This window comes from Erpetoichthys calabaricus, chromosome 7 (assembly GCF_900747795.2).
Source record: "Erpetoichthys calabaricus chromosome 7, fErpCal1.3, whole genome shotgun sequence".
Lineage (NCBI taxonomy): Eukaryota > Metazoa > Chordata > Cladistia > Polypteriformes > Polypteridae > Erpetoichthys > Erpetoichthys calabaricus.
In genome coordinates this window covers 188,497,930-188,642,108 of record NC_041400.2, presented here as the reverse complement: position 1 = coordinate 188,642,108, position 144,179 = coordinate 188,497,930, and the positions used below count along the sequence as shown (strand labels likewise).

Sequence of the window (144,179 nt, the reverse complement as noted above, 5' to 3'; positions counted from 1 at the left end):
AAGCTTCCCGAACTATTCTAGAAGATTTCAGTAATTATTTACTGCTCTGATTCTCATCTTTCTGATCATAAAATTGGTCATTACGATAGCAATTGACGAGAAGAATTCATCATTAATTGCAGAATTTCGGTATTTGGAGTGCCTCTTTCTCTTGCATGATGTGGCTCAAAAACTAATCAGCACAAAGTCATCTCATAACAGGCTTAAATTTTGAGTTTGGTATTTTCTGTCCAACCGTTTTAGCTCTAGACCGTTCTCAGGAAACCGTGACACACACACACACACAGACAGTATTACAGGATCCTAAAATGTTAAGATCCATCGAAAACCAGAGATCGCAATTTTTGACGAATCCAAACCTTTTGCTCCTCCTCCAATAGATGCTAGGTTATGGTGGGGGAGGACACAAAGCTGAAAAGGAAAAACAGGCTGAGATTGCAGCTGAACTTGCTGTGCTTTCTGTAAAGCCTCCACACGGTCACTGGCTCAGTCAGGCAGCACATTATTGGCATTTAGAAAAGGGACAAGCACGCAATAATAAGGAAATGTGAAGCTGTGCTGGAAAGTCGTTATTTACTCGTCAAATCTGACATACCCTGCAAAACCTTTATTTATGCAAAATGACATACTGAGTAGACGAGATCAGCAACTGCCGTCATCAAATTTGACATTCCCTTTCGACTAGAAGCCAAATAATGTGGCATGAGCTTAATCCATATTATTTTCAAGATACACAATGTAAAGTAGTTTCCTCCCACAGTCCAAAGACATCTAGGTTAGGTGCATTAACAATCCTAAATTGTCCCTAGTGTGTGCTTGGTGTGTGTGTGTGTGTGTGTGTGTGTGTGTGTATGCCCTGCAGTGGGCTGGCGACCTGCCCGGGGATTTGTTCCTGCCTTGCGCCCTGTGCTGGCTGGGATTGGATCCAGCAGAACCCTGTGACTCTGTGTTAGGATATAGCGGGTTGGACAATGACTGACTGGCTGACAGTGTCAAGTAACTAATGTGTATTTCATTTTTATTTGTTTTCATTTGCAGTCGCAGTGTATCTAACCAGCGCCCTCTCCTTGACTCAGGAACTATGGGAACTAAAGGGCACACAGAGGTCATTGTGCCAAATTTAACAGAATCTTACAATAGCCATGTAAGTAAATAATAGCGTGGATGAGGTCTGAGTAAGATTTTTATATTTTGATTAGTTGTACATTATGCTCAATTTCTCTTAATACACTGAAGTAGCTCACAGCTGAATGTGACGGACACTCAGTCACACCTAGAAATCTGAAGTCATGGATCTCTCTTGGAAAAAGAGTGGCTTGTTCCCTGTAGGCCAAACAAGGAGCAGCTGCAATAAAATGGAGGAGTTCAAGTATCTTTGAATTTTATTCACAAGAGAGGTTAGATGGGATGGTGAGATTAACACCATTCCTGCAGTTTGTTGGTCAGTTTTACAAATATTTTGCCTGGGATTGGTGGTGAAATTCGAGCTATTTCAATGGACAGATCATTTGGGTTTACCAGTCAGTCTGCCTCCTCACCTAAGGCCATGTGCTGTGAGTAGTAACTTAAAAAAATGAGTTTGTAGGCCTGGGGTGTTTTAAGTGTCACAGTGTGCGCTCCATGAATGGGTGGGTGCACAGTGACATAACATCAGCAATGAACCCAGCCTCAACTAATACACTGCACCCTCAGAGAGTGGCATATCCACAAGGAATATATGTTCCTCATTTTGCTCTTTTCTCTTCTTTATATTAGCCTCAGTTGAGGTTTGTGTTTCTTCATCCTTTTTGAGCCTTCTAATAGTTTGCCAGAATCTCTTGAGGCCTCTTGAAAGGCCTTCTGTATGTTGTGACCAAACTCTTCCAAACTCACACATCAAATCTGTTGCCCTTCTTTCCCTTTTGGTTCCATTTAGTCAAATCCAGATGGTAGGCTTTGTGCTTTAAATGAACCAATTCCCTTGTCAGTGCTGTCCACCAAATGGTCCTGGAGTTGTCACCATTATAAGTGTTATATTTTATCTTGGTAGCATCCCCTTATAGCTGCCTGTACTACTGAGGTCTTGAGCACATTTTTTATCTAAGATTTCATGTTCCTAACCTCTCCTGGCGTGCAAGAAAAGCTGTTTCAAGGGGTGCTCCCCATTAAACTTCAATACCTATATTATGATATTCTTCCCCTATGACAGATTCTAAACTCTTTTAAGGACATCTCGTATCATCTATATGCAGATGATATACAGGTTTATTTTTCATTTAAGCCTAACCAAATTAATACTTTGGTCACTTTGGTTGATTGTCTGTCTCAGGTTAACGACTGGCTCAGTAGTAATTACCTGCAGTTGAATTCAGGAAAAACGGAGGTACTAATTGTTGCTCCTCTTGTTCTTCATTCTGAGATCAGTTTAAAATTATCTTCTGTCTCTCCTGTTATTAAGTCGAGTCTACGTAACCTTGGGGTTGTTTTTGACCAGTCCCTGACACTTGATGATATGTAAGGTCAGTCAGCCGCTCGTGTTTCTTTCATTTAAGAAATTTCTCAAAACTAAGAAATGTTGTTTCAAAATCAGAATTGGAGATGCTTGTTCATTCTGTTATTTCCTCATGGCTTGATTACTGTAATGCTCTCATTACAGGTTTGAGCAAGACCTCTCTCTCACGCCTTCAGTTAGTTCAAAATGCAGCTGACAGGCTCCTAACTCGCGCTAGCCGGAGTGATCATACAGTTGTGCTTGAAAGTTTGTGAACCCTTTAGAATTTTCTATATTTCTGCATAAATATGACCTAAAACATCATCAGATTTTCACTCGAGTCCTAAAAGTAGATAAAGAGAAACCAGTTAAACAAATGAGACAAAAATATTATACTTGGTCATTTATTTATTGAGGAAAATGATCGAATATTACATATTTGTGAGTGGCAAAAGTATGTGAACCTTTGCTTTCAGTATCTGGTGTGACCCCCCATTGCAGCAGTAACTGCAACTAAACGTTTCCGGTAACTGTTGATCAGTCCTGCACACTAGCTTGGAGGAATTTGAGCCCATTCCTCCATACAGAACAGCTTCAACTCTGGGATGTTGGTGGGTTTCCTCACATTAACTGCTCGCTTCAGGTCCTTCCACAACATTTCAATTGGATTAAGGTCAGGACTTTGATTTGGCCATTCCAAAACATTAACTTTATTCTTCTTTAACCATTCTTTGGTAGAACAACTTGTGTGCTTAGGGTCGTTGTCTTGCTGCATGACCCACCTTCTCTTGAGATTCAGTTCATGGACAGATGTCCTGACATTTTCTTTTGGAATTCTTTGATATAGTTCAGAATTCATTGTTACATCAATGAAGGCAAGCCGTCCTGGCCCAGATGCAGCAAAACAGGCCCAAACCATGATACTACCACCACCATGTTTCACAGATGGGATAAGGTTCTTATGCTGGAATGCAGTGTTTTCCTTTCTCCAAACGTAACGTTTTTCATTTAAACCAAAAAGTATAATTTTGGTCTCATCCGTCCACAAAACATTCTTCCAAAAGCCTTCTGGTTTGTCCACGTGATCTTTAGCAAACTGCAGATGAGCAGCAATGTTTTTTTTTTGGAAAGCAGTGGCTTTCTCCTTGCAACCCTGCCATGCACACCACTGTTGTTCAGTGTTCTCCTGATGATGGACTCATGAACATGAACATTAGCCAATGTGAGAGAGGCCTTCAGTTGCTTAGAAGTTACCCTGGGCTCCTTTGTGACCTCGCCGACTATTATACACCTTGCTCTTGGAGTGATCTTTGTTGGTTGACCACTCCTGGGGAGGGTAACAATGGTCTTGAATTTCCTCCATTTGTATACAATCTGTCTGACTGTGGATTGGTGGAGTCCAAACTCTTTAGAGATGGTTTTGTAACCTTTTCCAGCCTGATTAGCATCAACAACTCTTTTTCTGAGGTCCACAGAAATCTCCTTTGTTCGTGCCATGATACACTTCCACAAACACGTGTTGTGAAGAGCAGACTTTGATAGATCAAAACTCAGGGTGCCCACTCACACTTGATTGTCATCCCATTGATTGAAAACACCGGACTCGAATTTCACCTTCAAACTAACTGCTAATCCTAGAGGTTCACAAAGTTTTGCCACTCACAAATATGTAATATTCCATCATTTTCCTCAATAAATGAATGACCAAGTTTAATTTTGTCTCATTTGTTTAACTGGTTTCTCTTTATCTACTTTTAGGACTTGAGTGAAAATCTGATGATGTTTTAGGTCATATTTATGCAGAAATATAGAAAATTCTAAAGGGTTCACAAACTTTCAAGCACAACTGTATCTGATCATATATGATCATATCATATATGGCTCCCAGTGTTTTATAGAATTCATTTTAAAGTTTTGGTACTTACTTTCAGAGCTAACCAGCCTAACCATACAGCTTGCCGGACTCTAAGATCTGGGTAACAGGGCCTTCTCGTTGTCCCACGCACTCGGCTAAAAACCCATGGGGATCGTGCCTTTCAGTCTGTGGCACCAACACTATGGAATAGCCTGCTTTGTGGTCTGTGTTCAGTCGAGTCTGTTGATTCTTTTAAAAAACAACTAAAAGCATTTCTTTTTAAACAAGCTTTTAATCAGTGCTGAATAGTTCCAGTTTGTTTATTTATTGTTTTTATTGGTTTTGTTTATGTGATGTTTTAACTGTTGTATTTGTACTGTATTTGCTCTGTGACCTTTTGTCTGTGAAGGGCACTATATAAATAAACTACTACTACTACTTCCTGTTGGCATCTTCCTGGATCATCCAGAAGATTTTTTTTGTCCGTTTGAGCTGACATTGATATACTTAAAGCTCATGTGTTCCTCAGTGATCATTAGAGTGTTCCTGGTAGGGTCACCTTTGACAAATAACTGTAATCCAATGTGTAGTCAAAAATATGAAGCTTCCTTGGTTGCTCTTAAAAATGTGTTTAAACTGGCCTGTAACATTGATACTGGGACCCAAAGTCAAGAGGTGTTTTTTGCAGGCAAGTAACTGGATGCCAGCTGATGAATGTAGATCCAGTTGAGCTCAGTCCAAAGACCCCGCATGGCTCCCATTTGGGTGTACAATACAGAAGGCAATGGACAGAAGTTGACTTTGATGATAGTTTGGATTGATCTGGACATATTAGAGCTTGCTTTGGATTATTTATAATTTCTGATGTTTAGGTAGCCTTCAAATTTAGTAATACCAAATTTCTTCTGATACAATTTAAAATTCTACATTGTGGCCACCTTGGTGGGCGCTTCAGCTCCCCAAACACCTGCCACAGGCACAAGTCCAGCAACACACAAAGCTTTTTATTCTTTCACTGCAGAAACTTTTTCCCTTCATTCCCCACACAGCACCAAAGGAGAGTACAGTAAGCACAGTCAAATAATGCAGTATTTTGTCTTAATAATAATAATAATGCATTTTACTTATAGGGGCACTTTACATTAGCAGTAAATCTCAAAGTGCAACATAAAAAGATTAAACAAAGGCAAGGCAAGATAAAAACAGAGATGTAAAACTACAATAATTATAGCATTCTTGTTAATAAGCTTTCCTAAATAGAAAAGTCTTTAGCTGTTTTTTAAAACAGCCCACAATCTGCTGTGTTCTTAGGCTCTCTGGTAGGGCATTCCAGAGCCATGGAGCAGTGGCTGCAAAGGCTCGGTCTCCCATTGTATGAAGTTTGGTCACAGGGGGGCGAAGGCGGTAGGTATTTGTAAAACGGAGGTTTCTTGTAGTGGATTGTAATATAAGGAGCTCTTTAAGATATTGTGGAGCATTTCCATGGATACACTGGTGAGTGAACAGAGTTTGTATTTGATACAGAGATGGATAGGGAGCCAATGAAGTGACCGAAGGATTGGTGAGATGTGTTCATATTTCCGCACCCTCATCAGGATTCGTGCAGCACTATTTTGAATTTGTTGGAGCTTTTGAAGGCTCTTGTTGGGTATCCCGATGAGGAGCGCATTACAATAGTCCAGTCTGGATGAGACAAAGACATGAACCAGCTTTTCAGCATCACAAAGGGAGAGGTAGGGCCGGAGTTTGGCTATGTTTCAGAGATGAAGGAATGCAATTTTACAAAGGTGAAGGATGTGTATATCAAATGACAGATGGGAGTCTAACTTGACACCCAGATTTTGTAACAGAAGGGGACAGGGTAATGATACGGTCAGAAAAGGAAAAACAATTTACAGAGGAACGAAGTTGATGGGGGGTACCAATTAAAAGAGCTTCAGTTTTGGTGCTGTTCAGCTTGAGGATGTTCTTGGACATCCAGGCCTCAATCTCATCCAAGCAAGAGCAAAAAGTTGATGGAGGTGTAAGAGAAGTCGAATCCAGTCTCACATAGAGCTGCATATCATGGGCATAGCAATGGAATGAAACTCCATGCTTGCGGATGATGTGACCCAGGGGTAGCATATAGATATTAAAGAGGGTCGGCCCAAGGACTGATCCTTGTGGGACTCCACAGGTGACAGTGTGGGTATGAGATTTAGCATCCCCCAAGGCCAAATACTCAGTCCTGTCTGTAAGATAGGACTCGAACCACTCTTCTTTCACTCTTCTTTCAGTCTTCTTTCTCTCTCTCTCTCTCCCATCTCCACTCCTTCTCCAACAAGCTTTGTTCTCCTCCTCCTCTCGACTCTGGTTCCTTTTATGCTGCACCTGGGAGTACTCCGGGTAGCTCGTTAGTGAAGTCTGGTAGCACTCCGAAGTGTGGTGAAAACCACACAAAGTAGAGGTCTGCAGCTCTCCATGCGCCCCCTAGGCATACAGACCCCAATAGAGCTGAACTTCCAATGTCTCAAGCCCGTGGCATTGTAGCAAGTCAGTGGGGCTGCCCTCTGCTGTTCTGGGCAAGTAATACCCCGTGCAAACTCTCTTCCCCTGTTCCTTCCATCACAAAGGCGTCCCAACTTGGTAAAAGCCCCAGCTGTCCATCACAACATGTAGTACATATTTGTAAATTTAAGTTTTACTCAAAAAACATTTTTATTTGATATTTTTCAGAGAGACCCTCCAGAAGAAGAAATACCATTTTGTACTCTGAAATCTTTTCCAGCAGTTATTGAGCACACCATACAGTGGGCAAGAGATAAGGTAATGTAGAAAATAAAAACAGAATATGTAATTCAGGATGAACAGTATATAATCCATGAGACTGACTCAGCGATGTTTTCTTTTAGTTTGAAAGTTTATTCACTCACAAACCTTCTATCTACAACAAGTTTTGGCAGACGCACTCCTCTGCAGAACAGGTTCTACAGGTAAAGTATTTGTGCGTGTGTGTGTGTGTGTGTGTATACTGTGACATTTCAAGCTCTGTGTGTCACAAATAAACTGGAATCCAGACCTTTACCAAAAGCACACTTTATTCCATGATCATGAAAACATACGACATTTGACAAACGAGTGGAGACAGAAGAAGCACAATGTCTTCTGTGTCCTTTTTGAGGTGTAGGGAAGATGATATTTGTAATTTCATTTTTGAATACTTAAAATACCTTTTTAAATAGTCAAAATGTCAATTTCATATCATTTAGTAACCTGCTTATTCCAGACCGGGGTTGGCGGTAGTGTCACATCCTATGCCACATAGCAACCTCCGTTCTCTGTCCTCTCTTTTCTTTTACTTCTTCTCCCTCTTAACTGGCTCGCGCTTTTCTATATATGCAGGGAGGACATGGCAGCTGCAGCCCATCAGCCACAGGAACAATCATGGATGTGGGCAGTTTCCCACCTGTGCACTTAGGTGAGAAACGCAGACACCGCAGATTGCCCTGCGGCTCGCAACTGCTACCACGCCCCCTCGCTAAGCCGCGAGCTATACCCACAGCCTGGCTCGTGGCTAGTTACGCAAGCCAATGCTCGTATTTAGATCTGAATTTTTCGCTCATACTTTCCTCTTATTTTGAATTTCTCATATACAGAGGTGATCGTATCTCGAGGTTCCACTGTATATATGTATATATATATATATATATATATATATATATATATACTAGGGGGTTACCCCCTGCTCGCTTCGCTCACCAACCCCCGCGCTATGTGCCAGCCTCTTTGCGTCTGTGCTACTCATGTTGTGAAGAGAGGGACTGAACGCACCCCAAGGAGACACAGTCGCTCCTCCGAAACCCCCTCTTAAATGGTGATACAATGGGAAACAAATAGTTTTTTTTTACCTGCTGGCTTGCTGCTGCCATGCCATGCTGTGCCGTGTGTGCGTCATCTGCATCTCACACGGCGCTCAAACATTTAAAAGCCTGTACAGCAGCTGTCCTACTCTTTGTCTTTTATTTCTGGCCCCAGGCGTGGTTAAATCTCTTGACACAAATTCTCATCTTGCAGGATGTGAGTTCTTGATATTTTTTAGTTTATGATTTAAAAACGGAATAAGAATATGAAAATCTAACAACATCACATTAAAGTTTGATAAATTCTGAAAAGAATGATACCAAACATATATATGTAGGTTTTAAAATAAGCCCGATTTAAAACGTCACATAAAATTGTTGCACAAAATTGTTACAGTTTTAGGCTTAAGGTTTTATATACAGTAATCCCTCCTCTATCGCGGGGGTTGCGTTCCAGACCCCCCTGCGAAAGGTGAAAATCCGTGAAGTAGAAACCATATGTTTATATGGTTATTTTTATATTGTCATGCTTGGGTCACAGATTTGCACAGAAACACAGGAGGTTGTAGAGAGACAGGAACTTTATTCAAACACTGCAAACAAACATTTGTCTCTTTTTCAAAAGTTTAAACTGTGCTCCATAACAAGACAGAGATGACAGTTCCGTCTCACAATTAAAAGAATGCAAACATATCTTCCTCTTCAAAGGAGTGCGCATCAGGAGCAGAGAATGTTAGAGATGGAGAGAGATAAAAGCAAACAATCAGAAATCAATAGGGCTGTTTGGCTTTTAAGTATGCGAAGCACCGATGGACAACGCAGCTGCTAGGAAGGGAGCAATGTAAAGGTAGCCTTTCAGCATTTTTTTAGAGGAGCGTCCGTATCGTCTAGTGGTGCGAACAGCCCCCCCTGCTCACACCCCCTCCATCAGGAGCACAGAATGTCGGAGAGAGTGAGAGAGAGAGACAGAGAAAAACAAACAATTAAAAATCAATACGTGCCGTTCGAGCTTTTAAGTACGCGAAGCACCTTGCGGGAAGCATATCGCTTGACAAAACAGCCACATTTAAGCCCAGCAAGGAAGAGAGCAATGTGAAGGTAATCTTTCAGTGTTTTTTGAGGAGTGGCCATATCTTCTAGGGGTGCGAACAGCCCCTGTGCTCACAATATATTTGAGGAGTTTTATTTAATACGTAATACATGCTCTGATTGGGTAGCTTCTCAGACATCTGCCAATAGCGTCCCTTGTATGAAATCAACTGGGCAAACCAACTGAGGAAGCATGTACCAGAAATTAAAAGACCCATTGTCCGCAGAAATCCACGAACCAGCAAAAAATCTGCGATATATATTTAAATTTGCTTGCATATAAAATCCGCGATAGAGTGAAGCCGCGAAAGTCGAAGCGCGATATAGCGAGGGATTACTGTATATAGAATAGATATTTTAATTACAGCGCATGCATTTGCGCCCTCACCTATGTTTTGTGTATGTGATTCACATGTAAATGGAAACCATGTGTTCAGTGCAGGCCGTGGAACGTTAAAACCAACCTCTTGTTATTATATTTTAATTACAGCGCATGCGTCTACACTCTGCGTCCCCACCTACGTTTTGCACATGCGACTCACATGTAAAGGGAGCATGTGTTCAGTGCCGGCCGTGGTACGTTAAAACAAACCTCATTATTATTAAGTGGTATACTGCTCTAAAATGACTCATAAAAGACAAAAACTTGATGTTCACTCTTGTCAAGACTCTTGGACAAATGAATATGGATTTGTACAACAAAAGGATTGTGCTGTGTGTGCGTTATGCTGTGAAAGTGTCATCTGTCGTATGTCAAGTGTACAAAGACATCAAACTAAACATTAGTCCATGTTTAAAAACTCTGAGGAGAAAAGTGAAGCTATAAAAAGGTCTGTTTCTGGCTTTAAGAAACAAACTACTTATTTTAGTTAAATAATTAGAGCCAAAAATAAAGCCACTGAATGTAGTTATAAAAAAATTTGAGAAAATATTCTTTTCACATATGATCCTATGTATTTTAAAATATTAAATGAGCAGTAATTTAAGATCTGGGATATAATGGGCTTCAAAATTATATACTTTTGAAGCCCATTATAAATGGACCCATTATGATACTATATATAACAAAATTGGTAGAATTATGTTGGCATGCAGAATAACATTGTAACATGGGTTCGGCACGAAACTGCTGAAAGGTTGCCGACCTCTGTTTTAAACTAAAATACTACCCAAATGCCAGTCATTAAGAAAAAAGAGAACCTTGGTGACAAATTTAAACATCGTTTAACTCAATCCATCCATCATCCAACCCGCTTTATCCTAACTACAGTGACACGGGGGGTCTGCTGGAGCCAATCCCAGTCAACACAGGGCATAAGGCATGAAACAAACCCTGGGCAGGGGGCCAGCCCACCGCAGGATACACACCAAGCACACACTAGGGACAATTTAGAATCGCCAATGCACCTAACCTGCATGTCTTTGGACTATGGGAGGAAACCCACGCAGACACGGGGAGAACATGTAAACTCCACGCAGGGAGGACCCGGGAAGCGAACCCGGCTCTCCTAATTGTGAGGCAGCAGCGCCACCTTGCCATCCTCGTTTAACTCCTTGTTACTTAATTGCATTCAAAGTGTCTTGCCAGGTTTGGACTTGAATTTGAAAAATTTTAACTTTCAGAAGCATATTACAGTGTTAGCCCCCCTTTATGAACACACCAAATTAAAATGGAAACATCCTCTAAGAGGAACAATTATGGCGAACAAGTGAGCATGCAGGCCCAACAAGGAAAGAGCTGCTGGAGAGGAGCCTCCATGTCTGATAAAACTATCGGGGTTTCACCTCCCACGTCTCTGCACCTGCACAGTCGTAAGCACAAGTCTCATCCTCTATCCTGTGTGCTTTTGTCATGTGATTCTTTCGGTTGATCTCCCTCTTCGTGAAAAATATAATAAGGCAGGGATTTTAGAACATTAGTGCAATCTAGGTGAGAACAGGCCATTCAACCCAACAAACCTTACCAGTCTTCTTCCAAAATAACATCAAGTTGAGTTTTGAAAGTCCTTAAAGTCCTACTGTCCACCACACTACTAGGTCTCTTATTCTATGTGCCTGTGGTTCTCTGTGTAAAGAAAACCTTGTTTGTGCAAAGTTTACCCTTAACAAGTTTCCAGCTTTTTGACAGATATTTTGTTGTATTTATTGATTTCAAGAGGATTATATAGCAACTATTGTTTATAATTGTCTTTTTATTTTTTTTAGAGAATGAAATCCAGGGAAAGTTTGGAAGGATCTTTTCAGGTTATTAAATTGCTCAGCAGAAGACCTGCACAGTGGGAAGACTGTGTATTGTTAGCGAGATTTAAGTTTGAAAAATACTTTAAAAGGAAGGTAAGCAGTTTATGGTAGAACGCCTATTACTGAAACATTCAATTTTTCTTTTTCTATTAACAAAGCATAAATTTTAAACAATTGCAACAGCTCAGTGAAAGGTACATCATAATATACCAATAAAACATCCACCCTGCATTCAAGTCCTCATCCACTCCTGGCCATATATGAACACAGATAGCCCTGGAGTGGATGGCACAATGGAGGGAAAAATAAAAAAGGGTAACTAAATAAATCATTAATTAACCTAAGTAACTTTTGGTATGCAGTTTCCCTCAATATGACTTAGGACAAGTTGGGAGACTGACTTCCAGTTTAAAATGCTGGTGCTTGATAAACCGTGCTGTAGATAATGCAAGCAAAATAAGATTAAAAAAGGAGGTTTACCATAAATCGGAAGATAATAAACTAGTAGATTTCCAGCAAGAGGTGAAGGCTAATTTTGCAGCAATTCAGTGTTTCTTATAATGTGAAAAGGAGCCTACTGTTTTCTTTCCTCCTTTCAAGGATTAAATGGTGTACGAACGTTATGTACAGCAGGGAAGCACAGTGATCCAGTGGTTAATGCTGGTTTCACACAAACAGGTTGATGTCTTTGTGGCCATTTCCCAATAGCAAAAATTTACACCGGGTGTTACAGACTCGGATCAAATGTATGTTTTTATTATATAATAGTAGTAATAGCAGCTCACTGCTCAAAACCGTAAATACGGGGAAAACCTAGAATCGGGCACGTAACCTCTTGATTAGGAGGCAGCCGCTCTTACCTCTGCACCAGCCAAGCAGACATGTTTTCTTTGTGTCAACTGATATTTGGGCTTCAGATTTTACACTTTGACAGCAACTTGTAAATTGAATAATTTATTTTTCTTCGGTTATATTCTTGAAGAAAGACACACTTGTTTTGTTATACCTTTTGTGAAAGTGTTTATTTGATATTTGGAGTCTTCACACATTATACACTTCATGTCCACATTTTGTCAATTATTTCTTGCCTTGCATTTCCTGTCATCTTACATTTACACAAATCGTTGTAGACGCGGAACACACATAAAATGTATGTATTCCAAATAACAATATATTATTTACCCTATACAGTTCCAGGCACCTCACCCTGAGATAAAGAGACTTGAGCTCTGAGAATTGTGTGTCTGACTGCCTCAGTGAGGGATTAGTGAGCAGTCTGCTTGTGCTGATTGACAACACATTTGTAAAACAATGACTGCTGATGAAGAGGTGTGAGGGAATTTAAGGTGGCCTGCCATTGCGAATATTTTCGTAGGCTTCAGGGATTCTAGTGTTAAGCAGGTTTGAGACTGTCCTGTAACATATACAGTAAAATGACACAGTTATGCACACCTTGCAGCTGTTTACATGCTAAATTATTATTGTTTTAATTTATATTATAAATATTTTTTGTAAAATGCAAGTATGATGTCAAAGAACGTATGGGGGGAGTTCTGTAATAAAATAATGGTTATTAAAGAGTTCCGTTAATGCTGAGTAACTTTGTATAATTACATATTCTTGCAACTTCATTCTCCAGTCATTAGATATTGTATTGTAGGTGTGTATAGTTTTGCAGTTTTTTCAATGCACCTGTAACATAAAAATTAAATGCCATTTTGTTTTGGAAATTATTTCCACTTAAAAGTTGAAATGTATTTGCTTTGATAAGTATTTAAACCCTTTGTTGAGACACTCTTACTTGAACAAAAAACCATGTATTTTGTTTCTGACTGCACTCTAAAATTTGAATGGAGTCCACCACTCATCATTCCATAATTGGGTTAACAAAATTACGTCCCTTCCACCATTCCTTCTTTTGTAGGATCTGCAGTTAAATGTTTGACATTACTCAGTGTTTGTATTTTGTGTTTGATTTTGTAACATCTTGTCACCTGAAACTCACTGACTTTACCTGTCAGCCTGACATGACTCTAGCAAATCTTCAAGAAGAGTCCAGTGATTCCACATTTGCAAATCTAGCAGTTCAGACCATAAGTGCGCATTTTGAAAACGCAAAGCTAAAATTGTTGAAAGATACCATTTGACAAATTTTGGATCATTTGAGTAAATACTTCTGGAATCAACAGAATTCAGTTTTGTTTTTCATTTTTGTTAAAGTGTGCAAAATTATATATATATATATATATATATATATATATATATATATATATTAGTGGTGGGCAGTGATTAAAAATTTTAATCGCATGATTGTCTGCGATTAATCACAGACAATCACATTGTTACTGTATGTGCAAAATTCAATAATGAACTCAAAGTAGTGTATTGTGTGTATTTGGTTTGCAAACACTTTAAACAAATAAGGTGCTCTTTAACAGCAGTATTCCCTTTACATAGTAGCAGCTAAAATAGTTCTTGTAAATCTCAACTTACACATTAATGTAATCAAATCAAATATAAAACCAAAGCTATTTGCCACTGCCAGGACATTAACGTTTCATCTAGTTTGCTATAGAAAAACAAGTTACACTCAAGAGTCCAGAACCACGATCACAACATTACAACAGGCACGTTCCGAGCAACAGCGAATTAACATTTCTAAATCTGTTTTCTTTTTTTTCTGAACAGATACCAATAGAAACATTTTCTTTTATCAGGGAGCAGCATAAACAGTCTATGTTCAGTAGCAACACTTTGAGGGCTAATATTTTTTCCATAAAACTGAGTTTTCTGAAAAGCGCACAAAGCAGTGGTTTCACACATAAATCAGCATAAAACGTCTGTTGCCACCTATTGTGCCTGCTGTCGGCGCCTGTTTGCAGTTTGCGAACGCGACACTTTGCGGGGGGCAGCTCAACAGCCAGCAAGAATACACGGTGGGCTGGCTGTCTCTGTGAGACGCAATATGGTCTGTACCTCCTGTCATCGTAAGTGTCTGTCCTCCCAGGCGAACGTTTCCATAGGTGCATCAGCTACACGAATGTGTTCAGCACCATGACCATCTGATGCCAGCACCTCACTTTCGTTTTCGACCTACATCTCCAGATCGCTTGTATCAAAATCGGAGTCCGACAAATCACAGTCCGATTCAGAGATAATATGAAAAAAGTCATTCACAGATTGTTTTACATTGAGCATTCACTTTGATATCTCTCTACATGCCATTTTAGAAGCTGTTTGCTCTTCGCTACTCATACACGCACAGGGAATCAAGGTCAAATCAACAAAGCTAACTTTCCTTCTAGCAAAAGCAGCGAGCACATAACACCCATCCTGCTCTGTCTCCACTGGCTCCCTGTGTCTTACAGAATCGAATATAACATCCTACTAATGACCTACAAAGCCTTAAATAACCTCGCGCCAAACTACATCAGTGACCTTCTCCATCACTATGTGCCTGCCCGCCCACTAATGTCCTCTGATTCTGGCAATCTTGTTGTGCCCCTCACTAATCTACACTCCATGGGTGACAGGGCCTTCAGCTGTATAGCACCCAGACTCTGGAATGACCTACCAAAATTAATCAGGTCAGCTGACTCCATGAATTCTTTTAAAAAACAACTCAAAACTCATCTGTTCAGGAAGGCTTTTAGCTCTATTTGACTTTATTACCCTTCTCTCAGTTTACTTCTCTGTCAAGATGCTAATGTAACCTGTGTGTGTGCTAGACCATCAATTATGTTGTCTGTTTCTTTTTTTTTTCAGAATTCACTGTCTTAATCTTCATTTTTATTTATCTGGTTTGTACAATGCTATATACTGTATACGCTGCCGTTCTTTATTATATTCTGTAAGTGCCTTGAGCATGGGAAAGGCGCAATATAAATAAAATTTATTATTATTATTATTATTATTATTATTATTGAAAAGCGCTGTAACAAGAAGATCACTGATCTCTAGCGATCGCTAGCAGGGCTGAGGCTTTCAAAATAATAATAATAATATTAATAATAACAACAACTGCTTTAAGTTGAGTGTGTGAGAGAATGTAAAATCATTTGTGTATATATTATTATTTATTTTTGGTTTTATTGCTATTTAGCATTTAAGGCACACAAACGTATTAGATATTTAATCCATCAATTACAATGTAGGAGAAATTCATAATTAAAGGTTCAATAAGCCTGAATTACTCATTTTCTATCTTTATTTATTCCACAGAAGCAGTACAGAAATTAAATGAGACAACATTCTACCATAAGTTTCAGTAAAACAAAAATTACAAGAATTAAATAAAGTCTGGTCAAGCAGAACTGCAATCCCATATATCACTAAAAAAATTAAAATCTGTAATCAGAACTAACCCAGAACTAATAGAAAATTTTTAATAAAATGAGAAAAAAGACAAACAAGGGCATGCTATGTTATACAGCCTCTAATTATTTTAAACTGTAGGAGTTTAGAAGGGTTCTATTCAATAAGGGCGCGCACAAAAAGGCGAGCTTCAAAAGGGCGACCTCAATTGGGCACAGCGAATAAAGGCAAACGCAACAAAATTATTACAGAAAATTTATTAGATAAAGGCAATAATTGAACGTATAAAAAGGCGAAAGCAAGAATATTAAAACATTCGCTCAATTGAGGTCACCCTTTTGAAGCTCGCCTTTATTTACGCGCGCCTTTATTTGCCGCGCCCAATTGAGGTCGCCCTTTTGAAGCTCGCCATTATTTACGCGCGCCTTTATTTGCCGCGCCCAATTGAGGTCGCCCTTTTGAAGCTCGCCTTTTTGTGCGCGCCCATTTTTGAAGGATACCGTTTAGAAGAGATAACAAGCAGGAGCTCAGCAAAGTTAATTTAAAATAACATTAATTCTAAAGAAGCTCTGCACAGTTCCATGTGAAGAAAATCGATTTCTTTTTCTAGTTTTAGATAATACAGAATATAATTTGCCTATTGAGTTATGGAGCATGCGTTGTGATTCTTCCAGTTGATTCTTCTACGCACTAACAATGCAGTATAGGAAATACACATTTTTTTAAAATGATGAGCAAATGCTAATTTTTTTATTTAAAGCTAAAAAAAATCTTCAACAATATCTTTATCCAAATATCTGTTAAAAACTTCCTTTTTTCAGATGGGATTTTGTATCATGACTTTGTATTTCACTTGGCTAATAAATACTCCCCTAATGTAGACTTCAGTGTCTTTGATAGTATATGGTATTACTGCATTTGCAAATGTAATTTAGTTTCTGTGTATTTCAAAAAGTATTCCAGATTGTTTTCTTAAATTTTTAAATGATTTTTGTTTCAGGCTGTCCAGCTCCTACACTCTTTTCCTATTGACACGAGGCTAAAAGATGGAAGTAAGTGTGCTTAACTGTTATGCTTGCACAATTCCTGCTCTTACAAATGATTTATGCCTGCCAGTGATGCTGTTTTCTTTAAAATTCTTGGCAGTCAATTGAATTACATGTTTACAAATAAGGACACAAGGCATTACATTTCATTTTCTGCAATGTGCCACCATATTTGACACTTTTGCCTCCAAGCTCAGTGCTTTGTCATTTTTTTTCTTCTCTGTTAATTCCTTTGTACTAAAATGTTAAAAGAGTTGTAATTTCTGAGCTTTCCCACTTACTCAGTCAGCGTTCAAGAGGCTATGTTATTTGTAAACCCTATTATTGTAAAGTACTGCATTTGAATTAATATTATTAAGCTAATTATTAAAATTAAAGTGCTCTGCAAATAGGCTGCAAACAGGAATCTTTTTGATATCTGTGCATCAACTACTGTATATGAGGTTGTGAGGATTACAATAATAATAATAATTCTTTGCATTTATATAGTGCTTTTCTCACTACTCAAAGCACTCAGCAATTACAGGTTAAGGGCCTAACAGAGCAGAGTCCCTTTTGGCATTTTACGGGATTCGAACCGGCAACCTTCTGATTGCCAGTGCAGATCCCTAGCCTCACAGCCACCACTCTGCCTCTAATATAATATGTAAATATCTCAACCGTGAAGAAAAGAAGTAGGGCAAATACCACGACTGTCAAAAGTTTACAAAAATTAAGGCTCAAATAAGCTGTTAAAGCAAGTTAATATTCAAAAATATTGAATTGTTAGTTAAAAGTCTTAAGTGCTGGTTTGTACTTCATGTGCCTTTATGAGTGAAGGCAATAGCTTCCTAAAGACTTGCTGGTTAAGGTAGCTTTGCTGACACTCTAGAACTTCTGTTTAGGATGGCAAATTTAAAGCCGTCCTAATAATAAAAGGAAAATAATAAATATAGATAGATAGATAGATAGATAGATAGATAGATAGATAGATAGATAGATAGATAGATAGATAGATAGATAGATAGATACATACATACATACATACATACATACATACATACATACATACATACATACATACATACATACATACATACATACATACATACATACATACATACATACATACATACATACATACATACATACATACATACATACATTCATTCATTCATTCATTAATCCCAAGGGGAAATTCACATTCTCCAGCAGCAGCATACTGATACAAAAAAACAATATTAAACATTGATTATAATGCAGGTAAAAACAGACAATAACTTTGTATAATGTTAACGTTTAACAATCCCCCCCCCGGCCCGGGTGGAAATGAAGAGTTGCATAGTTTGGGGGAGGAACGATCTTCTCAGTCTGTCAGTGGAGCAGGACAGTGACAGCAGTCTGTCGCTGAAGCTGCTCTTCTGTCTGGAGATGACACTGTTTAGTGGATGCAGTGGATTCTCCATAATTGATAATTTTCCATCATGATTAATGAGAATGAGCTTTTGCTTATTGCAGTGTATGCCTAAAAATATCAGCATTAAATAACAACAAATTAGCAATCTCAGGTTTAAGATTTAAGCAGAACAGTATCAGGAGAAGAACAATACTTTTAGGGTGATAGAGAAGTGTTAAAAATCTGCTGATCAAAAAAGCAGGGCTAGGAATATGTATCTGTGTTATTAATGACAGCACAAGCTAATAATTCAAAATTACAAAAAGGCTGATTGTGAAAGTGATCTGCAAAAACGTGGCTTTTGTTTCAAAGTGTGTCTGGAGTAACACAATGCTGAAATTAGTGTAAAGTAAAATAATTAACCGTTGTTTTGCAAAGAGACTTTGAATAAGAATCTTATCAAATACATCCACCTTAATAAAAGGACAAGTGTGTACCTGTCTTTGTGTCTGCTCGGTTCATCAGAAGATGGCGCATCACAAACATTTTTAGTAATAAAATGGATTGCATTTGTTATTCCAATAGATGGCACCTCACAAACATTTACAGTACACTTCTTTCACAAATCCCATACCAAATGGCATATAACAGAGATATATGCATTGTATGGTGCACTGCAAACATTAATGCTGAGGTCTACAATGAATACTTAGATTTTTACCCGTCTTAGGCAGGCAGCACAGCTAATTTAAATTATATTTGAGTAGTAACATTTGATCTGACAACCTTAGCAGACACAAGTATGTAAGACGGAAATATCAGATATATCATTGATGTTCCTTGTATACATCAGTGCAAAAAACAGTAATATTATTTTCAAATTTCTGTATGAGGTATGTGTGTTTCAATGATTAAGAGGACTTGGACTTGGATGAGTAAATAATGTGTATAATTAATTGCAAATCAAGTTATGTTCTACTTTTGTTTGCAATCTTTAGGCGACAGTAACAATTACAGTTGCTTATAGTGGTGCCAAGAGACAAGATCAAGAAAATACTAAATGAAATAATTTGTATTGCTTTTTCCATGGCACTTTATAAGTAATCAGTTGAAAATACACACTCAGTGACAGTGCAAACAGTGTGCAACTCGAAATCAAACGGGTGTAAATTTGTCTTAAGTCACAAGGGTGGACTTGTGTATACAAGAGTTGAGAACCAATGAGTGCTTAGTAGGAAGTACAGTTCATACAATACAGAGATGAGGAATAAGGAATGCAGCTGTTTTTGACCTCACGAACAGAAGAGCATCTCATCTTTCTGATGCCTCATGACAGAATGAATAAATGAGAATAATAAAAAAAAAGGGCTAAGGTTGTGGCCAAACTCACTACACCTGTTAAGCATTTGTACAAAGCTGGTTCAGTCAAGCAACACGTTAATTGCAGTCAGAAAATAAGGAAGAGATTGCAATGCTTTTGAAGTGTGCAGGGAAGTTGTCACAAAGTCGTCTTAATTTGTCACGTGCCACGAAGTCTAGTCATGGGGTGACAAAATTAGCAACTGCAGTATTCATGTTAAAACTATAAGTCATGCAATGTGCCACCGTTTTTAGCAGTGGTATTTTTGCAGTAAAGTTCAATCGGTGTGTGTTAATTAATTTGATTAAAAATAAATACAGTATTCTTCTATTTAGTATATCTCTGACATTTGGTATCATTATGATGGATGCACACGGTGGCGCAGTGGGTAGCGCTGCTGCCTCGCAGTTGGGACACCTGGGGACCTGGGTTCGATTCCCGGGTCCTCCCTGCGTGGAGTTTGCATGTTCTCCCCGTGTCTGCGTGGGTTTCCTCCGGGCGCTCCGGTTTCCTCCCGCAGTCCAAAGACATGCAGGTTAGGTGGATTGGCGATTCTAAATTGGCCCTAGTGTGTGCTTGGTGTGTTTGTGTGTGTCCTGCGGTGGGTTGGCACCCTGCCCAGGATTGTTTCCTGCCTTGTGCCCTGTGTTGGCTGGGATTGGCTCCAGCAGACCCCCGTGACCCTGTGTTCGGATTAAGCGGGTTGGAAAATGGATGGATGGATGGATGATGGATGCAATAGTTGGGAGTAAAAGGGTTACCTACCATTTTTTATTATGTATTCTTAATAAACATGTGTTTATAGACTTTAAAGGATAAAGATTTTTCTGATTCTGTAACAAATCCTACAAATTTAAATTTTAAATCTCTCCTCAACAGGTTTATTTTGGCAGTCTCCAAAAAGGCCACCTTCACCCATAGAGTTTGAATTTAAAGATGAATTGTAAGTAATGTAAGATTAATGTAGTAACTAACTTCTGTGCTATTGCACTATAAATATATATATTATAGATATATATATATAATATATATATATATATATATTTTAAATCTGCCAGTGCACTTAAGCCTAACTGCAGTTTTTCTGCCTTGTTCAATATTTATTTACGTTAAAAAAAAAAATATAAAACTTTTCCTTGTGATTACTTCTGTTTTAAAGATAATGCAACAGTTTCCTATGTATACAGCACTTAGCCTTCATAAAGGCTTCTTTAATGCGAACATGCTGTTAGGTTATATAGCGCCCTGATGTGTTAAGCACAAGTTCAAAGAGGTTAAGCTTTATAACACACTGGTGAGACCTCATCCTGAGTGTCGTGTCCAGTTTGGTCTCTAGGCTACAAAAAAGATAAAAAAGAGTGGAGCCTTTTCATTTTAAGCAATAGAAGATTAAGAGGTGACGTGATTGATTGAATGGATTAAAATTATGGAAGGAATTAGTACAGTGGATCGAGACAGTGACTTTAAAATTAGTTCATCAAGAACACGGGGACTCAGTTGGAAACTTGTCCAGGGTAAATTTCACACAAACAGTAGGAAGTTTTTCTTTACACAGAAAACCACAGACACGTGGAATAAGTGACCATGTGGTGCGGTGGTGGACAGTAGGACTTTAGGTATCTTCAAAACTCAACTTGATGTTATTTTGTAAGAATTAAATGGATAGGACTAGCGAGCTTTGTTGGGATGAATAGGCTCTTTTCCTCATTAAAAGGTGTCTATTACCAATGGATGTTTGATGAAAAGCTGTTTTTATATTTTAACAGAATTTAGTAAAATGAAAAGCTGATTTTTTTATTATTATTTTGTAAATTATGTCATTGATATAGTCCACAATCGAAAATGGTATTTTGAAATCATATTGAATATGAAATATTGTATATATATATTCAATTTTTTTTTTCTGGCTTCAGGAGAACAAACCGAGCAGGATTAGGTGTGTTTTTGTTTTATTAGATCTCATGGGTCATCTTCAGTTGACCATATGAAGAACTTAATTTATTCAGAAAGAGATAATATGACTTAATAAGCTGTTTGACAGAACAAACTGACGGGCTACAATTGCAAGAATAATGCAGCCACTGAGTTCTTTATATGAAATATTTTTGGATTTTAGCACATTTTAGTCTTGGAGTGTCTTTATTCTATAAATGACAGCTGTCATGTCTTGGTCAACCTAAGGAAATCAGTTTATTGTTTATGCTTCAATTTGCAGTAAAATAAGGCCTGTGAATGTGCTTTCAGTTTTATCTTTAAGGACATACAGTCATATGAAAAAGTTTGGGAACCCCTCTCAGCCTGCATAATAATTGACTCTCCTTTCAACAAAATAGATAACAGTGGTATGTCTTTCATTTCCTAGGAACAGCTGAGTACTGGGGTGTTTTCTGAACAAAGATTTTTAGTGAAGCAGTATTTAGTTGTATGAAATTAAATCAAATGTTAAAAACTGGCTGTGCACAAATGTGGGTCCCCTTGTAATTTTGCTGATTTGAATGCCTGTCACTGCTCAATGCTGATTACTTGCAACACCAAATTGGTTGGATTAGCTCGTTCAGCCTTGAACTTCATAGACCGGTGTGTCCAATCATGAGATATAAAGGTATTTATGGTGGTCAATTACAAGTTGTGCTCCCCTTTGACTCTCCTCTGAAGAGGGACAGCATGGGATCCTCAAAGCAACTCTCAAAAGATCTGAAAACAAAGATTGTTGAGTATCATGGTTTAGGGGAAGGCTACAAAAAGCTGTCTCAGAGATTTAAACGGTCAGTTTTAACTGTAAGGAATGGAATCAGGAAATGGAAGGCCACAGGCACAGTTGCTGTTAAACCCAGCAGGTCTGGCAGGCCAAGAAAAATACAGGAACGGCATATGAGCAGGATTGTGGAAATGGTGACAGACAACCCACAGATCACCTCCAAAGACCTGCAAGAACATCTTTTCTCAGATGGTGTATCTGTACATCGTTCTACAATTCAGTGCAGTTTGCACAAAGAACATCTGTATAGCAGGGTGAAGAGAAAGAAGCCCTTTCTGCACTCAGCCACGAACAGAGTCGCTTGTTGCATGCAAATGCTCACTTAGAAAAGCCAGATTCATTCTGGAACAAAGTGCTTTGGACTGATGAGACCAAAATTGAGTTATTTGGTCATAACAAAAAGCGCTTTGCATCGCGGAAGAAGAACACCGCATTCCAAGAAAACACCTGCTACCTAATGTCAAATTTGGTTGACGTTCCATCATGCTGTGTGGCTAGTGCAGGGACTGGGGCCCTTGTTAAAGTCGAGGGTCAGATGAATTCAACCCAATATCAACAAATTCTTCAGGATAATGTTCAAGCATCAGTCACAAAGTTGAAGTTACGCAGGGGTTGGATATTCCAACAAGACAATGACCCAAAACGCAGTTGGAAATCTACAAAGGCATTCATGCAGAGGGAGAAGTACAATGTTCTAGGTTGGCCGTCACAGTCCCCTGACTTGAATATCATCGAAAATCTATGGGATGGTTTGAAGCAGGCTGTCCATCAAATTGAACTGAACTGGAAAGATTTTGTATGAAGAATGGTCAGAAATACCTCCATCCAGAATCAGACACTCATCAAAGGCTATAGGAGGACAGCGTCTAGAGGCTGTTAGATTAGCAAAAGGAGGCTCAACTAAGTATTGATGTCATATCTCTGTTGGGGTGCCCACATTTATGCACCTGTCTAATTTTGTTATGATGCATATTGCATATTTTCTGTTAATCCAATAAACTTAATGTCACTGCTGAAATACCACTGTTTCCATAAGGCATGTCGGATATTAAAAGGAAGTTGCTACTTTGAAAGCTCAGCCAATGAGAAACAAAAATCCAAAGAATTAAGAGGGGTTCACAAACTTTTTCATATGACTGTACTATGCTGTGTATTACTAGAACTAGTCAAGAACTACTTTAAAATATTTGTGAAATTAATTTTAAAGAATAAAATATCAGAAGATTCTTACATTTTGTCTGAAATGTATTATTTTTTTTAATTGCTTACTTGTGTTACATTTTATCCTTCAGGCACTTTAACTTTATTGTGAGTGCGGCACGACTTTTTGCAACTGTTTATAACATTTCTTACACACAGAAGGTAAGTGCTTTTGATTTGATTAGAAGTAAAATCTTTTCCCTAGTGGCAACAAAACCACGGGATTATAAAAGACTATTTAAATGGTATACAGTACCTATGCGAAATGTTCGCCCCTTGGAAGTTTTCCATTATACAGTGGGTACGGAAAGTATTCGGACCCCCTTCAATTTTTCATTCTTTGTTATATTGCAGCCATTTGCTAAAATCATTGAAATTATTTTTTTTCCTCATTAATGTACACACAGCACCCCATATTGACAGACAAAAAAATAATTTTTGAAATTGTTGCAGATTTATTAAAAAAGAAAAACTGAAATATCACATGGTCCCAAGTATTCAGACCCTTTGCTGTGACACTCATATATTTAACTCAGGTGCTTTCCATTTCTTCTGATCATCCTTGAGATCACCTTCATTTGAGTCCAGCTGTGTTTGATTATACTGATTGGACTTGATTAGGAAAGCCACACACCTGTCTATATAAGACCTTACAGCTCACAATGCATGTCAGAGAAACTGTAATGAGAATCATGAGGTCAAAGGAACTGCCTGAAGAGCTCAGAGACAGAATTGTGGCAAGGCACAGATCTGGCCAAGGTTACAAAAAAATTTCTGCTGCACTTAAGGTTCCCAAGAGCACAGTGGCCTCCATAATCCTTAAATGGAAGACGTTTGGGACAACCAGAACCTTTCCTAGAGCTGGCCGTCCGGCCAAGCTGAGCTACCGGGGGAGAAGAGGAAAGATGAATGCGACCAAGTACAGGGATATCCTGGACAAAAACCTTCTCCAGAGTGCTAAGGACCTCAGACTGGGCCGAAGGTTTACCTTCCAACAAGACAATGACCCTAAGCACACAGCTAAAATAACGAAGGAGTGGCTTCACAACAACTCTGTGACTGTTCTTGAATGGCCCAGCCAGAGCCCTGACTTAAACCCAATTGAGCATCTCTGGAGAGACCTAAAAATGGCTGTCCACCAACGTTTACCATCCAACCTGACAGAACTGGAGAGGATCTGCAAGGAGGAATGGCAGAGGATCCCCAAATCCAGGTGTGAAAAACTTGTTGCATCTTTCCCAAGAAGACTCATGGCTGTATTAGCTCAAAAGGGTGCTTCTACTAAATACTGAGCAAAGGGTCTGAATACTTGGGACCATGTGATATTTCAGTTTTTCTTTTTTAATAAATCTGCAACAATTTCAAAAATTATTTTTTTTGTCTGTCAATATGGGGTGCTGTGTGTACATTAATGAGGAAAAAAATTAATTTAAATGATTTTAGCAAATGACTGCAATATAACAAAGAGTGAAAAATTGAAGGGGGTCTGAATGCTTTCCGTACCCACTGTAATACAGCTGTAAGAATTTGATGATTAATAATCAATAGCATGCCCACCCAGGAGGATGTGGGATTTGAAAACAAAATTTTAACTTGGCTAATTAATTTTCATTTGTCAAAACCAGCAATTAATCCAATAATTCAGCAATGCTCCTACTTTATTTACTGTACCTTACCTTTCATTGTTGTAGGACAGTAGTCTCCAGCCCTTAGACTTGTATCAGAATAACTGAGGCACACTCGTTTTAAAGGACAGAATAATACAATTTATTGATAAACACAAGAATTATATAAGTTTGATAAGTGCATATATATATTAAACATAAGATTGGACACAAATAGACGAAACATACAGACATATAACATACGCTGGCTGTTTACTGGTGTTTAGAGTTCTACTTTATCTTGGCACTGATAAATAGTTTTATGATACCAAGTGTTTATGAATGTTGTCCAATGTTGTGTGGAGTCATTGCTTTCTTGTTGCTCTGGGTTCAAGTGGATGATTCTCCATGCATAGAATGTAAACTTTCTGTTTGCTGCATGATCCTTGTCAGTGGTGTGCTACTGCTTCCTCAGTTTGCCTTCTGCTGCCTTTTACCAGTTCATAGGGAAAGGTCATTACTCATGCTGGCCAAACAGTTGAGATGCTAAAGTTTGTCCCCTTCATGAAGTAATGGCTGCCTCTCAGCCTTGTCAGACTCCTGGCACACAGCTTTGGCTTGACAGATGGGGTCTCAGCTTCAGGTTCACAAACAGAAGAGTTTGTCGGATTCCACTCTCTAAGGAAGAGCAGCACATACCTTCTTTAGTTTTAGAGACCAGGTTTCAGAAGGTCATTTTGCATATTTCCCTGTTCCTTGAGAAAATCCCCAAGTGGGTGCCCTAAGAAAGTCCCTAAACTGTTTTTTTAATTTGCTATTCTCTATTCTTCCTCTTCTCTCCACTACCTTGAGAGATAGGGTATTGTGGTTTTAAAGGAAGATTGAACCTTCTCTTGTGTTATTTAAAGTCACTTCCAATTACAAAATCAGTGTTGTGTAATAGGCAAGTTCTTCTGTCCATCTTAGTTGTCTTCCCCTGAGTATAGGTCTTTATCCTCGCTTGAGTCCCATTTCATGCCTCCTAGCTCAAGAGGTGTCAGTTCAACTCTGATTTACACCTTGTTTCTCTGATGAAGTCAGGCAGATTGTGGTACAAGCTGGAGTTCAGTAACTTACCGTATTTACGCGTGTACCACGCGCACATTTTTTCCCAAAAATTAGCATTAGAAAATCAGGTGCGCGTGATACACAAGGAAATTTTTTCTGTAATGTTTACTTCATCTACTTGGGCTCGCTCACGCGCTCCCTTTCTCTCGCTCATTCGCTTAAGCGCGCTCTTTCTTGCTCGCTCTCTCTCTCTCTCGCATGTTCGCTCGCGTTCTCTCTCTCTCACTCGCTTGTTCGCTCGCTTGCTCACGCTCACGCTGTCTCTCTCTCTCGCGCTCACTTTCTCTCTCTCTCTCTCTCTCTCTCTCTCTCTCTCTCTCTCTCTCTCTCTCTCTCTCTCTCTCGTCATGCAAAAAAAATAGAAGTGCATTTACTTTTTCTGCTTGGGCTTGCTCGCACGCGCTCTCTCTTTCTCGCTCGTTCGCTCAAGCACGCTCTTTCTCGTTCGCTCGCTCTCTCTCTCTCGCACGTTCGCTCGCGTTCTCTCTCTCACTCGCTCATTCATTCGCTCGCTCGCGCTCTCTGTCTCTTGCTCGTGCGCGCTCTCTCGCTTGCTCACGCTCGCGCTCTCTCTCTCACTCTTTCATCATGTAACAAAAATAGAAGTGCATTTCGCGGAAAACGTGCCCTGAACGCTTCCTATACAATCAGAACATGCGTCGTACATGGGGAAAATTTTTTCCGCAATTTTCTTTGTAAAAATTAGGGTACGTGTCTTACACGAGGGCGCGTGGTACACGAGTAAATATGGTAGTTTGGAATTCAAGTAGGGGGAGGCACAGCTGCAACCCTGTTAAATTTTCTTTTGTAACAGGCCTGTTGTGCCACTAAAGACTAGTAGAATGGGCAGTGCCCACTTTGTCCTATATTAAATGGGGTAATGTTGAGGCAGAAGGTGCACCAGAGATTCTCACCTGGAAAGAAGGCTCTAGGAGTCAGAGGATAGGCAAACAGAGTAATTAGCTTTATTGTAATAAAACAATAACGCAGACTCAACCCAATTAGACCAAATCAAGTTGAGCCCCAAACAAGTCATAAAATCACAGATTATATAACCATTTCTTATCATGCTGACATCGCTCAAGACAACTCATTCACTACTTCTTCTGACCCCCTTCTGCAGATGGCTTCTCAGGTTTTCATGAGAACCACCAATATTTCTCATATTTTGTTATTCGCCTTCACCTCTTGCTTCGCTTATTTTTTAGTTGGCCTTGAGCTTGCAGGTGTTCCCCCTCTTCCGCTCTTGGGCTGTTTCTGTCTATCAATCTCCCCCTTCTCTGTCCCTCAAGTTGATAAGATATTGGTGGCTACAGCTAAGCTTTAATTTAAAAAGAAATATGGCATGTGCCTTTATTTAACCATTTGCTTAGTATGCCTGACTTGTATTAATACTTGCACTAAGGTTAATGCTTATAAGTTTTCATATGTATTTATGCTAATACGTGAATATACTAATTTCTTATTTTCCATAGTAAATACTTATTTTTTTTGTATTTTATATTTATAATCAATTTAGATCAGGGTTTTGTTTTCACTTTTATGATAAAGAGGCATGTAGACCAATGTCAAAAATGCCAAGTTATCCACTGTTGATTCAGTGTTTTATAACAATAAATTGTCACAGCTTCCAAAGGGGTGAATACTTTGTATAGGCACTGTATGTATAAGAAGAACCACAGAACAAATCTCTGCCATTCAACACCATATTCAGGATCTTGCCTTTTGTGTTATCTTACAACATTCAGTATTTTATGTAACAATTATTAAACATGATAACTTAATTTGTTTTCAACACTTATCTATTCTCCTGCTTCAGGGCCTAATTGATCTCAGTCACGTGGGGAGATTTAGCCTTTTCTAATAACAACAGGAAGTCCAAGCTTTATTTTTTTATTTGTTTTTTGTTGTTGTTTTTTTCTCTCCAAACAGGATGTGTCACCTGCAAGCATTATTCAAATACTATCAGAAGTACAAATTCCTAATTATACACCAGTAGAAAAAGTAAGCTGTTTTTATTAAATATCCTAATTGATAATAGCAGTTAAAAAAGTCATAGCAAGGCAAACCCAAAATAACTTTGGTCAAGTCTTTTCCTGATTAGCATTTGCTTAATTTAAAATTACTGCACTGCTTTTGTCTTTTTTTTTGTTATTTCATATGTGAAATACGCTTTGGGAGCTTACCTGGGCTACCTTCACATTATAAGCCTCATTGTTCAATTCCAGTTTTTTGGCTGAGGTCAGATTTGCCCATCTTGACAGTTCACATTCATTCAAGTACAAGTGACCTGTATCTAGCTGTAATTTAAATACATCTTTCCTTTAAAATGGCACACATGTGCACATTGATACATTTGTGCATGAGTCGTCACCCACAACTAAAAAGTCATATTTGTGAGGTGACTCAGGCATGGTATGAAAACCAATAAAACAAACTCGCTATTAGTTAGTGTATGTATCGGGATTTGCTCTGGAGGATGGCAATTGATTAGGCCGAGAAGCAAAAAAAGCCAGAAGCTAGCTTTTGCTACTTTTCGCAGCTATTGCTAGTGCTGCTGCACCAAGAGATGTGTGGGTTATAGAAAAGAGCCAGCAATGGTAGGACCACGTCTGTTGTTATAACTAGCTTTCCTCCATTGTTGTTTTGCCGTGTTGCCAGTGCTGGATGATGACGGCAGTGCTCGGCACATGTGTATTGCCAAAAAAAAAAACTTTAATTTCAAACTGACCTTTCTCATTCAAGTCACATGGCCATGAATCGGATACTTATCCAATCTAGGACCACATATGATTTGAAAGGATCAGATTTCTGTGTCAACACAGCCTTGAAAACATCCGCTTTGTGATACATTAAAGCACAAAATCAGTTTACCCTACACATATAAACATTTTGTATTTACCTTGGTGACCTCTGTGCCGTTTTAACTATACATAGTTTTATTGTGCACAGAAACTAGTGGCAGAACATATTTTTATATGCATTTGCGAGCCATCATTACCTCCATATGTGTTGTAATAAACTGCTCAAAAAAATTAAAGGAACCCTTTTGAATCATAGTATAGCATCAAGTCATTGAACCTTCTGGGCAATTGATCTGGTCAGTGAAGTAGCAGAGGGGCTTGTTACTCAGTTTCAGTTGCTTTGGTGCACTAGGAGGGCAACAATGAGACGACCCCCAAAACAGGAATGAATGGTTTAACAGGTGGAGGGAGGCCACTGATATTTTTCCCCCCTCAACATTGTTTTCCATTTGGCTACGATCAGTGTCACTATTGGTAGCACGAGGCCATACCTGGACCCTGCAGAGGTGGCACAGGTAGTCCAACTTCTCCAGGATGGCACATCAATACGTGCCATTGCCAGAAGGTTTGCTCTGTCTCCCGGCACAGTCTCAAGGGCATGGAGGAGATTCCAGGAGACAGGCAGTTACTCTAGGAGATTTGACAGGGCCCCTCAAAGAAGGTCCTTAACCCATCAGCAGGACTGACCGGTATCTGCTCCTTTGGGCAAGGTTGAACAGGATGAGCACTGCCAGAGCCTACAAAATGATCTCCAGCAGGCAGACCACTGATGTGGATGTCTCTGACCAAAGAATCAGAAACAGACTTCATGAGGGTGGCCTGAGGGCCCGACATCCTCTAGTGGGCCCTGTGCTCACTGCCCGCCCAGCACCAGGAAGCTCAATTGGCATTTGCCATAGAATACCAGAATTAGCAGGTCCACCACTGGCACCCTGTGCTTTTTTACAGATGAGAACAGGTTCGCCCTGAGCACTTGTGACAGATGTGAAAGGGTCTAGAGAAGTCGTGGAGAACATTATGCTGCCTGTAACATTGTTCAGCATGACCGGTTTGGTGGTGGATTAGTGATGGTCTTGGGAGGCATATCCATGGAGGGACATGCAGACCTCTACAGGCTAGACAATGCCACCTTGACTTCCATTAGGTATCAGGATGAAATCCTTGGACCCATTGTCAGACCTTATGCTGGTGCAGTGGGTCCTGGGTTCCTCCTGGTGCACGACAATGCCCGGCCTCATGTGGCAAAAGTATGCAAGCAGTTCCTGGAGGATGAAGGAATTGATACCATTGATTGGCCCCACACTCACTCGACTGACCTCAATCCAATAGAACACCTCTGGGTGGGATATTATGTTTTGGTCCATCTGACGCCTCAGACTGTCCAGGAGCTCAGTGATGTCCTGGTCCAGATCTGGGAGGAGATCCCCCAGGACACCATCCGTCATCTCATTAGGACGTTGTAAGGCATACATACAAGCACGTGGGGGCCATACAAACTACTGAGTACAATTTGGAGTTGCTGCAATGAAATTTCAGCCAGATGGACTCGCCTGCCTGCCGCATCATTTTTTCGCTTTGATTTTTGGGGTGTCTTTGATTTCAGCCCTCTGTAGGTTGATCATTTTCATTTCCATCCTTTCATTCCTGTCACATCACCATACCAGTCCATATCAGCAGAGAGAGCCAGCAGGATATTTTTTCCCTATGAGATTGATGAGTTTTCAAAGTGTTCCATTAATTTTCTTGAGCAGTTTATTTTATTGCTGTTCTCTTTGTAGAAAAGCTCATTTGTGTTCATATTGATTCCTTATAATATGTATCCAATGTCTAATTTGTTTTTACTCCTGAACAACTAATAATATTTTATGATCTTCATAGAAAATTGAAACAGATGAGAATGCAAAAAAGCCAGATCACATCAAGCTAAACGTAAGCAGTGAAGAAGAAAGGGAGGCCATTAATCTGCTAGAAAGAGCCATCTCCAATAATATTGTGTCAAAAGGTATATGTTGTATTTATTATGGTTAAAAGAACACTTGACAAATAACTTTTGGATTTGCCAAAGATATCTGCTGTTCATCCACCAGCTGATCCAGATTCTAAGTTCAGTTTTGGTGGGCACCAGGTGTGATCTCATATTGGGCTAATTAATTTCTTCCATTAACCCTGCATATTCATCCTAAGGAATTTAGATGAGACCTGAGTTAGCTAAATAAAAGAATACACAGGCATTGGCTGAATGTGCATATTCCACCTAGACAGTGACTTGTCCAAAATTCATGTTTCTGAAAGTACAAGTACTATTATTAACTGGCAAGTCAAATTAACATTTTAAGATATCACAAAATGAATTTTAGATCTCTGAAACTCATTTCAAGATGTTCAAAAATATGTTCCTAATAAGTTAAGATATTTGCAGTACATTCTAAGATATATTAAATACATTTAAGCATATTGAAGTGACTTCCTGAGCAATTTATACTTTAAAATTTTTAAAGATATCTTAAACTGACATCCTAGGCAGATAAATTAAATTAATGTCTCAAAGTGAAGTCTCCTGTTTTTTCAGTTGGACTTCTTATCAATTTTATTTCATCTCAAAATGTATTCCTGTCTATTTCAAATTATCTCACTTTGCGCTTTATATGGTTTTAAATAAAATGATGTGGCAATCATTTTTGGGAATCTTTAAATGTGTTTCCGATATCTCAAAATAGGCAGGAAGCTATTCTGAGGTATCTGGAAACATTGGAGATATCTTTAATTGTATTTAAAACTTCTAAAAATTACATTCATGTCTTGTATCTTGAAGATAACATGTATTGCAGATACTTTGAACTACATTTTTGGTTATCTGAAATGGAGATACCCATTTGTAAGATACCTTGATATGAATTTCAAATATTTATCAATGCATTTTAGACATCTGAAAAGTAAGTCAATGTGAAAATATGAAATGCAATCTCACATAACTTTATTACATTTTTAGATATCCTAATATAACAACTAGACCATTTTGCCTTTTCAGATAACCTAAGGTAATTTTGTGTGTATTTCAAGATATCTAAATGTATTTCAAGAGATCTTAAAAATGACATGAAGTCCCATTGGAAATATAAGATGTTGTGCAAAAAGTCATTTTGAGATATCTTTAATAGCATTTGAGATTTTTTAAAATACACACAGGTTGCTTTTTGACAACTCATTATGCCTCATAATGTACAGTCTACCTCTAATCCAACTCCTAATATTAAAGTCACAAAATGTAGCCCTAATCTAAAAAATCAATGTATAGGGCCCTGATGTTAAAAGTTCACTTCAGGGCCCTAATCTTAATACTAGTATTTAATCCTGTTCTTTATTATTTAAATACCTTCTTTTTGAAAAATTATTTAAAATGTGTTACTTTAATCTATTATTTTTTAACTGGTATGGGCTGGAGAATGTGGCACTGGCCAGAAAGCAGGAGACAGAGATGGGGGTGGCAGAGTTAAAGATGCAAAGATTTGCATTGGGTGTGATGAGGATGGACAGGATTAGAATTTACGACATTAGAGGGTCAGCTCAGGTTGGACGGTTGGGAGACAAAGTCAGAGAGGTGACATTTGCGTTGTTTTAGACATGCGCAGAGGAGAGATTTTGAGTATAATGAGAGAAGGGTGCTAAGGATAGAGCTGCCTGGCAAGAGGAGAAGAGGAAGGCCTAAGAGAAGGTTTATGGATGTGCTGAGAGAGAACATGAAGGTGATGGGTGTGACAGAGCAAGATGACAAGGACAGGAAGATATGGAAAAAGATGATCCACTGTGGTGACCCGTAACAGTAGCAGCTGAAAGAAGAAGTCTTATTTTAGTGTAGTTTTAAATATTTATCTGTTTTTATTGCATTTCTAATATTGAACTGCAGGGGGCATTCTATATCTATATTCTTATTGCAGATGAACAGATTTTTTAAGACAAATTTTAAACACTATTTTAAGACTGATGTTAATAAATAATGAAAAAATTTTAGAGTAGTTTGTAGGGATAATTGGTGTGTGTGTGCATATGACTTTTTAGGGATCAGTGTACCAGAGCCTTACCTCCGGGCTTTTCTTCCTCTAAATCTTAAACCTAACTTGTACGTGAGATATCTCAGGATGCACAGGGAGTTATTTTTGGATACCTTGAGATGAATTTCATATGTCTCAAAATGTACACCTTGTAATAATAATACATATTGAAGAGCATTTGAGATGTAAAATGTTTAATATAAGATGTTACAACACACTGAAATTTCACAGTTTTGGAACATGAGTATTTTTGTAGTTATGTAACATTTAATTAATATAGTGCTAAATTATTTGTCACAAAACACATTATTATCAAATTGTTTTACAGCAATTTGAGAGGACAGCATTGCTGGTAGGTGGGTTGTGTTTTGAGACATCTTTAAACTTGGGTATAGCCTTCCATTTTAAGGAGATTCCTCACTGTTGAAGAATCTATCTCAGAATTTTATTGCTTCAGGCTTTAATATCATTTTCTAGTAATTATGTAATTTTTAACAACTATGCTGATTAAGTGCATCATGAAATGCATTATTAACCAACAGTTTACAGCAAATTGCCTTGAAACAATCTTTAGTGGATTTTTGCCCAAATTCTAGAATGTCCAGAATGATATAAAGTACTGAATGGTGCCGTTACTGTTTATTCACTGTATTTCTTCACCATTCCTCAGTATGGTGACTGCACCGTCTGTCAACTAAAACAGTAACTAGTATGGTATGATTTACAAGGTAATTCAAACACACTGAGATTTCTTGGAGTTTTTTTCCTGTGTGTGTTAATTGCAATTAAATTTCTTTAACCAAAACAGAGCATCTTCAGACGACTCCCATTCTTTTTGAGAAAGATGATGACAGCAATGGGCATATAGACTTTATCACAGCTGCATCTAACTTGAGAGCAAGGATGTACAGCATAGAGTCTGCTGACCGGTTCAGAACTAAAAGAATAGCTGGGAAGATTATCCCTGCTATTGCAACAGCCACAGCTGCAGTGTCTGGATTGGTAAGAGTTTAATATGAAATTGCTTTCTCTTTTTCTCTCTTCTTTTATGATGCCCTGGGTGCCCACAGCCTTGGCATCACACATTTCCTGGGACATCGATTGTCATGTACTGAGATAGATTGGTACAGTGAGGACACACAAAATAAGTCCTGCTGCAAAAGCTGCTAAGTGTGTTTATTAAAAGCAATCAAAGCTGTGTGCAAAAAGTGTGGTGCAGTTAATAAATAAATCCACAGAAACAGTGCCAAGGTGAGGAAGTTAAAATCAATAAGCAAATCTTCTTCTTCTTTCGGCTGCTCCTGTTAGGGGTTGCCCCAGCGGATCATCTTTTTCCACTCTTCCTGTTCTCTTCATCTTGCTCTGTTACACTCATCACATGCATGTCCTCTCTCAGCACATCCATAAACCTTCTCTTAGGCCTTCCTCTTTTTCTCTTATCTGGCAGCTCTATCCTTAGCATCCTTCTCCCAATATACCCAGCATCTCTCCTCTGCACATATCTAAACCAACGCAATCTCGCCTCTCTGACTTTGTCTCCAAAGCGTCCAACCTGAGCTGACCCTCTAATGTCCTCATTTCTAATCCTGTCCATCCTCGTCACACCCAATGCAAATCTTTGCATCTTTAACTCTGCCACCTCCAGCTCTGTCTCCTGTTTTTTGGTCAGTGCCACCGTCTATAACCTATATAACATAGCTGGTCCCACTACCGTCCTGTAGACCTTCCCTTTCACTCTTGCTGATACCCGTCTGTCACAAATCACTCCTGACACTCTTCTCTACCCTGTCTGCAGTCTCTTTTTCACCTCTCTTACACAATCCCCATTACTCTGTACTGTTGATCCCAAGTAGTTAAACTCATCCACCTTCGTCAGCTCTACTCTCTGCATCCTCATCATTCCACTGACCTCCCTCTCATTTACATACATGTATTCTGTTTTGTTCCTACTGACCTTCATTCCTCTCCTCTCTAGAGCATATCTCCACCTCTCCAGGGTCTCCTCAACCTGCTCCCTACTCTCATTACAGATCACAATGTCATCAGCAAAACATCATAGTCCAAGGGAACTTCTGTCTAATCTCGTCTGTCAACCTCTCCATCACCATTGCAAATAAGAAAGGGCTCAGAGCCGAACCCTGATGTGATCCCATCCCGTACAACCCTTACATAATAATAGTGATATACATATCAATAAGTAAATAGTGTCATTAAATACATAAAACACTAGTTAGAATGTGCCCTTTTTCCATTCTCTCAGTGCATTTCACTCTCTCTCTCTCTCCCTCTCCCTCTCCCTCCTCATCCACCCCCCCGGCCCACCCTGCTGTCACAAGCTCTGTAGGGCTGAGACACCAGCAAATGCGGACCTTGATAAACTCCCATCCCAGCCGCCTCTGTAGCTACACGCCCATTCCTGCTCCAGTACTCAATAAGGAAGACCCACCCCTGGAGCGCCACTCCTCTGGTCCACCACAAGGCGGCTTGCTTGCATCACCTCTTTTAACTTGAACTGACTCCATCCGATTCTGTACTCATCTTGTCATTACCTCCTTGTTTTTCCTTTTTCTAACTTATTCAGACCCTTTTTATACCTGGCGAGTACAAGTGCAGCCAAGGATTGGAGGCATAAATCGAAGGAGCGAAGCCTCAATGAGGGACAGCTGTGGTAAAGGCCTTTGTGCATGTTATGCACAGTTAGCCAATTCCCACATCAAGTTCTCTGCAGCCGCTTGGCTTTCCTCCTGAGCACCTACACTCACTGGGTCTGAGCCGCTCTGCTGTTTTTATAAAAACCTTACATCGCAACGGAGCCCTGACCTACTTTACCCCATGTGTTTTTTCCTGTTTTTGATTTTTACTTTTAACTGCTGTGCCCAGGCCAAGCACAAGCAGAGTCAAACAACAACAACATTTATTTATATAGCACATTTTCATACAAAAACTAGCTCAAAGTGCTTTACATAATGAAGAAAAGAAAAATAAAAGACAAAATAAGAAATTAAAAATAAGACAACATTAGTTAACATAGAAAAAGAGTAAGGAAGTAAGAGTAAGAGCCAAGGAAGTCAGACACAGGGGGAAATTCATTATTGTTTGATTTTAATTTTGAATTAGGTTTAATGTCTTTAGTTTGATTATTCCGGAGTATGTGTGTTGGTTAATTTTAGATTGTTAACTTCTTAACTTGTTTTATTTATTTGCCTGTGTTGTGTTTTGTTTTGATAAGTCATTCCAATTCCACCTGCATAAAGTCAATGGTACATAGTGTAAAAGTAAGCACACTGAGACAAGATTAAGTGTTGGGGAAATGCCTCCCTCCGCTCCATCCAGCCTGCGTCCAGTCAGGAGCAGTGGGTGCAGCCGCGTAGTGGGCGGGCAGCGACCCCATGAAGCCTCCATCCTGCACATGGGGGATAGATGTGGCCCCAGTGACTATGGACCACGGGTCACCACTTGCCGCTGGGAGCCGCCCGAGGGACACTACACTGCGCGAGCAGCAAAATCGCCCCTCTCCAGCCTCCATCCAGCCACCACTTGTAGCGTCTCCAGGCCGAAGATGACAGAGCGGCAGTTACTGAGGCGCATGCGTCGCAGCTGTGGCCCCATTTGTAAGTCGTAGGTCGGATGTCCGTAACCTGGGGGACTACTTGTAGTCTGAAATTTACACCACTTGTAGATGATTTTCTTTACAGTGGAAAGTTTGATTTCAAATAATTTTGGATCTTTTGAAATCCCTTGCCAGTCTCCTTTACATCTTTCTGAAGGCCTTAGAAAGCTCATTTGATCTTGGCATAATGACACCATACAGGTCAATAGCGAAGAGAACCCCAGACCCTCAATATCAGCGGTTTAAATAAGTCAGTCAGGTCCACCTTCATACTCCCTAAGGAGATTCTAATCATCGGCACCAAAAATGGGACACGGGCTTCTAATTTGATGGGTCTGAAGTGATGATAGTGTAAGGATGGACTTTTTTGTTAATCTAGATTATGAGAATGAATACACCATGTCAGTTTTAAGTGATTGTTATTTGATGACATTGTTGCGTCGTCAGTTTCCTTGGGGTGTACTTACCTTTTCACATGAATGCACAGGGCCATGCTGTCCTTGTAACAAAGCAGGGTGATTGCCTTGAAGTCTTGTGTCATATAAAGACCTGCAGCCCTAGTGTCCATATTGCAAATATTAAAGGGAAATGACCCTGGGATTGTGTTTTAAAGCCGCCTCAAATCCAGAGGCATTTTGATCACAGATTCGGGAGGTGAGTTGGAATAAGCACTCAGCTAACAGGAGGAAGGGAAGCCAGCATCAGAGAGACAGACAAGAAGGTGAACATAACACATGCAGCAGGGTTATGGTGGGCAGGTGGGCAAGGTGTGCTATCTTGATCAACAGAGCTAAGGATCTCTTTAGTTAAAACCAAGAAAGGATGGCAGGTTTGTAGTTTAGCATCAGATATCTGTTGAATAGCTGTATAAAGACCTTGTCCTTTAAAAGGGTGATAAAATCCTTGATACATTTGCTCATCTTCTGCACTCTTTTCATGCAAAATTAGAAGCAATAAGAGTTCTGCTTTTTGATAAACTTCTCAGAAAAAGGAACACATTGAAAACACATCAGATCTCAATGGGGGGAAAACATCCTGCTGGATATCTCTACTGAAACGGACTGGGTAATGTGTTAGGAATGAAAGGATGCCACATCGTTTGATGGAAATGAAAATGATCAACCTACAGAGGGCTGAAATCAAAGGCACCCCGAAAATCAAAGGGAAAAAATGATGCGGCAGGCAGGCTCGTCCATTTGAGCGAAATTTCATTGCAGCAACTCCAAATGGTACTCAGTAGTTTGTATGCATACCTGACAACATCCTAATGAGACGACGGATGATGTCCTGGGGGATCTCCTCCCGGATCTGGACCAGGGCATCACTGAGCTCCTGGACAGTCCACCTTCATGAAGTCTGTTTCTGATTGTTTGGTCAGAGACATTCACACCAGTGGCCTGCCTGCTGGAGGTCATTTTGTAGGCTCTGGAAGTGCTCATCCTGTTCCTCCTTGCCCAAAGGAGCAGATACCGGTCAGTCCTGCTGATGGGTTAAGGACCTTCTATGGGGGGCCCTGTCCAGATCTCTTAGAGTAACTGCCTGTCTCCTGGAATCTCCTCCATGCCCTTGAGACTGTGCTGGGAGACACAGCAAACCTTCTGGCAATGGCACGTACTGATGTGCCTGCCATCCTGGAGAAGCTGGACTACCTGTGCCACCTCTGTAGGGTCCAGGTATGGCCTCATGCTACCAGTAGTGAGTGACAAAACAGATGAGGAGGGAAAAATGTCAGTGGCCTCCCTCCACCTGTTAAACCATTCATTCCTGTTTTGGGGGTCGTCTGATTGTTGCCTCTCTAGTGCAACAAAGCAGCTGAAACTGATTAACAACCCCCTCTACTACTTCACTGAGCAGATCAGTAACCCAGAAGTTTCAATGACTTGATGCTGTACTCTGATTTAAAAGTGTTCCTTTAGTTATTTTGAGCAGTATAGTAAAATGGTCAAAAAGAGAACCCATGCCTATAGTGTAGAACAGTGGATTCTTCCGTGATTTACTTGACCAAATGAACTTCCCATTTTGACATCATAAAATTTACTGTCACCTTGCAATGATACAATGTTGCATATAAATAAGTATAGTACATAAAACAATTATATCATAAAGACAAAGTTTTTTTACAATCAGATATTCAATGTGGACTTTATCACCTTGTTTTAGTTTCTAAATGTGGTGTAAGATATAATTTGAAGATTCTAGTCTAGTTTAGTTCTGTCTTATTGACGTGAAAGGTAATTTCATCAGTTATATACTGTAGATCTATCCATTGTAAGCATTGTCATCGAGTGAAGAATGACAAGGTGGAGAGAATAAATGTTGGTGTGCCATCCCGGTCGTTCCTGTTTATTTCTTGTAGGCATTTCCTTTAAGGTGAAAATAAGCAGGTGCTCTGTGGTGCAGACACAAAACAAACAAAAGTCGATTACATCACAGGGCTTAAGCGAATGGTTCTTTGAATTTAGGTCAGAAGGATGGAGCTCCGTCCTGCAGGGTGCTCTGATCATAGAAAGATGCCTTCTTCCGGCAGCCTTTAAACTTTCAGGGGGGCAGGCCGGGAGGGGCGGGGTCAGCGGCCCTCACTGGGTGTTTTCTCTGCATTGTGGAGGGAAGGGAAGAGCACATGATTAGCACCAGTGCCCCCTCTTGTCCCAGGGTGGTATTACATACTTTAGATAAACTTATGGGTGACCCTCTTCACGTGCATGTGTGACCGCATGTTATCACTGATGGAAAATAATCCATGTTGACATTTATGTAACAGCCTTGCATTGATTTTCTTTTAGGTAGCAGTGGAGCTGCTGAAGATTGTTGCAGGATATGGGTTTGATTCCTTTAGGAACTGTTTCTTTAATTTGGCTCTTCCAATTATCGTGTTCACCAAACCAGCAGAAGTTAGAAGGACACAGATCCGGTAAGTGTAATATTTGTGTATAGAACTGTTTTCATTTTAACTCTGTGTATATAAATTTATAAAAGAAATTTGGTGTGGTTAAGTTTTGGTTGTGCTGTTTAATGTGGAAGTTTGTGCATATGTATTGAAATAAGGGCAATACAGTTCTCCAGTGATCCTTTTTAAATACAATAAATATAGTTTATTCTAAAAGAGGAAAAAGACTAATCAGATTAATGTTTTACACAACAATCTGTCCAATAAAAATGTCATGTGAAATGTACATAAAAATGTACTGTCTCTTCTAAGAATAATTGGGTGATCTAAACTAGAAATCAAGCATTTTTAACAAAGGGTACAATTTATGATAAAGTCATTGTTAAAATGTATGGAAAATGGGAGAGTAATACAAGAGTACACATACATCATACTGAAACGGGAGGAAAAGTTAGTTATGGAGTTTGGCAGGCAGGCTTTGTATATATTTGTAAAGAGGAACGATAGTGGCATAAACCGTTTCTGCCTTGTAAAATCTTCCTCACAAAGCTTATTCTTTGTTAAATATCTCACTTTTATCTAAGGTAGCAATTACATTCTTGTCTGTTTTGGTCGATGTGTGCATAATCACAAATTTGTACAGAACCAACTGCTGTTGTGCCTTGGAATTACACGTATGGTACTTAACTAGTGATAACATGGTTTTACGTCCCTTGTAGTTTCTAGTGAATACTGTAGTAGTAGGGTGTTGTACTATGTTAGCCATTATAAATGTAGTGGGATGTCAAGCAAAATGACACCTTTTATTGGCTAACTAAAAAGATTATAATATGCAAGCTTTCGAGGCAACTCAGGCCCCTTCTTCAGGCAAGATGGAATACAGAAACTGGAGTTCCCTGTGTTTATATAGACACCAGGACAAGTAACAACATTGGTAAATCTTTAAGTGAGACATCTTAAATGTAAAAAATTAATAGACCTCTTCAGGCTAAGATTAATTTAACAAAAGAGGAGAACAATGTCTAGTCAAGATCTTTGGATAAGATAACTGCCCAACAAAGTCTTTTGAAGTTTCTGATGCGTACAATGTGGGTCTGTAGTCAGGTTGTCTGTGTCAGTCCGAGAGATGCAAACAATCCTCATATCTGGCCATAAAACTCTTGTCTCTATTCAAACCATGTTTGTAGTACTAGGATGTTGTACCGTGTTAGCCATTATGAATGTAGAGAAAAGTCAAGCAAAATGACACCTTTTATTGGCTAACTAAAAAGATTACAACATGCAAGCTTTTGAGGCAACTCAGGCCCCTTCTAAGGCAATCAGTTCTTCGAAATGCAGTACGTGATTGGTGAGTTTGAAAAGAAAAAAAAATTGCACATTGTACAAAAGAAGTTATTTTAAAAGCCTGAGATCCGCTGCTCCAGTTTGTCTGCCTTATTCAAAATTCTTGACAGCTCTAAAATGGATTTGTGTTCTGGTTACAACCTTCATCCCATGAATGTGTAGATTAACGTAATCGCCAGTGCCATCATACATTCTTAGAGTTGTTCATTAATTTTTTTTGTAAGTTTTTACTGTGCAATAAATATAATTAGGAAATCAGTACGTCAATGAGATTCATGTTTGATCCTGGAGGGCTTCTTAATGTGAAGTTAGTTATCGAATAACTGGACTATAAACAGATGGCATGACAGTTTTAAAACTTGCAGTATGAAATCAATTGAATTTAAAATACTTAGTTTTTTTCACATTTATCCTTTTTTTTTGTAACAGAGAAGGAATATCTTTTTCAATATGGGACAGGTGGACGATTCATGGAAAGGAAGATTTTACTCTCTCAGATTTTATAAATGCTGTTCAGGTGAGGAAATATCTTGTAAAGCATTAGAAAACACAATGTAGAAAGTCTTGTTTATGATGGAAACTACACAATAGTATAAACCCTTTTAAAGTGATCAATCAATTACATTTCTATTCTTAAGTTCGTAACATTTTAGTTTAGGTACTTCAGAAATGCATCTGTTGCTCATTTAGTCTTATACATCAAGACCTTAAGAAAGGCTTCTTTTGGTCTTCATCGTCTTCTTTATTTTTTCCTACTTCTTTGCGGTGTTGTTGTTTTCTAGGTTTCAGTGTGATTTTTTTTTTTTTTAGCCGCACGCCTTTCCTAACACCAACTCTTCACATTTATCTGGGCTTGGGACCCTCTCCAAAACACTTGTAACACTTCAGTAGATAGGATATTCATATCTCTGCTGTGTGGCATATTGACCTGATGGTAAAATGGCTTTTTAATATAAATGATTCACTGGTCTTATACTAAATCTCTCTCTCTACACACACACACACACATATATATATATATATATGTGTGTGTGTGTATATATATATATATATATATATATATATATATATATATATGTGTGTGTGTGTATATATATATATATATATATATATATATATATATATATATATATATATACATACACTGCATTCGTAGTCTTGTGTCTGGACGACCTGAATTGTGTGTGTGTGGTTACCTACCAGGTAACGCTTGTGGTTGGTCTGCCATTCGGCAAACATCCACCACGGTGCCCTCTTTCAGTTGTGAGAAGCAGATCATGGAATGTTGCATAGTTTTACTGTCAACTAAAGCAAAGACAGACAGATTTTATATGTAGGAAAGATTATGGCGTGATGTTTCTTTGAAAGAAAGAAAGAAAACGATCTGTCCTGTTTCACTACTATGTGGGCGGAGCCACGGGGGACAGCTAGTACATAAATAAAAGGGAAATGTGTCTCAGTTAAGCCCCCTCAGACCACTCCAAAATGGAAGTTTTGTTAGTAGGTCACATTGCAGAGATGAATAAAACACTTCACTGAGGCTTTGTAAGTGTTATGAAGACCCAAATAAGTGTTTGTTAAGGTCTTGCTACGTAAGAGTAATCGTTGCATTTTTGTAGTATTTAAAGTAAAGTGTTACTCTTAAGTCTTATTACATCATCGTTCTGTTTCGAACAACCTTTAAAAAGAATCTTGGTGAGATATTAGGACAATTTAGCTGTTAGCTAAACAAACAAGCAAGCTTGATGGACTGAATGGCCTCCTCTTGTTTGTCAAAATTCTTAAGTTCTCTGTTCTTACAGCATTGTGTGTGTTTTATTTATGTAATTTAAGGTAAGGTAGTTCTACTTACTATTTATGGCATGTGTGACATGTTAGATGTTGATTAATACATACAAGTATTTTATTGTACTCTGACAATACACATGACAATAATAATCCTATAAACTATAATAAATACCTAAGACATTTAAGATTCTCTTGATTAGATACTATAATACTTCTTCTTACCTGCATAAATCCTGAATTGGATGTTTCTTTAGTTTATAATGCTGAATAACCATATATTCATAGGTCTGAATCGCAATCTGATTTATTTGGATGGTTACCTACCAGGTAACACGTGTAGTTGGTCGGCCAGTTAACAAACATCAGCCACGTCCTCTCAATTGCAAGAAGCAGATCATAGATATGTGACACGGTACCTGGCAAATAATACAAACCGTACACGACACATGTTTCGCCCTTATTGGGGCTCGTCAGGTGTGCGCACCTTTACTTCTTCTTATGAAAATCGAACTGCGAACGTCAGTGCCTGATGCAATGCCTCTGATGTTCTGCCAAGGCGGCCGATTCACTTAAAAATTGCAATCTGATTATTTGGATGGTTACCTAACAGGTAATTCTTGTGGTTGGTTGGCCAGTCAGCAGACATCCTCCACTGCCTCTCAGTTGCAAGAAGCAGATCATAGATGTGTTATACAGTACTTGCCAAATAATACAATGAGTACACAGTTTGAGTTTCGCCCTAATTGGAGTTTGTCAGGTGTGCGTACCTTTGCTTCCCCTTATGGGAATTGAACCTCAGACGTCAGCGCTTGCGGCGAAGCCTCTGACGTTGGGCCGTGGCAGCTGGTTCACTTAAAAATCTCAATCTGATTATTTCGATGGTCATCAACCAGGTAATGCTTGTGGTTGGTCGACCAGTCAGCGGACATCTGCCACATTTTCTCAGTTTCGAGAAGCAGATCATAGACGTATCATACAGTACTTGCCAAATAATACAATGAGTACACGATACGTGTTTCGCCCTAATTGGGGCTCGTCAGGTGTGCACACCTTTGCTTCCCCTTATGGGACTCGAACCTCAGACATCAGCGCCTGAGGCAAAGCCTCTGACATTGCGCCATGGCGGCTGGTTCACTTACTTGACTGGGTGAAGATCGGAGTATTACATTCATAGGTCTGAATCCCAATCTGATTATTTGGATCCTTACCTACCAGGTAATGCTTGTGGTTGGTCGGCCAGTCTGCAAACATCCGCCATGATCTTTCAGTTGCAAGAAACAGATCGTAGATATGTGACACAGCACCATGACGTCTACTGCAGGACTCCCAACTTTATTATGGACTGGCCTACTCTTGTGCACCTTATCATTAATACACAAACACAGACACTCAGAAATACCCATGGATACTCGCACGTAAGCACTGATAATGAGTGGTGCCCACACAGTCTGTCACTTCTCTGTACTCCAAACTGGAACTCACTGGTCTTAGTTAAAAGAAGATCTAGTAGTGTGGAACTAGCCTAACATTAAATGTGAGTTACACACTAAGATAAAATAAAAAGAAAATATGTATAAACTTGGACAAAATACATAGGATGATGGACTAAAAAAGATTAATCTGAATGCTCTGTATGAAACATCTGTGAGTAACGTCCCATATTTGAAGGTAAAAAATGAGTTACAATTCATTTACAGCTCATCTGAGCACAAGTTGCTGCAAAAAAGCAGTCACTGTGGTTTTAAAAAGTAATGCCTGCGGTCACAGAACATTTGTAAATCTGTAGACGTGGGCACATTTGTCGGTCCCCTTACAGCCCATTTAGTGCCATAATGAATTATTATTATTATTATATGTCTACTGAAATGTGATTAAATGAAAAGAAATTTTCCCACGTATACCTGCATGTCTTTGGTATGTCATCAAATAAAGCAAAGAAAACGTGAAAAGAAATAAGATTTAAGATACTCTTAAATTAGTGTAAAATTCTAAAAAACATTTGTTGGTGCCTCTAGAAAAGACCATAAATAATTAGAATCGAATGATTTTTTTTCAGTCACTGTTTTCTTGAATTAGTGTCACACATTTATGCAATCGTGCAATCAATCATTTAGCCCATTTTAGCAGAACAGTCGTCACTCTGCTGTTTGGTGTCATCGTGTGTCGCACTCTGAACATGGACCAGGGAAAGCAAAGGAGAGAGTTGTCTGAGGAGATCAGAAACAAAATGACAGACAAGCATGTGAAAGGTAAAGGCTAGAAGACCATCATCTCCAAGCAGACTGATGTTTCTTTGACAGCAGTTGCGACAGTTATTAAGAAGTTGATGGTCTATAGGACTGTAGCCAACCTCCCTGGACGAGACTGCAAGAGGGAACTTGACCCCAGAATGCGGAGAAGGATCTTAAGAATGGCAGACACAAAGCCAAAGACAACTTCCAAAGAGATACAAGCTGATTTCCAAGGTCGAGGTCCATCAGTGCCTGATCACACCGTCACTTTTTTTTTTTTTGTTTCATCCCCCTTATCATTACACCTCATAAGTGCAAAGTTATCCCAGAATTTCTGCAAGTGACCTGACCTGCTGTTACATTTACAGGGTAGAGGAGGAAGAAAGTCCAATGGACCATGGCACTGGCACACACATCCCATAAAAAATATTTTTAATTAAACTGCATGCATCCATAATGTTATTACCACCCCAATTATAAATACTCCCAAGTGTCATCTATTCATACCTAAAACCAATGACTAATTTTAGTAAATCATATTTCAAAAATAGATATTAAAGGTCTGTTTTTAAAAGTTATGTAAACTATTTTTAATTACAACACTTCAAACTTGAGCTCAAAATGTTATCAATATGAATTATCCATCCATCCATCCATTTTCCAACCCGCTGAATCCGAACACAGGGTCACGGGGGAATATGAATTATATTTAAAAAAAAAAAAAAAAACTTTAAAAGGAGTATTTATCATTTAAAAGATATTTCCTTAAAAAATAAATAAATGTTTAATAGCCAAGAAATTAATAGGTCAATGTATAATATACCCATGGTTCAAAGACTTAACATTAGGGACTAATTTTTTTTTATATTTTGGAGCAGGGGTCTCCAACTCCAGTCCTGGAGAGCTTCTGTGGCTGCAAGTTTTCATTCTAACTCTTTTCTTAATTAGTGACCAGTTTTTGCTGCTAATTAACTATTTCCCTTTATTTTAATTGACTTTTCTTGAGACTCTGACCGCTGAATTGATTCTTTTTTCCTTAAACAGAACCTAAACATAAATTTGATGTGAAGTGAGCCACATCAGATGAGTTGGGGCCTCAAACTCACTTCACTTCACTTCGTTCAGTTTCTTAATTTGAAGCCAATACTCGTTGCTAATTAAACTTGTTATTTAATTCCATGACAGACATTTCCAAAACTGTTGATTTTCATTTTTAAGAGGGTTGGCTGTCAAAATGTTTTGAGGACCTGAGCAGATCAACATTACTGAGGCCTTCACCTTTATTTTCTGTTATTGTGTGGTGGACGCAGGTTGTTGTTTATGTGTTGGTACATTTTGTGTCTTAATATTGCTTAGTTGCTATTCTCTCTTTTATAAAAATAAATCTTGGAAGGTTGGTAGGAGACGAGACATGATTTTCTCAGAGAGACACTTTCATGTCCTGTGAGACGAGTCTTTGTGCCAAGAGGTTTAACCACACCCGGGGCCAGAAATTAAACAAGAGTACATGACAAAGTAGAATGTCATAAAGAATTAAAAAATGTTGGCACGATACACATGCAGAGCAGGTTAGAGATAATGGAAGTACGAAAATTCAAAAATCTTATTAAAAGGATAGTAAAAATCACATTAGCACAAACAAACGGAAAATATTACTCAGTGAAATAACGGAACAGAGAAAACTTTAAGTTGGAGACTTGTATATCGTATAATTCGTGTTGCCATCAGGGGAAAAAAAAAAAGTAGTGTTTCTTCCAAATGAAGAGGCGTATCCGCTAGAATTAAAAGATTTGTTGTTTGGTGAAAGTGAAATCCCGCGAGAGAAATCATTTCTCATTTGTGTGAATGCTATTGTCAGACACATTTCTTGTAGAGAGAAAGAAAATTCAATGCGATATTGATGAAAAGGTAAAAACAAAAAAGGATCGAATATATGGACATAGGTGATATGACAGAAGTGCGCCATGCGAGATGTAGATCACGCGGTGTGGCAGCAGCAGCAAACCAGCAGCTGATCGAGCAAAGAGGAGGTAAAAAAGGTGTTTGTTTCCCATTGTATCACTGTTTAAGAGGGGGTGTCGCAGGAGCGACCGCTTTGACTTGGGGTGCGTTCAGCCCCCCTCTTCACATAGCGAGCAGCAGAGACACGGGGGTTGGTGAGCGAAGTGAGCAGGGGGCGAAGCCACCTAGTTAAGGAAAAAAAGAAATAATTAAGTAGCCGAGTCTTAAGTTGTGCATCAATTAAAATTAAGGCAAAGAGTTAGTTAGCAGCAAAATCCGGTCGCTAATTAAGAAAATAGTTAGAATGAAAATCTGTGTGGCACGGTGGCGTAGTGCCTCGCAGTTAGGAGACCCAGGTTAGCTTCCCGGGTCCGGACTGCGTGGAGTTTGCATGTTCTCCCCGTGTCTGCATGGGTTTCCTCCCACAGTCCAAAGACATGCAGGTTAGGTGCATTGGTGATTCTAAATTGTCCCTAGTGTGTGTTTGGTGTGTGGATGCGTGGGTGTGTGTGTGTGTGTGTGTGTGTGTGTGCCCTGCGGTGGGCTGGCACCCTGCCCAAGGTTTGTTTCCTGCCTTGCGCCCTGTGTTAGCTGGGATTGGCTCCAGCAGACTCCCGTGACCCTGTAGTTAGGACATAGCGGGTTGGATAATGGATGGATGGATGGATGAAAACCTGCAGCCACAGTAGCTCTCCAGGACTGGAGTTGGAGACCCCTGTATTAGGGTTATAATACTAAAATGGAATAAAGTGAAATTTAGAAAAAACATCTAACAAATGTGACCTAGTGATTAACGTTAAACATTAGGGCTACTAGTGAGAGTCTTAAGATTAGGCATAAAGTTTAATAACTCTTAACATTAGAGCCCCGTCACCAGGGGTTAAGTTTAGAATAGGGTTAGGGAAGGTCGTCTAAAAATAACCACAAAATTAATATTAACATTAGGGCTACTAATGAAAGTCTTAAGATTAGGTGTAAGGTTTACAGAGGTACTGTATACAAACGAAAGAGAGAAGGAGACAGGCCTGTTCCTTTTGTTTCTCCATAACCTTCCAAAGAACTATCCGAATGATTTTCATAAAAGTACTAATTTACTGACATTTTCGTTTTAGGAAAAATACGGAATTGAGCCTACAATGGTGGTGTATGGCGTTAAAATGTTGTATGTTCCAGTTATGCCCGGTCATAACAAGAGGCTTAAACTTGCGTAAGTATTACCAGTCTTAACTTAGAATACATTGACCCAGATACCTGTACAATAGTAAAACATGTCTTTTTATGTGAGCTTTGACATTAAAGCATTAGAATTTGGACTTGGTTACTATTAATTTTACTAAATGTTTTTATCTGTCTTTCCCCATCAAGAATGCAAAAGCTAATTAAGCCGTCATCCGAGAAGAAATACGTTGATCTGACAGTATCTTTTCCACCTGAATCTGATGGAGATGAAGATCTGCCTGGCCCTCCAGTGAGGTACCACTTCAGCCAGGAGGATAACTGATTTATCTGGTAGTGATAAGACAAGTGTGGACCACTAGGGTTTAGGTTACAGTATTACATAATGCTGTAAATATTTTTTTATATGTAAACTGTATAGCTTTCTATGCAGATGCCTTAATGTGTATTTAATAACAATTATGTTAAATTATTCCAACATTAACATTCACACAGTTAATGTCTTGGTACATACTATACGCAAAGAAGCAACTTCAATCATTCTTAAATACACTCTTTCCAATCCATTGTATCTGAAGTTAAGAGGTCAGGTGCTGATCTGCTAAAACATTTGCACGCCAAAGATTTTAATTTCTGAAATGTAATGTCACAATAAACCCTGGAGACAGACAAACCCACTGGTTGAATTAATGATTTTAATATGACATTTTCAGATCATTTTCACGCTTCCAATTTTTAGTGGAAAATTGAATTTTTTCCTCCAGTTTCCTGTTCGACACATTTACACATTTTTTTTAAAGAATGTATCATTTGTTTGTCCTCAGTTTCACAAAAACAAGATCGCCACCTTTCTTTGTCTGTATACTGATAATAAGACTCTGGGTTTTCATTAAAAAAATCTTACTGTCATATGTGATTTATTTGGTCATCAGACTTTGGGCTTTAAGAGATCAAAAGTGTTTCTGGTTTGTATGCTCAGTAAGTTATTGGTGTTTTGTGTCATTAGAATTTTCTTACTATAGTGGGCTGAGTATCTTACTATCTCGGGCACAGTACTAAACCTGTGCTACAATCTGTGACCACAAACCCTGAACGTGAAGCAGGGAGAGTCTGCTTAATCATCAGCCCGGGCAGGTCTGAGATCATGCGGGTTAGCCGTAAAGCTAGGCTGCAAATAACCAATGGGCGGCATGTAATCAATGAGGTTAACGAATTCACATACCTTGACAGTATTCTATCAAATGATGGCAGAAAGGGACGTGAAATGTCAATCAGTAAGGCGAATTTTGTGTTCTGACACAGTGTCTGGTCATCCTCATCTGTTAGTACAGCATTAAAAATTCGACTGTACACCACAATTGTGATCCCAGCCACCATCTATGCCAGCAAAACCTGGAGGAGCACAAAATGGATTGCTCACAAGCTCCATGTTTTTCACCCCCGGTGCCTCCGACGAATACCCGGCAAGTCATACAGTACAAAGAGAATGTTGCAAATGATGAGGTGATGTAGCAGAGTGGCCTGAGGTCACTCAGTGACAATGGATGACATTGTTACAGAACGCAGGATGCGCTTAAGCCAGACACAAGCTACGTCTTCCCACTCGACACATTCCAAAGCGCGCCATGCGCTGGATACCAACAACAAGGATACGAAAACCAGGCGATCCACGTACCATTCGGAGGTCAGCTTTTTTTGGGGGACTTTGTCGACCTACCACTGGGTGAAGCTGAACTCGCTGATCAAGTCCATTGTTGAGCACTTGCTGCCTGATGCGCCAAGGAGCGTGGGAGAACCTAAGCTGAGCTTGGACTGAGCCTTGCGTAAGTTGTACTTCATTTCTGTCAGACAGCTCACATGTGATGCAAGTCCTTTGAGTTTTTTATGAGTTATGGCCTCATTTCAAACTCCTGCTGTCTAGTCCTGTGTTATTTCTGCTCCCCTCCGTCTCTAAAACTTTTCCAGCATCTGCACTAACAGTCAAAAGTTTTCTGCTCACCCAGTTTTTGGTAAAAAAATTGATAACTTTTTTTTTTTTTATCAAGATACCATTAAAGTGATAGCCAAGACCTCACTAGCGTTTCTGATGGCTAGTATTGTTTGACATAACTAATATTTTTTATTTCTTATTCACATATGACTGCAAAGCCCCATTTTTGGTAGCAATTTCTTCACTGTCCTCATGATCAACATCCCTTAGCTTAGCCTTATCATCCATCCATGTTCCAACCCGCTGAATCCAAACACAGGGTCACAGGGGTCTGCTGGAGCCAATCCCAGCCAACACAGGGCACAAGGCAGGGAACCAATCCAGGGCAGGGTGCCAACCCACCGCAGGACACACACAAACACACCCACACACTAAGGCCAATGTAGAATTGCCAATCCACCTAACCTGCATGTCTTTGGACTGTGGGAGGAAACCGGAGCGCCCGGAGGAAACCCACGCAGACACGGGGAGAACATGCAAACTCCACGCAGGGAGGACCCGGGAAGCGAACCTGGGTCCCCAGGTCTCCCAACTGCGAGGCAGCAGCGCTACCCACTGCGCCACCGTGCCGCCTAGCCTTATCATTAGTCATATAAATGCTAATTGGTTATTAGAGAAACCTTTGTAATTTCATTAGCACCTCTGAAAGATATCTGTTATTCTGTTCATTGGGGCTGCAAGATACTCATATTTGTAAAGTTCAGTTCCGGGTTCAAAAATGACCAAAATGAAACCGCTTTCATAAGAAACATGTCCGTCTGTTGTATTTTTTTTTTCTTTTTCTTTTTTTTTTTTTTTTGCAGAATGAAAGTTATTCTATGTGGCAGATTGACAAGAATCTGAAGATTTCATATATAGGTGTCTATTACTGTTCTGAATCAGTTTTCTCTGTCTAATTTAAATAAGGTACAATTACACTGGTATTCCAAAAAAAAATTCACTTCTGTCCAAAATTGTAGGTGTTCTTTATAGATGTGAGGGTGCTGAATCCAAATCTGGAACCAGTATTGCTCTGTCACATCCAGTTTATGAGTGATAAAAGGTTTAAAATGAATAAGTAAAATTTTAAATCTTAGTATTTTTCACATAAATGGCATTCGTAAAATACATTTGGGAAAAGTAGGACAGAATTACGCTAACAGTTGATTGTCAGGCTCAAGTGGTCTGCTGTTACACTTGACTTTGGCAAACTGGAATTTAGTCCGAAACATTTTGAATACCATTGACATGAAAAACATTTGAACTCTGACACACACCATTGTAGTGACGGCCGGGCAGACAGTAAAAAGAAAGTGGAAAAGGATCGGAGCAGGACAGGAAAGTGCATAATAGTTTGGATCTACTTTATTAATCCCATTGGGGAAATTCAAATGTATATAGCAGCAGAAACATAAAAAACAAGGATACAGACTTGCAGCATAAATAATACAGTCAATGAATCGATCAATCAATTCAATTTTATTTGTCATTTAGCAGAACATCCAAGATGTGCTGCAGAACGAAAATACGATGCACAAGACATTAATAAAAACACATAGTTAAAATCAGCCTACAATAAAATACTAAAATGCTTCATTTAAAAGACGAACGGCAGTAGGAAAAAAACTGTTTTTAAACCTGGTAGTTCTACATTTCAGGCTGCGGTACCTTCTGCTTGAGGGCATGAGGGAAAAGAGTTCAGAGGCAGGATAAGTAGGGTCTCTAGAAATCCGCACAGCTCTGGCCAGACAGCGTTGTTTTGCCAAATCTTGTACATTAGGCAACGGGGCTCCAATGATCCTCTCCGCAGCCCTCACCACTTTCCTCAGTGCTTTCCAGTCCGAAGCGCTGCAGCTCTCCTGCCACAGAGAGCTGCTGCTGGTTAGCACGCTCTCTATGGTCCCTCTGTAAAAAGTGGTGAGGACTGACTTACTGAGATGGGCCCTCTTTAGCCTCCGCAGAAAGATCAAGCGCTGGTGAGCTTTCTTGATGACGGAGGAGGTGTGCAGGGACCAGGTGAGGTTGTTCGTCACATTTACTCCCAGGAACTTAATAGACTGCACAATTTCCACAGCAGTGTTCTTAATGTAGACCGGGATGTGTATCAGCTGTTTCTTCCTGAAGTCGATCACCAGTTCTTTTGTTTTTTCGACATTCAGTATCAGATTGTTTTTATCACACCATTCCACAAATGACTTCACCTCCTCTCTGTAATCCCCTTCCCCGTCACCTCGAATGAGACCCACCACTGTTGTGTCGTCCGCATACTTAATAATTTGGTTTGTGCTGAACTTGGCACAACAATCGTGGGTCATGAGCGTGAAGAGGAGGGGACTTAGAACACACCCCTGTGGAGAACCTGTGCTCAAGGAGATGGTATCTGATTTATTCTTTCCTACCCGTACGTACTGTGGCCTATCCATTAGAAAGTCCAATATCCAGTTTTGCAGAGGTATGCCCAGTCCCAATGGGCCCAGTTTGCTGATCAAATTCTGAGGGATGATGGTATTAAAAGCCGAACTAAAATCAACAAACAACATGCGGACCATAGCGTCTCTATTCTCCAGATGTTCCAATGAAAAATGGAGTGCAATAGATATGGCATCCTCTGTGGCACGGTTGGAGTGGGTCAAAAGAGGAGGGTAGGACAGAAGTAATGTGGTCCTTGATCAGCCTCTCGAAACATTTCATCACTATTGATGTTAAGGCTACAGGGCGATAGTCATTCATGGTTGTGACTATGGGTTTTTTCGGAACTGGGATGATTTCTGAGGTTTTAAAGCAAGATGGCACAACAGCTTGACACAGAGAGATGTTAAATATATCCGTAAGGACATGTGTCAGCTGCTCCGCACATCCTTTGAGTACACAACCTGGTATCTGGTCTGGTCCCGCAGCTTTCCTTGGATTAATTCTCCTCAAAATCCGTAGAACATCATCCGGTTCCAGACACAGTACCTTCTCATCAGGATGAGGGGTGGCCTTCACTGGTGATGTATCATTCAATGCTTCAAACCGTCCAAAGTACTTATTTAGGTCATTCAGGAAGTTGAAGCTATCATCACTGGGGTAAGAAACTGTTTTGTAATCTGTCACAGATTTAATCCCCTGCCACAATCTTCTGCTGTTCCTGTGATCTTGAAAATGACTCTCTATTTTCTTTCCATGAGCCCTTTTAGCTCTTCTAATAGCTTTATTTAGGTTGGCTCTTGCTGTTCTAAGGGCAGCTATATCTCCAGATTTAAAAGCACAGTTTCTCTCTTTCAGCAAAACTCGCACCTCAGCAGTCACCCACGGTTTATCATTTGCCCTGACAATGATGTTTTTGGTGACGCAGACATCCTCCATGCACTTGTTTATGTAGCCAAACACAGCCTCTGCATATTCATTTATGTCTATCCTTTGATCTGTGGTAGCTGCCTCACTGAACACAGACCAGTCAGTGCACTCAAAACAATCCTGTAGTGCATTCATGGCTTCTTCTGGCCAAACTCTCACCTGTTTGAGTGATGGTTTTCATCTGATGAGCACAGGTCTATATGCTGGGATTAGCATAATAGAGATGTGGTCTGATGAGCCAAGATGGGGACGTGGGGATGCTTTGAATGCTCCTTTAATGTTGGTGTAGACATGATCCAATATATTGGTTCCTCGAGTTGCAAAATCCACATGTTGGTAAAAATGGGGTAAACCTCTCCATGTTTGCCTGGTTAAAATCCCCAGCAACAATGACTACTCCCTCTGGATGTGTGGTTTGCAAATCGTTGATACAGTGGCAGAGTGTGTCAATGGCTGCCTTGGTGTCAGCGTCAGGGGGAATATAAACAGCTACTATAAGTACAACGGAAAATTCCCGTGGCAAATAAAAAGGCCGGCATTTAACTACCAAAAACTCAGTGTCCGGAGAGCAACATGTGTGGATTATTTTTGAGTCAACACACCATCTGTTGTTTATGTAGATGATGATACCTCCGCCCCGTGTTTTGCCGCTGAGACTGCTGCTCCTGTCTGCCCGATGAATCGTTAGCCCCTCCAGGCTAATAGCAGTGTTGGTTGTGGAGTCGGTGAGCCAGGACTCCGTAAAGACAAAAGCACAGCAATCCTTAATCTCCCGCTTCGATGTTAAATCCAACCGAATGTAGTCCAAGTTATTCTCCAGTGAGCGGATATTTGCCACCAAGATCGATGGTAGTGGCGTTCTGCATGGATTAGCTTTAGCTTTAACGCTGAGCCCACCGCGGACACCTCGCTTTTGTTTACGCATACACCGCCGCCGTCTTGTTCTCGAGGCGCGGATAGCACAGGTAGATAATATGGGTGCAAGACTGGCCTCACCGCTCGTCCGCAGCAGTCCAAATTCTTTCAGTAGAACCATGGTATTTGGATTTACTAGTCCTTTATCCTGTTCCGTACCCAATGACAGAAGGTTTAGACGAGTATATGTCTGAATTTCCATGTTGAGTGACATTAAATCACTATAAAGAATGTGTTTTTATCATGAGCCCGTGCAGCCGCAGCCTGCGTGGCGCCGCCAGTTGAATGAATGAATGAATGAATAAATAAATTAACATAAGTACATTGGGTGAAGTCATTGAATTGCTTGATAGCAGTGGGTAGTAAAGACCCCACAGAGGCTCTTCTTAGCACGCTGTAGTGGAATAAGCCTGTGGCTAAAAGTGCTGCAAGATAGCATCACCTGGAGGGGATGAATGGGATTTTATCAATTTTATAAATAGACATAGCAAGAATTCATCACCGGTAAAGCAACCAGAGAGGAATGTCTAATACCAGTATACAAACTGAAAGAAAAAAACCCAAGAATCTTGTGAGACTGATAACAAAAGACATGTGTAAAGCATGAGACAACTGTTGTTAGTCATATATTCTGTTGTCATTGTTGTTAGTTTTGTTTTCAGGAATTCAGATCATTACTTGCATTGAAGAGGGGTTTAAATACCATCATGAACGATAACAAAATGCCAGGGTGACTTCTAGTGAGTAGCTCAGATCTGCCTCCCAACAACCCAAGACCAAAGCTGTGGTGGCCATCGGAAACCAACATGGCATCACGGTAAAAATAACTAATAAACTATTGAACTGTTTAACTTAACCATGAAATTAAAGTAAAATAACACACACCAGAAACCCAAGATTCTTAAAAATATGTTAAACTGTCAATGGAAAAAGTTGTTAAGCTGAGATATAAATTAATACACATCCACTCATGACAACTGCACCACTCAGCATTACGATGTAGTTAATCTGAGAGTAAAGACACACTAACAAATCAAAAGGCAGTCTTATTCCATTTATGATGTGATTTTATAAAATTTTGTCAATTATCATCATTCAGCTGTACATAAAATAGAACTTTCAACAAAAAAAATTGGTGATATGACGCATTGAGATAGACAAAGATGAAAAGCACAGTGGGATTTTAACAAAGTCGCATTGTACCGGGAACGGAGTCACAGTGAAAGACGCTATATACACACTGGGCTTGTGCATTGACGACCCCTTTAATGACGGTCCACATTTGCGGTTTCTATTAGAGCTGCCAATGAGTGCCCTTCCTGATCTGGAACTTCCCTTGTAGTTCCTGTAGGAAATCACCACGTGCATCTAAAAACAAAAAAAATGTGTCAGTTGTAGAGAGAGAGAGAGAGATAGATACAGTCATGGCCGAAATTATTGGCACCCCTGGAATTTTCCCAGAAAATGCACCATTTCTCCCAGACAATTGTTGCAATTACAAATGTTTTGGTATCCACACGTTTATTTCCTTTATGTGCATTGGAACAACACAAAAAAACAGAGAAAAAAAGCCAAATCTGACATCATGTCACACAGAACTCCAAAAATGGTCCGGACAAAATTATTGGCACCTTTTCAAAATTGTGGGTAACTCGTTTTATTTCAAGCATATGATGCTCGTTTGAACTCACCTGTGGCAAGAAATAGGTGCTGGCAATATAGCAATCACACCTGAAGCCAGTTAAAATGGAGACAAGTTGACTCAACCTTTCTGTTGTGTGTCTGAGTGTGCCACACTAAGCATGGAGAACAGAAAGAAGAGCAGAGAATTGTCTGAGGACTTGAGAACAAAAATTGTGGAAAAATATCAACAATCTCAAGGCTACAAGTCCATCTCCAGAGATCTTCATGTTCCTTTGTCCACTGTGCGCAACATAATCCAGAAGTTCACAACACATGGCACTGTAGCTAATCTCCCTGGAAGTGGACGGAAGAGAAAAATTGATAAAAGACTGCAACAAAGGATAGTCCGAATGGTGGATAAACAACCCCAATCAACTTCAAAACATATTCAAGCTGTTCTGCAGACTCAGGGTGCAACAGTGCCAGCTCGAACTATCCGTCGACATCTGAACGAAATGAAACGCTATGGCAGGAGAGCCAGGAGGACCCCACTGCTGACACAGAAACATAAAAAAGCCAGGCTGGAGTTTGCCAAAATGTACTTGAGGAAGCCAAAATCCTTCTGGGCGAATGTCTTGTGGACAGATGAGACCGAGGTAGAGATTTTTGGTAAAGCTCATCATTTTACTGTTTACAGAAAACGGAATGAGGCCTACGAAGAAAAGAACACAGTACCTACAGTCAAACAAGGTGGAGGTTCTAAAATGTTTTGGGGATGTTTTGCTGCCTCTGGCACTGGATACCTTGACTGTGTGCAAGGCATCATGAAATCTGAAGACTACCAAAAGATATTGGGGTGCAATGTAGGACCCAGTGTCAGAAAGCTAGGTCTGCGTCAGAGGTCATGGGTGTTCTAGCAGGACAATGACCCCAAACATACCTCTAAAAGCACTCAGAAATGGTTAAGACAAAGCGCTGGAGAGTTCTGACGTGACCAGCAATGAGTCCGAATCTAAATCCGATTGAACACTTATGGAGAGATCTCAAAATTGCTGTTGGGAGAAGGCGCCCTTCAAATCTGAGAAACCTTGAGCAGTTTTCAAAAGAAGAGTGGTCAGAAATTCCAGCTGAGAGGTGTAACAAGCTTGTTGATGGTTATAGGAAGCGCTTGATTTCAGTTATTTTTTCCAAAGGGCGTGCAACCAGATATTAAGTTGAGGGTGCCAATAATTTTGTCCAGCCCGGTTTTTGAGTTTTGTGTGACATGATGTCAGATTTGGCGTTTTTTTCCTGTTTTTTTGTGTTGTTCCAATGCACATAAAAGAAATAAACAAGTGGATAGCAAAACATTTGTAATAGCAACAATTTTCTGGGAGAAATGGTGCATTTTCTGGGAAAATTCCAGGGGTTCCAATAATTTCAGCCGTGACTATAGATAGATAGATAGATAGATGTGAAAGGCACTATATGATCAACAGACAGACATGAAAGGCACTATATAATAGAAGATAGATAGATGTGAAGGGCACTATATGATAGAACTTTATTTGTCCCCAGGGGAAAGTTTGGCTTTTTACAGAAGCTCTTTAAATAAATACATACATAGGTAGATAAGTAAGTAAATAAACAAATAAATATGCACATATGCTTTGGTCTGAACACACACTGGAATGACTATATAAGAAAATTAAAAAGAAAACTTCTGCCTTGGCAGTCCCAGTCCCAGTGAGGCGCTATAAATGCGTGTTGCTGTTGGTATAAAGGAGCCCCCGTCATGTTTCTTGACACACTTCTGCTAAATAATTCATTGTCTGAAAGTCCTCAGTGTTGTTGTGTCAGAGAGAGGATGTGCATTGTTGTTCTTAATGGCACTTGGTTCCGTTTTAATTCTCTTCTTAGCTACGACCACCAGGGTGTCCAGAGAACTGAATTTATGTGTGAAGGATTCTGAGTAAAACACAGCCTTAAAGCGTTTTCACCCCTATTTCGTTTGCTGCGATTTCCCTGAAAGCCTGCTTCATTTAAGTAGATGTGGACAAGCCGACCACACTCTGGGGCGGAACAAAACAGCTTAATCAAGACCCTTTGGAAAAGGTCGTTTCTGTGTGGTATCAAGTGAACCCTGGCGTGGTCTGCATAAGGTATTATTGTGATCAGACATGGGACTAATCTAAATACATGAAACGCAACACATCCTCGCTATTTTTGGATCCTGTTCCCACAGATTCACTTATCTGTAGTGTAACCCAATTTGCGACATCCGCAGTCTAATTACTCCTATTCGTGACCATTTACAGCAGAAAGAAAAAATTTGGAGGGAACTGTTGTGCAGCAACAAAATGTGAGATTGAGCAGTAACAGGATTGAAATGCCCTGCACATGTGCCAAACTGAAAGGGTCTACTTGGTGCCAAGAGGCATGAGTAAGCCATTGAAACCTATTCATGATGGATTTGCAATTGTTCCCCATAAAAAAGAAATTCCCAATAAGTGCTGGTCATAAGCTGTCCACAGATGGAGCCCCTGACCTTTGTTCACGCTGCCCGTTGACCATTACTGATTATATGGTTTAGTGAGGTGCTTGGATCAGGCCTGCTGCAGTTGCTCACAGCCTAGCGCCTAGAAGATGATTGAACTTGACTACAAAGGTCATCCTTGGGTATAAAATCTTAATACGAGGGACGTTCAGAAAGTTTCCTCATTTTTTTTAACTCTACTTATTAAGAATTTCAAAAGCAAATGACCCCACTTTTCTACATAGTCACTTTCCTTTGCGGTGCAATTTTCCCAGCGTCGTACCAACTTTTTAATGCCCAATTACTACTCCTCCTGCCATCACCGTTTCCAACTAAAATACGAAAGTGCAGAAACTTTTTGAAAGTCCCTCGTATTTTGAAAATGTAAGCTGCTTGTATCAAGTTTTAATTTGGCTCAAACGAACCAGGGATTCCATTCATATCTTCATTGTCTCCATTATTAATGCAGCCTATGATGGAGGAGTCATCTGAAAATTTCTGTAGGTTGCAAGCGCTGGTATTGTGCTGGAAGTCCATTTTGTGGAGGGTCAACAGGAAGGGAGACAGGACAATTCAATCTGAGGTGTTCCACCATTTGTGACACACACAGTCCCTCAGCCTGACAGACTGCTGTCCGTTGTTCAGGTAGTCTCGTGGGGCCAGACTTGTATTGTCAAATCTGGGGACAAAAGTGTTTAGGGAGTAGCAGCAAAATCCAGCACTGCAGACCCTACACACACAGGGCCTCTTCCTAAAAAGCCCGCCGCTAATTCCTTTAGTCCACGCACTAAACAAAACAATTGGGGTGTCAGGAAGAGATCAAATGTAACTGAACAAAAGACTTGATGCAGAGAGGAAATAAAAAGCTAAAACTTGTGTGTTATCCACTTAGGAGTTTAATAGTTAATGTGCACATTCTGATGAGCACTGCAACAGTGGAGAAGAGGCACACACGGGGACCACCACTACTGTTTGAGAAGTGCCTTCGTCTGCTACAATATCTTTCTGTCATTTTGACTGCTGTGTCACTATATGTCATTACAACAGCACATACATTTTAGATGAGGTCTGTGGATAAATAACGTATTAAAACACTGTGGCTATTTTGTCAGGGCGTGTTTGCATTTCCAGTTCGACAGTAATGTTAAATTTCTGTAGTTACCCTTTTATACGTTGTGATGCCCAGGGCGCATACAGCTCCTTATCCCCGACACAAACAGGCAGGACACACAGCACGCAGTTTATTAACACAACACGGTCCCTCTTGCCACCAGTTCTTCCACCTTCACTCCTCCTCAGGCCTTGTCCTTTTCCTCCTGACTCAGGGTGAACTGCTCTCATCTGTGAAAAGCACAGGGCACCCGCCAGTGGTGGACCTGCCAATTCTGGTATTCTATGGCAAATGCCAGTCGAGCTCCACGGTGCCCACGGGTCCTCAAGCCACCATCATGAAGTCTGTTTCTGATTGTTTGGTCAGAGGCATTCACACCAGTGGCCTGTCTGCTGGAGGTCATTTTGTAGGCTCTGGCACTGCACTGCTCATCCTTTGCCCAAAGGAGCAGATACCAGTGGGTCCTGCTGATGGGTTAAGGACCTTCTACGAGGGGCCCTGTCCAGTTCTCCTAGAGGAACGGCCTGTCTCCTGGAATCTCCTCCATGCCCTTGAGACTGTGCTGGGAGATACAGCAAACCTTCTTGCAATGACATGTATTGATATGCCATCCTGGAGAAGTTGGACTACCTGTGCCAGCTCTGTAGGGTTCAGGTATGGCCTAATGCTACCTCTACAGGTACACTGACTGTAGCCAAATGCAAAACGAGTGACAAAACCGATGAGGATGAAAAAATGTCAGTGGCCTCCACCTGTTAAACCATTCATTCCTGTTGGGAACGTCGGTGCAGAGTTCATTTAGCGTTTAGGGGGGCTAAACAAAATAAAGCGCTGCGTGCTGAAAGCGGGGGGCTGATGGCTTACCGTTGTCATTGACGTATGTGTTTTCAGCGCAGCTTTGACTCCTCTGGCGAGTCATCAACGTGTCCTTTGGAGTAAACTGTGGCTGAGAAGTAGACCTCGGTGGCATTGTTGGTCTTGTCTTATGGGGGTCATCTAACAGATCTTATGGGGTAAAGCAACAAAAAAAATGTATTTAACTTTTTGACTTTGATTTAAAGGATAAGTTCAGTTATTTTTCAAGTTGATGGTATGTACAGTGCCCTCCATAATGTTTGGAACAAAGACATATTTTCTCCCTGATATCCACCTCTGCCCCCCAGTTTAAAATTACAGATCAGACTCTTCAGAGTTTGTGATTGAAGTGCAGACTTTCATTTAATTGGAGTATAATATATCTCTCTATTATAAAAGGAAATCCTGGGACAAGACTTTTTCAAAGAGATAATTTCAAGTTCCACGAGAAGAGACTTTTGCTAGGAGATTTTTTCAAGTCCTGCCCTCCTGTCGACCGTATTCAACCACAGTCCTTTCGTCAGACACACTTCACGCTCTCTCAGCTCTTATAAATTTTTACATTCTCCTCATTTTAAGTCGTTTATGAAAAGTCCTCCATTTCATCCTTTAAAGAAGCTTTTCTGGACAGTATTGTTAGACATACAATCTATTCGTTTCATTCGTAAGAGTCCATATCCGGACAATAATACTATACGTTCAAAATGACACGTCAATGACTAAGCGAAGAAGAAAAGGCAGCACATCGAAAAGATGCCCAAAAGCATTGGAGAGAAAAGAATTCAAAAAGGAACAAAAATAATTAAATTCTGAAAATAAGGATCCGCCAGGAACAAGTGGAATTGAAAACCTAGCAGGTCCAAGCGGGAACGGAAATAAAAAAGTAGAACGTCGTAAAGAATTCAAAAACGATGGTGCGACACACATGCAGAGCAGGTTAGATATTATGAAAGTAGTAAAATTTGAAAGTCTTAAAAAAATTATAGTAAAGATCGCATTAGCACTAACAAATGGAAATTATTGCTCGTGAAATAACAGAACAGCAAAAAGAGATCGAATATATGGACATAAGTGATATGCCAGAAGTATGTTTGGCTTTAAACTTTAAGTCAGAAACTTGTAGATTGTCTTAATTCATGTTGCCATCTGGGAAAAGTAATGTTTCTTCTCGATGAAGAGGTGTATCGGCGAGAATTAAAAGATCTGTTGTTTGGCGTATGTTTTTACTGAAGTTTTACAATAAAAGTGTAAGTTTAAAGTGTATTTGCAAGTTAATTTCAAGCCGAAACAGAACTAAATCGTATAACGCAATGAATACCTCTTAACGCAACATGAAACATAATTTTCTTTCAATTTATTACGTTTTATTGTTTTTTTTACTATGGTTAATTACTCACTGTAATGTAAAAAGTTGGTTTATTTATTAGAGAGAAAGAAACGATATTCACTCACGGGCAGTTATATGTTGTGTTGTTACGATGAAGGTCCAAACACAGAATCAAAATTCAATGCAATATTGACAAAAAGTTAATTCCAAATATTGTTTTATATGTAACAGTTCCCATGAAAATAAATACATTTCTTTCAATTTATCACATTTTACTATTTTTAACTATGGTTAATTAGTCAGTGTAATGTAAAATAGTTAGGTCTATTATGCATATGTAACAATCCATCCATCCATCCATTGTCTCCCGCTTATCCGAGGTCGGGTCGCGGGGGCAGCAGCTTGAGCAGAGATGCCCAGACTTCCCTCTCCCCGGCCACTTCTTCTAGCTCTTCCGGGAGAATCCCAAGGCGTTCCCAGGCCAGTCGAGAGACATAGTCCCTCCAGGATGTCCTGGGTCTTCCCCGGGGCCTCCTCCCGGTTGGACGTGCCCGGAACACCTCACCAGGGAGGCGTCCAGGAGGCATCCTGATCAGATGCCCGAGCCACCTCATCTGACTCCTCTCGATGCGGAGGAGCAGCGGCTCTACTCTGAGGCCCTACCGGATGACTGAGCTTCTCACCCGATCTTTAAGGGAAAGCCCAGACACCCTGCGGAGGAAACTCATTTCAGCCGCTTGTATTCGCGATCTCGTTCTTTCGGTCACTACCCATAGCTCATGACCATAGGTGAGGGTAGGAACATAGATCGACTGGTAAATTGAGAGCTTCGCCTTGTGGCTCAGCTCCTTTTTCACCACGACAGACCGATGCAACGCCCGCATTACTGGCATATGTAACAATTCCCATGAAAATAACAATCTGTTTAAATTGTACATCTGGTTACCCATACCCAGGGGTTGGTGAGCAAAACAAGCAGGGGGCAGAGCCCCCTAGTAGTATTATATAATAAATAGATAGATAAAAAAGCATTATATAATAGATAGATGTGAAAGGCACTATATAATAGACATGAGAGACATCCAAAAGATAGAAAGATAGATAAATAAATAGATAGATAGGTGTTATATGATAGATAGATAGATAAGAAAGGCACTATATGATAGATAGATAGATAGATAGATAGATAGATAGATAGATAGATAGATAGATAGATAGATAGATAGATAGATAGATAGATAGATAGATAGATAGATGTGAAAGGCACTATATAAATAGATAGATAGATAGATAGATAGATAGATAGATAGATAGATAGATAGATAGATAGATAGATAGATAGATAGATAGATAGATAGATAGATAGATAGATAGATAGATAGATAGATAGATAGTGTGGAATATGACACTTTATTGGCGCCCAACCTGACACAGACTGACACCGGAGGCACATATAAAACACAAATAAACTTTTATTGCCTTCACCCGTGGGGCACGTCTTCCCCCTGTCCCATAAGCACAAAACACACTTCTCTTCTTCACCACCACCCCCCATCCCCCTCCTCCTCCTCCCGACTCCAGCTTCCGCGTAGTGGCTGCAGACTCCTTTTATAGCCCACCTGGAAGTCCTTCAGGTGATAATTAACCTAATTAAGTCTGCACTTGCGGGTATGGCTGCATTACAGCCCACATGGGCTCAGGAAGCCGTGCAGCTCCCCCTGGCGGTGGCCACGGAGCTCAACAAGGATGAGCTCCTGTGTTCCACAATTGTGGCCCTGATGCAACCCAGGGGGGCTGCCACCAAGTGTTCTGGGAAACATAGTGTGCATGCCATGGCTGCTCCCCCAGATCCACTATCAAAGGGGCATCCCGGTCGCCCACCTAGATAGATAGATAGATATGAAAGGTGCTATTAGATAGATAGATAGATAGATAGATAGATAGATAGATAGATAGATAGATAGATAGATAGATAGATAGATAGATAGATAGATAGATAGATAGGAATGAAAGGCACTATATGATAGACAGATACAGTCATGGCCGAAATGATCGGCACCCCTGGAATTTTCCCAGAAAATTGTTGCAATTACAAATGTTTTGGTATCCACTTGTTTATTTCCTTTATGTGCATTGGAACAACACAAAAAAACAGAGAAAACAAGCCAAATCTGACATAATTTCACACAAAACTCAAAAACCGGGCTGGACAAAATTATTGGCACCCTCTACTTAATATTTGGTTGCACGCCCTTTGGAAAAAATAACTGAAATCAAGCGCTTCCTATAACCATCAACAAGCGTGTTACACCTCTCAACTGGAATTTCTGACCACTCTTCTTTTGCAAACTGCTCAAGGTCTCTCAGATTTGAAGGGCGCCTTCTCCCAACAGCAATTTTGAGATCTCTCCATAAGTGTTCAATCGGATTTAGATCTGGACTCATTGCTGGCCACTTCAGAACTCTCCAGCGCTTTGTCTTCAACCATTTCTAGATAGATAGATAGATAGATAGATAGATAGATAGATAGATAGATAGATAGATAGATAGATAGATAGATAGATAGATACTTTATTAATCCCAATGGGAAATTCACATGGATGCTTTTAGAGGTATGTTTGGGGTCATTGTCCTGCTAGAACACCCATGACCTCTGACACAGACCTAGCTTTCTGACACTGGGCCCTACATTGCACCCCAGTATCTTTTGGTAGTCTTCAGATTTCATGATGCCTTGCACACAGTCAAGGCATCCAGTGCCAGAGGCAGCAAAACATCCCCAAAACATCTTAGAACCTCCACCATGTTTGACTGTAGGTACTGTGTTCTTTTCTTCGTAGGCCTCATTCCGTTTTCTGTAAACAGTAGAATGATGAGCTTTACCAGAAAGGCTCTACCTTGGTCTTATCTGTCCACAAGACGTTCGCCCAGAAGGATTTTGGCTTCCTCAAGTACATTTTGGCAAACTCCAGTCTGGCTTTTTTATGTTTCTGTGTCAGCAGTGGGTTCCTCCTGGCTCTCCTGCCATAGCGTTTCATTTCGTTCAGATGTCGACGGATAGTTCGAGCTGGCACACCCTGAGTCTGCAGAACAGCTTGAATATGTTTTGAAGTTGATTGGGGTTGTTTATCCACCATTCGGACTATCCTTCATTGCAGTCTTTTATCAATTTTTCTCTTCTGTCCACGTCCAGGGAGATTAGCTACAGTGCCATGTGTTGTGAACTTCTTGATTATGTTGTGCACAGTGGACAAAGGAACATGAAGATCTCTGGAGATGGACTTGTAGCCTTGAGATTGTTGATATTTTTCCACAATTTTTGTTCTCAAGTCCTCAGACAATTCTCTGCTCTTCTTTCTGTTCTCCATGCTTAGTGTGGCACACTCAGACACACAACAGAAAGGTTGAGTCAACTTGTCTCCATTTTAACTGGCTTCAGGTGTGATTGCTATATTGCCAGCACCTGCTTCTTGCCACAGGTGAGTTCAAACGAGCATCATATGCTTGAAATAAAAAGATTCACCCACAATTTTGAAAGGGTGCCAATAATTTTGTCAGTCCCATTTTTGGAGTTCTGTGTGACATGATGTCAGATTTGGCTTTTTTTCTGTTTTTTTGTGTTGTTCCAATTTCACATAAAGGAAATAAACATGTATATACCAAAACATTTGTAATTGCAATAATTGTCTGGGAGAAATGGTGCATTTTCTGGGAAAATTCCAGGGGTGCAGATAATTTCGGCCATGATTGTAAATAGATAGATGTGAAAGGCACTATATAACAGATAGATGAGGCACTATACTGTATAACTGGTAAATAGAGAGATAATTAATATTAAAATGAATTTATTAAAGAATTGTCTTAAATATATAAGCTGAATTATTTTTAAATATTGAGACAAAACTGGTGACAAAAATGGTGACAACTTACTGATTGCAACTTCATAGTCATGTGACTCGATGTAAGGTTTGAGACGTCCGTCTGTCTGCTTGATGAAGTAATCAATGACTTCGTTGAGTGTCTTCTTATACACCTGTGTTGTAATTAGCAGACATGTTAGACAATTCACTTAATGACCGGCTCAGAGTGCTTGCTCAAATTTATAGCTATAGAGCAAGCACAGAAATAATTAAAGCATACATCACTTATGTAAGTAAACACATCACAAAAGGTTGAATGTTGTAAAATGATCCATCCATCCATCCAACCCGCTGAATCCGAACACAGGGTCACGGGTGTCTGCTGGAGCCAATCCCAGCCAACACAGGACACAAGGCAGGAACCAATCCTGGGCAGGGTGTCAACCCACCACAGGACACACACAAACACACCAAGCACACATTAGGGCCAATTTAGAATCGCCAATCCACCTAACCTGCATGTCTTTGGACTGTGGGAGGAAACCGGAGCACCCGGAGGAAACCCACGCAGACACGGGGAGAACCCGGGAAGCGAACCCAAGTCCCCAGATCTCCCAACTGCGAGGCAGCAGCGCTACTCACTGCACCACCGTGCCATGTTGTAAAATGAACACATTTTAATTTATGAATATAAACAAATCATGACAATATGATCTATTAATATGTAATGAATGATTGGCCCATAAAAAGCAGATTGCTGCTCGCTGCTCTTCTTTGGTACAAATGGAGAACAGAGTGGCACTGAACAAGAACAACACAAACTAACAGTTTAAGGTTAAACGTTGACCACTGTGTCCTCAGACTTCGCACATTTTCACAAGTGTGCAGAGAAAACTGTTCAGCCAACCCAAACAAAATATCACAAAAGTGCAGATAATTACTGACTTATCCTTGTATTATAACGGAAATATGAAAGACTAATAAAATGCATTACTACAAATGTTTGTGATGCGCCATCAGTTGGAATGACAAACAAGATGCATTTTATTACTGCAAATATTTCTGTTTTGCCATCAATTGGAATGACAAATGCAATGAGTTTTATTACTACAAATGTTTGTGGTGCACCATCTGTTGGAATGAAAAACACAATGCATTTTATTACTGCAAATGTTTGTGATGTGCCATCAGTTGGAATGACAAATGCAATGCATTTTATTACTGCAGGTGTTTCTGTTTCGCAATCAGTTGGAATGAAAAATGAAATGCATTTAATCACTACAAATGTTTGTGGTGCACCATCTGTTGGAATGAAAAACAATGCATTTTATTACAAATGTTTACGATGAGCCATCTGTAGAAATGACAAATGCAATGTATTTTGTTGCTATGTGTATTTCAAGATGCATTCAAGTAGACAGCGCACTGCAAGCGTCAACATTGAGGTCTTCACTGATTGCTTAGATTTCAACCCATCTTAGGTGGGTAACACGGCTAGTTATTAATTTAATAATGTAAACATAGATTAATATCATATTTATGAAGGAAATCTTCAGTTTAGTTTATTAATTTTTTGATAAACTTAATGAGATAAATGTTCATCTCCTTAAGTGTTGCCACTTTAGCAAAATAATTGTTGAGACTGTCCGGACCTGGGAGGGATTCGCTCCTTAGGTAGCAACAGACCATCTGAGTGGGTGGGAATACCAGGAGAAGCCGGCTATAAAGCAGCCCTGCAAGCAGCAGGTACGAGGGAGGTATGCAGAGGACTTCATATGCATCTCCTGGGCTGCTAAAGCCCATCAGCTGTGGTCCCTCTGGTGAGCTCATGGAGCCGGGGAATAGTGTGGTGTATGGGGTGCCTCTGACCCCGAGTGAGTGGATAGAGGCAGCAGTGGTGCAAGGCAATGGACAAAGAAATTTGGGAACACATGACGCCGCTGAAGACCTGAGCAGTATGGTGGAATTGGTCACTGAAAAAACCAACGCTCCTGTTTAGGACCCCTCACCACCATTCCAGCGTGCTCCATCTCTCGCACCTGCACCATAACATTGATGACAACGGTTGGGAGAAAAATCAATTAATGACCCCAAAGTAGAGAGTTGGTTTTGCCTTAATGTTGCTGGACCCCCTCAAGTATGCCAGGCTGAGCAGACTAAATCACCTCACACCCCCCTTGCATGTGCCAGCAGATGGAGTTTGTTTAACCCTTGAGGATGAAAGTTCTGAAAGGAGGGCGGTGTAGGGCACCCCTTGGGTTCGGAGCTGAGAGGGCACACTCCTCAAGTGGCCGCAGACCGTCTACTGGGGCAGGAATACTAGGAGAAGCAGACTATAAAAGTACCCCCGTGAGCAGCGGTATGGTGGCCACTCAGAGACCCCTACTTAGCCCCCCCATCCACAGCTGCTAAATCCCATTGGCACTGATACGTGACCACTGGTGAACCTCAGATGTGGACTCTGGCCTTGGGTTGGCTCACAGAGCCAAGGAATAGTGTGGCATACGGGTGAGCGGAGTGAGACAGAGCTGGGTGGTGTTTGTGAGCAGATAAAAGGACAAACCAGTTGGGCGCGAGTGCCACCACTGAAGACCACCACTGAGCGGCGTGGTGAAAGCAACCACAGAAGAAGCCAACAGTCCTTTTTAGGGGCCACTCATCGCCACTCTGGCATTCCTCTTGTCTCTCACGCTCCATGGTCATTGTGATATGATCATCTGAGCTTGTTAACAGAGAAACCTTTAAGGGGCGGAGTCATAGAACTGCTCTGATCTTTTATTTTTATTAGCAAGTTCTGGCCACGCCTCTGCATGCCTAACAAGGGAGGTGCAAAGAAAGGCGGAGCAAACATTCAGGTAGAAGAGGACTTGCGGGAAACAAACGCACCCCAGGTGGAGAAGATCTGAACAGGAGCTCCTTGATGGAGTTTTGAGAATCCCAACACATAATAAGGGGAATCTCAACTCAAAAATTTCTATGTTACTTATCCCAATGTCAATTGTAGTTACGACCAAGAAAAAAAAAATGTATTGTTATGTTTATATGGAGAACGGAAATGAGAACATTTCTGATTGAATGGGCATCTATGGAGACAAACGATGAACAACAGCAAACAGTATAAAAACATCCATGAAACAAAAGTCTCCTGTTACTCGTGTTGAATAATCCACAAGTCTGTTCATCCAGAGAAGCTCGTCTGTCTGATAATCTCATGTTTGACATACCATGACAGAACGGAAAAAAGAAAACCAAAAAGAAGGCCAACATTATGGATCCACCTTACTGTACCCCCTTTAACCCTTGGTACAGCACCGGCCCCATCAGGTGGCACGCTATTGGCTGTCAGAAAAAGGGTCGGGCGCAGCAGCATTATGAAAGTCGTCATGCAGTTGTTAAATTTGACATACCTGCAATTTCCAGTGTTGTAAACTGACCCGGTCCGGCCACGAGACCAACAACAGTGGTCAGCAAGTGTGACCCATGACTCGAAGTCTCGGAACGTGACGTCCGTTTTAGCCTGTGTAATTTACGCCTCCTTATTTTGCAATGATTTACTTGCTAAAACACTTTGCCCACAAAACTTTGACACGTCTCTATTTTCAGAATATTAAAGGGGGCATTTTCTATGCAGCACACTTTTACTTTCATTTACAGTACAGTCAGTCATTTTCAAACCTGCTTAGTCCTGAACAGGGTCCCGGGGGTCTGCTGGAGCCCATCCCAGCTATTACAGGGCACAAGGTAGGAACAAACCCTGGATTGGGCACCAGTCCATTGCCGGGCACACACCCATCAATCACACACCAAGGCCAATTTGGCATCACCAGTCCACCTAACCTGCATGTCTTTGGACTGCGGGAGGAAAACCACACAGACACAGGGAGAACATGCAAACACCAGAGAGGGAGGACCCGGGACACGAGCCCTGGTCTCCTAAAGGCGAGGCACCAGCGCTGCCACCCCACCACCATGCCGCCCCATTTACAATACAGCGTATACTAAAATAAAAGGTGGCACTTACAGGGTTGTCAAGCTCTATGATGAATCCATTATGTACGATGTTCACCTTGTAGTGCTTGATGGACAGTCCACTGCATTAGACATAAAAGATAACTGAAGAGTCCCATCAATGGTGGGGGGCTTCACACATTTTGAGCTCATTTCATCAACCCCAGGACTTACCTGAACTGAGGGTCTCGGACCGTCACCGCATAACTTAGGCTGTTGCTACCTGGTCGTAGAATCATATTGCCATGTGATGGAGATTCTTTGAGCATTGCAACCGCTTGACTTCTTGACACGGTGAAGAAACATCTAAGCAGACACAAACATTGGAAAGCAAACATTAGCTGAAGAAACAGCAAGCAGCAAACATTGAGGTTTTGATTAAGGAAGAAAGAAGAGACTCGTCATGAAGTTTAATCGAGGCACCTGAGGTCGGCCATCCATTCTCACTCTGCTAACCTCCATCCATTTTATGAACCTACTTAGCCTATCACCGGGCTCTGGGGAGCCGAGCCGATCCGATCCGATCCCGCTCGTATGTCTATCCTGAAAAAGAACATTCTGTTACGGGGTGATGCCTACGGAAACACTAAAGGAACAGAAGCCAAACATTTCTCGTGCTCGCAAGATCTTTCCACATGCTTACGAGATCTTTTTTTTCAAATGCAGGAGAAGGTCTTAGCAGAACAGGTCTATTAAAAATATACAGAGCGCCCCTAAAGGCATACAATACGTGTGAGGAGTTGAACTCACACACAGCACTCCCGCCACACCCGGAATTGCTGCCGGATGTTAACTCTTTCAGGGCCGATGTCAACTTTTGTCAAAAGGAGGAGTTGACGATTAATCAACTGTAAACTATGACAAACGTTGAGTAGCAAGGCGCACACGACAGCAAAAATAGCACTGAGATCTGGCAAGAGATCAAAGCGAATGCGAAAAGCAAAATGCTCCGTGGACGATGTCTTGCCTATCATTTCTGAACTGGACTATCACTTGTTGGACTCAGATTTTGATACAAATGATTGAAAATGAATGTTAGATTCCAGCTTCAGCTGATCGGTTCCCAGCTAGTAGTGTTACTGACCATGTTTGCCAGGGAGGACTGCCACTTAAAAATGACAAGAGGTAGAATCCAGATTGTAATGCACTGCGACCGTGACCACCGCCATTGCTGTCCCAACCATGTGAAGACAGCCTGGCAGCAAGCCTGCCGCTCATTCTTGGCAAACTGGCAGCCACAGCATGCAGCAACAGACGTTTTATGTTGATTTCTGTGTGAAAGCATCATTTTTTGGAAAAAATATTCAGCCCTCAAAGAGTTAATCAGGAAGCACCTGGGTGCAGTATAAAGGAGACCGCCTCACTCCACTCGGGGAGCCAGAGTCGGGTGGAAGAGGACGGAGCTTTGGAGAAAGGAGTGGAGGCAGCAGAAGAAAGGAAAGGACTGTGAGCATTTTACTGCGTAATTGTGACTTGTTTATGGTGCAGTGAAGAAGTTAAACGTGTGTGTTTTGGACATCTGGCTGTCTCAGTGTCTGTCTGTGTCTGGGCATCTTTCACAACACATATATATATATATATATATATATATATATATATATATATATATATATATATACAGTGGGGCAAAAAAGTATTTAGTCAGCCACCAATTGTGCAAGTTCTCCCACTTAAAAAGATGAGAGAGGCCTGTAATTTTCATCACAGGTACACCTCAACTATGAGAGACAAAATGAGAAAAAAAATCCAGAAAATCACATTGTCTGATTTTTAAAGAATTTATTTGCAAATTATGGTGGAAAAAAAGTATTTGGTCAATAACAAAAGTTCATCTCAATACTTTGTTATATACCCTTTGTTGGCAATGACAGAGGTCAAACGTTTTCTGTAAGTCTTCACAAGGTTTTCACACACTGTTGCTGGTATTTTGGCCCATTCCTCCATGCAGAGCTCCTCTAGAGCAGTGATGTTTTGGGGCTGTCGCTGGACAACATGGACTTTCAACTCCCTCCAAAGATTTTCTATGGGGTTGAGATGTGGAGACTGGCTAGGCCACTCCAGGACCTTGAAATGCTTCTTACGAAGCCACTCCTTCGTTACCCGGGCGGTGTGTTTGGGATCATTGTCATGCTGAAAGACCCAGCCACGTTTCATCTTCAATGCCCTTGCTGATGGAAGGAGGTTTTCACTCAAAATCTGACGATACATGGCCCCATTCATTCTTTCCTTTACACGGCTCAGTCGTCCTGGTCCCTTTGCAGAAAAACAGCCCCAAAGTATGATGTTTCCACCCCCATGCTTTACAGTAAGTATGGTGTCCTTTGGATGCAACTCAGCATTCTTTCTCCTTCAAACACGACGAGTAGAGTTTTTTCCATCTGACCATATGACATTCTCCCAATCATCTTCTGGATCATCCAAATGCTCTCTAGCAAACTTCAGACGGGCCTGCACATGTACTGGCTTAAGCAGGGGGACACGTCTGGCACTGCAGGATTTCAGTCCCTGGCGGCGTAGTGTGTTACTGATGGTAGCCTTTGTTACTTTGGTCCCAGCTCTCTGCAGGTCATTCACTAGGTCCTCCCGTGTGGTTCTGGGATTTTTGCTCACTGTTCTTGTGATCATTTTGACCCCACGGGGTGAGATCTTGCGTGGAGCCCCAGATCGAGGGAGATTATCAGTGGTCTTGTATGTCTTCCATTTTCTAATAATTGCTCCCACAGTTGATTTCTTCACACCAAGCTGCTTACCTACTGCAGATTCAGTCTTCCCAGCCTGGTGCAGGTCTACAATTTTGTTTCTGGTGTCCTTTGACAGCTCTTTGGTCTTGGCCATAGTGGAGTTTGGACTGTGACTGTTTGAGGTTGTGGACAGGTGTCTTTTATATTGATAACGAGTTCAAACAGGTGCCATTAATACAGGTAACGAGTGGAGGACAGAGGAGCCTCTTACAGAAGAAGTTACAGGTCTGGGAGAGCCAGAAATCTTGCTTGTTTGTAGGTGACCAAATACTTATTTTCCACCATAATTTGCAAATAAATTCTTTAAAAATCGGACAATGTGATTTTCTGGATTTTTTTTCTCATTTTGTCTCTCATAGTTGAGGTATACCTATGATGAAAATTACAGGCCTCTCTCATCTTTTTAAGTGGGAGAACTTGCACAATTGGTGGCTGACTAAATACTGTTTTGCCCTACTGTATATATACATATATTCTGTTTAAGTCTGAATCTCAATCTGATTATTAGTTGATTACATACCATCAGTAAGGGGATGCAAAAGTTTGTACACCTGACAAGCCACAATAAGGGCGAAACACATGTTGTGTACTCTTTGTATTTATGGCAGATACTGTATCACATATATACATATACATCTGTTATATATACATAACAGATAATCCAACCACATTTCCTTATTATAATTTTGAAAATTTCATGTTCACAATAATCTTAAACTTATTACCTTAAATTATGAATAACATTATCTTAATTATTATTTTTAAATCATAAGTCTCAAAAATTTAGAAATGAGTACATTAGAGGGTTGGCTCAGGTTGAACGGTTGGGTGACAAAGTCAGAGAGGCGAGATTGCATTGGTTTGGACATGTGCAGAGGAGAGATGCTGGGCGTTATGATGTATAAAATCTACAAATTATTCTCTATATTTTTATTATTATATTTTGCTCAATCCCAACAAGATGAATTCAGATGTAGGAGACATTATAATAAAAAGGCATATCCTCTTTCCTTACACCTCACTTTTATAACAGTTGTTCACAGCATAGTGCTAAATTGGTATTACAACCTGAGAAAGGAAGACTGATAGGTTAAAGAGTTTGAGCAAAATTCATCCATTGACAGCCAACCAGTCAGGTGCATGCAACATTCATGTGTCTTGTTGAAACCACGGCATGAAACTTTAGAATACATGTCTCATCTGAGGAGTGAGTAGTGGAAGTAAGGACGTAAGGAAGGAGGGAGGAAGAAGAACGGACAAAGACGCCACTGGTCGTCAGAAACGCATCATGAACATCGATTGCTAAATCAAACGCCACCCTGCGACATTCATCCTTGTCATCTCTACTTTTTCATAAGCTTTTTCTAAGACTATATATATTAAGACTTTCCTATCAGTACCTATTTTCTATTATTCTTTGTTCCAGTGGTGTTATTATTATTCTTGTAATTAATACCATGCTGCTTTTAACTTTCTATGCTTTGTCTTAATGTCTATAGAGTGATTGAAATAATAAGTTAGATTTCTTTGAGCACCTAGTGCAGCCGGAGTTTTGCCATTACCTCTGTGCTGTGAGGTTTATATAAGCTGTGAGTGAGTGAGAGCTCCGCTCAATAGTAGGGAACAGTACCTAAAGAAGGTATTCTTAGCTGATAAATGGCCTATAGTCAAGAGTGCTGAGTCTTTGTATGTTTAAATGCATTCTTGTAGACCAAAAGTAATATTTAAGTCTGAGATATCATTAAAACATTGTATGTTGTTTGTGCCGATAATAAGTAAGTCTCTTGAATGAATGAAAGCATGAATTAATCAACAGAAATAACCGCAATCGACATTTTAAACTTAATGGTTTACTTAAGAAAAGAAAAACGCCCCAACACGCAGAAAGCAGGCGCTGGCAGGCAGAACGGCGAAGGTTAAAAAGAAAAAAAAATAACACTTTCTCCCCAGCGGAGAATCGAACTCGGGTCTCTGAGGCAGGGCAAACTTGCTGAGCTCTGAGACACCAAAGCTTAGTGCTACGCCACGGAAGCTATCATATTGTTCTTGAACCTTTTGTGAAAGTGTTTATTTGATCTCTGGAAATCAGGCTTCACACACTCTATAGTTTATGCCTACATTTTGTAACATTTATTTTTTTTTTTTTATATTTTTATTTTATTAATTTTCATTGTAATCATTCCATACAAACAGATCCATTTATAACCCAACAAATTTGAAAACAAATCAAACCCCATCCCTGAGAAGGAGAGCTTAGCTAAAGGAAAATTTCTTTAAGCTTTTTAATAAGGCAACATTAGACAAAAGAAGGGGAGAAGTAAATATCTATATAAATAAGAGATGGAGAAGGGAGTTAAATACAATAATAGTTAATTCTCTTATTCTAAAATAATATTGATTAAATCCTGCCAAGTTTTGAAAAAATTTTGTACAGATCCTCTAACTGAAAATTTGATTTTTTCCAATTTCAAATAATATAAAACATCAGTTTCCCACTGACTTATAAGAGGAGAATTAGGATTCTTCCAATTTAACAAAATAAGTCTGCGTGCCAAGAGTGTAGTGAATGCAATCACCGTTTGTTTGTCCTTCTCCAATTCAAGTCCATCTGGAAGGACACCAAACACAGCTGTTAGTTTTGTAACATTTATTACTAAAATATGAAAAAGTTTCTGTTTTAACAATGTGTTTACACAGATTACTGTAGAAACGGAACACACAGGAAATTCATGTGTTCCAAATAACGATCTATTATTTCCACTCTAAAACTCCAGCAGTTCAGTCACTCCCAGATAATCAAACAAGGCATGAGCTGGGAAAACTTAATGAACGTTCTGCGACGGTGGGAGATGGAATAGCCGGCTGCTTGCTGCTCGTCTTAATCGGCACATTTAGAAGACAAAAGACACTGGCGGAGAGGTGAGAACAGTTTTAAGGTGGGCCAGGTCTATGAGTTTTTTCGTAGACTCTGGTAATTCTAGTGTTAAAGTGCAACAGTAGACCAACCCGATAACGAACTTGACGAGGACACTAACCCTTGAGGGAAAACAGGTAAAGGGTAAGTAGAGGGAAATACTATGATAACACATGGGTATATGGGGAGAAGGGTTCTAAGGATAGAGCTGCCAGGTAAGAGGAGAAGAGGAAGACCTAAGAGAAGGTTTATGGATGAGGTGAGAGGGGACATGCAGATGATGGGTGTGACAGAGCAAGATGACAAGAACAGGAAGATATGGAAGAAGATGATCCACTGTGGCAACCCCTAATGGGAGCAGCTGGAAGAAGAAGAAGAAGAAATCTTAAGTATTAATTATTAACTTATTAGCTAAAATATTTTTGGCCATACCTGTGCATGATAGATTAAAATACACGTCCTTATTATAACCGTAAAATTTTCCTGTTAACTGTTATCTTAAAAAGCATACATTGATTTGTATTAATGAATTAGTTCAGAATAAGGTGTTTTTTATGATTTCTTCACAGACATGCTGTTTATACTTTTGTTGTGCAAAATTGCATTGTCTAAGTTTTAAAAGTCATCTCATCCACACTGACTTTTTTTTTTTTACAATGGAGGCGAATGGGGCTTTAGCAGAAAATAAAAGCCTTGTATTCCGTTTCTTTTGCTGTCTCCCTGGTGGAGAAAGGAGACAAAGAGGAGAATGCTGAGGGGTGTTCAGGTGGAAGCCGATTGGCCACCAGCACTGATGAGAATTGGCTGCCGATGACCGTCATCTTTTTCCTGAAGAATGAGTCACCAATGTGTGTCCGGGGATCACCTGATGAGGTAAGCCGTGCCACTTTAGCCCAGTCTTCTTTTTCACCTGCAGTTCTGAAAGGCAGCCCAAGGAAGAACCCTAGACTCCGCCTTCAGCTCCAAGCAGACCCCACCCCTTCCAGTTGAGACCCAATAAAAACAGGCAGTCACAAAAAATTTGTTCCCCATTCTGGAACCAACCGGCAATGGAGATGGAGCGCCAGCTGATGGACTTTTGCTTGTGTTGTTTAAATTCTGTGGCTACGTACACCAAACTGCTTTCTGTTTCTTTGTCTCAATGTCGTATGATCAAACGGGGTAGTCTGGCTTGTACCACAATTATCCTTCTGGTTCCTTGTAGTCTATCCACCGGTCACAGATGCAAATGAATATCGTGAACAGGGCTGAATTTCGGGGGTCTTATATAATTTTTTTCTCTTGTAGTTGCCATTTTGCATAACCATCATTAGGGTTGCATCATTTCTAGGGGCGTGGTCTCAGGGGTCATGACCTCGACTTCATCATCATGCCAGGATAAATGATCAGCGGTTGCACTAAGCTTTACCCGATCTCCTTTAAAACTCTCACAGAAATTCTCCCTTTGCAATTGACTTTCATGTCTTGTAAAGTTTTTTGACTTCTTGCCTGAATTTTTGACTGTTACTCCTTCCACTTGTCTGGGTTTCGGCCTCTTTGTTTTGACTTTTGCATGCATCTCCTGGCTCAACTCAAAAGAAATCGGTTTCCTGCCGAGTCAGGACAATTGCAGAAGAAGCAGCCATTCCACGTCTACCTTGCTTCCATTACATCTCATCATAAACTTTCTGGCTTAATAAGATATTTGGACAGAAAGTGAAGGGGGAGAAAAGTGAAGGACTGAGAAGTAGCTATCTGCTTCGGGCTACAAACCATTTGGATCATATCCAAAAAAAAAATTCTACAATATCAAAATAAAAACACTAACAAGCCATTAAATGACATAAGATCTGTAAATGGCAAGGGCCGGTTTCTTATGAAGCAATAAGGATGGAACAAAAACTTGCAGCCACTACGCCAACCCAGGACCCTTGCTCTAGTCTATTCAGAGTCTTTGCCAGTTAGCTGGTTTTCACAACAGAGGCATCCATACAACCACGGCAGCCCACCAGTCACTTGCGCAGTCTACTTACGGCGGCAGGCCTGTCATTGCATCTTCATAACAGTGGAGCGGTGCAGGTGGTGATGGCTCCTCGGCAGGGGGCGCTGAGGTCGTTTGTCTCGCCTGCTCCTGTTCCAAAGTTTCTTTCAGTCGGAGCAGCTGTCCAGGAAGCAGCTGCAGTCTTGTGGGGATTTCCAGCTGCGGAATAGTTTCAAAAGAACAAACACATAAATATAACAATGAATAGGAATGGCAGGATCATAGAGTGGCAAGTCAAGCTCAAATTGAAGTGTCTTTGTCACGTGAACATAGAACAATGATGTTCATCCTTGCGTGGCTCCTCAGAACAGTTGGTGAAAATGGAATATGGAAAATAAACTCATACAGCGCCTCCAAGTGTGACACGTTTTGTTCTGTCGCAGCCTTCTGCTAAAATCATTTCCATTCAATGTTTCCTTTCATCAAGCAATACTCAGTACCTCAGAATGATGAAGTGAAAAGAAAACTTTAGAAATTTTTGCATATTTATTAAAAATAAAAAACTGAAATCTCTCATCGACACAAGTGTTCAGACCCGTTACTGAGTTGCTTACTTGAAGCCCCTTTGGCAGCAGTTCTAGCAAAGGAGTCTTCTTGGGTTTGATGTTGAACTGGCGTGCATAGTCTGCAATTTTGCCTCTATATTTCCATTATATTTTGCACTGGTTTGGACATGTGCAGAGGAGAGATGCTGGGTATATTGGGAGAAGGGTTCTAAGGATAGAGCTGCCAGGCAAGAAGAGAAGAGGAAGGCCTAAGAGAAGGTTTATGGATGTGGTGAGAGAGAACATGCAGGTGATGGGTGTGACAGAGCAAGATGACAATTACAGGAAGAGATGGAAGAAGATGATCCGCTGTGGCAACCCCTAATGGGAGCAGCCAAAAGAGGAAGAAGAAGATTTCCATTATATTTTACTCATACAATATGAATTTAAATACAGGACACTTCCATGGGCAGTTTTAACATCAAGCGTCTTGTTTTCCTGAACTGTACCAGTAATCAAAGCCCACTGACATCTTTTGCACCCAGGACTAAATTGGGTTCCATCTTGGGAAGGGAAGACATGCAGATGCCACATCTAACATGCAAAACTTTATTGTTTGGGAAACAAATGTACACAAACAGATTAAAGAGCTGCCAGCCAATCAGGTGTATGTATTAATCACGCATTGCAAAATTCCCTTGTGGAATTTTAGAAAAAATATGACTCGTCCGAAAGCAACGTTAGAAGAGGAAACCGCAACGTCAGAAAGGCAACGTCAGTAAAGAAAACCAAGACACGTCTGACCAGTTTCATCTGATCGTCAGCTAAAGCATTCCATGAACATCGATTGCTGAATTAAAAAGTCGCCCAGAGACATTCATCTTTGTCATCTTTCATTTTCCGTAAGCTTTTTTCTAAACACTATATACATGTATATATGTTAACATTTGAATGGTGGAAACAATATATTTACAAAACATACTTCACATGTGCAAGATGATTTATACATAAGTACATACATAGCAGTACCATTAGTGTTAACATAATTTTGACTCACCCTGTGTGTGTGTGTGTGTATATATATATATATATATATATATATATATATATATATATACAGTGGTGTGAAAAACTATTTGCCCCCTTCCTGATTTCTTATTCTTTTGCATGTTTGTCACACAAAATGTTTCTGATCATCAAACACATTTAACCATTAGTCAAATATAACACAAGTAAACACAAAATGCAGTTTTTAAATGATGGTGTTTATTATTTAGGGAGAAAAAAAATCCAAACCTACATGGCCCTGTGTGAAAAAGTAATTGCCCCCTGAACCTAATAACTGGTTGGGCCACCCTTAGCAGCAATAACTGCAATCAAGCGTTTGCGATAACTTGCAATGAGTCTTTTACAGCGCTCTGGAGGAATTTTGGCCCACTCATCTTTGCAAAATTGTTGTAATTCAGCTTTATTTGAGGGTTTTCTAGCATGAACCGCCTTTTTAAGGTCATGCCATAGCATCTCAATTGGATTCAGGTCAGGACTTTGACTAGGCCACTCCAAAGTCTTCATTTTGTTTTTCTTCAGCCATTCAGAGGTGGATTTGCTGGTGTGTTTTGGGTCATTGTCCTGTTGCAGCACCCAAGATCACTTCAGCTTGAGTTGACGAACAGATGGCCGGACATTCTCCTTCAGGATTTTTTGGTAGACAGTAGAATTCATGGTTCCATCTATCACAGCAAGCCTTCCAGGTCCTGAAGCAGCAAAACAACCCCAGACTATTACACTACCACCACCATATTTTACTGTTGGTATGATGTTCTTTTTCTGAAATGCTGTGTTCCTTTTACGCCACATGTAACGGGACATTTGCCTTCCAGAAAGTTCAACTTTTGACTCATCAGTCCACAAGGTATTTTCCCAAAAGTCTTGGCAATCATTGAGATGTTTCTTAGCAAAACTGAGACGAGCCCTAATGTTCTTTTTGCTTAACAGTGGTTTGCGTCTTGGAAATCTGCCATGCAGGCCGTTTTTGCCCAGTCTCTTTCTTATGGTGGAGTCGTGAACACTGACCTTAATTGAGGCAAGTGAGGCCTGCAGTTCTTTAGACGTTGTCCTGGGGTCTTTTGTGACCTCTCGGATGAGTCGTCTCTGCGCTCTTGGGGTAATTTTGGTCGGCCGGCCACTCCTGGGAAGGTTCACCACTGTTCCATGTTTTTGCCATTTGTGGATAATGGCTCTCACTGTGGTTCGCTGGAGTCCCAAAGCTTTAGAAATGGCTTTATAACCTTTACCAGACTGATAGATCTCAATTACTTCTGTTCTCATTTGTTCCTGAATTTCTTTGGATCTTGGCATGATGTCTAGCTTTTGAGGTGCTTTTGGTCTACTTCTCTGTGTCAGGCAGCTCCTATTTAAGTGATTTCTTGATTGAAACAGGTGTGGCAGTAATCAGGCCTGGGGGTGGCTACGGAAATTGAACTCAGGTGTGATACACCACAGTTAGGTTATTTTTTAACAAGGGGGCAATTACTTTTTCACACAGGGCCATGTAGGTTTGGATTTTTTTTCTCCCTAAATAATAAACACCATCATTTAAAAACTGCTTTTTGTGTTTACTTGTGTTATATTTGACTAATGGTTAAATGTGTTTGATGATCAGAAACATTTTGTGTGACAAACATGCAAAAGAATAAGAAAGCAGGAAGGGGGCAAATAGTTTTTCACACCACTGTATATATATATATACGAGGGGGACCCAAAAATAACCGGAATTTTGTTGTTGTTAGGTTATTTATTTATTTCCGGTTATTTTTGGGTCCCCCTTCGTATGTATATATCTCCAGACTTTACTGTCAATCTTATTTTCTATTATTCCTTGTGCTATTTGGTGTTATTATTCATGTAATAAATACCACATTGCTTTTAAAGTTCTGTACTTTGCCTTTATATCTAGAGTGACGGAAGTAATAAAGTAGATATTAAGAGCACCTGGAGCAGTCGGAAGTTTGCCATACGCTCTGTGCTGCGAGTTTTATTAAGGGCTGAGGGTGTGAGCTCCACCCAATAGTAGGGAACAGTGCGTAAAGTAAGACATTCTTGGCTGATAAATGGCCGATAACCCTGGATGTTCAGCCTTTGTATGTTTAAATGTATTTCTATAATCAAAGTAATATTTATGTCTGAGATATATTTAAAACATCGTATGTTGTTCATGCAGACAATAAATAAGTCTCTTGAAGTGCTAGATATTAACCAGCTGTGTATGCGTTGTTCATAGGGCACCATTGTGGTTAGGGTCTGTGTATATCTACAGTGTGTGTTATTTTTAAGGTGTGAGAGTAGACCAATCTGATAACCAACCTGGCAAGTTCATGTACCCCTGGATAAAGTAAGTAAGGGGTTAGAAAAGTGGAATTAACACGATAACACAGACGTGACAAGCTTCACACACCCGGGTGTGGGGATTTTCTGCCATTCTCCTCTGCAGATCCACTCTAACTCTGGCAGGTTGGTGGAGACTATCGATGGACAGCTACTTTTATCTCACTCCAGGGGTGTTCAGTTGGGTTCAAGTCTACGCTCGAGAACATTCCCAGAGATGTCCCTGAGCCATTCCCGTGCTGTCTGCTTTGTGCTTAGGGTCATTGCTCCGCTAGGTGGGTGACTCTTCAGCCCAGTCTGAAGTCCAGAACACTCTGCAGCAGGACTTCATTAAGGAGATCTCTGCACCTTGCACTCTTCAGCTTGCCCGCAACCCTGTCTAATCTCCCAGTACCTGCCACTGCATGTTGCTGCCACCACGGTGCCTCACCTTTGGAATGGTATTGCACAGTTGAGGAGTGATGCCTCATTTTCCTCGAGGATAGAGGCCAATCTTGGTTTCGCCAGACCAGTAAAGCTTGTTTATCCAAATGTGAGAGTCCTTTAGGTACCTTTTTGCAAACTCCAAGTAGGCTTTCATGTCTCGTCTGGCCACTCTGCCATAAAGCCCAGATTAGTGGAGTGATGCAGTGATGGTTCTTGTAGTTCTTCCCATCTCCACACAGGTTCTCTGGAGCTCAGCCAGAATCACCGTGGAGTTCTTGTTCACCACTCTTATCAAGGCCATTCTTCCACAATTGCTCAGCTCTAGGAAGATTCATGGTTTGTTCCAAATGTCTTTCATTTAAGAATGATGGAGGCCACTTCAATCTTGGGAACCTTCAGCACTGCAGACATTTTTTTTTTGCAGCCTTCTCCAGGTCTGCGCTGTTAGCACTTCAGTCTCACGGCTGGGTGTTTGCTCAGTGGTGGACCCCCTATAGACAGGCGTGCACCACCACAACTGTAGAAACATCTCAGTGATGATCAATAGAATGGGAATCACCTCAGCCAAATTGTGTGCATCATAGCAAAGGCTCAGTGTGCTTGAATCAAGGTGAGATTTCAGTTTTTTATTTTTAATAAATTTGCAAAAATATCTTAAATCCAGTTTTCATTTTGTCACTCTGGGGTATTGAATGTTGTTTCATAAGGGGGAGACAAATTCATTTAAATGATTTTAGCACAAGGCTGAAACATAACAAAATGTGAAAAAAGTAAATGGGTCTAGATAAGATCTGAATCCACTGTAAATAAATAAAAAAATAAAAAGCTTGAAGTATTTAGCATGCAACATGTACCGTATATTGCTGAGTTTATTTGTGAATTATCTGTCATATGTTTATTCAAATTCTGTATTTCCTGTTCATTTTGTTCTATTTATATGTAGTTTCTATGTGTGTGACGTTGTTCTCTTACGTCCTTTGTATTTTGTGGGTGGAACCCCCAAAGGGGCGGGTCCACACTTGCATCACTGCTAAGGGACCGCCCACATCCTGCCTGCCAGTTCGTAGCATTTGCTTTGGAGTTTATTGAGAGTACTGCCATTTCTTTACTTTTGCTCTTTTATTATTTTTAGTTTCTGTTTTTTGCATTTGCAAGTGTGTGGACATGGGGGGTCATGAGATCGCTGGAAAGGGGTGTGTGGCCCTTCCTTCCATTACCTATGCAAAAGGACAAAGTTCCAAGTCTTTAGAGTCCTGGTGCTCCCTATGTGGTTGTGAGACATGGATGCTATCCAGCGACCTGAGATGAAGACTGGACCCCTTTGTGTCTCTTCAGAGAATCCTTGGGTGCCGATGGTTTGACTTTGTGTTGCTCATGGAGTCCCGAATGAGGCACATGACCTGCATTGTGAGGGAGCGTCAGTTACGGCACTACAGCCATGTGGCGCGATTACCCGAGGATGATCCTCACTGTTTACGACCTGAGTGACTGGACCAGGCCAAGGGGACACTCACGTAACACTTGGCTGCAGAAGATAGAGGGATCATTTCCAGAGGGTGGGACTGGACCGTGTGTCTGCCTGGCCACTACCTCTGCACCTTCACCAGCGCTTCTCCATCTTATAAAGTCCATTGGCCTGGGGGCATGGACACCGGAGGAGCTTTGTGCTCATGAAATTGGGAAAATGTGCGGCAGATTGCGTAGTCACTGACCGCAGGTGAGCCGTGCAAAGCCTGGCCAGTGGTAAAACCACTCAGGCAAAGGACGAGGCAGGTTACTGAGGTGTTATAGGGCAGCCATGGAGAGAAGAGTCTCGGTGTTTGCAGTGTCAGTTCAGTGAAGGATAACAGCAAGGAGACCTGAACATCTGCAACAGCACACAAGAAGGTTCTCCTGCTCGTTTACAGTCGACAGAGATGTGCAGCACTAGACACCTCTACAGTACTGTGTGACAGCGGAGCACTTAACATCTCTGCTGGCACCATCTGACAACGAAGTGCTGAAGAACCCTGTCGATCCGCTTTGGCCGTATGACCACAATGGAAACGACGGCCACCCCTTTGTTTCAAAGACTTAACTTCAAAGGGAGGGCTGTGTAACAAGTCATCCATAGTATGAGTTGGTATTCCACCGTACATGTGAGCAACTTCAGAGCCAGTGGCAGGGAAAAACCGGCCAGCCTGTAATGGTGCAAACAGAGTTCTAACTAGTGTGGCGATGGCGAGAAGACATTTTAAAGATAGCGAGCCACCTAGAAGAGCCCTGGAAAGAGCAGAGGGTCCATCCTGGCACTCACTGCCAGTACTACAGTACCGATGGGACCCACACAGCCAGGCTGTAATTGACTGAGCTGACGAATTTATGGGAAGCCCAAATAATTTGGGATGAGGATACTTCAAGAATAAATACATTTAAAACATGAAGAACGGCATTTATTAAAAGTGGCAAATTCTGGGGTTTTCCATTGAATGGTGCTAAAGTGTCAAGACAGAACGGTTGACGAGGAGTAGTGGCCATAGAGAGAACCAGAAGAAGGAGTGATAGAAAAGTGACAGACTTGTGCCCAAAGAGGCAGAGCCAGAACAGTGTCACAAGTGCCAGACAACCCAAATGAATAAAAGTGGCAAACTGGATCAGCGGAGATATTTGAGGTGAATGTTGAAAGGACCTCTGTTGGCAACGGTGACATTCCCAGATTCCTTTTTCAAACTCTAAGCGACTAATGAAACAGGAGGATCCTCAACACCAGAGAGATGCCAGTCAGTACCAACAAAAAAATGACTCACCTTTGCAACGGTATAAATAAATGCTTTCCACTCTTCCCCATTGTCGCAGTTCTCAAACTGGAATTGAAAGAGACGTAAAAATGTTATTGATGTTCTGCAGAGAAGTGCTATTAAAAAATGAAGCTGCATTACTGCGGAGGTGGAAGCCCTGTCCAAGATGGCGTTAGGCCAAGTGAAAGAGAGAGCTCAGCTGATGCCACTAGGAGGTGCTCTACTCACAGAGTTCAGAAACACGTTCTACTCAGCTAAGGAGTCCTCCTTTAGCTAAAGCTGTAAAGAAACTGCTCCGGTGGGCTGTTGTAATCCAGATGTCACCAACAGTTACTACAGTAATACACTTGGCATAGTTGGCAGGATTTGTGGAATTGTGGTGGATTGTGGTGCGGTGCTGTGCAGGATAGTGAGGAATGAGTGAGAGAGAGAGAGCTCAGCGGACATCACCAGCATGCACTCTATTGACAGTGTTAAGAAGCAGCATCTGCTGGGCTCAGGGTCAGCTTAGGCGCACAATTCTCGTTCATGGTCACAAAAAGCAAGAACATTCTAATTAGATCCAGACATTGAAATGCTGACTGCATTTGTCCACATTATTGCCCAGTAGTGTTGGATCAGTACCAAAATGTTGACTTTGATAGCGATACCAGCATTTGGACCTCAATACCAGTACTGTGCTTAAAGTGCTTTATCTATCTATCTATCAATCTAGTGCCTTTCCTAACTATCTATCCATCCATCCATCCATTGTCTCCCGCTTATCCGAGGTCGGGTCGTGGGGGCAGCAGCTTGAGCAGAGATGCCCAGACTTCCCTCTCCCCGGCCACTTCTTCTAGCTCTTCTGGGAGAATCCCAAGGCGTTCCCAGGCCAGTCGAGAGACATAGTCCCTCCAGCGTGTCCTGGGTCTTCCCCGGGGCCTCCTCCCGGTTGGACGTGCCCGGAACACCTCACCAGGGAGGCGTCCAGGAGGCATCCTGATTCCTAACTATCTATCTATCTATCTATTATATAGTGCCTTTCCTATCTATCTATCTATCTATCTATCTCATTATCATTATATAGTACCTTTCATCTATCTATCTATCTATCTATTATATAGTGCCTTTCCTATCTATCTATCTATCTATTATATAGTGCCTTTCATATCTATCTATCTATTATATAGCGCCTTTCCTATCTATCTATCTATCTATCTATTATATAGTGCCTTTCCTATCTATCTATCTCATTATCATTATATAGTGCCTTTCATCCATCTATATACCTATCTATGTATCATATAGTGCCTTTTCTATCTATCTATCTATCTATCTAATTATCATTATATAGTGCCTTTATCTATCTATCTATCTATCTATCTATCTATCTATCTATCTATCTATCTATCTATCTATCTATCTATCTATCTATCTATCTATTATATAGTGCCTTTCATATCTATCTATCTATCTCATTATCATTATATAGTGCCTTTATCTATCTATCTATCTATCTATCTATCTATCTCATTATCATTATATAGTGCCTTTCCTATCTATCTCATTATCATTATACAGTGCCTTTCATCCATCTATATACCTATCTATGTATCATATAGTGCCTTTCCTATCTATCTATCTATCTATCTATCTATCTATCTATCTATCTATCTATCTATCATTATATAGTGCCTTTATCTATCTATCTATCTATCTATTATATAGTGCCTTTCATATCTATCTATCTATCTCATTATCATTATATAGTGCCTTTATCTATCTATCTATCTATCTATCTATCTATCTATCTATCTATCTATCTATCTATCTCATTATCATTATATAGTGCCTTTCCTATCTATCTCATTATCATTATATAGTGCCTTTCATCCATCTATATACCTATCTATGTATCATATAGTGCCTTTCCTATCCATCTATCTATCTATCTATCTATCTATCTATCTATCTCATTACCATTATATAGTGCCTTTCATCCATCTATATACCTATCTATGTATCATATAGTGCCTTTCCTATCTATCTATCTATCTATCTATCTATCTATCTATCATTATATAGTGCCTTTATCTATCTATCTATCTATCTATTATATAGTGCCTTTCATATCTATCTATCTATCTCATTATCATTATATAGTGCCTTTATCTATCTATCTATCTATCTATCTATCTATCTATCTATCTATCTATCTCATTATCATTATATAGTGCCTTTCCTATCTATCTCATTATCATTATATAGTGCCTTTCATCCATCTATATACCTATCTATGTATCATATAGTGCCTTTCCTATCCATCTATCTATCTATCTATCTATCTATCTATCTATCTATCTATCTATCTCATTACCATTATATAGTGCCTTTCATCCATCTATATACCTATCTATGTATCATATAGTGCCTTTCCTATCTATCTATCTATCTATCTATCTATCTATCTATCTATCTATCTATCTATCTATCTATCTATCTATCTATCTATCTATCTATCTATCATTATATAGTGCCTTTCATCCATCTATATACCTATATATGTATCATATAGTGCCTTTCCTATCTATCTATCTATCATATAGTGCCTTTAATTTTCATCTATCTATCTATCTATCTGCAAACTCCACCCAGATATAAGAGTCTGTCAGTCGTGGTCTAACCCGCTTTGTCCTGGACATGGTTGCAGGGGTCCGCTGGCGCCAGTCCCAACTAGAATAGGGTGCAAGGCAGAAACAAACCCTGGACAGAGCGCCACAGACACAGCATAACAATAAAATGAATCTTTTCAAGGGGGTGAATACTTTTTATAGGCCCTGTATGTGAGTAGTAAATCAGGACAAATCAGACGGGCAAAACCAGTGCCAAACAGCATGAGAATGGAGGGGCCCACCATGACGGCAGGCCATTGTTATGCCTAGAAGGATAAGGGATTGGTGACTTGCACGAGGTACCTTTAACTGCACTTCTTCTTGAGGAAAAGCCAACGTCATTTCTTCTGTGTTTACATCCATCCGAACCAAAGACACAGAATCCAGATGCTGAAGCTCCAACTTTTCAGAATACTACAAAAGAAGACATTATTAAATAAGACTGGCTGACTGAAGAGAGACGGAGGACAGAAAATAAAACTGAACAGAAGATGCAGTAGTCAGGAAATGGTATATGGTCAAAAACTGGAAATCAGTGAGTCCAAAACGCCCGTCAAAAGTTCAGAGGAAAAAAAATGACAGCAAGGATATGGAAGCAGGAATTCAAAAAGTAAGTACAGTGCATCCAGAAAGTATTCACAGCGCATCACTTTTTCCACATTTTGTTATGTTACAGCCTTATTCCAAAATGGATTAAATTCATTTTTTTCCTCAGAATTCTGCACACAACACCCCATAATGACAACGTGAAAAAAGTTTACTTGAGGTTTTTGCAAAATTATTAAAAATAAAAAAACTGAGAAAAATCCCATGTCCATAAGTATTAACAGCCTTTGCTCAATACTTTGTCGTTGCCCCTTTGGCAGCAATTCCAGCCTCAAGTCTTGTTGAATATGATGCCACAAGCTTGGCACACCTATCCTTGGCCAGTTTCGCCCATTCCTCTTTGCAGCACCTCTCAAGCTCCATCAGGTTGGATGGGAAGCGTCGGTGCACAGCCATTTTAAGATCTCTCCAGAGATGTTCAATCGGATTCAAGTCTGGACTCTGGCTGGGCCACTCAAGGACATTCACAGAGTTGTCCTGAAGCTACTCCTTTGATATCTTGGCTGTGTGCTTAGGGTCGTTGTCCTGCTGAAAGATGAACCGTCGCCCCAGTCTAAGGTCAAGAGCGCTCTGGAGCAGGTTTTCATCCAGGATGTCTCTGTACATTGCTGCAGTCATCTTTCCCTTTATCCTGACTAGTCTCCCAGTTCCTGCCGCTGAAAAACATCCCCACAGCATGATGCTGCCACCACCATGCTTCACTGTAGGGATGGTATTGGCCTGGTGATGAGCGGTGCCTGGTTTCCTCCAAACGTGACACCTGGCATTCACACCAAAGAGTTCAATCTTTGTCTCATCAGACCAGAGAATTTTCTTTCTCATGGTCTGAGAGTCCTTCAGGTGCCTTTTGGCAAACTCCAGGTGGGCTGCCATGTGCCTTTTACTAAGGAGTGGCTTCCGTCTGGCCACTCTACCATACAGGCCTGATTGGTGGATTGCTGCAGAGATGGTTGTCCTTCTGGAAGGTTCTCCTCTCTCAACAGAGGACCTCTGGAGCTCTGACAGAGTGACCATCAGGTTCTTGGTCACCTCCCCGACTCAGGTCCTTCTCCCCCGATCGCTCAGTTTAGATGGCCGGCCAGCTCTAGGAAGAGTCCTGGTGGTTTTGAACTTCTTCCACTTACGGATGATGGAGGCCACTGTGCTCATTGGGACCTTCAAAGCAGCAGAAATTTTTCTGTAACCTTCCCCAGATTTGTGCCTCAAGACAATCCTGTCTCGGAGGTTTACAGACAATTCCTTTGACTTCATGCTTGGTTTGTGCTCTGACATGAACTGTCAACTGTGGGACCTTCTATAGACAGGTGTGTGCCTTTCCAAATCCTGTCCAGTCAACTGAATTTACCACAGGTGGACTCCAATGAAGCTGCAGAAACATCTCAAGGATGATCAGGGGAAACAGAATGCACCTGAGCTCAATTCTGAGCTTCATGGCAAAGGCTGTGAATACTTATGTACATGTGCTTTCTCAATTTGTTTATTTTTAATAAATTTGCAAAAATCTCAAGTAAACTTTTTTCATGTTGTCATTATGGGGTGTTGTGTGTAGAATTCTGAGGAAAAAAATGAATTGAATCCATTTTGGAATAAGGCTGTAACATAACAAAATGTGGACAAAGTGATGCGCTGGGAATACTTTCTGGATGCACTGTACTTACCCAAGAAAACTCAAAGCTGGATTCTCTTGCCAAAGGGGCTTCTACGGAATTTGTCTGACTTCGAATATGAATGAGAGATTTCAGTTTTTGAGTTTTAATAAATTTGCTAACGTTTTCTGAAAACATCTTTTTCACTTTGCCATTAGTGGTTATGGAGTGAGTTCCAATTCATTATAATAACCATTCATGGTGGCTCTAAAATCTGTACTAACCCCTACTCTCTCTTCTGTTTCCTTTTCCGGTGTCCTATTGGTGGTGGCGTGCGCCACCACCATCTACCCAAAGCACCATGATGTTCCAACAATGATGGATGGATTAAAAGCCAGAAGTCTGTATGACCATCAGCATCAAGTGACTCCGTGAGAACCCTAACTACCAAGAGGACTATTTCATTTATGTTAGGTAGAATGCCCAGAGGGGACTGGGTGGTCTCATGGCCTGGAACCCCTGCAGATTTTATTTTTTTCTCCAGCCGTCTGGAGTTTTTTTTTGTTTTTTCTGTCCCTCCTGGCCATCGGACCTTTCTCCTTTTCTATGTTAACTAATGTTGCCTTTTTTTAATTTCTTATTTTGTCTTTTATTTTTATTTTCTTCATTATGTAAAGCACTTTGAGCTACTTTTTGTATGAAAATGTGCTATATACTGTAAATAAATGTTGTTGTTGTTGAGTGAGAATTGAGGGGCAGCAATGGGTCAAACGTATCCATTTAAAATTAAATCTGCAAAACAACAAAAGTGTGCAGAAAGTGAAGGGGTCAGAAGACTTCCTGAGTCCACCGTATGCCTTAAAGCAATCAGTCTGGCCTCATGGTTGGCAGACCCTCCGTTGACGTCATTATTGAGGAGACCATTTTCTGAACTCCTTTTTTTTGCCCACTTGTGCCAATGCAACGTCAACCCCTGAACTTTAATTAAAAGTAAAAATGAAGTCCCTTACCTCACTTTTCTTCTCATTTTCATACAGGAAAATGACATTGCCTCGAAGCTCTGCATAATATTGCTGGTAGTCCTGTAGAGAACATGAACAGGTCAGTTAACATTCATTCTACGCTGCCATTTTCAAAGTGACTGCTCTTTACATTTCACAAAGAAAGACACCAAAATGGTCAAAGGATTAAAGTCCGTCTCCATTTGTTAGGTGTGAGCAGGTTATTTTGGAATGAACATGAGTGCTGTCCGGGGTGGAGGCAGACCCTCTTTGTTTTACCCAGTTGATTCTGGGGTCCGTCAGCGGTGTGTTTTTGCTCCTACTCTGTTCAATGCTTGTATGGACTGGGTGTTGGGCAGGGTCGTGGGTGGTCCAGCAGCTGGGGGGCATCTGTTGGTGAATTGAGATTCACAGATTTTCACTTTGCTGACGATGCTGTGATCTTCGCAGAGTCAATAGAGGCTCTGATGGGGGCTCTCGAGAGTCTGAGTGTCTGGGCTTGTGAGGGTCCTGATAAAAACCAACATCCAGGCCTTTAGTGACCTCTTGGGCACGGCCATCAGCAGTGTGTCTCTCTGCGGAGAGAGTGTTGACCTCATCATTGAGAGGTTTGCTTACCTCGGCAGTGACATTCATGTCTCTGGTGACTCTTCCTATGAAGTCAGTAGATGGATTGGGAGATCATGAGGGGTCATGAGGTCGCTGGAAAGGGGTGTGTGGCGCTCCTGATATCTCAGCAAAAGATCGAAGGTCCAAGTCTTTGGGGTCCTGGTGCTTCCTATATGGTTGTGAGACATGGACGCTATCCAGTGACCTGAGATGAAGACTGGACTCCTTCAGTTCAGTGTCTCTTCAGAGGGTCCTTGGGTGCCACTGGTTTGACTGTGTGTTGTTCACGGAGTCCCGAATGAGGCACATGACCTGCATTGTGAGGGAGTTTCAGTTACACCAGTCATGTGGTGCGATTACCCGAGAGTGACCCTCATTGTTGAGGACCCAAGTGGCTGGACCAGGCCAAGGAGACGTCCACGTAACACCTGGTTGCGGAAGATAGGGGGTCATTTCCAGAGGTGAGAACTGGACCATGTGTCTGCCTGAGGGGGGGTTGCCAACTATTATCCCGAGCTGTTTCGTCATGTGGTGGGTGCTGTATGCTGTACCAGTGCAGGCTCCCCAACCTGACCTGACCCTGAGAAGGGTCCAGTCAGACTTCCCAAATTCCAGAAACAGCCCCTAAATCCTCCTCAGACATTCCTAGAAACTCTCAGGTCCACCCAGATGTTCGGTGGAAGTCATCCCACCAGTGAGTCGTACATGGGCAGAGTTGGCACGTGGGGCCAGGTAATGAGACGGTCCTCTCTGGCAACATTTAGGTTAAAGCAGCTTTTACATCCTATAAAAAAGGACACAAACAACGATAAAGAGTTGGAGCACCACCTTGGTGACCCCCGATAACGGCAAAAAAAGAAAACACGCAAACAATTGTGGAACGTCCTAACAGATGTGAGAACTGACTTCTGGGTTATAAGCTCACGAGGCAGGAAGGGGAAGGGGCCAGGCAGACAGACACGGAAGTGATGTCAGAGAAGGAGTGGCTGTCAGTCTTCCATTTTGCAGAGGGAGGAGAAGAGAAGGCATTAGTGCAGAGCGCCACCCACTGGTCTGGCAGGTAATTACCATCCCCAAAGCCCTTAAGCTGTGTCCAAGGTGTATGCAGGTGACAAATACAAAGTATTTTTTTAACACTAAGAAATAATAAAATAAAAATTGACAGATCACTTGCTCACCTACCAGCGACTGGAACAGTCTGGTTTTACGCCTAAGAAGTCTACCATCGACTGCATCCTGGCACTGAGGGTTCTCATGGAGCGCAAACGTGAATATCAGCAGAGTTTCATTGCAGCTTTTGTCGATTTTCGCAAAGCGTTCAACTCAGTTGATCGAGCAGCCCTGTGGAACATCCTGAGGGTTCGCAGGATCCCCTCGAGTTTGCTGGATATCATGGCCAGCCTGTACACTGGTACTGGGAGAGTTGTGCAGAGTGGAGGCAGGACCTCTGTGTTTTTCCCAGTTGATTCTGGGGTTCGTCAGTGGTGTGTTCTGCTTCTACTCTGTTCAGTGCTGGCATGGACTGGGTGTTGGGCAAGGTCGTTGGGTCCATGCTGTGGGGCATCTATTGGTGAAGAAAGATTCACGGATCTTGACTTTGCTGATGATGCTGTGATCTTCGTGGAGTCAATGGAGGCTCTGATCAGGACGCTCGAGAGACTGAGTGAGGAGTCTGAGTGTCTGGGCTTGCGATGGTCCTGATAAAAACCAAAGAGCCAGGCCTTTAATGACCTCTTGGGCACGGCCATCAGCAGTGTGCCTGTCTGCGGAGAGAGTGTCGACCTTGTTGAGAGGTTTACTTACCTCGGCAGTGACATTCATGTCTCTGGTGACTCTTCCTATGAAGTCAGTAGACAGATTTGGAGAGTATGGGGGGTCATGAGGTCACTGGAAAGGGGTGTGTGGCGCTCCTGAATATCTCTGCAAAAGAACGAAGGTCCAAGTCTTTAGAGTCCTGGTGCTTTCTGTCTTGCTATATGGTTGCGAGACATGGACTCTATCCAGTGAGACAAAGACTGGACTCCTTTGGTACTGTGTCACTTGTTGCTCATGGAGTCCCAAATGAGGCACATTACCTGCATTGTGAGGGAGAGTCAGTTACGGCACTACGGCCATGTGGTGTGTTTCCCAGAGGGTGATCCGGCTCGTAAGATCCTCATTGTTGGGGACCCGAGTGGTTGGACCAGGCCAAGGGGTCGCCCACGTAACACTTGGCTGCGACAGATAGAGGGTCATTTCCAGAGGGTGGGACTGGACTGCGTGTCTGCCTGGGGGGTTGCAAACCGGGATCCCGAGTTGTTTCGTCATGTAGTGGGTGCGGCAGCGCACTGTACCAGTACATGCTCCCCAACTTGACTTGACTTGATGATGTTCTTTGTCTGCTCTGTCCAGATGACCACATCTGGAACCTTGTTTTCTCACAAATCTGAAATTCCTATAGATGCCTTCTTACAAACTCCAAGTGAGCTTCCATGTGTCTTCTGGCCACTCTTTCACGAAACCCAGATTAGTGCAGTGTTGCAATGGTGGTTGTCCTTCTGAAAGTTTCTCCCAGTCTCACACAGGTCCTCTGGAGCTCAGCCAGGGTGACAATGGAGGTTCATCCAAGGCCCTTCTCTCCTCAATGCTCATTTGCCCTGATTTCTCTTTAGCCAGCTCTAGGAGGTAGTGGAGTTTTCCAGCAATGGTTATCCTTCTGGACGTTTCTGCCATCTCCACGCAGGTTTCCAAGAGTGACCATCAGGTTTTAAGGTCACATCTCTTACTATGGCTCTTCTTCCACAATTGTTCAGTTTGGCCAGATGATGGTTGCTCCAAACGTCTTCAATACAATAATTATATAGGCAACTGTGCTCATGGGAGCCTTTAGTGCTGCAGAAATGTTTAGGTAGACTTCCCCAAATTTTTGCCTCGACACAATCCTATGTCTAAGCTTGGTAGGCAATTCCTTTGACCTCATAATTTTTTATTTGTTCAACTGTGGGTTCTTCTGTAGATAGCTGTGTACCATTCCTAATCAATCTGATCAACTTAACTGACCACAGCTGGACTCCAAACAAGCTGTAGAAACATCTCAACAATGATCAACAGAATGGGATGCACCTGAACCGAAGTTCAGCTGTCATGGCAAAGGGTCTGAACACTTGTGTCAGTGGGATATTTCAAGTTTTTTCTTTTACCTGATGATGTTTTTCATCTGCTCTGTCCAGATGACCACATCTGGAATCTTGTTTTCTCACAAATCTGAGATTCCTATAGATGCCTTCTTACAAACTCCAAGTGGGCTTCCATGTGTCTTCTGGCCACTTTTTCATGAAGCCCAGATTAGTGGAGGTCGTGGTGGTCCTTACGAAAGTTTCTCTTGTCTCCCCACAGGTCCTCTGGAGCTCAGTCAAGGTGACCATGGAGGTTCTTCCAAGGCCCTTCTGCCCTGAATCCTCAGTTGCCCTGATTTCCCTTCAGCCAGCTCTAGGAGGTAGTGGAGTGTTCCAGCAATGGTTATCCTTCTTGAGGTTTCTGCCATCTCCACGCAGGTTCCCAAGAGCGACCATCGGGTAATCCTTGGTCACATCTCTTACTATGGCTCTTCTTCCACAATTGCTCCGTTTGACCAGATGTTGGTTGCTCCAAACTTCTTCCATGCAACAATTATGAAGGCAGCTGTGCTCATGGGAACCTTCAATGCTGCAGAAATGTTTTTGTCGTCTTCCCCAGATCTGTCCATGACACAATCCTGTCTCTAAGCTTGGCAGGCAATTCCTTTGACCTCATAATCTGCTATCTGTGGGGTCCTTCTGTAGACAGTTGTGTGCCTTTCCAAATAAGTCTAAGTCTAAATTGACCACAAGTGGACTCCACACAAGCTGTAGAAACATCTCAACGATGATCAATAGAATGGGCTGCACCTGAGCCAAATTTCAAATATCAGAGCAAAGGGTCCAAATACTTGTGTTACATGAGATATTTCAGTTTTATAATCTTAAAAATCGGAAACTCCTACAATTCCGTTTTTCACTTTGTCATTCTGAGGTTTTAAATGTTGCTTGATGAGGGAAAAAATGTGAAAGATTTTAGCACAAAAGGCTGCAACATAAGAAAATGTGAGAAGAGTGAAGGAGTCTGAAGGCTTTCTGAACCTTCTGTGAGTGTGGATGACTCACCTCACACGTGTGGTCCTGCTTTGTTCTCACCAAGGAAGCTTTGGCAGGACCCTCTCTATCCCAGCCTGGCAGGCCATTTCGTTTTCTGTAGCCATGACTCAAGGACGTATCACAGCGTTATCAGCGTGGGAACTCAAAACCCAACCCAGACAAGTGCAGACAGCTGAGTGCCATACTTCTCTATTCTTATCAGTTTGGAGGTGTGCCAGGTGGCTTTAACCCCTGGTGGCACACAACGGGAAAGCCAAGAAGATCTTCCTGAAATCGATCTCTCTAGGAATTGGCATCATGTGATGTTTCCTATTTTTGTAAATTCTTTTTCATTTAATGTTGTGGCTATTACAGCTAGGTTAGGTTAGGTTAGGTGGACTTTATTATCCCAGATGGAGTTTTGTTTGCAGCAGAAAAGCACAAAACATAAGACACCTTGTTGCAAAAGTACACGAAAATGAGCCAAGAGACACGACAACTGATGACCAGTGACATCATAAGTACACTCACTAAAGATTAGTATGAGGGTCAATCAAAAAGAAAATGACGTGGTAACTGATAGAAATGACCCAATACAACATGTTCGCAATGGCTTATGGGTAGTCTGAACACACACAGTGCTGCATGCTCTGCCGTTTGTCTAGTTGAAGCCAATGTGAAATGAAGTTGGACGAGCCGCCTTGGGATTGCATCCCTTGCTGACTGACACGCCATAGTGAGATTTCTTTAGGTAGAGCGAGTGAAACCTGCTGAAGTTCACTGAAAGGATGTTGGACTTATCTAAATATTTAGGAACGGGGAGGAAGAGAAGTGTAACCGCCGAGGCTCGATGTGGTCAACCATCAGCAACGCACACACAAGCCCACATCAACATGGCGAATGTCTTCATCGGAGAAGACCGACGGATTACATTGTCCTCTTTTGCTACACATTTGGATATCAGCTATGAATCTGCACGTGCCAAAGTGCACGAGGAACATTTGAACAGTCGAGACGAAAACAGGCCATTGTGCCCAATAAAGCTCATCAGTCCTATCCACTTCTAAAATAACATCAAGTCGAGTTTTGAAAGTTCCTAAAGTCCTAACTGTCTACCACACTACTTGGTGGCTTATTCCAAGTGGCTGTGGTTCTCTGTGTGAAGATAAACTTCCTAATGTTTGTGTGAAATTTACCATGATGTTCCCGTGTTCTTGACAAACTAATTTTAAAGTTACAGTCTTGATCCACTGGACTAACTCCCTTCATAACTTTAATCACTTCAGTGAGGTCTCCTCTTAATCTCCTTTAAAGGCTCAACTCTTTTAATCTTTCTTCATAACTCATCCCCTGCAGCTTTGAATCAGCCTCGTTGCTCTTCTCTGGACTTTTCCTAGCGCTGCTATAACCTTTTTGTAGTCTGCAGACCCAAACTGCACCCAGTACTCCAGATGAGGCCTCACCAGTGTGTTATAAAGCTTGAGCAGAACCTCCTGTGACTTGTACTCCACACATCAAGGCGCTATATAACCTGACATTCTGTTAGCCTTCTTAATGGCTTCTGAACACTGTCTGGAAGTCGATAGCTTAGAGTCCACTTCATCTTCTTTCGGCTGCTCCCGTTAGGGGTCGCCACAGTGGATCATCTTCTTCCATATCTTCCTGTCTTCTGCATCTTGTTCAATCACACCCATCACCTGCATGTCCTCTCTCACCACATCCATAAACCTTCTCTTAGCCCTTCCTTTTTTCCTCTTCCCTGGCAGCTCTATCCTTAGCATCCTTCTCCCAATATACTCAGCATCTCTCCTCTGCACATGTCCAAACCAACGCAATCTCGCCTCTCTGACTTTGTCTACAAACCGACCAACCTGTGCTGACTCTCTAATGTCCTCATTTCTAATCCTGTCCATCATCATCACACCCAATGCAAATCGTAGCATCTTTAACTCTGCCACCTCCAGCTCTGTCTCCTGCTTTCTGGTCAGTGCCACCGTCTCTAACAGATGTAACATAGCTGGTCTCACTACCGTCCTGTAGACCTTCCCTTTCATTCTTGCTGATAACGACTCCTAAATCCTTCTCATAAGGTGGACTCTCCTTTCCATTGTGTATTCAAACCTCACATTTTTACTTCCTATGTGTAATTCTTTACATTTACTGACATTAAATTTCATCTGCCACAAATCTGTCCAAGCCTGTCTGCTGTCCAAGTCCTTCTGTGATGTTATAATGGATTCCAAATTATCTGCTAATCCACCTATCTTGGTATCATCTGTAAACTTAACCAGCTTGTTACTTATATTCCTATCTAAATCATTTAGATATATTAAAAATAACATTGGCCTCTGCACTGCCCCTCCACTTTTATCATCAGAAAATCTAATACTATAATAATAATGATTGATTGTTCTTCTCTGGACTTTTTCTAACACTGCTAGGTCCTTTACGGAGACCACAATCATCAAAAAGTATCTGGATGAGATGTTGGGACAGCTTAGCTATTAGCTAAACAAACAGCCTTGATGGACTGAATGGCCTCCTTTTGTTTGTCAAATTTTAGATGTTCTTATTGACACCAAAACTGTACCCAGTACTCCAGATGAGGCCTCACCAGTGTGTTATAAAACGTGAGCAGAACCTCCTTGGACTTTTACTGCAGACATCAAGGCGCTATATAACCTGACATTCTGTCAGCCTTCTTAATGGCTTCCGTCTGGCAGTTGATAGCTTAGAGTCCACCACGACTCCTAAATCCTTCTCATAAGGTGGACTCTCGATTTTCTGACCGCCCATTGTGTACTTTATTTTTTTTTTTTTGTTCTTTATTTTGCCTTATACAATTTCTTGTATTAGGACTTTGTTAGTTTTCGCATACCCCTTGGGGTCAGAGCGCAGGGTCAGCCATTGTACAGCGCCCCTGGAGCAATTACAGGTTAAGGGCCTTGCTCAAGGGCCCAGCAGAGTAGGATCTCTTTTGGCGGTGATGGGGATTCAAACTGGCAACCTTCTGGATACCAGCGCAGATCCTTTGCCTCAGAGCCACCATGTGGTTTTGGGGACTGTGTTGTGCCGGTGGGACATGGAGAAGCCGTGCCCCACAGGTGAAGAAAATAAATCTTTTTGTTCATTTTTACGTGCCTCTGGTGTCAGTCTGTGTCGGAGTGCTTATTCCAATTTACTTTAATAGATCAAATACAATTATTTCTAAGTATTTATTTTTCAAGCAACTTTATGAATATTTTTTTGTTGTTGTTTGTTTGTTTTTGCTGGTATATATTTATATTTTTTGCTGGTTATATATTACAGTAATCCCTCACTTATCGCGGGAGATAGGTTCCAAGGCCGACCGCAATAACTGAATTTCCGCGAAGTAGGGACACCATATTTATTTAATTATTTAACGTGTATTTGGACGTTTTTAAACCCTCCCTGTATTGTTTACAACCCAGCCTTTACTCTATTAATAACAGGGACAACTGCTAAGCAATATGAAATCAGTAGATAAGTTTACACTTACTGTATAGTGAAGTACACGTAGCTATATATGACGTGATGATGGTGATGAATATGCTGCGCAGTAAAAATGATGACGATGAAGGTGATAATCCCCTAAATGCAGTAGCAGTAGCACGTTAATGCTGAATGAGTGAGATGAGACTTCCTGGTTAATGCAGCACTCCGTCGCCGAGCCAATCAGCAGCACACAGGAACTTAACTGCGTGCTCTGATTGGGTAGCTTCTCAGCCATCCGCCAATAGCATCTCTTGTATGAAATCAACTGGGCAAACCAACTGAGGAAGCAAGTAAAAAGACCCATTGTCCGCAGAAACCCGCGAAGCAGCGAAAAATCCGCGTTATGTATTTAGATATGCTTACATATAAAATCCGCGAAGTCGTGAATCCGCGAAAAGTGAACCGCGAAGTAGCGAGGGATTACTGTATATAATATATAAAATCCAATGTCTCTCTGTCTGTCCACTTTTCACGAGAGAACTACTTCACGGATTTAAATCGTTTTTTTTTCTATAATTTGCTTGAACATTCCGGTTGATTTTGCGACTTCTCTCATTTCATTATGTATCACAGCTCACTTGCCGTACCGATTTATTTGTGCGAATCTGAGAAACACGCAGCGGGCTGAAGGGAAGGGGCCTTCCTCACTCACTCGCCAGCTTCATGGCGTGGTCCTTAACTCCACTTAGCTAGCGAACGAGAGAACGATTGACTTCAACTTTGTTTGATATTTAAACTAAAGTGTTACTTAGGTCTTGATGAGTTTGAGTCCGGAGATTCTCTTAAGTGTCTGCCGCATTGAAAAGATAAGATTGCAATTCAGATTGTGGATCGTGAGTTTGTGTTAAAAGGATCGCGATATGATGTTTTGGAAAGATCGCCCGCCTCTGATTTGACTAATCAGTCAGTCATTGTCCAACCCGGGGGTCACGGGGTCTGCTGGAGCCAATCCCAGCCAGCAAAGGATGCAAGGCAGGAACAAACCCCCGGGCAGGGTGCCAGCCCACCACAGGGCACACACACACACACACACGGGACAATTTAGGATCGCCTAACCTGCATGTCTTTGGACTGTGGGAGGAAACCCACGCAGACATGGGGAGAACATGCAAACTCCACGCAGGGAGGACCCGGGAAGCGAACCTCAGGTCTCCTAACTGCGAGGCAGCAGCGCCACCACTGCGCCACCATGCCACCCCAATTTGACTAATCAAGTTTTCAAATTTATGTAGGATTCATTAACCCTTTGACAAGCTACTTGGAAAGGGGTGGCGAGCTACCGGTATACCTCACGAGCGACGTGTCGGAGACCCCTGCCTTAGAACATTAAGTTGGGTCACTCAAGTTGCCGTCAAACTTCAACTTTGCTAAAAGCACAATATGTCAGCTTTTAACTCTCTCGGTTAGCGGACTTGTGGTCTCCTCCTGACCTTCTGGAGTTTAACAAATGATGAGATTACAGGAAAAAGAAAAGTTGAGTTCTCTGCCTACGTGACTTACAATTTCCTTTGTAATGCTGTTATCACTCCAAGAGAAACCTTAGAACGGTGATTTTAATAAGTAAATACGTTATTAATCCCACCACTGCCACTGTGTGACCCTATGCAGGTCACTTCTCCTGCCTCTGCTCCAATTGTAAAAGGAAATGAAATGTGACCAATCGTATCTCAAGTATTGTAAGTCACTTTGGATGAAGGCGCTGGCCAAATAAATACATGTAAATGTATGCAAATGAGGTTTCCATCTCCATAACTTCCAATATAGTGCCCCCCCCCCCCATCTGTTTTACCAGCAAAAACAAACAAACAACAACAACAAATAATATTCATAAAGTTGCTTGAAAAATAAATACTTAGAAATAATTGTATTTGATTTATTAAAATTATGTTTAAGGGTAAGTTTATCAGAAATGGTTGTTTTTTGAAAATCGTACTGTGTGTGAGAGTGACGCAGTCAGCAGCCACGTTCAGTCAGGGCACAGTCAGCCATATACAGTTAGGTCCATAAATATTTGGACAGAGACAACTGTTTTCTAATTTTGGTTCTGTACATGACCACAATGAATTTTAAATAAAACAACTCCGATGCAGTTGAAGTGCAGACTTTCAGCTTTAATTCAGTGGGGTGAACAAAACGATTGCATAAAAATGTGAGGCAACTAAAGCATTTTTTGAATGCAATCCCTTCATTTCTGGGGCTCAAAAGTAATTGGACAATTGACTCAAAGGCTATTTCATGGGCAGGTGTGGTCAAGTCCGTCGTTATGTCCTTATCAATGAAGCAGATAAAAGGCCTGGAGTTGATTTGAGGTGTGGTGCTTGCATGTGGAAGATTTTGCTGTGAACAGACAACATGCGGTCAAAGGAGCTCTCCATGCAGGTGAAAGAAGCCATCCTTAAGCTGCGAAAACAGAAAAAACCCATCTGAGAAATTGCTAAAATATTACAAATGGCAAAATCTACAGTTTGGTACATCCTGAGAAAGAAAGCAAGCACTGGTGAACTCAGCAACGCAAAAAGACCTGGACGTCCACGGAAGACAACAGTGGTGGATGATCGCAGAATCATTTCCATGGTGAAGATAAACCCCTTCACAACAGCCAACCAAGTGAACAACACTCTCCAGGGGGTAGGTGTATCGATATCCAAGTCTACCATAAAGAGAAGACTGCATGAAAGTAAATACAGAGGGTGCACTGCAAGGTGCAAGCGACTCATAAGCCTCAAGAATAGAAAGGCTAGATTGGACTTTGCTAAAGAACATCTAAAAAAGCCAGCACAGTTCTGGAAAAACATTCTTTGGACAGATGAAACCAAGATCAACCTCTACCAGAATGATGGCAAGAATAAAGTATGGAGAAGGTGTGGAACAGCTCATTATCCAAAGCATAACACATCATCTGTAAAACACGGTGGAGGGAGGCAGTGTGATGGCTTGGGCGTGCATGGCTGCCAGTGGCACTGGGACACTCGTGTTTATTGATGATGTGACACAGGACAGGAGCAGCCGAATGAATTCTGAGGTGTTCAGAGACATACTGTCTGCTCAAATCCAGCTAAATACAGCAGTCACATTGATTCATGTTACAGATGGACAATGACCCAAAACATACAGCCAAAGCAACCCAGGAGTTTATTAAAGCAAAGAAGTGGACAATTCTTGAATGGCCAAGTCAGTCACCTGATCTTAACCCAACTGAGCAGGCATTTCACTTGTTGAAGACTAAACTTCAGACAGAAAGGCCCACAAACAAACAGCAACTGAAAGCCGCTGCAGTAGAGCCCTGGCAGAGCATTAAAAAGGAGGAAACCCAACATCTGGTGATGTCCAGGAGTTCAAGACTTCAGGCTGTCATTGTCAGCAAAGGGTTTTCAACCAAGTATTAGAAATGAACATTTGATTTCCAGTTATTTAATTTGTCCAATTACTTTTGAGCCCCTGAAATGAAGGGATTGTGTTAACAAAATGCTTTAGTTGCCTCACATTTTTATGCAATCGTTTTGTTCACCCGACTGAATTAAAGCTGAAAGTCTGCACTTCAACTGCATCGGAGTTGTTTCATTTCAAATTCATTGTGGTCATGTACAGAACCAAAATTAGAAAAAAGTTGTCTCTGTCCAAATATTTATGGACCTAACTGTAAATATCTCCATACTCACATACACTCACCGGCCGCTTTATTAGGTACACCTCGCTAGTCCCGGGTTGGACCCCCTTTTGCCTTCAGAACTGCCCTAATTCTTCATGGTATAATTTCAACAAGGTGCTGGAGACATTCCTCAGGGATGTTGCTCCATAGTGACATGACAGCATCACGCCATTGCTGCACATTTGTCGGCGCCACGTCCATGATGCGAATCTCCCGTTCATCCACATCCCAAAGGTGCTCTACTGGATTGAGATCTGGTGACTGCGGGGGACATTGGAGTCCAGTGAACCCATTGTCATGTTCAAGAAACCAGTTTAAGAAGATTTGAGCTTTGTGACATGGTGTGTTATCCTGCTGGAAGGAGCCATCCGAGGATGGGCACACTGCGGTCATAAAGGGATGGGCATGATCAGCAACAATACTCAGGTAGGCTGTGGCATTTAAATGATGCTCATTTAGACAGACAGACAGGATAGATAGATAGATAGATAGATAGATAGATAGATAGATAGATAGATAGATAGATAGATAGATAGATAGATAGATAGATAGATAGATAGATAGATAGATAGATAGATAGATAGATAGATAGATAGATACTTTATTAATCCCAATGGGAAATTCACAAATTCACTAAATTCACATTTAGTGCTAAGAGGCCCAGAGTGTGCCAAGAAAATATTAACCACACCATTACACCACCACCACCAGTCTGAACCGTTGATACAAGGTAGGATGGATCCATGCTTTCATGATGCTGATACCAAATTCTGAGCCCACCTTCTGAATGTCGCAGCACAAATCGAGACTCATCAGACCAGGCCTCATTTTTCCAGTCTTCTGTTGTCCAATTTTGGTGAGCCCATGCAAATTGCAGTCTTAGTTGGATGTTCTTAGCTGACAGGAGTGGCACACCCACTGTGGTCTCCTGCTGCTGTAGCCCACCTGCTTCAAGGTTCGACATGTTGTGTGTTCAGAGATGCTCTTCTGCACACTTCATTTGTAACGAGTGCTTATTTGAGTTACTGTTGCCTTTCTATCAGCTCAAACCAGTCTGGCCATTCTCCTCTGACCTCTGGCACCAACAAGGCATTTTCACCAAGAGACCTGCCACTCACTGGATATTTTCTGTAAACCCTAGAGATGGTTGTGCATGAAAATCCCAGTAGATCAGCAGTTTCTGAAATACTCAGACCAGCCTGTCTGGCACTAACAGCCATGCCACAATCAAAGTCACTTCAGATAGATAGATAGATAGATAGATAGATAGATAGATAGATAGATAGATAGATAGATAGATAGATAGATAGATAGATAGATAGATAGATGTGAAGGGCGCTATATAATAGATAGATAGATAGATAGATAGATAGATAGATAGATAGATAGATAGATAGATAGATAGATAGATAGATAGATAGATAGGAAAGGCACTATATGATAGATAGATAGATAGATAGATAGATAGATAGATAGATAGATAGATAGATAGATGTGAAGGGCGCTATATAATAGATAGATAGATAGATAGATAGGAAAGGCACTATATGATAGATAGATAGATAGATAGATAGATAGATAGATAGATAGATAGATAGATAGATAGATAGATAGATACTTTATTAATCCCAAGGGGAAATTCACACTTCAGTCCCCTTTCTCCTCCATTCTGATGCTCGGTTTGAACTTCAGCAGGTCATCTTCTCAATGTCTACTTGAGTTGCTGCCATGTGATTGGCTGATGAGATATTTGCGTTAACAAGCGGTTGAGCGGGTGTACCTAATAAAGTGGCCGGTGAGTGTATTTTGTACTGGGTACCGAGATGGAGAACCCAAGACACACACACACCTAATGGGAGTTAAGCCTAATAATGAGCGCGTTTATTTCACACCAAATGACGGACAGTTTGCCTTTTAGCAGAATCACCTTCGCTGTTAACGCCGTGTACAAATGGCGGTCATTTGACCAGATAGCTACAGGCTGTCCCTCTCCCCCTCGCGCGGTGTTCCATGATGTTGTTCCAGCGTCGCGTGCGATGTCGCCTTCCCGTCTCTCCGTTATTACTTCATTTATACCACCCGGGGAGTCTCCGCCTGCCTTCTCGGACTTGTACGGTGTAACGGGAACAGCACACCGGTGAATATCCTGCCGTCAGTCACCTGTCCAGCCCCGTGGGATGACAATGCTGGCTGCTACTATATATATTATATCATAAACCGCATTATATTTTAAGTACAGTGTAAAAAAATAATGCTACATTTATGGTAAAGTACTGGCAGCTGCGGTTGCCAGAATTTTCCCGTTTTAAAAAGAAAGTGTCACTACTTTTATGTCTACGGTCTAACTTTGTAGTAAATAACTGTTTTTCTCTTTACAACACATTCCAGTAGAAGGGAACGTTTAACCACAACCTGAAATCCATGCACTGTAATAAATATACCAATCAGTAAACCGTTAGAAAGAATTGTCAGGATCAAACACCAGTACACAGTCTGCCGCAGCAAAATCAATAGCAAACATGTTGTATCATTTAATTTTATAAATTGAAAAGAATTCAGTGTTTAAGGAAGTTACGGCACATTATCTGGTGGAGAAGTAAAGTTTGCTGTTGTGGTGTGCGGTAGGTGTGCCAGCTTATTGCATACAACCCACCATAAATCAGCTTCCATAACCTCAAAAAACATCAGCACGCAGGAAAAAAACATCAAGTCTGCTAACTTTAAGTGTTTATCCCTCAGTGCTGAGGTGTGCGGTTCACCAGGAACAATACGGTAAATGGGGGCGTGTCCTTATGCAAATATCGTAACTTCGCTGTTCCTGAAGCAGCCAGCGCTTTACCGTTTTACATTTCACAGTTGTTTGCCTTCGCTATTTAACAGTTTTTCGCTGTAAAATTAACGGCGATTTTTTCAGTGTAACTGTAATGTATCAGTTAATGGTATGTAGTATATTTTGAAGGTAAACAAATATCGATTTATTTTTTACAGAACGTGGCTGTAAAAAATAATGAAATGTACTGTTTAAGATATACAAGTAATGTTCAGTAGAACATAAGGTAACTTTCCTTTTTTTCAGAAAAGGTATTTTACTGTCACCATTTACAGTATTTTTACCGTTACATTTAGACATTTTTTTTTACAGTGTACCATTTTATTTACTTAGGTAGAAAAAGCATAAAAATGATTTTTTTCAGTGCAGTAACAGACGAATATCTATGTTTATTTTAAATTAGGACAACTTACTTATAAAAATAGGTGTTAACTGTGTAAAGTTATGTTGTCGTAAGTATTAAATTAGAGAAGTAAATGTTCATTATATTAGAATGTAGGTATATTCCTATTCTCATTCTAATATTATGAACATCCAGCCATCCATTTTCCAACCCGCTGAATTCGAACACAGGGTCACGGGGGTCTGCTGGAGCCAATCCCAGCCAACACAGGGGAGGGCAGGGTGCCAACCCACCGCAGGACACACACAAACACACCCAGCACACACTGGGGCCAATTTAGAATCGCCAAACCACCTAACCTGAATGTCTTTGGACTGTGGGAGGAAACCCACGCAGACACGGGGAGAACATGCAAACTCCACGCAGGGAGGACCCGGGAAGCGAACCTCAGGTCTCCTAACTGCGAGGCGGCAGCGCTACCACTGCACCACCCCATAATGAACATTTACTTCTCTAATTTAATACTTAAGACAACATAACTTTACATTTGTATTAGGCACATTCGCCTTTTTGTTCTTTAGTTAATAAGTGACGCAACAGCGCTAACCCCTGAGCCTCCTAAACATAAAACAGTAATAAACTCTTTTTGTTGTTGGTTTGTTTGTTTAATAAACAGCACCTGCGGTGGGCTGGCGCCCTGCCCGGGGTTTGTTTCCTGCCTTGCGCCCTGTGTTGGCTGTGATTGGCTCCAGCAGACCCCCGTGACCCTGTAGTTCGGATATAGCGGGTTGGATAATGGATGGATAAACATCACATTAACGTGAGATCGAGAGTCGCTTGAAAACACAGCTCTGCGGAAATTTAATTCCAGGCGTAATATAAAAGGTGCGAAAAAATCCTAGACGGAAAAAACGGGCGTGCGGGCGCAGTGAGGATGACTTTATGGACCACCCGCCGTTTAGGGACCTGCAGTTATCCTCCCAACTCCCAATGCTGTAAAATAAATCCCAGTTCAAACGAAGCCCACTTACCGTCTCTCCCTTACGTCGTTTCATGGTGAAGCCCGAGAAGTACAACGGTAACGCCGTGATCTGCGTTCGCTTCTTGCTGCGGACTCGGGGTGCTGGCGCCTGCGCAGACATCTCGGCGGGTGTCTCGGGTGCGGAATCCACCGGACTGAGAAATGAGCGGGGCGGTGAAACGGTGGGCAGCGAGTGATCCGCCTGTGTGACTCCAGGTGTTTGCTCGGAGCAGCGGTGACAGGAGCAGGTCACACTTCAGCGATTATTTCCTTTTGGAATGAGGAAATCAGGTTTGATTTTTCCTTTTCAAAGCGAGGGAAATCCCAGCCCGCTAGCGCGGAGAGTTTCAGTCTGATTAACTTTGCTTTGGGGAAACGATTAAGAAACAAACAAACAAAAAAAAAACTTGGATAAAAGTCAACATCCAGGCCTTTAATGACCTCCTGGGCACGGCCATCAGCAGCGGGTCTGTCTGTGGAGAGAGTGTCGACCTCGTCATTGAGAGGTTTACTTACCTCAGCAGTGACATTCATGACTTTGGTGACTAATCCTATGAAATCAGTAGACGGGATTGGGACAGCAGGGGGTGGTCATAAGGTCACTGGAAAGGGGGGTGTGGTGGTCCTGATATCTCAGCTAAAGGACAAAGGTCCAAGTCTATAGAGTCCTGGTGCTTCCTGGTTGCGCATCCAGTGACCTGAGATGAAGACTGGACTCCTTCAGAACTGTGACTCTTTGGGTGCCACTGGTGTGACTTTGTGTGGTCCATGGAGTCCCAAATGAGGCACGTGACCTGCATTGCGAGGGAGTGTCAGTTACGACACTAAGGCCACGTGGCACGCTTACCCGAGGGCGATCCATCTCATAGAGTAGTTGGACCAGGCCAAGGGGATACCCACGTAACAGCTGGAAGATAGATGGTCTTTTCTAGTGGGGTGGGCTGGACTGTGTGTCTGGCCGTTATCATGAAGTGGGTGCAGCAACATGCTTTACCAGTGCCTGCTCCCCAACCTGACCTGATCTGACCAAGTGTCCACACTCCTTTATTGAAATTAGTTTAGGGCGCATCGGGCAACAAGCGTTTTTGTTGCCACATGTAAGGAGCAACCAGCACTTTCCAGAAAGTCCTTGTAGCTCCTTTAATTTGGAGCATCCCTGACCATTTTCCACCTTGTCTTCTCATCAGTTTTGGACAGATGTCCCGTTCTTCATAACATCACCGATCTGCTATATTTTCTGCACTTGTTGACGATTATCCTCACTGTGGTCCACTGTCTATCTAATGCCTTGGATATTCTTTTCCTGACCGAGATCTCATTCATGTTTTGAAAGTTCTCTGAGGACCGTGGCAATTGCAGTAGGAAGCCACTAAGATGATGTCAGGATGATCCTACAGTAACTTTATTTGGAGGCAATCAGAGCCACTTGCATTGATGGCAGGTGTACCAACTATGCTTTGGCAAGAGGCTGACTGTGATTGATTCGTTCATTATAAGGATGTACACATTTATTATCCAACCAGGCTTTTGGAGGTTGTGGCCTTTTAGTGGCAAATAAAATAATTTGATTTGTTTGAACCTTCTGTGCACAAGTTGCACTTTCACAATAAAGGAGAAAAAAGGTCTGCCATGTTTTTCATTTGAACAGAGGTGGTGCAGACCTTTTCATCTCTAGATTGTCCCCATTGGGCATCTGGGACCACAAACTGCAGATCCTTCAAGTCCTGTAAATTACAAGGTGGGGCCTCCATGGATCAGAATTGTGTTTCCAGCACATCCCACAGTTGTTCAATCAATTTGAGATCTGGAGAAGTTGGAGGCCAAGTTAAACACCTTGAATTCTGTTCCTCAGAACTATTTTTGCAGTGAGGCAGGGTGCATACAGTGGGTACGGAAAGTATTCAGACCCCCTTCAATTTTTCACTCTTTGTCATACACATAACTCAGTGCAAGACACATGACAGCCCGCATGGAGTTTGGTAAAAGACACCTGAAGGACTCTGAGATGGTGAGAAATAAGATTCTCTGGTCTGATGACACCAAGATAGAACTTTTTGGCCTTAATTCTAAGCGGTATGTGTGGAGACAACCAGGCACTGCTCATCACTTGTCCAATACAGTCCCCACAGTGAAGCATGGCGGTGGCAGCATCATGCTGTGGGGGTGTTTTTCAGCTGCAGGGACAGGACAACTGGTTGCAATCGAGGGAAAGATGAATGCGGCCAAATACAGGGATATCCTGGACAAAAACCTTCTCCAGAGTGCTAAGGACCTCAGACCTTCCAACAAGACAATGACCCTAAGCACACAGCTAAAATAACGAAGGAGTGGCTTCACAACATCTCTGTGACTGTTCTTGAATGGCCCAGCCAGAGCCCTGACTTAAACCCAATTGAGCATCTCTGGAGAGACCTAAAAATGGCTGTCCACCAACGTTTACCATCCAACCTGACAGAACTGGAGAGGATCTGCAAGGAGGAATGGCAGAGGATCCCCAAATCCAGGTGTGAAAAACTTGTTGCATCTTTCCCAAGAAGACTCATGGCTGTATTAGCTCAAAAGGGTGCTTCTACTAAATACTGAGCAAAGGGTCTGAATACTTAGGACCATGTGATATTTCAGTTTTTCTTTTTTAATAAATCTGCAACAATTTCAAAAATTCTTTTTTTTGTCTGTCAATATGGGGTGCTGTGTGTACATTAATGAGGGAAAAAATTAATTTAAAATGATTTTAGCAAATGGCTGCAATATGACAAAGAGTGAAAAATTGAAGGGGGTCTGAATACTTTACGTACCCACTGTAAATCTGCTAAAAGAGGCCACTGGCGTCAGGGAAATATCATTGGCACGGAAGTGGAGTGTGTGGCCTGCAACAATCTTCAGGTAGGAGGCACGTGGCAAAGTAACATCCACATGAATGCCGGGACCCAATGTTTCCCAGCAGAACACTGAACACAGCGTCACACCACCTCCGCAGAGTGCATCCTCCTGCCAGCACTTCTCCAAGTAAACAGCACACACCCAGCCGTCCACATGATCTTAAGCACGATGTGATTCATTAGCCAAGGCCACCTCCAAGGTAAAGTTCAGACGCTCGTGCCCATTGCAGGTGCTTTTGGCGATGGCAGGCGGGTAAGCATGGGCACTCTGAACCATCTAAAGACACCTGACTACATTTCATCTCCTGATCCCTTTCATTAAAAAGATCACTGGCTTGTTCCAAGTTGGCACAGATTGTAGCTCTTGACTAAGTTGGGGGCGTCTAGAAATTCCCCAATAGGGAAAAAAATAAAAGTGGGTGGCCCATTTTACCCAGCTCAGCCTATCATCACCATGGGCCTCATGTATAACGGCGTGCGTAGAACTCACACTATAACATGGCGTAAGCACAAAAGCGGGATTGTGCGTACGCACAGAAAAATCCAGATGTAGGAATCTGTATGTACGCAAACTTCCGCGTTCTTCCGCTACATAAATCTCGATCAGCGTGGAAAGTAACGCACATGCACGCACCTTCTGTCCCGCCCCAACTCCTCCCAGAGTTACGCCTATTTGAATAAGCAAATCAATATAAATAGCCTTCTGTGAAAAGACGATGGGAAAAGCACGGGGGGAAATATAAGAATTTCAGTGAATACCAAGTGGAGGCAAAGGAAAAAAATACTATTTGTTGATATAATCAACAAAAGGAAGTTGATCGAGTGACAGAGTGTCGGAGAAACTCGAAAGCTCAAGTTCACAAAGTCGCACAGTGCCCGAAATAAAAAAAGAAATCACATATCAAAGTCGCCGTGAAAAGGGGAGTCGTAGCCCACCGTCTGAGTGTCATATGAAAGCTTATTAGGGTACAGACAAAAAAAATAGGCGCACAGTGGGGGGAAAAAGCACAAAATGTCAACTTTAATCTCGAAATTTCCACTTTAATCACGTAGTTTATTTTGCCATTAAAGTAGAACATCATAAACTTCATCTTAAAATCGTTTAATTTCCTAGTTTCTCAAATCCCATTGTAACTAAAGTAGCACATTAAATGCTTTGTTTTCTATGCGTTCTTCTATGTACTCTATGTGTGTGAATCACTACCTGCTTCTTAAACGGGCTTTCTCTTTCTCCGACAGGACACATAATCCATTACATTCGTGATATTACAGCTCTTTGAATAATTAAAATACTGAGATGTATACGTGATATCTTTTTCATGATGATAGGAATGAAAGCATGTTATTAAACATGGGAACACGGTGGCGCAGTGCTTGTTCATGTCTCACGCAAGAGGCTTGCTGCGCCATGCGCGACCTTCGATGAAATAATTTATCACAGCAGTACTGTCTCTTTCAAACGTACTAACCTCCAATTCCTGTCCTTACTTTTCTTTCTCCAAATACCCAATCGCCACACAATCAGCTCTGTAATAGACGTGAAGCCATCTGTAAGCTTAGAACGCCGATTCTTCAAAACCTTTAAGGAACATTGAAATATCTTTGTAGTACCTGTTTAATTATTCTATCTATTTATCCTTCCTGTGTTGCGTCAGCACCAGCAAGAATAAAGCATGAGGTATAGAATAATCCGTGAACTAGCTAGCGCTGTGGCACCGTGTCCTCACGTTTAATTATTAACAATAGATTATTTAAATGAAGTTAAAGTTTTATCTGCATAATATAATAAACATATTTTGCTGCATTTCATCTTAAAAATGATATCATCATCATATGTAAATATGCGCTTTATAAAGTGGCGCAGGTTGTGCAATAACTGTAGCGCAAGTTTACAGTGAGGTGATTGTACTTATAAATACAAAGTATTCTACAAGGAGCACTTGGACTGATTTAGTGTGTTTATAGTTCTTGGGATGAAACTGTTTGTGAACCGCGAGGTCCGTACAGGAAAGGCTTTAAAGAGTTTTGCCGTGGCTGAGGCAGCGTCTGCTTTATGCTGTATACCGATAATTCTGTTTCTGATCAGCTGCTGCTGTGATTCCCCACTCAGATACAGTGATATAAATACTCCGAGTGGTGCAGTGAGAGTAATATGGAAAAAGATGATCTGCTGTGGCAACCCTTAACGGGAGCAGCTGAAAGAAGAAGAAGATGCAGTGAGGGTAACAACGCTAAAGCAGTTATGGTATTTGGAATACTATGGCTATTCCCTGGACCATTATATTGTTACAGGTTAATTACAATCAGATGCATTACACTAATAAACAATATGTAGTTAGTTTCAGTGTATTTATAAAGCCGCGTCAGGATTGTGGATCTAAGAAAGAAAGGGTGACCACACAGGCACAGTAGCACTGCTTTGATGATGGGTTCCGCAAGTCTGCAAAACCGAGCGGAGAAATTGCGTACACCAGGGTATGAGGTACCGTGGAAATGTGTGTGGCTTTACACCAAGTTTAGGTTTTATACATCGCGATTTGAGTGTGGAAACGTTCGTACGCAACATTTCTGTGCGTACACACCATTTATACATGTGGCCCCAGGACACTAATGATCAGTGGCGTACAACACATCAACGCTACTGCTGCTCCAAAGCTATACACACCTGGGATTGCTTTCCTGTCCTGTCACTTTACACGTGATGTTTGTTGCATATTACCTTCAGCCACACTCCAACCTCTGCAGACATCCCAAAGGTGTCTGCATCAAGTTAAACGGCAACTCTGATTTGTCCTGATGTCCAGAGATGAAATGGCATTTCATTCAAATTTGGTCCTGCATTGTATCTGATGATGCACAGACTTTGGCTCCAGGCCATGACAGTTCAGAAAATGGAATGGTGGAAGGGCCGAGAAGATGCAAAGTCTATATGCTTTGAGGCCGCTGGGGGAAAGAGAGAGAAAAAAAAAAAAACACACTGTGTTCAGAACAATTCAAAAGAATAAACTCTTTATTTGTTGTTAAATAAACTTCTGTTCAAACTGGCAAAACATTGCATAAGTATGTGATTGGGGCAAAACGTTTATGCAAAATATACACAAACAACTGAAAGTGAAAAACAGAACACACTGTGATCTTTACGTTTGGGTGAATAAGACAATTTCTGTTTGATAAAACTCAGCTCCATGTTGGGATCTTATAAAATGCAGAGTGTGCCAAGAAATGTGTTAAGAACTTGTGAGCAGTGCTACAAAACATTTTATTCAAAGTTAAGCAGCAAAAGTACAAACAGTGTTTGCTGCAGAACAATCTGGAATAGAACTTTATATGTCAAATGAAACTGTAAAGCAGATTATAAGCACACACCTAAACTTTTACACACACACACACACACACACACACACACACACACACACACACACACACACATATATATATATATATATATATATATATACATATACATATACATATATATATACATACATACATACACATATACATACATATATATACACACACACATACACACATATATATATATATATATATATATATATATATGTATGTGTGCGTGTATATGGCACATTTAGTTATGTTCAATAAAACCAAAGATTTTAGGCCAAGAGGATGCAAAATAAAAACTGGTACATTAAATACACATATGTGAACAGAGTCGTTCATGTTGTATTAACAGATATGAAGAAGTGTAAATACATGTAAAAGTGCTTCACAAAATACTGTTAAAAGTACTGTGATATGTACTATGTAGTTATTTATATTTTATGGCAAAAACAACTTCTGTTTGAAGGCTTCCCCCTTTAGTTTGTAGTTGTGAACACGTAGTGATAAATTGGTCGTACACTTTGCCAATATTTTAACCCAAAACAATATCTGCCACACACTCATTTGGATAAAATGTAAATTTCAGCAACAATCTGAAGCAAAAATAAGTACTTCAGGTCAATAACAAAAACTCCTTAAATGCTCCAATTCTCGTATCAAACAACAACTGCATTATTTTAAATCATAATGCACAGAACTGTTTCTCAGCATCATTTATTTTTTCACGATGTTACTAAAAACGTTCACGGTTCCTTCAATTTCCAATATTATGATGCTCAAACTCTAAAAAAAAAAAATAAAAATAAAACAGCAAAACTGATTTTTTCTTTAAACAACAATAAAACGAATATTGTTTTGGATAAACATTTTTGTTTTTCTTTTTACTCTTTTATTGTCTGGCCTTTGCCATCACCCAAACACTAACAGTAAAAGAGAATTCTGTGCAGTGCTCTAATAAATATGTCCTGCCATTCTGCTTATATTAACCACCGAGAAAACAAGATTTCTGTGTGGGGAATGCAGCAACAAGCTCACTATATAAATTTCTGCATGGAAAAAAAATTCCAATTCAGCACTTCACTTATCTGGTTCTGCTCCACTATCTTTGGGTAGTCTCCCCATGCCATAAAACTCATCATTTGGCCTCATATCAGTGAAGTAAGCGATACGGTTTGACATTGAGAAAAAGGCAGCAATGGTGGCTATGTCCCATGCGTCTTCGCGGTCAAAGCCATGAGCCTCCAAGTTCTTAAAGTGCTCTTCTGTAATATTATCACATCTGCTGATGGCCAGTGCAAAATCCAGCATTGCTCGTTCACGATCCTTTAGTTCTGCAGCTTCATAATTTACAATCACCTATGAAATGTACAAAAAAAAAATTATAATTAAACAAGAAGTTCACAAAATTTTTGGAAACGTCTTTGCACTACCATTCCTAAATAATTAAGCCACTGAACTGAATCACGATTAGTAGTTATAAAGCATTTAACCAGAGAAATAGTAAAATCTAAGTTTTGGATGACTCACTGAATGCTTTTGGTAATTTGCAATACAGGTAACTCCAGATGAATCAAAGTATATAGTAAGGTCAGCCAGTTCCTCAAAGTGACAAATTTAGTGGTCTTCTATTTAGGAAACAAGCAGCAAATTAGCATCTACTGTGTCCAAGCAGATGAACTTATGTTGGTGCACAGAAATAAAGAGAGACAGAGAGGGAGACCTGAAAGGTCTCAGGGAATAAGAATTTGGGGAAATGGTGGAACCACAAAAATCAAAGAAAGTAAATAAAAAAATTACGGACCAAAAATGGAGGTAATGTGGAGAAGGTGCAGACTTAACACCTGCTGGGCTCTAAAGCTATGAAACAGCAGTGCTAATAACTGCACCATAATACAAAATCTTTTTTAACAAAGATGAAAAGAAAAAAGAAAAAACTAAATTTTGTAAATACAGTTATATGATGCTGGTGTTTGTTTTACCGTAAACACTTTATACCGACCAATGTTTAACTGCGCAACAGAGGTCTACCAGGAAGTCATTAAATCAGTGGAGTAAAAATCTGAACATGAAACCAAGCAAAAAAAAAAAACCCTCCCCCCCGTGAAAGCATTACATAATTTTAAAGTATCCAGCCATGAAGAACCACACCACAGTGATGCAGGTTTTGTAATCAGTAACAGATGAAATGGAGCCATTTAGCTGTGAAGCAGTTCACATTATTTCATTACATCACGGTTCTAAATTGGCCCTAGTGTGTGCTTGGTGTTTGGGTGTGTCCTGCGGTGGGTTGGCACCCTGCCCAGGATTGTTTCCTGCCTTGTGCCCTGTGTTGGCTGGGATTGGCTCCAGCAGACCCCCGTGACCCTGTGTTCGGATTCTGCGGGTTGGAAAATGGAAATCACATATAATTACAGATGTATGATTTATTCAATGCAATTTTGTGTTACATTTGACTATTTCTGTAGTTTCTTAATATGCCTGATCTTGAAAAGCAAATACTTCCATTTATTTGTGTCACATGTAATAGAACTCAGAGCCCGTCTAAACATCACAATATGTTACTTTTATTGGGCTCGTGTTTATGTCAAGAATAGAAATGATTTGGTACATTATAAACATTATACAAAAAAAGATTCTAAGGTAGGGCTGTCAGATCAGGTGAATACAATGTGAAAGAATTATACAAAAATGGTCTCATTTGCTTTACCTTGTACTAATCAGATTTTGTTTTGCATATCACTTTGAGAATCATCATTTCACACTTTGAACTGATTTGCTTGTATCATTAATAGTGAATCAGACAACTTTCTCTTCACAAAGCATTTTTGGAAAGGTTTTTGTACCCAACAGCTTTCCTCCTGTTGAACTAACAGTTGCTGTGTGTGACTAACTTTTTAGTTCTGCTTTTTTTTTTTCAGTCCGTTTTTACACTTGTGGCACCTGACAACTTTGTCATGGAAGGAACTGCAGGTAAACCTCCTTATGCTGCACTTAACATTTTGTCTATACAAGGTGAGCAAAAAAGAAGTACCACATTTCAAACATTTACTCTATAAAAATGCTACAAGATAAAATAAATTTCATTCTGACACAAGAATGGGTATGCAAAATAGATTTTAAAACACAGTGAAAAAAAAAAAAAGTCTTCAAGGTAGTGACCATCATTAGCGATACACTCTTTGAGACGATTTCTGAATGCTTGCAGGTCTTGTTCGGACATTTCAAGGGGAATAGTGGTGATTTTGTGGCGAATAGCATCCTTGAGGTCAGTGTGTGTATACCTTCAACTTGGGATAGGCCCACAAGAAAAAAAAAAAAACACATGGAGTGAAAATCGGGCGAACATGAAGGCCACCAAACATCGCCGCGCAGGGAGATCGACTACCCCAGAAATATCTCCCGCAAAACTTGCATGGATCTCCCCGTCATAGGAGCTGTTGCTCCATCCTGTTGAAACCAGGCATCCACTACATCCATTCCTTCCAGTTGGGGCCGCAAAAAGTTGTTTAGCATTTCAATGTAACGTTCTGAAGTGACAGTGGCCGTTGCTCCCCTCTCCTCAAAAAAAGTAAGGGCCTACAATGCCATATCCTGCAACGGTGCAACAAACTGTACCACACTTACTGTGCAGGGGTCTCTGATGAAGTTCACAAGGGTTAGTTTCAGCCGAATAGTGAAAGTTTTGTTATTTATGTAACTATTCAAACAGAAATGTGCCTCGTCGCTGCACATGACGATGGTATCTCAATGAACAGTTTGCAGAGTGTTCGCGCACAATTCTATACGTCTCTCCCAGTGAGTTCCTGCACCACCACCATTTTGTATGGATAGAAATCAAAGTCCTCATGCAAAATCCTTCTCAAAGATGTGTTGGAAAGGCCTAAGGCAGAAGTATGTTTGTGCGCTGAACATCTAGGAGACTGCAAAATTGATGCCCTTACAGCCTGGATGTTTTCAGGCTTTTGTACAGTCCAAGGACAGCCTGGAATTTTCTGCTTAATGCTGTACCCGTCTGTCTAAATTTAACCACCCACTAAAGAATTGTTTTCCAATTTGGGAAGTCACCGATAGCAACATAGCTAGGAGAAAAATAAATGAATGCCCGCATTTAACATGTTTGAAATATAAGCAATGTTGCCTGAATTTCTTATTTTAATGTGTTCCTTTCTCATTATTAACACCTCTTTACAGTATATGCAAGGAGAAACTGGCCTTTGTGAAAAGGTGTGTTTTCAAGTGGTGTTTGTTACAATTCCAAGGGACGTTGTACATCACAATTAAAATGGAATTTGGAATATGGAAGTTTACAATGTTCAACACAACTTACACATCAGTATTGTAACCTGTTTAAAAGTTAAATAAATAAATAATCCATAAAACTATGCTGACTTTTTAACCTACATTCAAATATATTCAAATCAATGCATATTTTTATTATGAACATTCAACTCCGAATTTCACAGCTCTATTATACAGTCAAATCTGAACACTATATGCTAAACTGGTCACACAATCAACACGGCTTTAAAAAGTGACATTGGTTGCCAAGAAAATGGCCTCCAATCTGACTTTAGTTAATTAAATGGCATGGACAACATGTACTGTGCTGTCTATATATATATATATATATATATATATAAAATTTTTTATTTATGAGTGAGAGTGCATAAGCAACAGGTTATAGCAAGCAAAAGTTTAATCTGATTCAACATGTTAAGGTGGCACTGGTAGTTTTTGCTTTTCAATATTTGATGCAAGGTCATTTGTAGTTTCATTCCCTTCATTGAATGAGTTCCCAATTGGCACAAACAGAACCAAATATTTTCAAGCTTTGTATTTTGAGTTGTCTCCTCTGGCCTTAATGGTATAGCTGAATATTTACAGAATAAATTTAAATCAATAAAGACAAGCAAGCAGTTAACTTAAGCATGAAAACCCACCCTGGACATTGTCATAGTTTTACATGTACCTGTGTTTGTGCAACAGACTAAAGCCTTTAAGCACTAGTACGAGACAGTGTGGCATTGATAAGTATGGAAAGGTAAAACAAACTTCTGCAAAAAAATAAAGTTGGTCCACAACAAAAGAAAGCGTAGGCTACATGTCTACAGATAACACTGGCCTTTACGATCATTTTGAGACTTCAACCGAGTGTTTTTCTTTCCTCCTGCACTTAACTTTGTACTGTTGCTTAGCAGCTAAAAAGCAAACAAATGATAACTAATATAACACCTTAATCTAACAGGCAACGACAACAATATAAGCATACAATCAGAATGAAAAAAGAAAGTGAAATTGTTGCCTTTCATTTGATGTTGGCAGCGAGATCCTAATAAACTAGAAAGACACAGTTTAGTAGCCACTACCAGACTTTAACAAGTTTTACAATTGGACCTCCATCCCAGATTTCTATATTAACAGTGGGAGTCCTTCCTCCATTTCTATCTAATGTTTATTGCTCTTGGCCTCATCCCATTTTCCACTATAAAAAGTATACCACTTTATCTACCCTTTACCACAACTTTTTGTACCAACTCAGTTTATTTCTCCTACAGAGTTTTTGTCATTCTTAAGTATAAAGGACACAGTTAACTAATAAGAAAGTAGAAAGGAAAATGTATTTTGCTAACTTGCTGTAACAAAACTTTAATATTAAAACATAATCACCATCAATTATTGTAAATAGACTGAAGCAAACATGCTATACATACAAAGGTGGGACCTTCATAGCAGACATCCTTACCAAAAGATGGCAGACAAACACAAAAAAGTGTGTATTTATTTAATGACTCAACCAAGACAGAGATACACAAAAAACAAAACAAAGTTAAACAAAAAACACCTTCCAGCTCTCATAGCCCGAATATACAGTATGTCTTTAACCATGTCTAACACAATGGAGAAGACAATGGCTGTTAAAGACACATTTGCTAAATGCAGAGGGTTTGGGGAAATGAGGAAACATGTGATATTCTGAATCATGCACAGAAAAAAAAAAAAAAAAAACAGAAACTTCAAAAAGGGAATCAAAAATGTAAAAAGTGCTGACGTAGTATTACCAAAGTAAAAAATCTTGGACATACTGTATATAAGGACAAGTAATTGAAAATAAACAAGAAAGAGTAAATTAACTAAACAGATTAATATTTCATGAAAGCAAAGTCTGTTATAATTACTTGGGTTTTATTGAATAAAACTTGCACACCACACGTATGTAGTAAACAATTGTCCCTTCCTAAATATGGAGTACTGATAAACCAGGCAACTTACTGGTATTAATTGTTGAACACTATTAGTCACTGCACACTACTGAACATTAGGTCACGCTGTAAATCAGATAACATTGAATAGCTACATTTTTCAGTAACAGCTAAGGAAAATATGTTACGGGAAACCTTACTCCTTTCAATTTCTTGTAAACTAACGCCATGAACCTTGCCATAAGGACATACCTGGTCAGCTAAAGTGGGGTTTTTGGAGTAAATTCGATGTAGAGCACTGTGGGAAACCACACAATATAGGCACTTGTTATTCATACTTGTTGCCACCACAATAAGTTCTCTGTCCATTTTGGTCAGATTGCCTAAAAAAAAAAAAGTTGTCCAAAATAAGCCAAACAAATCATGCAGCTGCAGTTTATAAACTATAAGGACTTAACAATCATGGCATCTATCCAACATCCATCCATTATATTTTCATTTAATATAACTGCAGTGTGCTTTAAGAAAATATATGCATAATAGAACCAAGGGTAATAAATGGAGAACTTGCATTTATGAGTAATTGTAAACAGAGCAAACAACAAGAGATGTTACTAAGTAGGCACTGAGAAGGACAGGGAGTACAGGTCCTTTATATTATTTCCAAAGAATGAACTAGAAAAGGTCCGAGAAAAGATACAGAAAGGATCGTAACAGAGGAATCTAAGACTGCTACCATGGCAAGTTGAAAGATACATTTTTTAAAAATACACATTTAAAGAGAGTTTGTTGCTTTATGCCATACCTGCTGAACTAACTACATTATCATGCACTGACTGCATATGCTGCAATAAACAGCTTACTGTATAGCTTGCTTTTGTACCTAGAGTATAAAAATAGTAATGAAAACAAAATGCAGAACAAAATTAGTTTAGTTAGTTTTTTACACTATTTTTTAAAATGACAATTATAAACAGCTTTAGTTCTTCTGGCAGTGCCTGCTAGGTTTATTTATTGTAGTGCCAATATAATAATAATTCTTTACATTTTACATCGAGCTTTTCTCACTACTCAAAGTGCTTTTGAGTGGGGAGCCACTTTAACCACCACTAATGTGCAGCATCCACCTGGATGATGCAATGACATCTATTTTGAACCAGTATGCTCACCACACATACAGTAGTTGTAAGGTGGTGAAGGTGTGAAAGACAGAACAAATTACAAACAGGGGATGACTATGGAAACCAGAATTACTAGGCCATGAATGACAATTTAGCCTGGACATTGGGATACACCCTGCCCTTTACAAAGGATGCCCAGGGATCTTTTATGATCACAGAGAGTCAGGACCTTGGTTTTATGTCTCTTGTAAAGGACAGTATCATTTTTACAGCAAAGTGTCCCATTCACTGCACTGGAGCATTGGCATCCACATTTAGACCAAAGGGTATGTGCCTGCGGCACGGTGGCGCAGTGGGTAGCGCTGCTGCCTCGCAGTAAGGAGACCTGGGTTCGCTTCCTGGGTTCTCCCTGCGTGGAGTCTGCATGTTCTCCCCGTATCTGCGTGGGTTTCCTCCGGGCGCTCCGGTTTCCTCCCACAGTCCAAAGACATGCAGGTTAGGTGGATTGGCGATTCTAAATTGGCCCTAGTGTATGCTTGGTGTGTGGTTTGTGTGTGTCCTGCGGTGGGTTGACACCCTGTCTGGTATTGGTTCCTGCCTTGTGCCCTGTGTTGGCTGGGATTGGCTCCGTGACCCTGTGTTTGGATTCAGCGGGTTGGAAAATGGATGGATGGATGGATGGTATGTGCCTCATTCTGGCCTTTCAGCAGCAACCCAAGCTTTTCCTAGAAATCCTCCCATACAAGTACTGGCTGGGCCCAAACAAGCTTAGCTTCAGGTGGATGTCCTCTTCTGAAGTTCATGTGGCATGTTGCTGGCTATATGAACCTAAAAAGGCACTGTAAGTTCTGAAAAACTGTCAGATTGCATGTACATCCATTTAGCCTTTAACAACAACATTAAATCAGAACTTCTTGGCACAATAAGGGAAAAAATAACAATAAACAAAGGGCAACATATGCATAATAATTTAAATATGTTACCTGTCTCTTTGTTCATGATAGCATTGTAGTAAGCAAAAAATGCTCTAAACTCAGCAGGTCGTCGTGAAAGCACTTTAAAAACATTAGGAAGAAATCCAGCCTGAAAAATTGAGTTGAAACAAAAATCATCTGTTACAAGACTGAGTTCTTACACAAACTACAACCAAACCACAAGGGAAACAGATGGTGACTCCAAGGTTTGTGCATAAGGTACATGAATACATGGGTTGCTGGAATCTTAAACATTAAAACATGTTATTTGAACAATTTGTGGGTTTTTCTTAACTCTCTGAAATGCACATTTATGATGCCACTCTGTTAGGTCATAAACTTGTATTGTAAGCAGGCCTAATTTATAATTTGGAATTACCTTTAACCCTACTAATTTTTCATAAACAATATATGGAATAATAAATGAATATGTAGAATTAAAATTATTTCAATTGGAAAGTACAAATGTTGCCTAGCAATATAGAGAGGCTTACTCACAATTAAAGAAGGTTCTTCCAGTTTGGATGAACATAGGCATCAGTACAATTTCTACTGTTTTACAGGTTTCCTTAACTTGAATTTCCAGAAAGGCCCCCTAATAGACAATCGTGTGGATTTCAATGCAAGATTCATCAAACCTGGAAGAAGCTTCTTTACAAGTAAGAAACCAGCATTTCTCATTAGCTTGGAGAGAAAAGCCAAGCAAAATGACACCTTTTATTGGCTAACTAAAAAGATTACAATATGCAAGCTTTCGAGGCAACTCAGGCCCCTTCTTCAGGCAAGATGTAATCAATTAGCTTGGGAATCCCTTAGAGTGGTGGGTCACTGTTGGTGGATGTGTGTGTGTGTATATTATTTATATTATATTATATATATATATATATATATATATATATATATATATATATATATATATATATATATATATATATATATATATATATATATATATATACACATATATACACACATACATGGGCGGCATGGTGGCGCAGTGGTAGCACTGCTGCCTTGCAGTAAGGAGACCCAGGTTCGCTTCCCGGGTCCTCAATGCGTACAGTTTGCATGTTCTCCCCGTGTCTGCATGGGTTTCCTCCCACAGTCCAAAGACATGCAGGTTAGGTGGACTGGCAATTCTAAATTGGCCCTAGTGTGTGCTTGGTGTGTGGGTGTGTGTCCTGCGGTGGGTTGGCACCCTGCCCAGGATTGTTTCCTGCCTTGCGCCTTGTGTTGGTTGGGAAAGCATGATCATGCTGTTTCTGTCCTTTGGATGAACCCTTCAAGATCAATGAATATCTTTCAATCTTTCTGTGTTGATGTGGAGACAATTGTTTACTGGGGTTCTTGGGGGTGAACATTTGTCTTGATGATCTTTGCTTCTTTAGTCTGCTTGAAGTGGTATGCCACAGCTCCTCTTAATAATTCTATTACTGTGAATGAAGTGAGCAGTAACAGAAAATATTTTTTGAGGGATTCAATACTGTGAAGGTCTTTGACAGAAATTTTGGATTTAGTTTGCATTTCAGGTATTCCAGATTGTATTTATTTAAAAAAAAGCACAATGCATTTTAACAGGCATTTGTTACTACTAATATTTTCAGTCAAACTTTCCACTCTGGATTATAACATGACCACTGCAATGTGAACAGGAATGCAACTGAGCATAACATCCTACTAAAATGGTTGAATAATAATGATGGAATGAATGCAACCTGATAATCATTCCTTTTTGCTCTCCTACCGTTTGTAGCAATGTGCAAGTGGGGGTCTCTTGAGAGCTTTCCCCCTCAGATATGACTTTTGAGATATATCACAAAATCATGTACTCTTGAGCATTTACATTGTTTTAAAAGGTAAGTGATGATAAGGATAATAACCAATTTAGTATTAATTACAAACAGATGCGAACATAAACAAAAAGCTTATTGTAGGATCTCACACGCTGAAACTTTGATCCTGACCACGATTTTCAACCTCTTGTCTTTCGGTCCTTTTTGAAAACACCACTGACTTTAAACCCTGATGGCTACTGCTGATTACCCCCCCCCCCCCCCCCCCCCCCCCCCCCCTTACATAGCATCTAATAATTATGTATCCGCCTCTCTGTAAGGTTTTCACTTTGTAGCGATTCTAAATGTGCCTGTTACTAGCTTTACTGTATTATTTATACTACTAGCTTTATCCTTAACAAAATTTCAAGGCAGGTCTAGTAATCCCAGAGAGCCTGACAAGTTGGGTTAAAGCCTACTTCATTATCAGTGACTAATCTCTGAATTTCCTCCAGCAACTGTACCAACTGGTACCTGTCCCTGTATTTAAATACACTAAATGCTTTGTCTCCTCCTCAAGGTATTAGTTCTGAGTTCTAAGTTTAGATCTGACATCACAAGATAATATTAAGTTTCTTTTTGGCCAACGTATGGAGTTTGTGAATTTAGGCAATTTACTGCATTAAGCACATTTTGGATCTATACACTATAGATTTTCACATTTCAGTTGCTTAAGACATTTACATCTATTAACTGTATCTTGGTTAAGTTGCTTTAAAGATAGCAAGACAAAACTGTTTCTTTCAGAAGCTTAATAATTCCTCTTTAATACATAATATTGCAATTATAAAGAATTTGCAATTTTTGCTGTTCCTTCAAGTGAAAATAAATTACTCCTTCTAGACAGACAGTGCAAAGTTGTCAAAGACTACAAGTACAAAATGAAGTGTATTTTGGCTTTATTGATTTAAAAAAATATTTTAAGCTCTAAGTGCTTGAACCTTCATAAATTTAACTTTTCTGAAAGAGTTTAACTTATATGTGGCTAAAGGGTTTTTTTGTTACCTTTGTTTCTACTTCTTCCATAAGCTCCACAATGTCATAAGGAAGATCCTTCTTATAAGGAATTGGGTAGCGTCCAATTGGCTTTGTGGGTTTGGTGCAATATTTTTTCTCGGCTAATGGTGACAAGACAGCTCTCCTCCATTGCACAGGTGTGCAGAATCTTGACTAAAATGATAAAAAGCAATTTGTTTTACTAATTTGTCACATTACACTGACTGGAAGATCAATAAAGATTCCTTTTTCTATAGTGAACATCACCCTAAGTACAAAAACCATGACATAATTAGAGTACAGGCAAAATTAAGGGACTTGCTTAGGATCAAACATCAAGTCAGTGTGGCGCTTGAAATTATGCCCTTTTAATTTAACCCAAAATAGACAACGCCACCAACCATTTAATAAAAAAAAATTAAAAAAAAATCTATACTTATTTACATAAGACTGCACCATTCCAGTTTGGCAAAAGCCAACATGGTGAAAGTAATAAAATTATTTATAAACAGTGTTCACTGCTGTGGGAAAAAAAATAATGTCTTTATGTTTCAGCATGGGCGGCACGGTGGCGCAGTGGGTAGCGCTGCTGCCTCGCAGTTGGGAGATCTGGGGACCTGGGTTCGCTTCCCGGGTCCTCCCTGCGTGGAGTTTGCATGTTCTCCCCGTGTCTGTGTGGGTTTCCTCCGGGCGCTCCGGTTTCCTCCCACAGTCCAAAGACATGCAGGTTAGGTGGATTGGCGTTTCTAAATTGGCCCTAGTGTGTGCTTGGTGTGTGGGTGTGTTTGTGTGTGTCCTGCGGTGGGTTGACACCCTGCCCGGGATTGGTTCCCTGTGTTGGCTGGGATTGGCTCCAGCAGACTCCCGTGACCCTGTGTTCGGATTCAGCGGGTTGGAAAATGGATGGATGGATGGATGGATGTTTCAGCATATCAGTGTAATATGCATACAACTGCATTTCTATGACAGGTGAAGACCAATACTTACAGTATAAATAAGAGGTCTGGTTTTATCCTGTGATGTTGTCAACCAGCAAGCAGTTTGCCTTTGTATTATTAATACGATTTTCTGGTTTGGGGTGTTTTCTCCACTTTGTATAAATAAAGATTGTTTTAAGATAAGCAACAAGACAGTGTGAAACAGCTCAAAACCAAACAAGGAGACCAGGCCAGTGGAGTCGGAGACAATTTTGGGTACATGGAGTCATCAAAAATGTACCGACTGTGACTCCTAATAAATTTAAATTGCAATGAAAAAAAATACAGCAAGTTCAAATGTCCCATTTCACAAATAATAGTCATAATTAAGTATTCATCTGATGTAAGAATAAAGCCCAGTGCATAGTTGTATTACTACTAGTGTGAGGTTCAGCTAAGCTATTATACAACCGGACGTTCACATATTGTAATCTGGGTTATGGTACATTACAAAAAGTGTTTTCATTTTATTTCAGATATAACGTGTTTAACAAGTTCATTTGAGTGTAAACATGTGTAATATTGTAGGTGTAGGTGTGTGCTATGGCCTGATGTGTGTTCAGCGGTACTTGTCTTTTGTTTAAACTGGCCAATACGGTAGAGAGAGAGTCAGCTTCCTAGCCAGTAGTTCTGTGGTTAAATGACGTGTATGGTGCCTTCCTTTAATCAACATGGAAAATACATTGGCATATTAAATACTGAGGAGTCAGAGTCAGAAGTACCAGAATCTAAAGAGTCGGAGTTGAAGGATTTATCTACTGACTCCACAGCCCTGAAGGGAACACACAAGAAAAAACCAACCTAAAAACTTCACATTTACAAAATTCACAACGTTTTCAAAAACTACACACCTTTTACTGCTACATCAGTGTCTAGTATTTGTAGTTGTACACTCTGCATTATTAGTGTTAAGAAAAAAAAAAAAAAAAAGGATAAGAGGGTATGTCCACCCTGAAAAGGAAAGATGGTTAAGGACACGTTTCGGCTGTATAGACTTTATCAGGCCAAGGGCGTCTTAACAGTATTATAGGCCCCGGGGCAAAGCAGTGCATTGGGGCCCCTACCTACACAACCACTCGGCAAATCACAATATACGAGGGTTGTCTGGGTTCCGCGCTGAATTTTATCGTTTGTCAAGTGTCAGCCTGTCGAAACCTGTTCTGCTGTGTAGAGGGATTATTCAAGTGGTTGCATGTTTTTGTTCAGATGTTTTGCTCGCTCTCTTCCTTCAGAATGAACACGAGAAGCAAACGAACTGAGAGTGCGCAGCTGGCGTTAGCGGCGAAGCTCCCGACTCCGAATTTGATTTTTTACGACTTTTCTGATGGTTTAATCCGCTCGGTGGAACGCACCATGTTTGCCATCTTTTTCAACATCGATGGCATTGTCGCGTCAATTCTGCTGATGGAGAGGAAAACTGTGACATCTGAGTGGTACACCACTCAGTGCCTTCCTGACGTTTTTTTCTGCGATGGCTAGAGGCCGGTCCAAGAACTTGCGAAGGCACTTTTTGCATCATGACAATGCGCCAGCCCACACGGCTAATACGACGAAGCATTTCATTGAAGACAGTGGTGTCAACGTTTTGAACCCGCCACCCTACTCGCCTGATCTTGCACCATGTGACTTTTGGCTCTTCCCGAAGGTGACAGAACCCCTGCGAGGCCACAACTTCGAAACTCGAGAGGAACAGATTGCAGCTGTCAAAGAACAGTTGGACAACCTCCCAAAGACAGCCTTTCGCGAGTGTTTTGCGGCGTGGGTCAGAAGAGCCCAAAAGTGCATTGATGTTGGCAGTGAATACTTGGAAAAAGTTTAAAAAGGATCGAAGTGCATGAGAAAAATAGAAAAAAAAATCCTTGGCTACTTATTTCGAGTGATTCCGCACGGAACCCAGACAACCCTCGTACATAGATTTGCATGGGGCCCCTATGCTTGTGGGACCCCCGCGCAACTGCCCAGCCTGCCCATGCATTAAGACGCCCCTGTAAAAGGCGTGCACAATAGATGCAAAGTTGTGCCTTCATCAGGTGACTGTACAGCCTTAAGGTGTCTTTAGCCTTCTTTACTTTTCAGCACAGATTTAACATATACAAAGTTATTAATAATAATAATTCATTACATTTATATAGCGCTTTTCTCAGTACTCAAAGCGCTATCCACACAGGGAGGAACTGGGAAGCGAACCCACAATCTTCCACAGTCTCCTTACTGCAAAGCAGCAGCACTACCACTGCGCCACCTGTGAGGACATTGTCTTTTTTTCACCTGCATTATTATCATTCTTTAATTTAATATTATTTATTGTATCAGTATGCTGCTGCTGGAAAATGTGAATTTCCCATTGGGATTAATAAAGTATCTATCATTAGTAACTTTTAAATGTTCTTTTCCTTTGCAGATGCACGCTGATTTAATTTTATGAATTATTTCCCCGTCTACTATGTCTATTAAGTTATGATTGTTGTAATCAAATCTGTTATATTTCTTTGCATATATTGTTATCTCTACGTTTTGTAATTTTGTTATCTACTTTAAACTTATAACCAACTCGTACATTACTATTACTGTTTATGTGAAACCCTGCTTAAAACCATCTTTATTATAGGCAGAATTTTACTTTGGTAATAAATCCATTATATGCAGTGTGCAAACACGTGCAGGCACAAAATATGTTAGAACTTAATATAAAAAAACTGCGCGAAAATTAATTCCAAAATAAAAAACGAAACTAAACTTGCCAAGTGGGTGTTAAAGCTTCATTTTGCGCGTTTGCATATATGCTAGGAAACAACATTTGTAGATTTGAAGACAACTCCAGGAGTGGTGAGGCAATTCTCTGCGTACTTTATGAAATCTACTGAAGTGAGAAAGACGAGATTAAACGTAATCGCAACACAATCAGGAAATAATTTCGAAACAATGACATTTTAAACAACAAATTGCAACGCAAAACCATTTATTACGTTAGAAAACAAACACGAGAGCCTGCTTGCGTCTCGCTTATTTTTAACAAAAAGTGGTCGAATATTCTAAATCCAAACTAGACGAAATTTCTACAATGTACGAATGTCTTTCTTTACAACGCTCGCAAAGGTTGAAATATCCTTCACGCAAACAGCTCTCTCCTATAACATTGGCACCCCAAATGCACCAGTTAGAAACCGTAATATTCATAAAACGAAAATATATTGCGAATTTTTACTTACAGAAAGACATAAATAGCGAAAGTTGAGAAGATTAAACATCTCTATTATCGCGCTGCCAGAACGAGCCATTAATCTCAGCGGGAGTTACGAGTATAGGAGTTTCACTTCCGGGTCACGAGTTGGGATTTCGCCAATAGTGAGTAAGCATATAGAACGTGCCCATTCTTCATAACCAATCAACGATAGCATTTCAGTTACACCCCACCAGGTGTTTGCGCGTTCTTGTGTTTGTGTGCTGGCTTGCAGCGCCTTGTGGTCGGGCACTGCCAGATGAGACCTGTCGGCGCCAGGGTGTTTGGGTTTTTACAGCTGCGGTCCCACTTCCAGTTATGTATTTTAAATCAAAACAAAAACTCAACGTACCAAGGCATTTTTTTTTTATTTAAACCATCCTCGAGGTGGAAAGCTTTACACCATTTAGTATAAGGGTTCCAGTTGAATAACCATTCGGTAACTGTACGCGCGTTTTAGATTAATTTTTAACAGAATTAGAACGGTTGTGTTATCCAGAAATGAACAAACCAGATGACCTTGGCAAGGCTGAACACCGTTAATTCGATGCATAAAAATTTGCAAAATGTTTCTGTCACTTTACCTACCACTCTAGATCTGAAGGATCTCACGCTATCTGAACGAACGAGCTGTCATCCCAGTGCCTTGAAAAAGCGAGTACGGCCTGTCGGATAAAAGTACACTGTATTTCATTGGAAGGAATTTTTATAGTTGTAATATTCACTTAGGTTTTGACCGCTCCTTTATAACAAAATCAAAAGTCATACATAATCCAGTTCCGGGTCACAGACACCATAGGCCATCCTGGCAGCACTTCGGCATAGGGCAGGAATCAGCCGTAAATGGGGCGCCACTTATTGGAAAGCACACTGAGAAACTCTTCTTTGTGTTCACAAGAATTAACTTTGAACACTTTGAACTCACTTCATTTTTTTTATGTCTACTGTCAAACCTTTTTGAGAAACACCCCCACATAGCTCTGGAACCATCCAGGAGCCCCCTGGGTTGAGCTTCCAAGCTCTGTGGCCCCCATGCAATCCAGAGAAGCTGCCCTCTTGCGTCCCGAGGAAGATACTGTCCTTCTCCCGGTCCTTCCCTTCTCCAGGTGTCCCAGTGGGGCAAAGTTCCCGGTCGTCTATCACAAAAGTATATATCTACATTTGATCTAGGCATATGTACATGTCAACCCATTGAGTAGAAACAGTCTGAGGTTATTAAAGTTAATGAGAAGGATGCAAAAGCAGATAAAACAGTCCAGAGCGGTTTCAGTTGATTTAGGGTGTAGATGAAGTTCATGATCTCTGGTTGTGATTGTTTGACCAGCTGACACGGATGAGAGGTAAACAAAATATCCCTACGATGAGCCTTAGGAGAAATATAAACCTCTGGAAGGCCATGGTCGGAAGACAGAAGCAAGCGAATCAAATAGTTAGGTCTGATAGTAATCAGTTTCTGCATCATGAAATTCAGAATGGCCTCGGCCAGCTGGTCGCCCACCCTCCACTGGGCACAGTTGATATAGTTAGCACTGTCGATAATAAAGGTTTCCAAGTCCTCCTCATTTCCTCGAGTACCCCAGGTGACTGCAGAACAGAGCACTTTGAGCAGGTGTGGGTGGCACACAGTGCATACGATGGGAAACAAAAAACATAAAAAAATCAATGGATTAGTGCTGGGTACTTATTAACACATCAAAGAGCTAAACGTATAATCAGATCACTATATTACGATATAATTACTGAAAGCCAGGTTTTTAGAAGTTTGCTGAAATTTAGCCTGGCATATTTCAATTGGTAAATTATTCCACATTTTAGGTGCATAAGAACAGAAAGCTGCCTCACCAGTTTAGCATGTTTAGATCTAGGAATAATGAGCAAACCAGAATTTGCAGATCTAAGATTACGATTTGAAACATAAGGAAACAGGCATTCTGAAATGTAGGCAGGGACAAAAAAAAGCCTTATATACAAGTAGAAGTATTTTAAAATTGATTCTAAACGACACTGGCAGCAAATATAAAGATATTAGTATTGGGAATATATGGTTAACATTAGGGCTTTGTTACACTGTGGTTAAGATGAGGGTTGTGGGAGGGTTATTTGACTGAAAGGGTGTTTTGTGACTTACATTGTTGGTATTACCTAACATATTTCATAGGTATTGCAGGCTGCACTTAGTAGTTATCATTCAGGGGTGTCAAACTCCGGGCCTGGAGGGCCGCAGTGGCTGCAGGTTTTCATTCTAACCCTTTTCCTAATCAGTGACCAGTTTTCACTGCTAATTAACTTGTTTTCCCTTCATTTTAATAGCCCTGTTTTTAAGGATTCAGTCCTCTGAATTGATTTGTTTCTTCATTAAATGGCAGCCAAACAGAAATGAGACGTGAAACGAGCCAAAGATGACCAGCTAAACTGGGATTTCAAACTCCAACCAATTTCACTCCAAACAGTCTCTTAATGAGAAGCCAATTCTTACTGTTAATTGAGCCCGTTATTTAATTCAATGGCTTGTTGCTGCTCTCATTTCCAAATCTGTTGATTTTTCTGTTTTTTCTAAGAACACCATCAAAATGTTTTGGGGACCTGAGAGATCAACCTTACTGAGACCTTCACCTTTATTTATTTTCAGATATTGTGTGATGGGCACAGGTGAGCTGGTCATATGGTGGCTTGTTTGATGTCTCATTATTGTTTGGCTTTTAATTAAGGAAATGAGACAATTAAGAGGCTGGAGTCAAGTTAATTAAAACTAAAGCAAAAGAAGTTAATTAGCAGTAAAAACGGCTCACTATTGAAGACGATGGTTAAAATGAAAACATGCAGCCACTGTGGCCCTCAAGGACCGGAGTCCGACACCTGTGACATAGACCATGGGTGTCGAACTCCAGATCTCGAGGGCCTCAGTTGCTGCAGGTTTTCATTCTAACCCTTTTCATAATCAGTGACCAGGTTTCAATGCTAATTAACTTCTTTTCCCTTCATTTTAATAGCCATGTTTTTAAGGATTCAATCAACTGAATTGATTCTTTTCTTCATTAAACGACAGCCAAACTGAAATGAGATGTGAAACGAGTGGACAGATGACCAGCTAAATTGGGGCGTCAAACTCCAACCAATTTCACTCCAACCAGTTTCTTAATGAGAAGCCAATTCTTGCTGGCAATCAAACCTGTTATTTAATTCCACAGCTCGTTGCTGCTCTCATTCTCTGCTACTACCTCTGTATCTTATTGCTATTTGATTTTGTCATTCTTGTTGTTTTTATTTTATTAATGTTGTTTAATTTCATTGTAAGGTGACCCTGAGTGTTAAGAAAGGTGCCTATTAAATAAAATGTATTATTATCATTCTGCCACAGCAGACATTTCCAAAACTGTTCATTTTCTGTTTTTATCTAAGAACATGGTCAAAATGTATTGGTGACCAGACAGATCATCCTTACTGAGACCTTTACCTTTCTTTATTTTCAGATATTGTGTGATGGCCACGGGTGAGCTGGTTATGTGTCAGCTTGTTTTGTGTCCCATTATTCTTTGGCTGCTAATTAAGGAAAAAGAAACAACTAAGGGGCCTAGGTCAAGTTATTTAAAACTAAGGCAAAAGTTAATTAGCAGCAAAAGCAGGTCACTAATTAAGAAGATGACTAGAATGAAAACCTGCAGCCACTGCGTTCGGCTCCCCAGAGCAGGGGTGGTGAACTCCAGGCCTGGAGTGCCACAGTGCCTACAGGTTTTCATTCTAACCCTTTTCCTAATCAGTGACCAGTTTTCACTGCTAATTAACTTTTTCTCCAACACTTTAATAGCCCTGTTAGAAGAGTTCAGCCCTCTGAATTGATTCCTTTCCTCATTAAATGACAGCCAAGCAGAAATGAGATGTGAAACGAGCTAACAGATGACCAGCTAAACTGGGGCTTCAAACTCAAACCAATTTCACTCCAATCACTTTCTTAATGAGAAGCCAATTCTTGCTGTTAATTAAACCCGTTATTTAATTCCATGGCTTGTTGCTGCTCTCATTCTGCCACAGCACACATTTCAAAAACTGTTGTTTTTCTGTTCTTTCTAAAAGCACCCTCAAAATGTTTTGGTGACCTGAGAGATCAACCTTATCAAGACCATCACCTCTCTTTAATTTCAGATATTGTGTAATGGGCACAGAGGAGCTGGTCATGTGGTGGCTTGTTTTGTGTCTCATTATTATTGTGAATTTCCACTTGGGATTAATAAAGTATCTATCTATCTTTGGTTTGGCTGCTAATTAAAGAAAAAGAAACAACTATCGGGCCTGAGTCAAATTAATTAAAAGAAGTAATCAGCAGCAAAAACTGGTCACTAATTAAGAAGATGGTAAGAATGAAAACCTGCAGCCACTACGACACTCAAGGCCTGAAGTTCACCACCACCTGCCCCAGACCCTTCTCGACAGGCCTTATAGCAGGGGTCCCCAACTCCGGCCCTGGAGGGCCCCAGTGGCTGCAGGTTTTCATTCTAACCCTTTTCTTAATTAGTGCACTGTTTTGCTCCTAATTAATTGCTTTTTTCCTTAATTAGCAGCCAAACAATAATGAGATAAAAAATAAACCAAAACATGACCAACATTGTCGATCATACAATATCTGGAAATAAAGAAAGGTGAAGGTCTCAGAAATGCTGATCTGCTCTGGTCCCAAAAACATTTTACCAGTGCTCTTAGAAAAAGAGAAAATCAACAGTGTCGGAAATGTATGCCATTGCACAACAAGAGCAGCAACAAGCCATAGAATTAAAGAACGAGTTTAATTAACAAAAAGACTCAGCACCTCATTAAGCAGCTGGCTGGAGTGAAATTGGTTGGAGTTTGAGGCCCCAACTTAGTTGGTCTTCTCTTGGCTCACTCACTTCACATTTCATTTCTGTTTGGGTGCCATTTAAGGAAAGAAATTCAGAGGAACAATGAAGAAATGCACGGGAACAAATATTAAAAAACACGTCCATTAAAATGAAAGGTGTTAATTAGCAGCAAAAACGGGTCACTAATTAAGAAAATGGTAAGAATTAAAACCTGCAGCCACTGCGGCACTCGAGGCCTGGAGTTCGCCAACCCTGCCCCAGACCCTTCTCGGCTCTGTGGGCTGCAATTACACTGTTGATGGTTTTGCATAATGCGAGGTCATTTAGTCATCCTACCTCTGTTTGGCGCTGTAAGCCTAAGTGAAGAGGTTGTTAAGTTCTTCTTTGCTAAACGCGCTGCTGTTTTTCTTTGAGTAGCTTTGAGGACGTTTGTTTGTATTGGGAAGTTCAGAGCTTTTCCTGTTTGTCATTTAAATAATAAAGTAAAAGTCGACTCGTATATTAAACGTATTGGACTGCGCATCAGCATACAAGAGATGGGGGGCTACGGAGTAATGGCTGAAGAGGGAACCATCGATTACTCAGTTCATGAAGCTTGGAACGAAGCCACTAACGTTTACCTGCTGGTCATCTTAGTCAGCTTCGGACTGCTCATGTACGCCAGAAAGTGAGTGAATACAAGAGGGGGATGAGAGGCTGTGCAACGAGATGAAAAAAGACGGGAGTGGGCTGTTTGGGGGAGAGTAAACTGATGGATAATTCAAGACCGTCTCGGTTGGGCACGTCATTCCATGTTAAAAGGGAAAACGAGCGAGTTATGTGTGTGGGTTCAGAAAAAAATAAAACATCTGCCACACCGACAGAGAGGCTGGCTGTGCTGAGATCCATTGATGACCGACTGCAGAGGTTGCAGGTTTTCATTCCAGACCCTAACAATTGAAGTCTTTTGAAACAATTTTGATTGACTTACCATTTAAGATTCAGAAGCGCCAAAATATTTTTTTCCTTAATTAGCAGTCAAACAATAAAGTGACGCATAGTCAGGCAAACTGATCATTTGCAGAAGATGACCCGAAGAGATTCTTTCACTATTTTAGTAGTAAAAGAACAATCAAGGAGGAGATGAAGTGCATCAGCAACAGTAAAGGTTAACTAGAATATACAGGCAGCTCGGTGGAGAAGAGTCCAGCTGTAGTCGGGACAGTTTTAGACTTCGGACACTATGAGGTCCATAAATCGACGCCCCCTTCCGGAGCCCCTCCCCTGTTTCGCCGTTGAACTGACACCTATATGACACGCCCCTCATGACGATTTCAATTCCCTTTAATTCCTGCAGTCAAACGTGTTTTCAGCAATTATTAAATTTCTAAACTATCGAGGTCTTTCAGTTCTGCATCCGAAGCAGTTGTTTTGGTGCATCTATTAAAAACAAAATGAACAAAAAAATCTTAACATTGCGTATTTTATAGTATATGTTTTATATCTGAGTTTGCCACGTCTCAATCATGAGACTGCACTTTTTAATATGTCAGTTATATGCTGCACTCAACGGAGTAGTGGCTCGGTGGCTAAGGATATACAAATGTAACCAGAAGATTGACCACACATAAAATGGGAAATGCTAAGGAAGAAGATGAAGAAGAATAAATTATATGATGCACTCAGCTTCGATTAACACTACATATTCTTATGGACTCTGAATTGAATAAATCGCATAATTTGTGTAAACAGTCAAAATATGCTATAATACGAGCCGGACTTCTAGGAGAACTTGAGTGCTCTCTTTGAGTGCTTGAGTGCTCTCTTAAAGTCATATCATTAGTATTGTATTATTACTGGAGTACAGAATTTTAATATTTATATTAATGATGCATTAATTGTGGCGGAATTTATGCTCCAGAGGAACGAAGAGGTATAAAGTAGTCATTTGAGTCGCCCAGCTCAGCCGAACGGCTTTGCGTACCCATTGGGGATGACTCGCAACCTCGCAGCAAATGCGAAGAGACGCTTAATACATTAGCAGGACAGTTAATCCTGGTGAAGTATTCTTTTATATATAATCATTTTTTTTGCACGCACGTTCAATTTGCCCTCTTTTCTATAATAGTACATTTAGCACAAAAGTGTACTGCAAACACGGGGCAACTGACAGGGGCGTCATCATAAGGGCCTCAGAATGTCTCGGGTCGCTGAACCTGTCCGAGGCCTAAAACTGTCCTGAATGCAGCTGGACTCGATTGGGGGCTTGGTGGCGCAGTGGTAGTGCTGCGGCCTCACCTCACTCTAAGGAGACCATTTACATTGACTTGTTGAAGCAAAAGAAGAATAAGAGGAGACCTGACTAAAGTGTTTAAAATTATGAATCAGAATCACTTTTATTCACCAGTACTTAATGTACAGTTGTGGCCAAATGTTTTGAGAATGACCCAAGTGTTGGTTTTCACAAAGTTTTATTCTTCTGTGTTTTTAGATCTTTGTGTCAGATGTTTCTCTGGCATACTGAAGTAGAATTACAAGCATTTCAGAAGTTTCAAAGGCTTTTATTGATAATGACATGAAGTTTATGCAAAGAGTCAATATTTGCAGGGTTGGCCTTTCTTTCTTTTTCAAGACCTGTGCGATTCACTCTGGCAGACTGTTTGTCAACTTCTGGGCCAAATCCTGACTGACGGCAGCCAATTCTTACATCATCAATGCTTGGAGTTTGTCAGAATTGGTGGGTTTTTGTTTGTCCACCCGCCTTTTGAGGATTGACCACAAGTTCTCAATGGGGAGATTCCTAGCCATGGACCCTAAATTTTAATGTTTTTTTCCCTGAGCCACTTAGTTATCACTTTTGCCTTATGGCCCGGTGCTCCATCATGCTTGAAAAGGCATTGTTGGTCACCAAACTGTTCTTGGATGGTTGGAAGAAGTTGCTCTGGGATGATGTTTTGGTACCATAATTTTTCTAGGGGTTGTGTACAGGTATGTAAACACATTAAATGTATTAATGCAGTTAGGTCCATAAATATTTGGACAGAGACAACCTTTTTCTAATTTTGGTTCTGTACATGACCACAATGAATTTTAAATGAAACAACTCAGATACAGATGAAGTGCAGACTTTCAGCTTTAATTCAGTGGGGTGAACAAAACGATTGCATAAAAATGTGAGGCAACTAAAGCATTTTTTGAACACAATCCCTTCATTTCAGGGCCTCAAAAGTAATTGGACAAATTAAATAACTGGAAATCAAATGTTCGTTTCTAATACTTGGTTGAAAACCCTTTGCTGGCAATGGCAGCCTGAAGTCTTGAACTCCTGGACATCACCAGATGTTGGGTTTCCTCCTTTTTAATGCTCTGCCAGGCCTTTACTGCAGTGGCTTTCAGTTGCTGTTTGTTTGTGGGCCTTTCTGTCTGAAGTTTAGTCTTCAACAAGTGAAATGCCTGCTCAGTTGGGTTAAGATCATGTGACTGACTTGGCCATTCAAGAATTTTCCACTTCTTTGCTTTAATAAACTCCTGGGTTGCTTTGGCTGTATGTTTTGGGTCATTGTCCATCTGTATCATGAATCAATGTGACTGCTGTATTTAGCTGGATTTGAGCAGACAGTATGTCTCTGAACACCTCAGAATTCATTCGGCTGCTTCTGTCCTGTGTCACATCATCAATAAACACTAGTGTCCCAGTGCCACTGGGAGCCATGCATGCCCAAGCCATCACACTGCCTCCCTCCACCGTGTTTTACAGATGATGTGCTATGCTTTGGATAATGAACTGTTCCACGCCTTCTCCATACATTTTTCTTGCCATCATTCTGGTAGAGGTTGATCTTGGTTTCATCTGACCAAAGAATGTTTTTCCAGAACTGTGCTGGCTTTTTTAGATGTTCTTTAGCAAAGTCCAATCTAGCCTTTCTTTCTATTCCTGAGGCTTATGAGTGGCTTGCACCTTGCAGTGCACCCTCTGTATTTACTTTCATGAAGTCTTCTCTTTATGGTAGACTTGGATATCGATACGCCGACCCCCTGGAGAGTGTTGTTCACTTGGTAGGCTGTTGTGAAGGGGTTTCTCTTCACCATGGAAATGATTCTGCGATCATCCACCACTGTTGTCTTCCGTGGACGTCCAGGTCTTTTTGCGTTGCTGAGTTCACCAGTGCTTGCTTTCTTTCTCAGGATGTACCAAACTGTAGATTTTGCCCCTCGTAATATTGTAGCAATTTCTCAGATGGGTTTTTTCTGTTTTCACAGCTTAAGGATGGCTTCTTTCACCTGCATGGAGAGCTCCTTTGACCGCATGTTGTCTGTTCACAGCAAAATCTTCCACATGCAAGCACCACACCTCAAATCAACTCCAGGCCTTTTATCTGCTTAATTGATAATGACACAATGACGGACTTTTTCACACCTGCCCATGAAATAGCCTTTGAGTCAATTGTCCAATTACTTTTGAGCCCCTGAAATGAAGGGATTGTGTTCAAAAAATGCTTTAGTTGCCTCACATTTTTATGTAATCGTTTTGTTCACCCCACTGAATTAAAGCTGAAAGTCTGCACTTCAACTGCATCTGAGTTGTTTTATTTAAAATTCATTGTGGTAATGTACAGAACCAAAATTAGAAAAAAGTTGTCTCTGTCCAAATATTTATGGACCTAACTGTATATAGCAAGCCCAAGATGTATATAGATAGTAACACACTGCTCCAGGCTGCTGCCAAAGCTCAGGTGTCTGGGCCAAACTCAATCCTTGAATAGTTCTGTCCCTATTCTTGAGGAAAGCATCGTAAGGAAAGGTACTCTCATATTTGTTGCTCTGGGTCTTTAAACCTTCGCTATTCAGAGCTTGATCTTTTGATAAATAAAGTGCTAAGGTTTCTTTACCTGAACTTGCTTTCAGTAGCCTGCTGGATATAGATGCACATTATAGCCTAAACAGTAATGGCTTGGCTGTGTTGCTAACCTAAAGTTACTGGGCCTTGGTGGTGCTGTCTTGTCTGTAGCCCCCTTAGCAGTTTGTGTAGCCCAGAAAAATGTCCTAAAAATGTTGACTTCAACAAGAAAGAATGTTATTATGTGTAACAGGAACATGTAAATACCAAAACGTCAACATAAATGCAGTAGGAAAGATCTGTCTGGCGTCCACCGCTATACAGATGAAGATTTCGTACATGCCCTTCATGTTTTGAAACATTTGCCCTATGTTTCAATGAGGGCAGAAGAAGCGTGTTTCTTTTTGCACTTTTCTTACAATATTTTTTTCCGTTGCTTGAGAGAGTAGAATGTCGGTGTCTGAACCGCACGATTGACATCACCTCTTGTATTACTGTAGGCTACAACAGCACAAGGCTTAGTGACTTTTCCCCTGACATGAACATTGGCAGTTGCTGCATTCTGAACAGTGCTTAGGGGGCCAAACATCTTTCTTGTCCATCCATTTTACCTTTAAAGCTTCATGCAACCAAATTCACCAGACATATCATGGACAAAAAAATGTACCATTAATTAAAACAATTTCATGTAATTTTTTGAGGTATGCAACAGTTTTGATCAAAAATGCATACTGTGCAAACTGGCAGCTCATCGTATTAGAGTGCTGTATGCATCAGTTTCAGTATCCATGTCAACGACTGATGAACAGTTCACATTGTCATCACTATTGTTTGATTCAACTAATCGTTCAGTTTCATTTTTTTTTGGATTTACATTCTTTTATTTACATGCCTTTGTGTATTTTGGTTGAAGGCTCATTCATGAATATTGAAGAAAGTGGCCAAACACTTGGAAATGTTCAGGATTTTTTTGCAGCATAATGTTATTTTATCCACTAGATGGCAGCAGACTACTACCATATATACTGTACTCACGTATACAGTATCTCACAAAAGTGAGTACACCCCTCACATTTTTGTAAATATTTTATTATATCTTTTAATGGGACAACACTGAAGATATGACACTTTGCTCCAATATAAAGTAGTCAGCGTACAGCTTGTATCACAGTGTAAATTTGCTGTCCCCTCAAAATAACTCGACACACAGCCATTAATGTCTAAACCACTCACAACAAAAGTGAGTACACCCCTAAGTGAAAAATGTCCAAATTGTACCCAGTTGGCCATTTTACCTCCCCGGTGTCATGCGACTTGTTAGTGTTATGTCAGAAGAGCGCTATATAGCGCCCAACCTGACACAGATTGACAGAGGTAAAATAAAACAAACTGTTTATTTTTCTTCAGCTGGAGGGCACGTCTTCCCCGTAATCCCTTCAGCCATATCACAGTCCCAAGCACAGCACCACAATAACACCAAGCACGTTCTCTCTCTTCCACCACCACTTCTCCTCCTCAGCAAGCTTTGTCCTCCTCCCACCCGACTCTGGCTGCCGAGTTGTGGTTGCTGGCTCCTTTTTATTGGGTACCCAGAAGTGCTCCAGGTGGTTGATTGGCGACATCCGGCTGCACTTCTAGGTAAGGCGAAACCAATGCCCAAAAGGGGCCAGCAGGTCCTGCTGCAGCACCCCCGGTGGCGCCTGCGGAACCCCACAGAGCTCCGCAGAACTCCAACTCCCATGAAGCCCTGGGGGAGTCCGAGGCACCGCTGCAAACCAGGGAGGCTGCCATCTAGCGTCCAGGGTGAGATACTGGGCTTCACACCCTTGTCCTCCTGGCAGATGTGGTGAAGGGGCATCCCGGCCAGGCATGGGCCCCGGCCATCCGTCACAGTTACAAGGTCTCAGGTGTAAATGGGGAGCAGGTGTGTTAAAGTTGGTGTTGTCGCTCTCACACTCTCTTATACTGGTCACTGGAAGTTCAACATGGCACCTCATGGCAAAGAACTCTCTGAGGATCTGAAAACAAGAATTGTTGCTCTACATAAAGATGGCCGAGGCTATAAGAAGATTGCCAACACCCTGAAACTGAGCTGCAGCACGGTGGTCAAGACCATACAGCGGTTTAACAGGACAGGTTCCACTCAGAACAGGCCTCGCCGTGGTCAACCAAAGAAGTTGAGTGCACCTGCTCAGCGTCATATCCAGAGGTTGTCTTTTGAAAATAGACGTATGAGTGCTGCCAGCATTGCTGCAGAGGGGGGGTCAGCCTGTCAGTGCTCAGACCATACGCCCGCCGCACACTGCATCAAATTGGTCTGCATGGCTGTCGTCCCAGAAGGAAGACTCTTCTATAGATGATTGCTGAAGACAAGTAGACTAAGGACATGGATTACTGGAATCATATCCTGTGGTCTGATGAGACCAAGATAAACTTATTTGGTTCAGATGGTGTCAAGCGTGTGTGGCGGCAACCAGGTGAGGAGTACAAAGACAAGTGTGTCTTGCCTACAGTCAAGCATGGTGGTGGGAGTGTCATGGTTTGGGGCTGCATGAGTGCTGCTGGTACTGGAGAGCGACAGTTCATTGAGGGAGCTATGAATGCCAACATGTACTGTGACATACTGAAGCAGAGCGTGATCCTCTCCCTTCGGAAACTGAACATGATAACAACCCCAAACACACCTCCAAGACGACCACTGCCTTGCTAAAGAAACTGAGGGTAAAGGTGCTGGACTGGCCAAGCATGTCTCCAGACCTAAACCCTATTGACCATCTGTGGGGAAGGTGGAGGAGCACAAGGTCTCTAACATCCACCAGCTCCGTGATGTCATCATGGAGGAGGATTCCAGTGACAACTTGTGAAGCTCCAGTGAACTCCATACCCCAAGAGAGTTAAGGCAGTGCTGGAAAATAATGGTGGCCACACAAAATATCGACACTTTGGGCACAATTTGGATATTTTTCACTTAGGGGTGTACTCACTTTTGTTGCCAGCAGTTTAGACATTAATGGCTGTGTGTTAGTTATTTTGAGGGGACAGCAAATTTGCACTGTGATACAAGCTGTACACGGACTACTTTACATTGGATCAAAGTGTCATGTCGTCAGTGTTGTCCCATGAAAAAATAGAATAAAATATTTACAAAAATGTGAGGGGTGTACTCACTTTTGTGAGATACTGTAAGTCTGGTTTTGAAACCTGAAAAATCGATCATAAAATCAGACCCTAACTTGTACGCCCGTTCAAAAATGTGACACTTAATTTTTATTTATTTAATTTTTTTACATCTTCTTGCCTCCTCCAATCTCTCACCAGTTTCTCAGACACATTGAATTTTGTTGCAGCAGCACAGTTACCAATTTCTTTCGCTACTTCAACGATGTTTAATTTCAAACCAGCTTCATATTTTCTTCTGATCGAAAGCTTCTTCATAGATAAGGGATGCTCTTACGGTAAAGGTGTATGAGGGTGTGAGATACAAAAAACACAAATCAGTGCAAACGTCACTTCGGAATAGTTTGGGTATTACCATGTGGTCATGTAGGCACAATAAAGACAGACAGAGAGGTTAGGAGCACACGCTGATACAGCGCATTACCGCACCGAAATATAAAATAAAGGCCGTGTGCTCCGTAGTTCCCCTCTCAGGTGGCCGTTGGCATATCGTAATCTCTTGTACCAATAGCGTCAGTTTTCCACATTCAATTTATACGACTGACATTATAAAATACCAGAAATTATACGGTAGAATCAAGTTCTGACTTATCCGCAGGAGAACGTAAATGCGGGTATATACGGTGTTGGTTGGGGTTAACACTGTACATGCAAACAACACCCCTTAACCTGAGAAGTACAGTACTTTTGGTCAGGGTAGTGGGGGAGTTTAACCATCTTATATATAAATGTCTATGCGTGGAAGTGTGTGTGTCTGTCCGGTCCAGAAGTGAGAGGTGAAGTCGGGGTAAGGGCTCTGCCTCCAAGGAAACATAAAACTCGCTTAGCCGCTAATAACACAAGCGAGGTGAACATGTCAGCAAAACGAAACCTCAGAAGAAAAAGTCACTTAGCCGTTAACATCAGCAAAACGGTATTCCTTTCATTTTTCCTCCTGCCGCTAATACACAAGTGGGGCGAGCAAGTCGGCAAAACGAATCCTCCTAGGAGAGAGATGCCCAGAGTAGTTCCTTTCATTTACCTGACATCTCAACATTTACATTTTTTTTCTGACAATTTCAATAGTTTCTAGGACCCCGGGCTTTTTACAGCACGGGCTTAAGCAGCTGGTATTCTTATAGAATGCCAAGCCTGAGAGACACTTGGGGTTAATGGCAAGGACTTTAATGCACCCTCCATAATGAACTATCCATCCATCCATTTTCCAACCCACTGAATCCGAACACAGGGTCATGGGGGTCTGCTGGAGCCAATCCCAGCCAACACATGGCACAAGGCAGGAACCAATCCCGGGCAGGGTGCCAACCCACCGCAGCATAATGAACTAAGTGGTTGAATTTTAGATGCCTGCATAAAAGCTTGCTTGCAGTGCTGGCAACAGTTTGCGCCTTAGGCATTTTTGATCAAAATTGTTGCTATTGAAAACAAAATAATTCCAATAACGGGTTATGGCAGGGTGTTTTACCAAAGAGTGATAATTTGGCCTCAGGTCCAGTCTTTTTGACCCCCATATCTGGAGTTGCCCTTCCTTTTCCAATGACTTTCTCTATACATTCAGCACATTTTGAAGGTTTTGGGAAGGAATCAAATTGTGACATTACATAAACTGGAGCCTTTCCACTCACACATTGTATGTGCTGTAATTTCATACAGAAAAATTTTGGATCTCCTACTGTTTTCAATCAAAAACAACAAACAAGAAATTCTACCTGTTTCAATGCAACTCACTTATAAGGATCACTTTTCTGGAGTTTGCAGTGACTGAGGGTATAAAACTGAGATGGTGCCCACTTGAGAAAACCTTGGGTGATCTGATGAAAGTGTCCAGGAAGGAATGAAGTAATGTGCCTGTTAAAGTGTGTGTATGTGTGTGGTTTTTTTGGGGGGTATAATAAGATCAGACCAAAAGACTATTTGTTCTGCAAGAATTTGGCTCCAAGTTTAATCTTTGTGAAGACCCCAGTTGTGGAGCCTGTCCCAGCCGCATGGGGGTAAGACAGGAGGTGACCTTGGATTTTAATATATGTAAATGATTTAGATAGGAATATAAGTCTCAAGCTGGGTTAAGTCTGTAGATGATACCAAGATAAGTGAATTGGCAGGTAATTTGGAATCCGTTATATCATTATAGAAGGCCTTGTATAGCAGACAGGCTTGGGCAGATTTGTGGCAGATGAAATTTAATGTCAGTAAATGTAAAGGATTACACATAGGAAGTAAAAATGTGAGGTTTGAATACACAATGGGCGGTCAGAAAATCGAGAGTCCGCCTTATGAGAAGGACTTAGGAGTCATAGTGGACTCTAAGCTATCAACTTCCAGACGGTGTTCAAAAGCCATTAAGAAGGCTAACAGAATGTCAGGTTATATAGCGCCTTGATGTGTGCAGTACAAGTCATAGGAGGTTCTGCTCAAGCTTTATAACACACTGGTGAGGCCTCATCTGGAGTACTGGGCGCAGTTTGGGTCTCCAGGCTACAAAAAGGACATAACAGCACTAGAAAAAGGTCCAGAGAAGAGCAACTCGGCTGATTCAGGGACTACAGGGGATGAGTTATGAGGAAAGATTAAAAGAGCTGAGCCTTTACAGTGTAAGAAAAAGGAGGTTAAGAGGAGACCTGACTGAACTGTTTAAAATGATGAAGGGAATTAGTTCAGTGGATCAAGATGGTGATTTTAAAATGAGCTCATCAAAAACACGGGGACACAGTTGGAAACTTGTTAAGGGTAAATTTTGCACAAACATTAGGAAGTTTTTCTGCTCACAGAGAACCACAGACACTTGGAATAAGTGACCAAGTAGTGTGATGGACAAGAGGACTTTAGGGACTTTCAAAATTCGACTTGATGTTTTTTTTTGGAAGAATTAAGTGGATAGGACTGGCGAGCTGTGTTGGGCTGAATGGCCTGCTCTCATCTAGATTGTTCTAATGTTCTAATGAATGGGACACTGGACCTTGAGAGGATGCACTCATGGCATGTTCCCACACTTGCTGCCAGTTAATCTACTTTGGATATATTGGGGACGTGGTAGGAAAACCAAAATACCCTCTGAAAAACTCCCATAGATGAGGGAGGAACGTGCATTGTGAGAGTTTCCTAATGAAGTACTAAAATGATTATATCAAGAGCATAGAAAATAAATTCCAAGATTGTCAGTTCATAACCCTTCATTTTGTGTTTGTTCTTTCAGAAACAAAAGGAAGATAATGAGAATTTTTTCAGTGCCTCCTACTGTTGAACCAACACCTGAACCTAACTTTTATGACAACATGCAAAAAGTTCGGTTACGGCAGCAGCTAGAAATGTACTATATTGGTAAGAGATGATCTTTGCCAGATATTGCTTTGTATGTTTTTTTTTTCTTTTTAGTTAACTTTATTCTAGGGGGAGGACGGAGGGGCCAGCTTGTCTATATTATTGTATTGTGTAAACTTAAAGTGAAAGTTCT

General features: G+C 40.8%; 4 protein-coding genes across 5 annotated transcripts in view; 2 read left to right on the top strand and 2 right to left on the bottom strand.

The window, feature by feature from the left end:
- Positions 1-49,071, top strand: part of uba6 (ubiquitin like modifier activating enzyme 6) — a 136,708-nt gene extending 87,637 nt beyond the window's left edge. The window contains exons 20-33 of the mRNA XM_028805841.2: positions 1,039-1,144; positions 7,041-7,130; positions 7,217-7,297; positions 11,459-11,587; positions 16,809-16,860; positions 20,469-20,532; positions 23,640-23,709; positions 28,191-28,262; positions 30,941-31,064; positions 33,920-34,113; positions 39,505-39,632; positions 41,382-41,469; positions 48,085-48,179; positions 48,338-49,071. Of these exons, the coding sequence (XP_028661674.2) occupies positions 1,039-1,144; positions 7,041-7,130; positions 7,217-7,297; positions 11,459-11,587; positions 16,809-16,860; positions 20,469-20,532; positions 23,640-23,709; positions 28,191-28,262; positions 30,941-31,064; positions 33,920-34,113; positions 39,505-39,632; positions 41,382-41,469; positions 48,085-48,179; positions 48,338-48,473 (1,429 nt within the window). The 3' untranslated portion in view covers positions 48,474-49,071. The remainder of the gene's footprint in view (positions 1-1,038; positions 1,145-7,040; positions 7,131-7,216; positions 7,298-11,458; positions 11,588-16,808; positions 16,861-20,468; positions 20,533-23,639; positions 23,710-28,190; positions 28,263-30,940; positions 31,065-33,919; positions 34,114-39,504; positions 39,633-41,381; positions 41,470-48,084; positions 48,180-48,337) is intronic.
- Positions 49,072-54,976: 5,905 nt separating this feature from the next.
- On the bottom strand, positions 54,977-106,710 carry LOC114654961 (signal-transducing adaptor protein 1-like). 2 transcript variants are annotated; one of them, XM_028805838.2, is made up of 10 exons: positions 106,370-106,709; positions 90,271-90,342; positions 87,372-87,482; positions 84,427-84,483; positions 77,338-77,504; positions 69,845-69,976; positions 69,684-69,753; positions 65,733-65,835; positions 60,485-60,625; positions 54,978-55,739 (listed from the first exon to the last, which is right to left on the bottom strand). In XM_028805838.2, the coding sequence occupies exons 1-10, from the start codon at positions 106,478-106,480 to the stop codon at positions 55,666-55,668; spliced, it is 1,038 nt and encodes a 345-aa protein (XP_028661671.1). In that variant the 5' UTR covers positions 106,481-106,709; the 3' UTR covers positions 54,978-55,665. The 2 variants fall into 2 exon arrangements, with proteins under 2 accessions (XP_028661673.1, XP_028661671.1); XM_028805840.2 differs by lacking the exon at positions 60,485-60,625 and having other exon boundaries at positions 54,977-55,739; positions 106,370-106,710.
- A 5,520-nt stretch (positions 106,711-112,230) lies between these two features.
- Positions 112,231-128,021, bottom strand: si:ch211-175m2.5 (uncharacterized protein LOC568697 homolog). Its single transcript, XM_028805835.2, has 5 exons — positions 127,893-128,021; positions 123,716-123,880; positions 120,888-120,987; positions 119,036-119,166; positions 112,231-113,939 (listed from the first exon to the last, which is right to left on the bottom strand). Exons 1-5 carry the CDS (start codon positions 127,959-127,961, stop codon positions 113,661-113,663), a joined length of 744 nt encoding a protein of 247 aa, XP_028661668.1. The 5' UTR covers positions 127,962-128,021; the 3' UTR covers positions 112,231-113,660.
- A 5,122-nt stretch (positions 128,022-133,143) lies between these two features.
- The window catches only part of smim19 (small integral membrane protein 19), a 14,741-nt gene continuing 3,705 nt past the window's right edge, over positions 133,144-144,179 (top strand). Inside the window, exons 1-2 of the mRNA XM_028805836.2 lie at positions 133,144-133,402; positions 143,922-144,046. Of these exons, the coding sequence (XP_028661669.1) occupies positions 133,272-133,402; positions 143,922-144,046 (256 nt within the window). The 5' untranslated portion in view covers positions 133,144-133,271. The remainder of the gene's footprint in view (positions 133,403-143,921; positions 144,047-144,179) is intronic.

Bases quoted from the DNA above. Each gene is read 5' to 3' on its own strand.
- LOC114654961 (XM_028805838.2), bottom strand. From the start codon at position 106,480: ATGTCTGCGCAGGCGCCAGCACCCCGAGTCCGCAGCAAGAAGCGAACG. The intron at 69,754-69,844 runs GTAAGTCCTGGG...TGTCTAATGCAG, and splicing joins GTCCGAGACCCTCAGTTCAG to TGGACTGTCCATCAAGCACT. The intron at 65,836-69,683 runs GTAAGTGCCACC...ATTACAACACAG, and splicing joins TCATAGAGCTTGACAACCCT to GTGTATAAGAAGACACTCAA.
- si:ch211-175m2.5 (XM_028805835.2), bottom strand. From the start codon at position 127,961: ATGGCTCGTTCTGGCAGCGCGATAATAGAGATGTTTAATCTTCTCAAC. The intron at 123,881-127,892 runs GTAAGTAAAAAT...TTATCATTTTAG, and splicing joins TTCGCTATTTATGTCTTTCT to TCAAGATTCTGCACACCTGT. The intron at 120,988-123,715 runs GTAACAAAAAAA...TCAATTTTTCAG, and splicing joins TGGAAGAAGTAGAAACAAAG to GCTGGATTTCTTCCTAATGT.